Source organism: Saccoglossus kowalevskii, chromosome 22, assembly GCF_978046115.1.
Source record: "Saccoglossus kowalevskii chromosome 22, keSacKowa6.1, whole genome shotgun sequence".
Lineage (NCBI taxonomy): Eukaryota > Metazoa > Hemichordata > Enteropneusta > Harrimaniidae > Saccoglossus > Saccoglossus kowalevskii.
Genome location: NC_140662.1, coordinates 3,117,669 through 3,261,847, shown reverse-complemented (window position 1 = coordinate 3,261,847; position 144,179 = coordinate 3,117,669). Strand labels below are relative to the sequence as shown.

Sequence of the window (144,179 nt, the reverse complement as noted above, 5' to 3'; positions counted from 1 at the left end):
GTTATTAGTCACAGTATGTTAGATATACGAGTTGCTGACATGACCCTGATCGAGTTATTAGTCACAGTGTGTTAGAGATATAAGTTGCTGACATGACACTGAGGGAGTTATTTGTTACAGTGTGTTAGAGATATGAGTTGCTGACATGACACTGAAGGAGTTATTGGTCGCAGTGTGTGCGAGATATGTGTGGCTGACATGACCCTGATAAAGTTATTGGATACAGTGTGTTAAAGATATGAGTTGCTGACAAGACCCTGATGTAGTTATTGGTCAGAGTATGTGCGAGATATGTGTGGGTGACATGACACTGATGGAGTTATTGATCATAATTTGTTAGAGATATGAATGAAAGACATGTCCCTGATGAAGTTATTGGTCACAGTGTGAGCGAGATATAAGTTGCTGACATGACCCTGATGGAGTTATTAGTCACAATGTGTTATAGATGTGAGTTGTTGACATGACCCTGATGGAGTTATTAGTCACAATGTGTTATAGATATAAGTTGCTGACATGACCCTGATGGAGTTATTAGTCACAATGTGTTAGAGATATGAGTTGTTGACATGACCCTGATGGAGTTATTAGTCACAGTGTGTTAGATATATGAGTTGCAGCCATGACCCTAATGGAGTTATTGGTCAGAGTGTGTGAGAGATATGCGTTGCTGACATGACTCTGATGGAGTTATTGGTCACAGTGTGTTAGAATTATGAGATGCTGACATGACCCTGATGGAGTTATTAGTCAGAGTATGTTAGATATATGAGTAGCTGGCATGACCCTGAGGGAGTTATTGGTTACAGTGTGTTAGAGATATGAGATGCTGACATGACCCTGATGGAGTTATTGGTCAGAGTGTGTTAGAGATATGAGTTGCTGACATGACCCTGCGGGAGTTATTGGTTACAGTGTGTTAGAGACATGAGTTGCTGACATGATCCTGAGGGAGTTATTGGTCACAGTGTGTTAGAATTATGAGTTGCTGACAGGACCCTGATCGAGTTATTAGTCACAGTATGTTAGATATACGAGTTGCTGACATGACCCTGATCGAGTTATTAGTCACAGTGTGTTAGAGATATAAGTTGCTGACATGACACTGAGGGAGTTATTTGTTACAGTGTGTTAGAGATATGAGTTGCTGACATGACACTGAAGGAGTTATTGGTTCGCAGTGTGTGCGAGATATGTGTGGCTGACATGACCCTGATAAAGTTATTGGATACAGTGTGTTAAAGATATGAGTTGCTGACAAGACCCTGATGTAGTTATTGGTCAGAGTATGTGCGAGATATGTGTGGGTAACATGACACTGATGGAGTTATTGATCATAATTTGTTAGAGATATGAATGAAAGACATGTCCCTGATGAAGTTATTGGTCACAGTGTGAGCGAGATATACTAGTAAGTTGCTGACATGACCCTGATGGAGTTATTAGTCACAATGTGTTATAGATATGAGTTGTTGACATGACCCTGATGGAGTTATTAGTCACAATGTGTTATAGATATAAGTTGCTGACATGACCCTGATGGAGTTATTAGTCACAATGTGTTAGAGATATGAGTTGTTGACATGACCCTGATGGAGTTATTAGTCACAGTGTGTTAGATATATGAGTTGCAGCCATGACCCTAATGGAGTTATTGGTCAGAGTGTGTGAGAGATATGCGTTGCTGACATGACTCTGATGGAGTTATTGGTCACAGTGTGTTAGAATTATGAGATGCTGACATGACCCTGATGGAGTTATTAGTCAGAGTATGTTAGATATATGAGTAGCTGGCATGACCCTGAGGGAGTTATTGGTTACAGTGTGTTAGAGATATGAGATGCTGACATGACCCTGATGGAGTTATTGGTCAGAGTGTGTTAGAGATATGAGTTGCTGACATGACCCTGCGGGAGTTATTGGTTACAGTGTGTTAGAGACATGAGTTGCTGACATGATCCTGAGGGAGTTATTGGTCACAGTGTGTTAGAATTATGAGTTGCTGACATGACCCTGATCGAGTTGTTAGTCACAGTGTGTTAGATATATGAGTTGCTGACATGACCCTGATCGAGTTATTAGTCACAGTGTGTTAGAGATATAAGTTGCTGACATGACCCTGAGGGAGTTATTTGTTACAGTGTGTTAGAGATATGAGTTGCTGACATGACACTGAAGGAGTTCTTGGTCGCAGTGTGTGCGAGATATGTGTGGCTGACATGACCCTGATAAAGTTATTGGATACAGTGTGTTAAAAATATGAGTTGCTGACATGATCCTGAGGGAGTTATTGGTCACAGTGTGTTAGAATTATGAGTTGCTGACATGATCCTGAGGGAGTTATTGGTCACAGTGTGTTAGAATTATGAGTTGCTGACATGACCCTGATCGAGTTATTAGTCACAGTGTGTTAGATATATGAGTTGCTGACATGACCCTGATGGAGTTATTGGTCACAGTGTGTTAGAGATACGAGTTGCTGACATGACCCTGATGGAGTTATTGGTCAGAATGTGTGAGAGATATGCGTTTTTGTCATGACCCTGATCGAGTTATTAGTCAGTGTGTTAGAGATATGAGTTGCTCACATAAACCTGATTGAGTTATTGGTCACAGTATGTTAGAAATATGAGTTATTGACATGACCCTGATCGAGTTATTAGTCACAGTGTGTTAGATATATGAGTTACTGACATGACCCTGATCGAGTTATTAGTCACAGTGTGTTAGATATATGAGTTACTGACATGACCCTAATCGAGTTATTAGTAACAGTGTGTTAGCGACATAAGTTGCTGACATGACCCTGAGGAAGTTATTGGTTACAGTGTGTTATAGATATGAGTTGCTGACATGACCCTGATGGAGTAATTAGTCTCAGTGTGTTAGAGATATGAGTTACTGACATGACCGTGATGGAGTTATTGGTCAGGGTGTGTGAGAGATATGTGTGGCTGACATGACCCTGATGGAGTTATTGGTCAGAGTATGTGCGAGATATGTGTGGGTGACATGACACTGATGGAGTTATTGATCAAAGTGTGTTAGAGATATGAATGAAAGACATGACCCTGATGAAGTTATTGGTCACAGTGTGATCGAGATATAAGTTGCTGACATGACACTGAAGGAGTTATTGGTCACCATGTGTGCGAGATATGTGTGGCTGACATGACCCTGATAAAGTTATTGGATACAGTGTGTTAAAGATATGAGTTTCTGACAAGACCCTGATCGAGTTATTAGTCACAGTGTGTTAGAGATATAAGTTGCTGACATGACCCTGAGAGAGTTATTGGTTACAGTGTGTTAGAGATATGAGTTGCTGACATGACCCTGAGGGAGTTATTGGTTACAGTGTGTTAGAGATATGAGTTGCTGACATGACACTGAAGGAGTTACTGGTCGCAGTGTCTGCGAGATATGTGTGACAGACATGACTCGAGGGAGTTATTAGACACAGTGTGTTAGAATTATGAGTTGCTGACATGACCCTGATGGAGTTATTAGTTGAGTTGCTTACATGACCCTGATGGAGGTATTGCTCACAGTGTGTTAGAATTATGAGTTGCTTACATGACGCTGATGGAGTTATTAGTCACAGTGTGTAATACATATGAGTTGCTGACATGACCATGATGGAGTTATTGGTCACAGTGTGTGCGAGATATGACTTGCTGACATGACTCGACGGAGTTATTAGTCACAGTGTGTTAGAGATATGAGTTGCTGACATGACTTGAGAGAGTTATTAGTCACAGTGTGTTAGAGATATAAGTTGCTGACATGACCCTGAGAGAGTTATTCGTCACAGTGTGTTAGAGATATGAGTTGCTGACATGACCCTGCGGGAGTTATTGGTTGCAGTGTGTTAGAGACATGAGTTGCTGACGTGATTCTGAGGGAGTTATTGGTCACAGTGTGTTAGAATTATGAGTTGCTGACATGACCCTGATCGAGTTATTAGTCACAGTGTGTTAGATATATGAGTTGCTGACATGACCCTGATCGAGTTATTAGTCACAGTGTGTTAGAGATATGAGTTACTGACATGACACTGAGGGAGTTATTTGTAACAGTGTGTTACAGATATGAGTTGCTGACATGACACTGAAGGAGTTATTGGTCGCAGTGTGTGCGAGATATGTGTGGCTGACATGACCCTGATAAAGTTATTGGATACAGTGTGTTAAAGATATGAGTTGCTGACAAGACCCTGATCGAGTTATTAGTCACAGTGTATTATAGATATGAGTTGCTGACATGACCCTGATGGGGTTATTGGTCACCATGTGTGCGAGATATGTGTGGCTGACATGACCCTGATAAAGTTATTTGTTACAGTGTGTTACAGATATGAGTTGCTGACATGACACTGAAGGAGTTATTGGTCGCAGTGTGTGCGAGATATGTGTGGCTGACATGACCCTGATAAAGTTATTGGATACAGTGTGTTAAAGATATGAGTTTTTGACAAGACCCTGATCGAGTTATTAGTCACAGTGTGTTATAGATATGAGTTGCTGACATGACCCTGATGGGGTTATTGGTCACCATGTGTGCGAGATATGAGTTGCTGACAAGACCCTGATCGAGTTATAAGTGACAGTGTGTTAGAGATACGACTTGCTGACATTATCCTGATGGAGTTATTGGTCAGAGTGTGTGAGAGTTGTGCGTTGCTGACATAATGTTGATGGAGTTATTGATCAAAATGTGTTAGAGATATGAATGAAAGACATGACCCTGATGAAGTTATTGGTCACAGTGTGAGCGAGATATAAGTTGCTGACATGACCCTGATGGAGTTATTGGTCAGAGTGTGTGAGAGATATGTGTGGCTGACATGACCCTGATGGAGTTATTGGTCACAGTGTGTTAGATATATGAGTTTCTGACAAGACCCTGGGGAGTTATTGGTTACAGTGTGTTAGAGACATGAGTTGCTGACATGATCCTGAGGGAGTTATTGGTCACAGTGTGTTAGAACTATAAGTTGCTGACATGACCCTGATCGAGTTATTAGTCACAGTGTGTTAGATATATGAGTTGCTGACATGACCCTGATCGAGTTATTAGTCACAGTGTGTTAGAGATATAAGTTGCTGACATGACCCTGAGAGAGTTATTGGTTACAGTGTGTTAGAGATATGAGTTGCTGACATGACCCTGAGGGAGTTATTGGTTACAGTGTGTTAGAGATATGAGTTGCTGACATGACACTGAAGAAGTTATTGGTCGCAGTGTCTGCGAGATATGTGTGACTGACATGACTCGAGGGAGTTATTAGTCACAGTGTGTTAGAATTATGAGTTGCTGACATGACTCTTATGGAGTTATTTGTCACAGTGTGTTAGAATTATGAGTTGCTGACATGACCCTGATGGAGTTATTAGTTGAGTTCCTGACATGACCCTGGTGGAGGTATTGTTCACAGTGTGTTAGAATTATGAGTTGCTGACATGACGCTGATGGAGTTATTAGTCACAGTGTGTTATAGATATGAGTTGCTGACATGACCATGATGGAGTTATTGGTCACAGTGTGTTAGAATTATGAGTTGCTGACATGACCCTGATCGAGTTATTAGTCACAGTATGTTAGATATACGAGTTGCTGACATGACCCTGATCGAGTTATTAGTCACAGTGTGTTAGAGATATAAGTTGCTGACATGACACTGAGGGAGTTATTTGTTACAGTGTGTTAGAGATATGAGTTGCTGACATGACACTGAAGGAGTTATTGGTCGCAGTGTGTGCGAGATATGTGTGGCTGACATGATCCTGATAAAGTTATTGGATACAGTGTGTTAAAGATATGAGATGCTGACAAGACCCTGATGTAGTTATTGGTCAGAGTATGTGCGAGATATGTGTGGGTGACATGACACTGATGGAGTTATTGATCATAATTTGTTAGAGATATGAATGAAAGACATGTCCCTGATGAAGTTATTGGTCACAGTGTGAGCGAGATATAAGTTGCTGACATGACCCTGATGGAGTTATTAGTCACAATGTGTTATAGATATGAGTTGTTGACATGACCCTGATGGAGGTATTAGTCACAATGTGTTATAGATATAAGTTGCTGACATGACCCTGATGGAGTTATTAGTCACAATGTGTTAGAGATATGAGTTGTTGACATGACCCTGTTGGAGTTATTAGTCACAGTGTGTTAGATATATGAGTTGCAGCCATGACCCTAATGGAGTTATTGGTCAGAGTGTGTGAGAGATATGCGTTGCTGACATGACTCTGATGGAGTTATTGGTCACAGTGTGTTTGAATTATGAGATGCTGACATGACCCTGATGAAGTTATTAGTCAGAGTATGTTAGATATATGAGTAGCTGGCATGACCCTGAGGGAGTTATTGGTTACAGTGTGTTAGAGATATGAGATGCTGACATGACCCTGATGGAGTTATTGGTCAGAGTGTGTTAGAGATATGAGTTGCTGACATGACCCTGCGGGAGTTATTGGTTACAGTGTGTTAGAGACATGAGTTGCTGACATGATCCTGAGGGAGTTATTGGTCACAGTGTGTTAGAATTATGAGTTGCTGACATGACCCTGATCGAGTTGTTAGTCACAGTGTGTTAGATATATGAGTTGCTGACATGACCCTGATCGAGTTATTAGTCACAGTGTGTTAGAGATATAAGTTGCTGACATGACCCTGAGGGAGTTATTTGTTACAGTGTGTTAGAGATATGAGTTGCTGACATGACACTGAAGGAGTTCTTGGTCGCAGTGTGTGCGAGATATGTGTGGCTGACATGTCCCTGATAAAGTTATTGGATACAGTGTGTTAAAGATATGAGTTGCTGACATGATCCTGAGGGAGTTATTGGTCACACTGTGTTAGAATTATGAGTTGCTGACATGATCCTGAGGGAGTTATTGGTCACAGTGTGTTAGAATTATGAGTTGCTGACATGACCCTGATCGAGTTATTAGTCACAGTGTGTTAGATATATGAGTTGCTGACATGACCCTGATGGAGTTATTGGTCACAGTGTGTTAGATATATGAGTTGCTGGCATGACCCTGAGGGAGTTATTGGTTACAGTGTGTTAGATATATGAGTTGCTGACATGACCCTGATGAAGTTATTGGTCACAGTGTGATCGAGATATAAGTTGCTGACATGACACTGAAGGAGTTATTGGTCACTATGTGTGCGAGATATGTGTGGCTGACATGACCCTGATAAAGTTATTGGATACAGTGTGTTAAAGATATGAGTTTCTGACAAGACCCTGATCGAGTTATTAGTCACAGTGTGTTAGAGATATAAGTTGCTGACATGACCCTGAGAGAGTTATTGGTTACAGTGTGTTAGAGATATGAGTTGCTGACATGACCCTGAGGGAGTTATTGGTTACAGTGTGTTAGAGATATGAGTTGCTGACATGACACTGAAGGAGTTACTGGTCGCAGTGTCTGCGAGATATGTGTGACAGACATGACTCGAGGGAGTTATTAGTCACAGTGTGTTAGAATTATGAGTTGCTGACATGACTCTTATGGAGTTATTGGTCACAGTGTGTTAGAATTATGAGTTGCTGACATGACCCTGATGGAGTTATTAGTTGAGTTGCTTACATGACCCTGATGGAGGTATTGCTCACAGTGTGTTAGAATTATGAGTTGCTTACATGACGCTGATGGAGTTATTAGTCACAGTGTGTAATACATATGAGTTGCTGACATGACCATGATGGAGTTATTGGTCACAGTGTGTGCGAGATATGACTTGCTGACATGACTCGACGGAGTTATTAGTCACAGTGTGTTAGAGATATGAGTTGCTGACATGACTTGAGAGAGTTATTAGTCACAGTGTGTTAGAGATATAAGTTGCTGACATGACCCTGAGAGAGTTATTCGTCACAGTGTGTTAGAGATATGAGTTGCTGACATGACCCTGAGAGAGTTATTAGTCACAGTGTGTTAGAGATATAAGTTGCTGACATGACCCTGAGAGAGTTATTCGTCACAGTGTGTTAGAGATATGAGTTGCTGACATGACTTGAGAGAGTTATTAGTCACAGTGTGTTAGAGATATAAGTTGCTGACATGACCCTGAGAGAGTTATTCGTCACAGTGTGTTAGAGATATGAGTTGCTGACATGACCCTGGGGAGTTATTTGTTACAGTGTGTTAGAGACATGAGTTGCTGACATGATCCCGAGGGAGTTATTGGTTACAGTGTGTTAGAGATATGAGATGCTGACATGACCCTGATGGAGTTATTGGTCAGAGTGTGTTAGAGATATGAGTTGCTGACATGACCCTGCGGGAGTTATTGGTTACAGTGTGTTAGAGACATGATTTGCTGACATGATCCCGAGGGAGTTATTGGTCACAGTGTGTTAGAATTATGAGTTGCTGACATGACCCTGATCGAGTTGTTAGTCACAGTGTGTTAGATATATGAGTTGCTGACATGACCCTGATCGAGTTATTAGTCACAGTGTGTTAGAGATATAAGTTGCTGACATGACCCTGAGGGAGTTATTTGTTACAGTGTGTTAGAGATATGAGTTGCTGACATGACACTGAAGGAGTTCTTGGTCGCAGTGTGTGCGAGATATGTGTGGCTGACATGACCCTGATAAAGTTATTGGATACAGTGTGTTAAAGATATGAGTTGCTGACATGATCCTGAGGGAGTTATTGGTCACAGTGTGTTAGAATTATGAGTTGCTGACATGATCCTGAGGGAGTTATTGGTCACAGTGTGTTAGAATTATGAGTTGCTGACATGACCCTGAGGGAGTTATTGGTTACAGTGTGTTAGAGATATGAGTTGCTGACATGACCCTGATGGAGTTATTGGTCAGAGTGTGTGAGAGATATGCGTTGTTGTCATGACCCTGATCGAGTTATTAGTCAGTGTGTTAGAGATATGAGTTGCTCACATAAACCTGATTGAGTTATTGGTCACAGTATGTTAGAAATATGAGTTATTGACATGACCCTAATCGAGTTATTAGTCACAGTGTGTTAAATATATGAGTTACTGACATGACCCTGATCGAGTTATTAGTCACAGTGTGTTAGATATATGAGTTACTGACATGACCCTGATCGAGTTATTAGTAACAGTGTGTTAGAGACATAATTGCTGACATGGCCCTGAGGAAGTTATTGATTACAGTGTGTTATAGATATGAGTTGCTGACATGACCCTGATGGAGTTGTCAGTCACAGTGTGTTAGAATTATGAGATGCTGACATGACCCTGATGGAGTTATTAGTCTCAGTGTGATAGAGATATGAGTTACTGACATGACTATGATGGAGTTATTGGTCAGGGTGTGTGAGAGATATGTGTGGCTGACATGACCCTGATGGAGTTATTGGTCAGAGTATGTGCGAGATATGTGTGGGTGACATGACACTGATGTAGTTATTGATCAAATTGTGTTAGAGATATGAATGAAAGACATGACCCTGATGAAGTTATTGGTCGCAGTGTGTGCGAGATATGTGTGGCTGACATGACCCTGATAAAGTTATTGGATACAGTGTGTTAAAGCTATGAGTTTCTGAAAAGACCCTGATCGAGTTATTAGTCACAGTGTGTTATAGATATGAGTTGCTGACATGACCCTGATCGAGTTATTAGTCACAGTGTGTTAGAGATATAAGTTGCTGACATGACCCTGAGAGAGTTATTGGTTACAGTGTGTTAGAGATATGAGTTGCTGACATGACACTGAAGGAGTTATTGGTCGCAGTGTCTGTGAGTTATGTGTGACAGACATGACTCGAGGGAGTTATTAGTCACAGTGTGTTAGAATTATGAGTTGCTGACATGACTCTTATGGAGTTATTGGTCACAGTGTGTTAGAATTATGAGTTGCTGACGTGACCCTGATGGAGTTATTAGATGAGTTGCTGACATGACCCTGATGGAGGTATTGCTCACAGTGTGTTAGAATTATGAGTTGCTTACATGACGCTGATGGAGTTATTAGTCACAGTGTGTTATACATATGAGTTGCTGACATGACCATGATGGAGTTATTGGTCACAGTGTGTGCGAGATATGACTTGCTGACATGACTCGACGGAGTTATTAGTCACAGTGTGTTAGAGATATGAGTTGCTGACATGACTTGAGAGAGTTATTAGTCACAGTGTGTTAGAGATATAAGTTGCTGACATGACCCTGAGAGAGTTATTCGTCACAGTGTGTTAGAGATATGAGTTGCTGACATGACCCTGCGCGAGTTATTGGTTACAGAGTGTTAGAGACATGAGTTGCTGACGTGATCCTGAGGGAGTTATTGGTCACAGTGTGTTAGAATTATGAGTTGCAGACATGACCCTGATGGAGTTATTAGTCACAGTGTGTTAGAATTATGAGTTGCAGACATGACCCTGATCGAGTTATTAGTCACAGTGTGTTAGATATATGAGTTGCTGACATGACCCTGATCGAGTTATTAGTCACAGTGTGTTAGAGATATAAGTTGCTGACATGACACAGAGGGAGTTATTTGTTACAGGGTGTTAGAGATATGAGTTGCTGACATGACACTGAAGGAGTTATTGATCATAATGTGTTAGAGATATGAATGAAAGACATGTCCCTGATGAAGTTAATGGTCACAGTGTGAGCGAGATATAAGTTGCTGACATGACCCTGATGGAGTTATTAGTCACAATGTGTTAGAGATATGAGTTGTTGACATGACTCTGATGGAGTTATTGGTCACAGTGTGTTAGATATATGAGTTGCTGGCATGACCCTGAGGGAGTTATTGGTTATAGTGTGTTAGAAATATGAGTTGCTGACATGACCCTGATGGAGTTATTGGTCAGAGTGTGTTAGAGATATGAGTTGCTGACATGACCCTGCGGGAGTTATTGGTTACAGTGTGTTAGAGACATGAGTTGCTGACATGATCCTGAAGGAGTTATTGGTCACAGTGTGTTAGAATTATGAGTTGCTGACATGACCCTGATCGAGTTGTTAGTCACAGTGTGTTAGATATATGAGTTGCTGACATGACCCTGATCGAGTTATTAGTCACAGTGTGTTAGAGATATAAGTTGCTGACATGACCCTGAGGGAGTTATTTGTTACAGTGTGTTAGAGATATGAGTTGCTGACATGACACTGAAGGAGTTCTTGGTCGCAGTGTGTTAGAATTATGAGTTGCTGACATGATCCTGAGGGAGTTAATGGTCACAGTGTGTTAGAATTATGAGTTGCTGACATGATCCTGAGGGAGATATTGGTCACAGTGTGTTAGAATTATGAGTTGCTGACATGACCCTGATCGAGTTATTAGTCACAGTGTGTTATAGATATAAGTTGCTGACATGACACAGAGGGAGTTATTTGTTACAGGGTGTTAGAGATATGAGTTGCTGACATGACACTGAAGGAGTTATTGATCATAATGTGTTAGAGATATGAATGAAAGACATGTCCCTGATGAAGTTAATGGTCACAGTGTGAGCGAGATATAAGTTGCTGACATGACCCTGATGGAGTTATTAGTCACAATGTGTTAGAGATATGAGTTGTTGACATGACTCTGATGGAGTTATTGGTCACAGTGTGTTAGATATATGAGTTGCTGGCATGACCCTGAGGGAGTTATTGGTTATAGTGTGTTAGAAATATGAGTTGCTGACATGACCCTGATGGAGTTATTGGTCAGAGTGTGTTAGAGATATGAGTTGCTGACATGACCCTGCGGGAGTTATTGGTTACAGTGTGTTAGAGACATGAGTTGCTGACATGATCCTGAAGGAGTTATTGGTCACAGTGTGTTAGAATTATGAGTTGCTGACATGACCCTGATCGAGTTGTTAGTCACAGTGTGTTAGATATATGAGTTGCTGACATGACCCTGATCGAGTTATTAGTCACAGTGTGTTAGAGATATAAGTTGCTGACATGACCCTGAGGGAGTTATTTGTTACAGTGTGTTAGAGATATGAGTTGCTGACATGACACTGAAGGAGTTCTTGGTCGCAGTGTGTTAGAATTATGAGTTGCTGACATGATCCTGAGGGAGTTAATGGTCACAGTGTGTTAGAATTATGAGTTGCTGACATGATCCTGAGGGAGATATTGGTCACAGTGTGTTAGAATTATGAGTTGCTGACATGACCCTGATCGAGTTATTAGTCACAGTGTGTTAGATATATGAGTTGCTGACATGACCCTGAGGGAGTTATTGGTTACAGTGTGTTAGAGATATGAGTTGCTGACATGACCCTGATGGAGGTATTGCTCACAGTGTGTTAGAATTATGAGTTGCTGACATGACGCTGATGGAGTTATTAGTCACCGTGTGTCATAGATATGAGTTGCTGACATGACCCTGATGGAGGTATTGGTCACAGTGTGTTAGATATAGGAGTTGCTGGCATGACCCTGAGGGAGTTATTGGTTACAGTGTGTTAGAGATATGAGTTGCTGACGTGACCCTGATGGAGTTATTGGTCAGAGTGTGTGAGAGATATGCGTTGTTGTCATGACCATGATCGAGTTATTAGTCAGTGTGTTAGAGATATGAGTTGCTCACATAAACCTGATTGAGTTATTGGTCACAGTATGTTAGAAATATGAGTTATTGACATGACCCTGATCGAGTTATTAGTCACAGTGTGTTAGATATATGAGTTGCTGACATGACCCTGATCGAGTTATTAGTCACAGTGTGTTAGAGATATAAGTTGCTGACATGACCCTGAGGGAGTTATTTGTTACAGTGTGTTAGAGATATGAGTTGCTGACATGACACTGAAGGAGTTCTTGGTCGCAGTGTGTGCGAGATATGTGTGGCTGACATGACCCTGATAAAGTTATTGGATACAGTGTGTTAAAGATATGAGTTGCTGACATGACCCTGAGGGAGTTATTGGTCACAGTGTGTTAGAATTATGAGTTGCTGACATGATCCTGAGGGAGATATTGGTCACAGTGTGTTAGAATTATGAGTTGCTGACATGACCCTGATGGAGGTATTGCTCACAGTGTGTTAGAATTATGAGTTGCTGACATGACGCTGATGGAGTTATTAGTCACCGTGTGTCATAGATATGACTTGCTGACATGACCCTGATGGAGTTATTGGTCACAGTGTGTTAGATATATGAGTTGCTGGCATGACCCTGAGGGAGTTATTGGTTACAGTGTGTTAGAGATATGAGTTGCTGACATGACCCTGATGGAGTTATTGGTCAGAGTGTGTGAGAGATATGCGTTGTTGTCATTACCCTGATCGAGTTATTAGTCAGTGTGTTAGAGATATGAGTTGCTCACATAAACCTGATTGAGTTATTGGTCACAGTAAGTTAGAAAGATGAGTTATTGGCATGACCCTGATCGAGTTATTAGTCACAGTGTGTTAGATATATGAGTTACTGAGATGACCCTGATCGAGTTATTAGTAACAGTGTGTTAGAGATATAAGTTGCTGACATGACCATGAGGAAGTTATTGGTTACAGTGTGTTATAGATATGAGTTGCTGACATGACCCTGATGGAGTTATCAGTCACAGTGTTTTAGAATTATGAGATGCTGACATGACCCTGATGGAGTTATTAGTCTCAGTGTGTTAGATATATGAGTTGCTGACATGACCCTGATCGAGTTATTAGTCACAGTGTGTTAGAGATAAAAGTTGCTGACATGACACTGAGGGAGTTATTTGTTACAGTGTGTTAGAGATATGAGTTGCTGACATGACACTGAAGGAGTTATTGGTCAGAGTATGTGCGAGATATGTGTGGGTGACATGACACTGATGGAGTTATTGATCATAATGTGTTAGAGATATGAATGAAAGACATGTCCCTGATGAAGTTAATGGTCACAGTGTGAGCGAGATATAAGTTGCTGACATGACCCTGATGGAGTTATTAGTCACAATGTGTTAGAGATATGAGTTGTTGACATGACTCTGATGGAGTTATTGGTCACAGTGTGTTAGATATATGAGTTGCTGGCATGACCCTGAGGGAGTTATTGGTTACAGTGTGTTAGAGATATGAGTTGCTGACATGACCCTGCGGGAGTTATTGGTTACAGTGTGTTAGAGACATGAGTTGCTGACATGATCCTGAAGGAGTTATTGGTCACAGTGTGTTAGAATTATGAGTTGCTGACATGACCCTGATCGAGTTGTTAGTCACAGTGTGTTAGATATATGAGTTGCTGACATGACCCTGATCGAGTTATTAGTCACAGTGTGTTAGAGATATAAGTTGCTGACATGACCCTGAGGGAGTTATTTGTTACAGTGTGTTAGAGATATGAGTTGCTGACATGACACTGAAGGAGTTCTTGGTCGCAGTGTGTGCGAGATATGTGTGGCCGACATGACCCTGATAAAGTTATTGGATACAGTGTGTTAAAGATATGAGTTGCTGACATGATCCTGAGGGAGTTAATGGTCACAGTGTGTTAGAATTATGAGTTGCTGACATGATCCTGAGGGAGATATTGGTCACAGTGTGTTAGAATTATGAGTTGCTGACATGACCCTGATCGAGTTATTAGTCACAGTGTGTTAGATATATGAGTTGCTGACATGACCCTGAGGGAGTTATTGGTTACAGTGTGTTAGAGATATGAGTTGCTGACATGACCCTGATGGAGGTAATGCTCACAGTGTGTTAGAATTATGAGTTGCTGACATGACGCTGATGGAGTTATTAGTCACCGTGTGTCATAGATATGAGTTGCTGACATGACCCTGATGGAGGTATTGGTCACAGTGTGTTAGATATAGGAGTTGCTGGCATGACCCTGAGGGAGTTATTGGTTACAGTATGTTAGAGATATGAGTTGCTGACATGACCCTGATGGAGTTATTGGTCAGAGTGTGTGAGAGATATGCGTTGTTGTCATGACCCTGATCGAGTTATTAGTCAGTGTGTTAGAGATATGAGTTGCTCACATAAACCTGATTGAGTTATTGGTCACAGTATGTTAGAAATATGAGTTATTGACATGACCCTGATCGAGTTATTAGTCACAGTGTGTTAGATATATGAGTTACTGACATGACCCTGATCGAGTTATTAGTAACAGTGTGTTAGAGATATAAGTTGCTGACATGACCCTGAGGAAGTTATTGGTTACAGTGTGTTAGATATATGAGTTGCTGACATGACCCTGATGGAGTTATCAGTCACAGTGTGATAGAATTATGAGATGCTGACATGACCCTGATGGAGTTATTAGTCTCAGTGTGTTAGATATATGAGTTGCTGACATGACCCTGATCGAGTTATTAGTCACAGTGTGTTAGAGATATAAGTTGCTGACATGACCCTGAGGGAGTTATTTGTTACAGTGTGTTAGAGATATGAGTTGCTGACATGACACTGAAGGAGTTCTTGGTCGCAGTGTGTGCGAGATATGTGTGGCTGACATGACCCTGATAAAGTTATTGGATACAGTGTGTTAAAGATATGAGTTGCTGACATGACCCTGAGGGAGTTATTGGTCACAGTGTGTTAGAATTATGAGTTGCTGACATGATCCTGAGGGAGATATTGGTCACAGTGTGTTAGAATTATGAGTTGCTGACATGACCCTGATGGAGGTATTGCTCACAGTGTGTTAGAATTATGAGTTGCTGACATGACGCTGATGGAGTTATTAGTCACCGTGTGTCATAGATATGACTTGCTGACATGACCCTGATGGAGTTATTGGTCACAGTGTGTTAGATATATGAGTTGCTGGCATGACCAAGAGGGAGTTATTGGTTACAGTGTGTTAGAGATATGAGTTGCTGACATGACCCTGATGGAGTTATTGGTCAGAGTGTGTGAGAGATATGCGTTGTTGTCATTACCCTGATCGAGTTATTAGTCAGTGTGTTAGAGATATGAGTTGCTCACATAAACCTGATTGAGTTATTGGTCACAGTATGTTAGAAATATGAGTTATTGACATGACCCTGATCGAGTTATTAGTCACAGTGTGTTAGATATATGAGTTACTGACATGACCCTGATCGAGTTATTAGTAACAGTGTGTTAGAGATATAAGTTGCTGACATGACCCTGAGGAAGTTATTGGTTACAGTGTGTTAGATATATGAGTTGCTGACATGACCCTGATGGAGTTATCAGTCACAGTGTGATAGAATTATGAGATGCTGACATGACCCTGATGGAGTTATTAGTCTCAGTGTGTTAGATATATGAGTTGCTGACATGACCCTGATCGAGTTATTAGTCACAGTGTGTTAGAGATATAAGTTGCTGACATGACCCTGAGGGAGTTATTTGTTACAGTGTGTTAGAGATATGAGTTGCTGACATGACACTGAAGGAGTTCTTGGTCGCAGTGTGTGCGAGATATGTGTGGCTGACATGACCCTGATAAAGTTATTGGATACAGTGTGTTAAAGATATGAGTTGCTGACATGACCCTGAGGGAGTTATTGGTCACAGTGTGTTAGAATTATGAGTTGCTGACATGATCCTGAGGGAGATATTGGTCACAGTGTGTTAGAATTATGAGTTGCTGACATGACCCTGATGGAGGTATTGCTCACAGTGTGTTAGAATTATGAGTTGCTGACATGACGCTGATGGAGTTATTAGTCACCGTGTGTCATAGATATGACTTGCTGACATGACCCTGATGGAGTTATTGGTCACAGTGTGTTAGATATATGAGTTGCTGGCATGACCAAGAGGGAGTTATTGGTTACAGTGTGTTAGAGATATGAGTTGCTGACATGACCCTGATGGAGTTATTGGTCAGAGTGTGTGAGAGATATGCGTTGTTGTCATTACCCTGATCGAGTTATTAGTCAGTGTGTTAGAGATATGAGTTGCTCACATAAACCTGATTGAGTTATTGGTCACAGTAAGTTAGAAAGATGAGTTATTGGCATGACCCTGATCGAGTTATTAGTCACAGTGTGTTAGATATATGAGTTACTGAGATGACCCTGATCGAGTTATTAGTAACAGTGTGTTAGAGATATAAGTTGCTGACATGACCATGAGGAAGTTATTGGTTACAGTGTGTTATAGATATGAGTTGCTGACATGACCCTGATGGAGTTATCAGTCACAGTGTTTTAGAATTATGAGATGCTGACATGACCCTGATGGAGTTATTAGTCTCAGTGTGTTAGATATATGAGTTGCTGACATGACCCTGATCGAGTTATTAGTCACAGTGTGTTAGAGATAAAAGTTGCTGACATGACACTGAGGGAGTTATTTGTTACAGTGTGTTAGAGATATGAGTTGCTGACATGACACTGAAGGAGTTATTGGTCAGAGTATGTGCGAGATATGTGTGGGTGACATGACACTGATGGAGTTATTGATCATAATGTGTTAGAGATATGAATGAAAGACATGTCCCTGATGAAGTTAATGGTCACAGTGTGAGCGAGATATAAGTTGCTGACATGACCCTGATGGAGTTATTAGTCACAATGTGTTAGAGATATGAGTTGTTGACATGACTCTGATGGAGTTATTGGTCACAGTGTGTTAGATATATGAGTTGCTGGCATGACCCTGAGGGAGTTATTGGTTACAGTGTGTTAGAGATATGAGTTGCTGACATGACCCTGCGGGAGTTATTGGTTACAGTGTGTTAGAGACATGAGTTGCTGACATGATCCTGAAGGAGTTATTGGTCACAGTGTGTTAGAATTATGAGTTGCTGACATGACCCTGATCGAGTTGTTAGTCACAGTGTGTTAGATATATGAGTTGCTGACATGACCCTGATCGAGTTATTAGTCACAGTGTGTTAGAGATATAAGTTGCTGACATGACCCTGAGGGAGTTATTTGTTACAGTGTGTTAGAGATATGAGTTGCTGACATGACACTGAAGGAGTTCTTGGTCGCAGTGTGTGCGAGATATGTGTGGCCGACATGACCCTGATAAAGTTATTGGATACAGTGTGTTAAAGATATGAGTTGCTGACATGATCCTGAGGGAGTTAATGGTCACAGTGTGTTAGAATTATGAGTTGCTGACATGATCCTGAGGGAGATATTGGTCACAGTGTGTTAGAATTATGAGTTGCTGACATGACCCTGATCGAGTTATTAGTCACAGTGTGTTAGATATATGAGTTGCTGACATGACCCTGAGGGAGTTATTGGTTACAGTGTGTTAGAGATATGAGTTGCTGACATGACCCTGATGGAGGTAATGCTCACAGTGTGTTAGAATTATGAGTTGCTGACATGACGCTGATGGAGTTATTAGTCACCGTGTGTCATAGATATGAGTTGCTGACATGACCCTGATGGAGGTATTGGTCACAGTGTGTTAGATATAGGAGTTGCTGGCATGACCCTGAGGGAGTTATTGGTTACAGTATGTTAGAGATATGAGTTGCTGACATGACCCTGATGGAGTTATTGGTCAGAGTGTGTGAGAGATATGCGTTGTTGTCATGACCCTGATCGAGTTATTAGTCAGTGTGTTAGAGATATGAGTTGCTCACATAAACCTGATTGAGTTATTGGTCACAGTATGTTAGAAATATGAGTTATTGACATGACCCTGATCGAGTTATTAGTCACAGTGTGTTAGATATATGAGTTACTGACATGACCCTGATCGAGTTATTAGTAACAGTGTGTTAGAGATATAAGTTGCTGACATGACCCTGAGGAAGTTATTGGTTACAGTGTGTTAGATATATGAGTTGCTGACATGACCCTGATGGAGTTATCAGTCACAGTGTGATAGAATTATGAGATGCTGACATGACCCTGATGGAGTTATTAGTCTCAGTGTGTTAGATATATGAGTTGCTGACATGACCCTGATCGAGTTATTAGTCACAGTGTGTTAGAGATAAAAGTTGCTGACATGACACTGAGGGAGTTATTTGTTACAGTGTGTTAGAGATATGAGTTGCTGACATGACACTGAAGGAGTTATTGGTCAGAGTATGTGCGAGATATGTGTGGGTGACATGACACTGATGGAGTTATTGATCATAATGTGTTAGAGATATGAATGAAAGACATGTCCCTGATGAAGTTAATGGTCACAGTGTGAGCGAGATATAAGTTGCTGACATGACCCTGATGGAGTTATTAGTCACAATGTGTTAGAGATATGAGTTGTTGACATGACTCTGATGGAGTTATTGGTCACAGTGTGTTAGATATATGAGTTGCTGGCATGACCCTGAGGGAGTTATTGGTTACAGTGTGTTAGAGATATGAGTTGCTGACATGACCCTGCGGGAGTTATTGGTTACAGTGTGTTAGAGACATGAGTTGCTGACATGATCCTGAAGGAGTTATTGGTCACAGTGTGTTAGAATTATGAGTTGCTGACATGACCCTGATCGAGTTGTTAGTCACAGTGTGTTAGATATATGAGTTGCTGACATGACCCTGATCGAGTTATTAGTCACAGTGTGTTAGAGATATAAGTTGCTGACATGACCCTGAGGGAGTTATTTGTTACAGTGTGTTAGAGATATGAGTTGCTGACATGACACTGAAGGAGTTCTTGGTCGCAGTGTGTGCGAGATATGTGTGGCCGACATGACCCTGATAAAGTTATTGGATACAGTGTGTTAAAGATATGAGTTGCTGACATGATCCTGAGGGAGTTAATGGTCACAGTGTGTTAGAATTATGAGTTGCTGACATGATCCTGAGGGAGATATTGGTCACAGTGTGTTAGAATTATGAGTTGCTGACATGAACCTGATCGAGTTATTAGTCACAGTGTGTTAGATATATGAGTTGCTGACATGACCCAGAGGGAGTTATTGGTTACAGTGTGTTAGAGATATGAGTTGCTGACATGACCCTGATGGAGGTATTGCTCACAGTGTGTTAGTATTATGAGTTGCTGACATGACGCTGATGGAGTTATTAGTCACCGTGTGTCATAGATATGAGTTGCTGACATGACCCTGATGGAGGTATTGGTCACAGTGTGTTAGATATAGGAGTTGCTGGCATGACCCTGAGGGAGTTATTGGTTACAGTATGTTAGAGATATGAGTTGCTGACATGACCCTGATGGAGTTATTGGTCAGAGTGTGTGAGAGATATGCGTTGTTGTCATGACCCTGATCGAGTTATTAGTCAGTGTGTTAGAGATATGAGTTGCTCACATAAACCTGATTGAGTTATTGGTCACAGTATGTTAGAAATATGAGTTATTGACATGACCCTGATCGAGTTATTAGTCACAGTGTGTTAGATATATGAGTTACTGACATGACCCTGATCGAGTTATTAGTAACAGTGTGTTAGAGATATAAGTTGCTGACATGACCCTGAGGAAGTTATTGGTTACAGTGTGTTAGATATATGAGTTGCTGACATGACCCTGATGGAGTTATCAGTCACAGTGTGATAGAATTATGAGATGCTGACATGACCCTGATGGAGTTATTAGTCTCAGTGTGTTAGATATATGAGTTGCTGGCATGACCCTGAGGAAGTTATTGGTTGCAGTGTGTTAGAGATATGATTTACTGACATGACCGTGATGGAGTTATTGGTCAGGGTGTGTTAGAGATATGAGTTCCTGACATGACCCTGCGGGAGTTATTGGTTACAGTGTGTTAGAGACATGAGTTGCTGACATGATCCTGTAGGAGTTATTGGTCAGAGTGTGTTAGAATTATGAGTTGCTGACATGACCCTGATCGAGTTATTAGTCACAGTGTGTTAGAGATATAAGTTGCTGACATGATCCCGAGGGAGTTATTGGTTACAGTGTGTTAGAGATATGAGATGCTGACATGACCCTGATGGAGTTATTGGTCAGAGTGTGTTAGAGATATGAGTTGCTGACATGACCCTGCGGGAGTTATTGGTTACAGTGTGTTAGAGACATGAATTGCTGACATGACACTGAAGGAGTTCTTGGTCGCAGTGTGTGCGAGATATGTGTGGCTGACATGACCCTGATAAAGTTATTGGATACAGTGTGTTAAAGATATGAGTTGCTGACATGACCCTGAGGGAGTTATTGGTCACAGTGTGTTAGAATTATGAGTTGCTGACATGATCCTGAGGGAGATATTGGTCACAGTGTGTTAGAATTATGAGTTGCTGACATGACCCTGATGGAGGTATTGCTCACAGTGTGTTAGAATTATGAGTTGCTGACATGACGCTGATGGAGTTATTAGTCACCGTGTGTCATAGATATGACTTGCTGACATGACCCTGATGGAGTTATTGGTCACAGTGTGTTAGATATATGAGTTGCTGGCACACCCTGAGGGAGTTATTGGTTACAGTGTGTTAGAGATATGAGTTGCTGACATGACCCTGATGGAGTTATTGGTCAGAGTGTGTGAGAGATATGCGTTGTTGTCATTACCCTGATCGAGTTATTAGTCAGTGTGTTAGAGATATGAGTTGCTCACATAAACCTGATTGAGTTATTGGTCACAGTAAGTTAGAAAGATGAGTTATTGGCATGACCCTGATCGAGTTATTAGTCACAGTGTGTTAGATATATGAGTTACTGAGATGACCCTGATCGAGTTATTAGTAACAGTGTGTTAGAGATATAAGTTGCTGACATGACCATGAGGAAGTTATTGGTTACAGTGTGTTATAGATATGAGTTGCTGACATGACCCTGATGGAGTTATCAGTCACAGTGTGTTAGAATTATGAGATGCTGACATGACCCTGATGGAGTTATTAGTCTCAGTGTGTTAGATATATGAGTTGCTGACATGACCCTGATCGAGTTATTAGTCACAGTGTGTTAGAGATAAAAGTTGCTGACATGACACTGAGGGAGTTATTTGTTACAGTGTGTTAGAGATATGAGTTGCTGACATGACACTGAAGGAGTTATTGGTCAGAGTATGTGCGAGATATGTGTGGGTGACATGACACTGATGGAGTTATTGATCATAATGTGTTAGAGATATGAATGAAAGACATGTCCCTGATGAAGTTAATGGTCACAGTGTGAGCGAGATATAAGTTGCTGACATGACCCTGATGGAGATATTAGTCACAATGTGCTAGAGATATGAGTTGTTGACATGACTCTGATGGAGTTATTGGTCACAGTGTGTTAGATATATGAGTTGCTGCCATGACCCTGAGGGAGTTATTGGTTACAGTGTGTTAGAAATATGAGTTGCTGACATGACCCTGATGGAGTTATTGGTCAGAGTGTGTTAGAGATATGAGTTGCTGACATGACCCTGCGGGAGTTATTGGTTACAGTGTGTTAGAGACATGAGTTGCTGACATGATCCTGAAGGAGTTATTGGTCACAGTGTGTTAGAATTATGAGTTGCTGACATGACCCTGATCGAGTTGTTAGTCACAGTGTGTTAGATATATGAGTTGCTGACATGACCCTGATCGAGTTATTAGTCACAGTGTGTTAGAGATATAAGTTGCTGACATGACCCTGAGGGAGTTATTTGTTACAGTGTGTTAGAGATATGAGTTGCTGACATGACACTGAAGGAGTTCTTGGTCGCAGTGTGTGCGAGATATGTGTGGCCGACATGACCCTGATAAAGTTATTGGATACAGTGTGTTAAAGATATGAGTTGCTGACATGATCCTGAGGGAGTTAATGGTCACAGTGTGTTAGAATTATGAGTTGCTGACATGATCCTGAGGGAGATATTGGTCACAGTGTGTTAGAATTATGAGTTGCTGACATGACCCTGATCGAGTTATTAGTCACAGTGTGTTAGATATATGAGTTGCTGACATGACCCTGAGGGAGTTATTGGTTACAGTGTGTTAGAGATATGAGTTGCTGACATGACCCTGATGGAGGTATTGCTCACAGTGTGTTAGAATTATGAGTTGCTGACATGACGCTGATGGAGTTATTAGTCACCGTGTGTCATAGATATGAGTTGCTGACATGACCCTGATGGAGGTATTGGTCACAGTGTGTTAGATATAGGAGTTGCTGGCATGACCCTGAGGGAGTTATTGGTTACAGTATGTTAGAGATATGGGTTGCTGACGTGACCCTGATGGAGTTATTGGTCAGAGTGTGTGAGAGATATGCGTTGTTGTCATGACCCTGATCGAGTTATTAGTCAGTGTGTTAGAGATATGAGTTGCTCACATAAACCTGATTGAGTTATTGGTCACAGTATGTTAGAAATATGAGTTATTGACATGACCCTGATCGAGTTATTAGTCACAGTGTGTTAGATATATGAGTTACTGACATGACCCTGATCGAGTTATTAGTAACAGTGTGTTAGAGATATAAGTTGCTGACATGACCCTGAGGAAGTTATTGGTTACAGTGTGTTAGATATATGAGTTGCTGACATGACCCTGATGGAGTTATCAGTCACAGTGTGATAGAATTATGAGATGCTGACATGACCCTGATGGAGTTATTAGTCTCAGTGTGTTAGATATATGAGTTGCTGGCATGACCCTGAGGAAGTTATTGGTTACAGTGTGTTAGAGATATGATTTACTGACATGACCGTGATGGATTTATTGGTCAGGGTGTGTTAGAGATATGAGTTCCTGACATGACCCTGTGGGAGTTATTGGTTACAGTGTGTTAGAAACATGAGTTGCTGACATGATCCTGAAGGAGTTATTGGTCAGAGTGTGTTAGAATTATGAGTTGCTGACATGACCCTGATCGAGTTGTTAGTCACAGTGTGTTAGATATATGAGTTGCTGACATGACCCTGATCGAGTTATTAGTCACAGTGTGTTAGAGATATAAGTTGCTGACATGACCCTGAGGGAGTTATTTGTTACAGTGTGTTAGAGATATGAGTTGCTGACATGACACTGAAGGAGTTCTTGGTCGCAGTGTGTGCGAGATATGTGTGGCTGACATGACCCTGATAAAGTTATTGGATACAGTGTGTTAAAGATATGAGTTGCTGACATGACCCTGAGGGAGTTATTGGTCACAGTGTGTTAGAATTATGAGTTGCTGACATGATCCTGAGGGAGATATTGGTCACAGTGTGTTAGAATTATGAGTTGCTGACATGACCCTGATGGAGGTATTGCTCACAGTGTGTTAGAATTATGAGTTGCTGACATGACGCTGATGGAGTTATTAGTCACCGTGTGTCATAGATATGACTTGCTGACATGACCCTGATGGAGTTATTGGTCACAGTGTGTTAGATATATGAGTTGCTGGCATGACCCTGAGGGAGTTATTGGTTACAGTGTGTTAGAGATATGAGTTGCTGACATGACCCTGATGGAGTTATTGGTCAGAGTGTGTGAGAGATATGCGTTGTTGTCATTACCCTGATCGAGTTATTAGTCAGTGTGTTAGAGATATGAGTTGCTCACATAAACCTGATTGAGTTATTGGTCACAGTAAGTTAGAAAGATGAGTTATTGGCATGACCCTGATCGAGTTATTAGTCACAGTGTGTTAGATATATGAGTTACTGAGATGACCCTGATCGAGTTATTAGTAACAGTGTGTTAGAGATATAAGTTGCTGACATGACCCTGAGGAAGTTATTGGTTACAGTGTGTTATAGATATGAGTTGCTGACATGACCCTGATGGAGTTATCAGTCACAGTGTGTAAGAATTATGAGATGCTGACATGACCCTGATGGAGTTATTAGTCTCAGTGTGTTAGATATATGAGTTGCTGGCATGACCCTGAGGGAGTTATTGGTTACAGTGTGTTAGAGATATGAGTTACTGACATGACCGTGATGGAGTTATTGGTCAGGGTGTGTGAGAGATATGTGTGGCTGACATGACCCTGATGGAGTTATTGGTCAGAGTATGTGCGAGATATGTGTGGGTGACATGACACTGATGGAGTTATTGGTCAAAGTGTGTTAGAGATATGAATGAAAGACATGACCCTGATCGAGTTATTAGTCACAGTGTGTTAGATATATGAGTTGCTGATATGACCCTGATCGAGTTATTAGTCACAGTGTGTTAGAGATATAATTTGCTGACATGACCCTGAGAGAGTTATTGGTTACAGTGTGTTAGAGATATGAGTTGCTGACATGACCCTGAGGGAGTTATTGGTTACAGTGTGTTAGAGATATGAGTTGCTGACATGACACTGAAGGAATTATTGGTCGCAGTGTCTGCGAGATATGTGTGGCTGACATGACTCGAGGGAGTTATTAGTCACAGTGTGTTAGAATTATGAGTTGCTGACATGACTCTTATGGAGTTATTGGTCACAGTGTGTTAGAGTTAGAATTATGAGTTGCTGATATGACCCTGATGGAGTTATTAGTTGAGTTGCTGACATGACCCTGATGGAGGTATTGCTCACAGTGTGTTAGAATTATGAGTTGCTGACATGACGCTGATGGAGTTATTAGTCACAGTGTGTTATAGATATGAGTTGTTGACATGACCCTGATGAAGTTATTGGTCACAGTGTGTGCGAGATATGAGTTGCTGACTTGACTCGACGGAGTTATTAGTCACAGTGTGTTAGAGATATGAGTTGCTGACATGACTTGAAAGAGTTATTAGTCACAGTGTGTTAGAGATATAAGTTGCTGACATGACCCTGAGAGAGTTATTCGTCACAGTGTGTTAGAGATATGAGTTGCTGACATGACCCTGCAGGAGTTATTGGTTACAGTGTGTTAGAGACATGAGTTGCTGACATGATCCTGAGGGAGTTATTGGTCACAGTGTGTTAGAATTATGAGTTGCTGACATGACCCTGATCGAGTTATTAGTCACAGTGTGTTAGATATATGAGTTGCTGACATGGCCCTGATCGAGTTATTAGTCACAGTGTGTTAGAGATATAAGTTGCTGACATGACTCTTATGGAGTTAGTGGTCACAGTGTGTTAGAATTATGAGTTGCTGACATGACCCTGATGGAGTTATTAGTTGAGTTGCTGACATGACCCTGATGGAGGTATTGCTCACAGTGTGTTAGAATTATGAGTTGCTGACATGACGCTGATGGAGTTATTAGTCACAGTGTGTTATAGATATGAGTTGCTGACATGACCCTGATGGAGTTATTGGTCACAGTGTGTGCGAGATATGAGTTGCTGACATGACTCGACGGAGTTATTAGTCACAGTGTGTTAGAGATATGAGTTGCTGACATGACTTGAGAGAGTTATTAGTCACAGTGTGTTAGAGATATAAGTTGCTGACATGACCCTGAGAGAGGTATTCGTCACAGTGTGTTAGAGATATGAGTTGCTGACATGACCCTGCAGGAGTTATTGGTTACAGTGTGTTAGAGACATGAGTTGCTGACATGATCCTGAGGGAGTTATTGGTCACAGTGTGTTAGAATTATGAGTTGCTGACATGACCCTGATCGAGTTATTAGTCACAGTGTGTTAGATATATGAGTTGCTGACATGACCCTGATCGAGTTATTAGTCACAGTGTGTTAGAGATATAAGTTGCTGACATAACCCTGAGGAAGTTATTTGTTACAGTGTGTTAGAGATATGAGTTGCTGACATGACACTGAAGGAGTTATTGGTCGCAGTGTGTGCGAGATATGTGTGGCTGACATGACCCTGATAAAGTTATTGGATACAGTGTGTTAAAGATATGAGTTGCTGACAAGACCCTGATCGAGTTATTAGTTACAGTGTGTTATAGATATGAGTTGCTGACATGACCCTGATGGGGTTATTGGTCACCATGTGTGCGAGATATGTGTGGGTGACATGACCCTGATGGAGTTATTAGTCACAATGTGTTATAGATATGAGTTGCTGATATGACCCTGATGAAGTTATTAGTCACAGTTTGTTAGATATATGAGTTGCTGCCATGACCCTAATGGAGTTATTGGTCAGAGTGTGTGAGAGATATGCGTTGCTGACATGACTCTGATGGAGTTATTGGTCACAGTGTGTTAGAATTATGAGTTGCTGACATGACCCTGATGGAGTTATTGGTCACAGTGTGTTAGAATTATGAGATGCTGACATGACCCTGATCGAGTTATTAGTCACAGTGTGTTAGAGTTATAAGTTGCTGACATGACCCTGAGGAAGTTATTGGTTACAGTGTGTTAGAGATATGAGTTGCTGACATGACCCTGATGGAGTTATTGGTCACAGTGTGTTAGAAATATGAGTTGCTGACATGACCCTGAGGAAGTTATTGGTTACAGTGTGTTAGAGATATGAGTTGCTGACATGACCCTGATGGAGTTATTAGTCACAATGTGTTAGAGATATGAGTTGCTGACATGACCCTGATGGAGTTATTGGTCGCAGTGTGTGCGAGATATGTGTGGCTGACATGATCCTGATAAAGTTATTGGATACAGTGTGTTAAAGATATGAGTTGCTGACATGACCCTGATGGAGTTATTGGTCACAGTGTGTTAGATATATGAGTTGCTGACATGACCCTGATGGAGTTATTAGTCACAGTGTGTTAGATATATGAGTTGCTGACATGACCCTGATGGAGTTATTGGTCACAGTGTGTTAGATATATGAGTTGCTGACATGACCCTGATGGAGTTATTGGTCACAGTGTGTTAGAATTATGAGATGCTGACATGACCCTGATGGAGTTATAAGTCACAGTGTGTTAGATATATGAGTTGCTGGTATGACCCTGATGGAGTTATTGGTTACAGTGTGTTACAGACATGAGTTGCTGACATGATCCTGAGGGAGTTATTGGTCACAGTGTGTTAGAATTATGAGTTGCTGACATGACCCAGATCGAGTTATTGGTCGCAGTGTGTGCGAGATATGTGTGGCTGACATGACCCTGATCGAGTTATTGGTCACAGTGTGTTATAGATATGAGTTGCTGACATGACCCTGATGGGGTTATTGGTCACCATGTATGCGAGATATGTGTGGCTGACATGAGCCTGATAAAGTTATTGGATACAGTGTGTTAAAGATATGAGTTGTTGACATTATCCAGATGGGGTTTTTGGTCAGAGTGTGTGAGAGATGTGCGTTGCTGACATAATCTTGATGGAGTTATTGGTCAGAGTGTGTGAGAGATATGCGTTGCTGACATAATCTTGATGGAGTTATTGGTCAGAGTGTGTGAGAGATATGTGTGGCTGACATGACCCTGATGTAGTTATTGGTCAGAGTATGTGCGAGATATGTGTGGGTGACATGACACTGATGGAGTTATTGGTCACAGTGTGTTAGAATTATGAGATGCTGACATGACCCTGATCGAGTTATTAGTCACAGTGTGTTAGAGTTATAAGTTGCTGACATGACCATGAGGAAGTTATTGGTTACAGTGTGTTAGAGATATGAGTTGCTGACATGACCCTGATGGAGTTATTAGTCACAATGTGTTAGAGATATGAGTTGCTGACATGACCCTGATGGAGTTATTGGTCACAGTGTGTTAGAAATATGAGTTACTGACATGACCCTGATGGAGTTATTTGTTACAGTGTGTTAGACATATGAGTTGCTGACATGACACTGAAGGAGTTATTGGTCGCAGTGTGTGCGAGATATGTGTGGCTGACATGACCTTGATAAAGTTATTGGATACAGTGTGTTAAAGATATGAGTTGCTGACAAGACCCTGATCGAGTTATTAGTCACAGTGTGTTATAGATATGAGTTGCTGACATGACCCTGATGGGGTTATTGGTCACCATGTGTGCGAGATATGTGTGGATGACATGACCCTGATAAAGTTATTGGATACAGTGTGTTAGAGATATGAGTTGCTGACATTATCCTGATGGAGTTATTGGTCAGAGTGTGTGAGAGATGTGCGTTGCTGACATAATCTTGATGGAGTTATTGGTCAGAGTGTGTGAGAGATATGTGTGGCTGACATGACCCTGATGTAGTTATTGGTCAGAGTATGTGCGAGATATGTGTGGGTGACATGACACTGATGGAGTTATTGATCATAATGTGTTAGAGATATGAATGAAAGACATGACCCTGATGAAGTTATTGGTCACAGTGTGAGCGAGATATACGTTGCTGACATGACCCTGATGGAGTTATTAGTCACAATGTGTTATAGATATGAGTTGTTGACATGACTTGAGAGAGTTATTGGTTACAGTGTGTTAGAGATATGAGTTTCTGACATGACCCTGATGGAGTTATTGGTCGCAGTGTGTTAGAGATATGCGTTGTTGACATGACCCTGCGGGAGTTATTGGTTACAGTGTGTTAGAGACATGAGTTGCTGACATGATCCTGAGGGAGTTATTGGTCATAGTGTGTTAGAATTATAAGTTGCTGACATGACCCTGATCGAGTTATTAGTCACAGTGTGTTAGATATATGAGTTGCTGACATGACCCTGATCGAGTTATTAGTCACAATGTGTTAGAGATATGAGTTGCTGACATGACCCTGAGGGAGTTATTGGTCACAGTGTGTTATAGATATGAGTTGCTGACATGACCCTGATGGAGTTATTGGTCACAGTGTATGCGAGATATGTGTGGCTGATATGACCCTGATGTAGTTATTAGTCACAATGTGTTAGAGATATGAGTTGCTGACATGACCCTGATGGAGTTATTAGTCACAATGTGTTAGAGATATGAGTTGCTGACATGACCCTGATGGAGTTATTAGTCACAATGTGTTAGTGATATGAGTTGCTGACATGACCCTGATGGAGTTATTGGTCACAGTGTATGCGAGATATGTGTGGCTGACATGACCCTGATGTAGTTATTGGTCACAGTGTATGCGAGATATGTGTGGCTGACATGACCCTGATGTAGTTATTGGTCAGGGTGTGTGAGAGATATGCGTTGCTGACATGACCCTGATCGAGTCATTCGTCACAGTGTGTTAGAGATATGAGTTACTGACATGACCCTGATGTAGTTATTGGTCACAGTGTATGCGAGATATGCGTTGCTGACATGACCCTGATTGAGTTATTAGTCACAGTGTGTTAGAGATATGAGTTACTGACATGACCCTGATGTAGTTATTGGTCACAGTGTATGCGAGATATGTGTGGCTGACATGACCCTGATGTAGTTATTGGTCAGGGTGTGTGAGAGATATGCGTTGCTGACATGACTCTGATGGAGTTATTGGTCACATTGTGTTAGAATTATGAGATGCTGACATGACCCTGATGGAGTTATTAGTCACAGTGTGTTAGAGATATGAGTTGCTGGCATGACCCTGATGGAGTTATTGGTCAGAGTGTGTGAGAGATATGCGTTGCTGTCATGACCCTGATCGAGTTATTAGTCAGTGTGTTAGAGATATAAGTTGCTGACATGACCCTGAGGAAGTTATTGGTTACAGTGTGTTAGAGATATGAGTTGCTGACATGACCCTGATGGAGTTATTGGATACAGTGTGTTAAAGATATGAGTTGCTGACATGACCCTGATGGAGTTATTAGTCACAGTGTGTTAGATATATGAGTTGCTGACATAACCCTGATGGAGTTATTGGTCACAGTGTGTTAGAATTATGAGATGCTGACATGACCCTGATGGAGTTATTAGTCACAGTGTGTTAGATATATGAGTTGCTGGCATGACCCTGATGGAGTTATTGGTCAGAGTGTGTGAGAGATATGTGTGGCTGACATGACCCTGATGGAGTTATTGGTCAGAGTATGTGCGAGATATGTGTGGGTGACATGACACTGATGGAATTATTGGTCACAGTGTGTTAGAGATATGAATGAAAGACATGTCCCTGATGAAGTTATTGGTCACAGTGTGAGCGAGATATACGTTGCTGACATGACCCTGATGGAGTTATTGGTCAGAGTGTGTGAGAGATATGTGTGGCTGACATGACCCTGATGGAGTTATTCGTCACAGTGTGTTAGAGATATGCGTTGCTGACATGACCCTGATGGAGTTATTGGTCACAGTGTGTTAGAGATATGTGTGGCTGACATGACCCTGATGGAGTTATTGGTCACAGTGTATGCGAGATATGTGTGGCTGACATGACCCTGATGTAGTTATTGGTCACAGTGTATGCGAGATATGTGTGGCTGACATGACCCTGATGGAGTTATTGGTCAGAGTGTGTGAGAGATATGTGTGGCTGACATGACCCTGATGGAGTTATTGGTCACAGTGTGTTAGAGATATGCGTTGCTGACATGACCCTGATGGAGTTATTGGTCACAGTGTGTTAGAGATATGTGTGGCTGACATGACCCTGATGGAGTTATTGGTCACAGTGTATGCGAGATATGTGTGGCTGACATGACCCTGATGTAGTTATTGGTCACAGTGTATGCGAGATATGTGTGGCTGACATGACACTGATGGAGTTATTGGTCACAGTGTATGCGAGATATGTGTGGCTGACATGACCCTGATGGAGTTATTGGTCAGAGTATGTGCGAGATATGTGTGGCTGACATGACCCTGATGGAGTTATTGGTCAGAGTATGTGCGAGATATGTGTGGGTGACATGACACTGATGGAGTTATTGATCAAAATGTGTTAGAGATATGAATGAAAGACATGACCTGATGAAGTTATTGGTCACAGTGTGAGCGAGATATAAGTTGCTGACATGACCCTGATGGAGTTATTAGTTACAATGTGTTAGAGATATGAGTTGTTGACATGACCCTGATGGAGTTATTGGTCAGAGTATGTGCGAGATATGTGTGGGTGACATGATCCTGATGGAGTTATTAGTCACAATGTGTTAGAGATATGAGTTGCTGGCATGACCCTGAGGGAGTTATTGGTTACAGTGTGTTAGAGATATGAGTTGCTGACATGACCCTGATGGAGTTATTGGTCGCAGTGTGTTAGAGATATGCGTTGTTGACATGACCCTGCGGGAGTTATTGGTTACAGTGTGTTAGAGACATGAGTTGCTGACATGATCCTGAGGGAGTTATTGGTCATAGTGTGTTAGAATTATAAGTTGCTGACATGACCCTGATCGAGTTATTAGTCACAGTGTGTGAGATATATGAGTTGCTGACATGACCCTGATCGAGTTATTAGTCACAATGTGTTAGAGATATGAGTTGCTGACATGACCCTGAGGGAGTTATTGGTCACAGTGTGTTATATATATGAGTTGCTGACATGACCCTGGTGGAGTTATTGGTCACAGTGTATGCGAGATATGTGTGGCTGATATGACCCTGATGTAGTTATTAGTCACAATGTGTTAGAGATATGAGTTGCTGACATGACCCTGATGGAGTTATTAGTCACAATGTGTTAGAGATATGAGTTGCTGACATGACCCTGATGGAGTTATTAGTCACAATGTGTTAGAAATATGAGTTGCTGACATGACCCTGATGGAGTTATTGGTCACAGTGTATGCGAGATATGTGTGGCTGACATGACCCTGATGTAGTTATTGGTCACAGTGTATGCGAGATATGTGTGGCTGACATGACCCTGATGTAGTTATTGGTCAGGGTGTGTGAGAGATATGCGTTGCTGACATGACCCTGATCGAGTCATTTGTCACAGTTTGTTAGAGATATGAGTTACTGACATGACCCTGATGTAGTTATTGGTCACAGTGTATGCGAGATATGTGTGGCTGACATGACCCTGATGTAGTTATTGGTCAGGGTGTGTGAGAGATATGCGTTGCTGGCATGACCCTGATCGAGTCATTCGTCACAGTGTGTTAGAGATATGAGTTACTGACATGACCCTGATGGAGTTGTTAGTCACAGTGTATGCGAGATATGCGTTGCTGACATGACCCTGATTGAGTTATTAGTCACAGTGTGTTAGAGATATGAGTTACTGACATGACCCTGATGTAGTTATTGGTCACAGTGTATGCGAGATATGTGTGGCTGACATGACACTGATGGAGTTATTGGTCACAGTTTGTTAGAGATATGAGTTGCTGACATGACCCTGATGGAGTTATTGGTCACAGTTTGTGTGAGATATGAGTGTATGAACACATGAACACAACATCCGAGACAGTGTAATTCATTCATTGTATAGAAGGTAGTACATGGCATACAAATTGAATTGAATAGCACATTTTGCAATAAATTGCACTCTGTGGCAACACAACGGTACTGACTTTTAAGAAGTTGGGAGGTCACAGATGGTTGTATTTTTTTAGTGGATACTTGCCACTTTGACACTTTTGCACTTTACCATAAGACATTATATTCTTGATTGCCAATCATAAACCTAAATAAAAAAAAATAATGAACAATGTCACTTTCTCAACAATTATTTATTTTGGGTAATTGAAATTATACATTACAGGCTTTTATAATATAATACATTAATGATATGTGACTCAAATTTTAAGATTTAAAACATATATTTCCCAATGACCATTGAATTTGACTACACACGTGATATAATGTTTCAATATGTTGGTGTTCTTGAAAATGGGTAATTTCCGCTTAAAATGTACACAGACAAACTAGACAACAGTTGACGACTTCATGTTTACAGTTCCGAAAATGTAATCTTAAACTAACCGCCGCACTATCAGAGTCACAAATAAACTGCCTAAACGATGATTATTCCCACAGGGACACATTTTACCAACTCCTACCCCATACAATCCTCATTAGTTAATATAAGGTTTAACAGTTTACAGTTTCCACAAAAAATAGTTTTACATGACTATATGATCACCCCCTTGATATCCAGATAGTTAAATCCACCATAAATGGCAAATAAAAGAACCACATTTCCAGTAACTTAGCAACAGTACTAACTTATCATTCATACGGAATACCTTTATTAGGCGTTCTTTATTACTGCAATTAACATAACATCCTTCTTATTAGGTCTCATACAAGGCAATATATTCAGGATGAACCTTCTTTGAGTCAGGAATTTGAATGCAGAAGACCCCCACTTCCAATCCTTCCGAAATAATTTATACCCTAGTAAATTATTTAAGCGTTAGTAATTTCCATGGTGCAGTAAAACTCTCCTAATAACTAAATTTGAAACAATATAAATAAATTACAGCTATTTCTTCATTTTAATTTTTCTCTGTTTTAATTCATCTCTCAGCTATTTATTTACTTCTTGTTCTTTTGTCGTCTGACTCCTGTTAATGTACATTCCCTGTAACACCTGGGCCTCCACCATATACAGCAACAATCATCTCTGTAATATACGTAATGTGTGTTAACTAGAACCCAACTATTAATAATCTATTAATAATTTGACAGCATCTCCATCTCCATCGCAGCGTTCAACTTTGAGTCAACTTCACAAATCGTTACTATCATATCATTCACTTTCTGTTCCAATTTGTCACGTTGCTGCTGCAATGCAATTAGTTCATAAAACAATCAATTTGCACACTGAAGCATTTAACAACCATACATCCACTTTTAGCATCTTAGATGCGGAACCACAACGCGAAGAAAATCTAGAATACAGAGCCAGTCATTTCTTCTGTTTACATTGGAAGGCTAAGGTATATACCAGTTCTCGCAAATTGACATTTATTATTAAATGAATTGTGGCCAGTGGCGTTGATCTTCCCGATTGTGTATTTTGTTAGGACTGGGGAAGTGTGGATTTTCAAATGAGCACTAATGGAGGAAAGTGGTATGGGCTGAAGGAAATAATAGAACGTGGATCATACAATGTTCTGATGGCGGATTCTCCCCTGTATAATGCTTCAAAACAAACATTCAGCTCGTCTCACAGCTTGTTCAAAGGGGTCTTTACTGAAAGATTTCCATGGGAAGTTATTGAAGTTGTTTGTGGTAAGACAAATATGTATCTTTTGAACAGTGCGCAGTCAGTAAGATAACTTGTAGTATTACATGTAATACTACTAATCTAATATTAATACTACTTATACTAATAAAAGTGGTCAAACGCTGTGGAAGCTAAAATTGTCTGGTGAAAACTGTTATACTCGTAAACAGAATCGGCCAATTAAATTGTGTGGCTCGAATTGTAACCCACTATCTCTTGTCATCGTTTTCGCACTTCCGAATACCATCGTTTTAGAGGTCAGGTGAACAATGAACGCGGCGACGGGAAAGATTAGACAGGAAAAAGGGAATCTTTTAGTCCATACATTCTAAACGAGATTCCTTAGGCCATTTGCGTTCAAGGCCCGACTAAATAGCATATAACAATGAATCGCATTAGTACGTTGTTAAATATTCACTTATCTATTGCAATAAGTGATGAACCCGCCACTATACTACAACTTCAGGTACAATTTCGTGTCAGGGACATCCCTGAAACCCCTTTAAATTTTCCAAATATGTTATAATTCATTGTAATCATACTCACTGTTTAGGGTGTAATTTGTGTGTTTCTTACGACAGGGCCACCGAAAGTTGTGTTTACTTTCATTGGTCAAGAATCACCGGCCAGTACAAAGGACTTTCACCTACAGTGTCACACGCAACGTAATATTACCATAATTGGTATAGTACAGGTGTGATGGTTCAAATACCAAAATGGCAACAGTAACAGAAAGACTTCCTTGGCGGCGATGATAACATACGAACACGGAGCCAACAGATGAGGTTTCAACTGGTACTGGTATTATTATACTATGCAAACATCAAGTACAATATCGCGGTAAAACTCCACTACTCCAATAACTAGATACTTAATCTGAACTCTCCCTATATATACCCCCACTGTCTATAAATAGACCATTACATCAGCATACATAATGAGTCTGGAATTTACTATAAATTTCTAGAATGTTCCATTACCTTCTATTGCCTTCTACAGTGTTCTATTACCTATTCAACCCGTTTCTAAACAAAATCTAGAATATTCCACCCAGATACAGTACGGTTCTAGAACATTCTCAGTGACACGGAAGTGGTAAACAAGTCGTACGCGACATTTGCATTGAAATTGTTCGCATTTTCTAGAACGATATGGAATTTACTGTATTTTATATCATACAATCAAACACAAATTATTTTGATTGTTTTTAACTGCAATTTAAATATAAACATTACTGAAGTGTTCATACACTCTAGGAGACACGTCCAGCCTACTGATATTGATTGTATATCTTAATGTTCAAAGATTGGTTTAGGGGTTGCCATGAACGACATGTCATGTGAACGACATGGAAAATACTCTTGACGGAATTGGTGATCTACGACCAAACATCGATAGAGCGTGTTTATGGCATGCATGCATAACAGTGTGTAGAGTATAAAGCTGACAGCTACTTTGCTCAAATTAACCAATTTAAAATTTTCCAAATTTATTTGTTCATACATGTGGAATAGTATATTTTAGTACAAGTTTTGGTTATATAATAACCTTGTTTTGGAAATCAGCCAAGTATCTCCTTGTACAATAAACGATCTTTCAACATTAGTTAAAATCATAGTGCCAGTGACGTACCACCCAAACAAAGATCAGTTCCAAATGGCACCAACTCTGAGCCAGAATTTTTATTTTAGTTGTGAATGTTATTGTTTTTGTGATGAAAGTAACAACAATCGGGCGAAATATGTGTATTTCATGATAACCATAAAGAAAAAAAGTATAGGAATGTTTATTGAAATGTTGAAACGATTAGAAAGCTGTTCTAACATGTTTTTTAATTTAATTTATGGTCCTAATTATTTAGATTTGTCAATCTTATAATATTGGTCGGCCCTAAATCTGTTCCTGCCTCGCGGCACAGGGGAATATGACATGGTGGGCTCGCCGTCTCATTAACAATAAATATAATAACGACAACTTTCGCAAGTTGCCATCTGTAATACAAAAATGGGTTAATATATAATTTTCAAAAAAATGAAGTATCCAAGTTAATTAGGTAATTACAATGATGAGAATAGGATCCTGTAAATGAATCTTGTGTCACGACAAAAACATTGACAGCGCCCTCTGATAGTAACGGAACCTGTTAACGCTCTATTATGAACAACAAATATCACTTTCGGGTCAGAAAATTTCGCGCCTGCGTACGACATGTATAACTTTCTCTGAATGTATGGGTGACATAGTAGGTCCCCACTTCCGTTAGAATACCTTCGTATACACTGATACAACTGCCAAGTTAAAATGTTCAGAGTAAATATGTTCCGCCTTTACTTTCTCATTTCACTAATGGCTATTGTGATCCATACGACCATAGGATATGGAAAGAGGCCATTATCGGATGAAGCTTATTCTACAATCCAATCCTTGTTAGATGGGTCGTTTGATGTCCCAGTATCAGACCGAACAACGGCACAGAAGTCAGCTATCGTCAAATTCTATCGAGGTAAATGGGTGTAACAACTGGATGCAAATTTGCCGAGAGTGATTGAAACGGCATCAGCTTGGCCGGTAAAAATCCCACTGCTCGGGAATCATGCCAAATCGTATACAGTGGTTTATTTCATTTCAATCTTTTAAGTCATCCGCTAGAAACCAAGGGGCTTGCACAGGAAAAAACACGGAAAAAACAGCACAAATGTAAGTGAAGGGAAAGCAATCATAGTTTTTCTGCCATCGCCCCAGAGTTTCTAATAGTCCACCTTATAGTACCGACCACAGTTAATTTTGAAATTATAATATCGAAATAAGCCAGCTAATGGGTTGGTGGCCCGTGCACACAATGAAATACGCAGCAATGTCGCAAAATATGTTTTAATTGTACAACAATTTTACGATATCTTTAGTACACAGGGAAACGTGAGTTCACTGTACCATAGAAAAATTACCACACATAGGTAACCCATATAAACATCAACAAAACTGACTGATTCAGGGTGTGAAAAGCTCCCCAACATACATACAGAACGACGACACTACCTAACGGGCTGTTATAAAATACAATGTTATTACAATCCCAGCACTCCCGCAAATAAGAATACAATACTTTCGCCAATAAATTACACAAATAATTACCATAAATAATATTTAAAACACAGCCAATAATCCCTAGCCTAATATGTGTGTAATGAGTGCAATTATTAGCGGCTTCTGTCTGGCTATAGTAGAAACGTTGCTACACGTAAATTTAGCTCGAAACCAGGCCTGGTTTCTTGTAGATTAATTCGTAAAATTACACATAGTATACGAGTCTAGTCTGCCACTGTTCCTAAGCAAGGTCCGTCGACTAGACGAGTAACATGCACACCACGTAGAGATGGGTGTATTCTCCACGTTCACTTACACCGTCAGGCTGGCCCTGACTGCTTTCTTCTTTCGTACTGTAGTGTCTACTTTTACGTTTTATGACGCCCCCCCCCCCCGGCATAATTGTCATGACAACAAAGCACAATTAAATTCGCTTGCAAATTTCACTCAGAACAATCATTCTTAGTCACTACTAAACAGGTATCGGAGGTCAACCGTGCGATGCATAACGTGTCACATCTGACCATTCGTATCCATTTCTGGCACGCGTCTTTTGTGAGTAGAGTCGTGACGTGTGTAAGTGTGTCAAAATCTGTTAGCTATAATAATCCTACTTCTGGCTGTACATACACTAAATGTATATCGTGACGAACTTTTTAGCAATTAACTTGTGCACGGGTTGCTCAAATATTGGTATCCCTGAGACTATGCCATTTAGATCCCAGACTTGAAGCGCGGTGGTCGTCGCGCAGCGCGTGTTCGAATTTCATGTAAATAAACAATGTCTTTTACACGTATGAGTCCCATATTGAACAGGACGCGGCACGACGACTACCGCCCTTTAAAGGTAAAGTCAAGACTAACAACATAACACTACTTGATGAAAGAGCTTGACAAATGTAAGAGAAAGCAATTGACAGTTTATTTATATCACTTTTCATTCTCTAGATAGGTACTCCGCCATCTTAGTTCTTCAGCAAACGATTATGATTAAAGTATGACATCATATCCACTGTTGTCATAAATTGAGAAAATGATTTCATCTATAACTTCAAAAGTTGAACTTCAAATTGGCTGAAAGTTTAGAACATGGTAGCATACATGTACCAGTGCATATAAAATAGTTGTCATGGCAACAGTACTGACAATATTCATTTTTGTGTTTTTCTACTAAGTACTCAAATTTCCTTATATTGTATACAATTTATCGATGATAGGTGATATATAACCTGTTGACGACAAAAAGGGGAATAAAAAGTGTCATTCTATTTTAACGACTAAAATAATGACTTTTTATTTTGTTACGTTTGTAACAATATCTTCACTTTATGTTTATTTGCAACATTGTAATTTCTAATTACTATGCTCACCGAAAATTTGTACAAATTCGCATCAGTATTTCTAATGTTATCGATGAAAGCATTTTTTTCAATTTTGTGGTTATGATGTTACACTTTACCCACAATCCTTTGCCGGAGATTCAAGATGGCGGACTATATAATATTGATGAAAAGTCGAATATCTAGAGAAAGAAAAGTGATATACAAAAACTTTAAATTGCATTCTCCTACGTTTGTGGAGCTCTTTCCCCGAGGAGCATTATGTTGTTTGGCTTGACTTCTCCTTTAACTCACTGGCGGGTCCGAACATTTGGAAACAGGGGGAGGGGGTACTGCTAAGTAACTGTCTAGTTAGTGGAATAGCCTTGATGCTTGAAACATTTTTGCTCAAATAACCAACGCCAGTTTTTCCTAAAATAATAAAGAAACGTTAATATATGAAACTACAGATAACCTCACATGAGATTTCTAATTTCTGAATGGATCTATTTCAAAGCATATATATTTACTAGAAAGGAAGATTAAAACAAACGAAATAGTAGATTTCCTATATAGACTGACTATTGAGAAAACTGCAAGCATTGTTTCTTCAGTTTTGAAAGCTTGATCTGTCTCACTATAGTGATGGGTGTTGATTGGGGCAGGCTATCTATCTAACCAATCTATTTTTCCGTAATAATCACTGTTTCCCCTGTGCAGATAAATATATTCTAAATATACCACCCCATCCAGCGTATTTTATAATTGTAAGCACCATTCTGTCTACAAAATATAAAACAACAGACAATAGTCAAGTAGTGTGCAAGTAGATACTATCTACTATTATTCTTATTTTCTTAAGTGAATCAGTGATGTAGCCAATATTCAGAATATCTTCTTCCTATTTGCAGGTCGTAATAAATGCAGTCTACACCATGGTAAAATTTACTATGACAACAAGCTAGTTATATGAGAAAGTGCAATAAAAACGTGTGTAGAAAAAGCGTTTAATGAAACAAAAGGATATGGTGGTAGGAAAGTAAAATATCACCAGTTTTACTCGAGCGGCTGAACGTAAACGCAAAAAAATGGCTCCTAGTCTTGTGGAAAACAAGAAGAAATACTATATTCCGCAGGGTAGAGGAGATTGGATTAACAGGTATGGATTTATCGTGCATCTGGATCCGGAGCCTAATGGCGATTGTCAGTTTTCTGCTATTGCAGACCAACTCAACAATATTGGTATTTATCGATCTCCATAGACACTGCGACGGGGAATTGTGGATGATCTCAGAGCTCGACCTTATATTGCCAACGGAACATCACTTGCTTATTTTTTGGGTATGAACAATTTGGAAGCATACCTACAATCAATGTCTCGAACTGGAACACATGGTGATCATGTCACTGTATCGCGAGTTTCCCAGATGTTTAATGTGCAATTCATAATATTTTCGTCAATTGGACCTGGAGGAACAAGACTTATCTCACCGTATGGAACATATGATGATAATATTCCAACTTTATGGCTGGCACATGATTCAGAGAATCAAGGTGAACACTACTACAGCATTCAAGGAGATGTTATAAGTCAAAGTCAGTTTTTAATACATCAAATCAAATACCAATCAGACCTAAGAACTTTAACAACAATGAGCAATTGGAAGTGAATGACACAGAAGTAGGCACTAATAAACAAGACGGTGACGTCACTGAGAAAGTAGGTGGTTATGTTGCGGAAGTAGGCACCGATATACAAAATGGTTATAACATGAATGTACAGGATGGTGAGAATATATACGTAGACGTTGAGGAACAGAGTCACGAACCAGAAGTACGTGCCGAGAAAAAGGCCTATGACAAACCAGAAGTAGGTACTGATAAACAGAATGGTTACATGGACGTATTTGATGATAAACAGGATGGTGGCATCCCGCTGGACGCATGCGCTGACGAACAGGACCATAATGAACCGGAGGTATGTGCTGAGAAACAAGGTGATATCGAACTGGAAGTAGATGCTGAGAAAGAGGAGGGCAGCTTTCAGAAAATAGGTGCTGAGAATGAGGTTAATATTAATGTTGTGAATAATTACGCATTACCCATAGAAATATGGGGTGAAATAATCTCTTTGGCAATGCACGCAGATATAAATAGTTTATGTTACATTAGTAGTGTGTGTAAGCTGTTCTACTTCTTAAGCAACTTACATAGTAATCGTTGTCACCGATGCACTTCACTGATGGACTTTTTCAAAGCACGACCTTCGGTGCATATTGGGTATCAATTAAGCCAGATATTAGGTATCAGTAGTCAAAATGAGACAACAATATCAGTTCAGAAACTAATAAAAAGTTTGGCAAAGGTAGTGGTCTCAGTGTGAGTGTGTGGGAACTGTTGACTGGAATTAAAAAGTGGTGGTACGCATGGATAACATTACGTCTTGTTCAAGGGGCTGCAGATTCGTATGCCATTGTGAATATTTTCTGGAAATAACTGTTGCAACTTTCATATTTTGAACTTTGAGTGCGTTAACATTTTGTTAATGAGTTTGATACTACATTTTATATATATTTTACAACGAATGGATGACATTTATTAGTTTTGAATTTGTTATGCAACTATATTTTGCACTTGGCAGTTTTAAAAAAATTGTACTTTCACGATGAATAACCAAGATACCAGAAATGATGTCTTGCCAAATAGTCGTATTATTGGATTAGTTAATTCACTTTCACTGTTCAATATTTATTATGTATTCTGGAAATAAATTGCGTTTTTGTTTGATTTATGATTATTTCATTATTGAATGTTAATGATGGATCTGCAAGGTGTCACGAGGTATGCATGTCCCTTCGTTGTATCGCAGGCTATTCACTTATCGGGTCCATAGGAGTTACTACTTATTTTTCAAAAAACTTCAATAAAGTCGGTTTCAGAATATATTTGACTGTGATCAGACGTTTAGGTAAATGTAGACGTTCATTAAAATTATCGTGGTTTGGCTTTTTACTATTACACTGATGGCAATCATACACAAGCTTTATCACAAGTAATTAAAGTGTATATCGAAAGTATCGTCGTATTTTGAAAAGAATGTAGTATACAATATATCGTCTTTGGTTAGATGTTGATAAAACTATCACTGCCAATTATATCGAACGTATCTTCAAATCTATTCTTAATTTGACAACACTATCATTGTCAAATATGCCTTGACAAAGCTTTCAAACTATATGGACTATATCATCAATCATTGACAGATGGATCAACCCCAACTCTCATCAAAATTGACTAGAATATCGAATACATGTGCCAATTCGGAGCAATATATACGTTATGACCGTTCATGAATATCAATGCGATGTTGAATATATTAAATTTATCCATTATTTGTATACACACTTTATACAAATTCATTAATGTATATTTGTTGTATACTAGAAATGTACAGACTTTTTGCATAGGATTTGTCACACGCAACGTAATATTACGGTAATTGGTATAGTACAGGTGTGATGGTTCAAATACCAAAATGGCAACAGTAACAGAAAGACTTCCCTGGCGGCGATGATAAAATACGAACACGGAGCCAACAGATGAGGTTTTAACTGGTACTGGTATTATTATACTCCGCAAACATCAAGTACAATAACGCGGTAAAACTCTACTACTAGATACTTGAACTCCAATACAATTCAACGAGATCTCCGATCTGAACTCAGTGCTGAACAACTCCCCTATATATACCCACACTGTCTATAAATAGACCATTACATCAGCATACTTAATGAGTCTGGAATTTACTATAAATTTCTAGAATGTTCCATTACCTTCTATTGCCTCCTACAGTGTTCTATTACCTATTCAACCAGTTTCTAAACAAAATCTAGAATATTCCACCCAGACACAGTACGGTTCTAGAACATTCTCAGTGACACGGGAGTGGTAAATAAGTCGTATGCGACATAATCTCACCTTTGACCCAGGTGATCGCGCCCTCAAACAGGGAACACCTAAGAAAAAGAAAATTAAAAAATGTTCATTGGTACTTGCTAGGCATTTAAATTGGTTGATTAGTGGCATGAGACCTGGAAGAATTAATCATTGTCATAGTGCAATTATGATACACTGTCTCATACCCCAATATCACCTGGGATATATATTTTTTGAGCAAAACCTCGCTAACCAAGACCATATACTATAGACATCATAATGTGTCGTCAGCACTTACACTTACACAATTGCACAAGCAATTCACTGAAACAACAGTGACAGATTAATGCTTAATTTATATATATATATTAATTGTCTATAAATATATTAGATTAATATTCAACTCGACAATCGCCCTGCTCAGCCCCCATTCATATTGACAATAAACAACAAACATCCCTGTTGTTTAATGGATACTTGTCAAATTGAAACTAGTAGATCACATCATAAAACTAAATAAAAAATAATGAACAATGTCACTTTCTCAACAATTATTTATTTTTGGTAACTGAAATTATACATTACAGGCCTTTTTAATATAATATATTAAGGATATGTAACTCAATTTCAAGATTTTAAATATATATTTCACAATGACCATTGTTTCATTATGTTGGTTTTTTTGAAAATGGACATTTTCCACTCAAAATATACACAAACAAACCAGACAATAGTTGAAGACTTCCTGTTTACAGTTGATAAAACTAAAATATCAGATACACAAAAAAACTTTCAAAATGGTCTTTCTCCCCAAGGGAACACAATTTACCAACTCCTACCCCATACAATCCTCATTAGTTAGTATAAAGTTGAACAGTTTACAGTTTCCAAAAGATAGTGATCTTTTACGAGACCATTTGCTCGCCTTGATATCCAGAGAGTTGAATCCCCCTTAGATAGCAAATAGAAAGTCCACATTTCCCGTTATTTAGCAACAGTGCTAACTTATCATTCATATCAACACCTTTATTAGGCTTCTTATTAATTACTGCAATTAACAGAACATCCTTCTTATTAGGCCTGGTACAAGACCATGTATTCAAGATGAACCTTGTTCAATTCAGTAATTTGGAACTGCAGTACACCTCCGCTTGCAAGCAGGCCTAATCATTATGAAATAAATTATACCCTGGCAAATTATTTTCAGCATCAGTAATTTCAATGGTGCACCAAGACTCTTCTAATAACCAAAGTTAAAATAATTTAAAATAAATAATAACCATTTCTTTATTTGATTTTCTCTGTTTTAAAGGGGAGCAGAAGTCTGGCTTTTGACACTCTGTACATGAAATTTGAGATCTATGAATGAATTTTGTCGATAAAAACAACTTGCATGTGCTGCCAAATGCCCTAAATATCGGGTATAAAACGGGCTGTAAATCAGACGACAAACGTCCGCTTTGCCTGGCGTAATTTCGCCTCTAGAGGGCCAGTTCAATGATGTCATCAGTGAACACTGATAATTGAACCCATTCATTCTAGTACGTCAATCTCATAGAAGTGCTACTATGAAAACCCTTGTTAACTGCCAACTTAATAGTTGAAACATTGTGAGGTGTTATGCGTATGAATACCATATCAATTCATGTTAAGTTTCTCGAAATCCCAAATAAAAAATCACGTTGTTGGTTTCAAAAAGTCGGCAGAAAAACAAACCTGAAAGTGAAGACACGTACAGCGTTCTAGCTATAGTAAACAGTGAGTGAATAAACATTGTAGGAGTTGAAACTAAATTAGAAATACGCTAACGTCACTTGAACTACAGTACTCATTACGCTCAACTTCTCACTTTTCAATCGACCGCACTGTATTTTCCGACCGGAAAACGACCGCATTTTTATCGTTATCGTTTCTCTCGCTGGCTCATTGAAAACACCGACCGGTCGCCCAAACACTACTGAAATTTTGAATTCGGCCGGGGAGGATATGCTCCACTCTACTACAATAAATCAAATACACAACCAAAAACGCAGCAATAAACCCTGGTTTGACCAGGAATGTCGTAATGCAAAAACATGCAAATTGATTAGCCTTCGGCGCTTTCGAGAAAGTAGTACAAATCATGATTTGGCATTGTACAAGGATACAAAACGAGATTATGAGAATCTCATCAAATTTAAAAAAAATAATTACGATATTTATATTCAAGACAAATTGAGAAAAATTTCTGATGAAAAATGTCTCTGGTCTGTTATGAAAAAACAAAAACGTCACGCCTTCACTCCAAATCAGTTGGAGATTGGTGAATGGGCAAACTACTTTAAAAGTCTGTACAAAACAAAGTGTAGCGATACCAACGATGATTTGCAACCACATGATAATGATAATCCAAATTTATTACTGAATGCTCCAATTTCACAAAGTGAAATCTTAAATGCTGTTTATAATCTTAAGAAAAACAATTCCGCTGGCCCTGATATGATTATTCCAGAATTTTTGAAATATTCATTCCCTCTAATCCAAACTCTCTTCAATAGTATATTTAACACTGGGCATTTTCCACAGGGGTGGTCCATAGGTGTTATAGTTCCACTTTACAAAAAGAACAACACTCGTGACCCAAACAATTACAGAGCAATCAGCCTCCTAAGTGTATTTAGTAAAATATTCACTGGTATTCTAAATCAACGTCTAAAAGCTTGGGCAAATGAATATAACAAAATTCCCGAGGTACAGGCGGGTTTCAGGGAGGGGTACAGCACTATCGATCAAGTGTTCACTCTATCAGCAATTATTCAAAGGTACCTATCACAAAGAGGTGGGAGGTTGTATTGCTTATATGTCGACTTTCAAAAAGCCTTTGACTCCGTTGAAAGAAATTGCCTTATGTATAGGCTGAGTTTAGACGGTATCAATGGGAAAATGTACAATATTTTGCAAAGTATATATAGCGATGTTAAATCCTGTGTTAGGATTGGAGGGTCTACATCGGATTACTTTCAACTTCAGAGGGGTGTCCGACAAGGGTGTCTAATTAGTCCCATTTTATTTTCGTTTTTCATAAATGAAATAGAATCAAGCTTATGTGATTCGGGGCTCAGGGGTCTAGAGTTGTTGCCAAATGACATGTTTGAACAGTTTAATCTTATGTACGCTGACGATATTGTTTTTATGGCAAATACTGTTATAAATTTAAAACGTATTATCAATGTCCTGCATGAATTTACCATTAAGTGGAAAATGACCGTGAACCTGGCGAAGACAAAAATAGTGGTTCACAGAAATGGTGGGCATTTAAGCAAAAATGAAATGTGGTATTTTGGAAACGTACTTATTCAGACCGTGGGATCATATGAATATTTGGGATTAATTATGTCCTGCAAGGGCTCTTGGCAAGTCACAACAAAACAATTGGCGCTAAAAGCCAAGAAAAAAATTATCTGCGTCCGAAAATGTTTCAAACATGTCGAAGCTCTGCCAGTAGATATTTATTTTCAAATTATTTGATGTTATGATCTTTCCTTTAATTACATATGGCAGCGAAATTTGGGGTTTCAAGACATATGATCACCTAGAAAGTATTCACACAGAATATTGTAAAAGATATTTAGGATTAGCAGGGACCACATCTTCAAGTATTGTTTTGGGAGACTGCGGACGACTTCCATTATTTTGCTAAAAGCTATTACTCAACACGCTGCATTAAATACTGACTTAGGGTTACCAAATTAGGGGAAGAGCGTCTGCCAAATAAAGCTTATAAAATGCTTTTAAATATGCACAATCAAGGCAAACGCACTTGGGCTACTGAAATAATGCTCCTATTAGACAATTTAGGGTTTGGCACAGTCTGGGAAAATCAAGGCGTTGAAAACAGTGAAAATTTTCTACTTGAGTTCAAAAGCCGTGCGCAAAATGAAGGCAAAAGAATTTGGTACTCTGATATATGTACGGCGGAGAAAACAAATCATTATCGACAATTTAAATTTAACTTTGGCAGAGAAATGTACTTAAAACTTTCAGTCAACACAAAACTTCGTAGAGCATATGCCGGTTTAAGGTGTTCAGATCACCCCCTATCTATCGTTGAATCGCCAGAGAGTATAGTATTTGCGATCTATGTTTGTCTGAAATTGAAGAGGAGTTCCATTTTCCTCTAAAATGCCCAAAACTCAACACATTCAGGCAAACATTTCTCCCCCAGTCTCTCCAGGACCATGCAGCAAACACTTTGCAGGATTTTCACAAGATAATGGCATCAGACAACACGACTGATATTGAAAGTGTTGCTTTATTTTGTTTTCATGTATTTAAAATTAAAGAGAAAATGTAATTTAAGTCGTTTATACTTTATTTTCAAACCTATGGCAGAAATGTAATGATTTATTATTATTTGCGTACATGGGCCGGAGGCCTAAATACGAATAAAGTTATTATATATTATTATGGAGTACAATGTTTGTCCCGAGGCATTGGCCAAACTTCCAAGAAAGTGTAGATACAAATTGATACGCCCCGTGATTCAAAACGCATCTTACGATAGGATTTGGTGATTCTATGCTTGACACGGTTTCAATACAGGCGTCACCCATGGGTGTAACAAGATTGTACTCTTCGTTTAGTTTGAACTAAGTGAACTATGACCTGAATATATTATGACTAATGTGCATGCTGTTGCGTTATGGCGGTTCTTACAATCCAGCACGACTAAGTTGAATCTGCTGTAGTCTATATACAATGAACAGGAAGTTCTGTTAGTATCGCGTTTGTATTTATTTGAAGCCAGTTAGAGCAAAGACTATAGAGAAGAGAGTGTTGTGTGTTTTGTTTAGTTACATTTAAACTTCGTGCACTAATGTTCTGTATACAAAGACATTGATAAAAACAGAGTAAAGCTTGAAACATGTTGTCAGAAGTGGTGATCGTCAACTCATGAAACTACAAACGTTTTGGACGAGCGCAACTCCAGAGGTGAAACAACAGTACACCGAGCAAAAACAGTGAACAAACAAAGTGTGCTCAAAGCAGTGAGTAGAAAACGTGTTTCGAATGCTGTGTGTCAATCCTAGCAGAATTGGTAGCTCCATAAAAGAATGCATACTGTGCGATAAGCAATAAATAACAAAATTCGCTGATATAGCCAATACATATAGCAGTAACACATGATCAATGTATGGTGTCCCGAATCTACAATTTCTTTTCACAAAAATAGTCAACTGCAAAAAGCATCACACTGAACAGTGGATCATGGAGCACATATGAACACCCGACAACCTAAAGTTTAGTGCAAAGAATTTGCCAATTATGTGGGAAAGCTGGACAGAAGGATTCAAATTATATGTTGTCTTAGCAATATCTGATAAAGATGAAAGTGAGAAATGCAAGTTGTTTCTCTACCTCACAGGAAGGGAGGGGCGATATATATATATATATGAAACCATGAAGTTCGATGGACAAGAAGCTGATAGAAAGCTTATATAAGATATCAATAAGATATCATCAATTATTCAACAGCCATTGTAACCCGGATAATGAAACTGTGGGGCGCTTCTTCACCAGAAACCAAGAATTATATATGTCACAGTTTTGAACATCCTGGCCATAATATTGAGAAGTGTACACAGATATGCAGTGTATCAGAGCTGTTCAAAGCTAAAAGCAATCGAGACACAATAATAGTTGTGGCATTGAGGCAAAAGTAGCCTCCACTGGGCAAAATCAATCCCTGCATGCAAATACTGTGGGAGACATTTGTAAATAAGTGTCATAATTGTAAAAAATTAAATCATTTTGCAGCATGCTGTAGAAGTATCCACAGCATTGAAGATCGTTTAAAAGCCTGTGGGTATGAAGACATACAAATTGTAACTTTTACACCAGTGGGAAAACAAATTAGGAAGGTGACGAAAAGGGGCTACATGTAACATAATCCCCATTGGAGTTGGAGCAATATAAATTTACAGACTCTGGAAGATTACTTCTTATGTTCAATAAAGCAATAGTGAAGCCAGTGGGACATATTAAAGTAAAGATGGTGAATTCCAAGAATGGTAAGCGATACATTAGAGTTGCTTACAGTGAGGTGAAGCCAATCACAGCTGAGCAACTAGTAAATGAATATGATGATATATTTGAAGACAATGGAATACTAGCTGCGAAATATCAGTTTGGGTTGGACCTAAGTGTGACACCATGGACAGGTTAACAAAATAGAACATAATAGCACCTGTAACAGAGCCAACAGCATGGGTATCAAGTCTGGAATGCTGAAGAGTATGTCGGAAAAGTATCAGCGCAGACAAGACCAAGAAATAGAAGGTCTGTTTGGTTTTAAATCAATAGTGGATGACATATTGATCTATTGAGAAGGTGACACAGTTGAAGAAGCAATAGCACACCATGATCAGAATTTAAGAGCTCTGATGAAAAGATGCAGAGAGCGCATCTTAATATTTATAAGAGCAAGATCAAAATGAGGCTAAGACTAGTCCCCTTTATTGGGCGCATTATTACAAGCCAAAGACTAAAACCAGATCATGCAGTGTTAGAAAGTGGGTGATGCTGGTTAGACACACATGACAAAGCAATTGAGAAAGTGAAGCAGTTGGTACAGCACATCCAGTATTGAAATGCTATGATGCTCAAGCTGATGCGTCACAATCAGGAATCATACATTCATCATACATTGGAGAAGCCAGAGAATGTATAATGGCCAATTATGACAAGTCGAAGATTTCATAAGTAAGTGTGAAGTGTGTTGTTGACATATGTACCACACGAGGTGCCAGACCGACCAAGGTAGCAATAAGACCAATTTGTCAATGATGGAAGAGATTTGCATCCCAATTTAAATTGATTATCTAGAAAACACCAGAGCAAAAACAATCATCAGAAAGCTCAAAGCACAATTATGTCATCCTAAAATACCTAACACCTGCATCTCAAGAAGCATCAGAAAAAAATGGGATTTTGGGCACATTACACCATCCCCACAAAGCAATGGAAAGGTAAGAAAAAATGCAGAAAGGTCAGAGAAAATCTAAGTTTGCAGGAGCAGAATCATACCTAGCGATGCTTAATTTTAGAAACACTCGTACACAAGGCATGTCTACAATCTAAGCATGGAGATTGAACAACAGGCGGACAAAGACCAATATCGCTGAGATATTACCAAATATTATCTTCAATATATCTTACTTATCAGTCCGAGCAGCGTTTATTTATTTATAAACTACTATTATAATATCGCTGAGAATGCTTCACAACAGAGAAAGCGAAATAAGGCCACCATTACAACAAAACAGCTAAAGATCTGCTGGAATCAATTTCATACAGTAAGGGAAATGTCAACTAAATTGAAAGCAACAGAATGTAAGAAAGCTCAAATCAACAGGCATAAAGATATAAGGTCCTATGAAGTGACAACTGAAGATGGAAGAACATAACCATCATGTGAAAACATCTGCAAAAGACTTCAGAGATTTCAGCATATAGAACATAGCAAGATCCTTGAAAATGTCACACGAGCTATTGTTTCATCCAGTTCATTGACAGAAATGCCTGCAGAGACAATGAAGTCACACACAGAAACTGAACATTAGTTTTAAGATCATAGGAACAATAGTTTTGAGACTATAGAATTATTAATTTAATATTACAGGAAGATTAGTTACGATTTTCCTGTGATTGAATTATTGGTCCTTTCTTAAGGGAGAAATGATGATTGTACTGTTTGTTCAGTATGGACTAAGTGAGCTATAACCTGAATATATTATGTTATGATCCATTATGACTAAGTTGAGTCTGCTGTAGTCTGTACACACTAAACCAGTAGTTATACTAGTATGACGTTTGTATTTATTTCAAGTGAAGTAAAGCTCAAAACAATGACAACGCCTGATGATGGGTGTTCATACGAGGGATATGACATCACATAATTTTTCAGATCTCATACTCCAGCAGTCAAAAAATACTCAATGTATCAAGAACCATATTTAAATATTATAGTAATCGATTTGCACACTCATCGCCTTCACCATGGAATCATTTACCAAACAACATCTACCAAACAACATCCACACAGCACCTAATGTTCAAATCCAAACTTAAAACTCAACAATTGTTTATGTGAAATCATTGAGCTTCACTCATGAATATCAGGCATTATAATATTTATTTTATTAATACAGGATATCAAGTTCAACAGTGTGTGTAAAACATGTTTTGTTTATTTTAAGAGAATTTCGCAAACTTGTATAAGTTAAGGTTGATGTCTAGGATCTAAAAACGGTAGGTTCGGGACAAAAGTGAAGCTGGTATAACACAATTTCTGCTGACCGAAAAAGAATGTACGCAGATTTGATTCATCGCCCAAGTAGTAGAATCAGTAGAGATGGGATGCACGTCCAAAAACATAGTAAACTCTCTCTGTTTAGTGAGACTTCTACCTTATGTCGAAAATAAGGAGAACTCAACATTCACACAGAGATCGAATCCAAAGTTGTATATGGCAGAGGTCTTGTAAAAAACGAATTTAACAATACATCGTTCTCAAATGGATACTCAAAATTCTATAAAAAAACAAAAAAAAAACATGAAAAAGGCGTTCGTTATCGTGTGGGTAAAACCACTACACTCTCGGATGTGTATGGACCAACCTGGACACCAACACGTTTAAACATGTGTTGTTGTTTTTTAAATGGTTATAATCTATGCCTTACTTTATAACTATTTTTTCTTAATAATGTTGGTTCATATGAAGTCAATGCTCCGATACAGTTTGCAGAATTCATGTTCACACTCGCCTAAAAATGACAAAATCCACCCCATTACGTTAGAGGCAAGAATCAATATTTGAAACATAATCTAGAATTTGCTTGGACTTGCAAAAGTCCATTGCAAGCAGGAATATCCAATAGTGATGAATGGCACCCACCATTAAGAGCGATTCTTTTCGAAATGTTCGCAATTTAGTAAAAACAATGTCTACTTGGTGTGTTATTAGAGTGATAAAAATAATGAGTTTCATGTTGAAGATACCAAGTTATCTGAAACGTCCAGTAACTCTGGCTTAACCGGTTTGAGGCTACCTAAATAGCCATTGTTGATCTGAGCATAAGAATAGCCTGTTGAAGATGGAACAGTTCTGGAACTGCAGACACTCCCTTTTCTATTTTTTTCTAATTCTGGATTGTTGGAAAGGGCCCTTGGATGGCCAGCAACTAGTGAGCATTCGAGGAGATTCCAATCCTGACAATACTGGTTATCTCTAAGTGGAAATAACGTTCCTAATCATATATCTGTATACACAGGTCGTTTCTAAAGAGAATTTTTCTGTTTCAAGAATACAAAACAAATGACTGGACAAAAATATTCCACAACAGAAAAATACATCGCACTACATAATCAAATCAACAAGAAAAAGACTTCATGGTATACATGAAGTGATGTCAGGTGTTTTGAAAAGGCATACTTTCCCAAATTTGTAACAAACTCCAACAATCACAGAAATGCCAGGAAGACTAAGATGAGATGGTAAGGCAGCGTCTCCTGGAATCTGGACTAATCCCTCTACCATACACCTTAAACACATTTAGCTGTCTGGACATATTTTATGTGTAGGTAAGCATCATTCGGATCCACATCCGACACACCTAGTAAGACTCTTGGTCGCTAAAATGGATTCAGAGGTGACAAGACACCTGATCTCAAGTCCCGAGATTCCTTTGGAACCAAAAACAGATGTGCATAAAAACTGGGTTTGGTTTTCTACAGAAAATTAGTGCCCTTCGATGCTGATTGTGGAAATGATACATTTCTTTACATTTTACTAGTGATTTCAATAGTCCATAGGTTTCTAATGTTTGTTGCCAGGATTCAAGAAACATTTCTCTAGATTTTCCAGGCCACCTTTTTTTAAATCAAGGGCATTTATATGTATTCCACAAAGTGTTGAATTAGACTGACATTATCACATACCTGTGCTCTGACACAGACAGTGTGTTTATTAATTTGTAACTGATTTTCTCAACTGAGCTTATACACACGAGCAAAGATGGAATGCTATTAGTATGTCTTACAGCATTCAGATACAACAATTGCGTGTCCAAGATAGGAAGCTAGAAGTAAATTGCATGGCTGCTGCTTGGTAATATCTATGAAAATATTAGCCGGTTTTTGAATTGGGATTGATACCAGAGGCAGATACCCACATTACAGCATTTTTTTATTTAATGATGCTATGATGCACGAAGCATGCTACGCCCAGACTGAGGAAACGGTGACATGTATGATTGGGTGTACAGGGATGAGGCAATGAACTTTGGATGGCAAGTCATGTTTGATATCACAGGATTCATGTCCCAGGTGGGTTCACAATGTAGACAGGTTTTGTAAATCTAGACTCCAATATGGGAAACACAATATGGTTTGTGGTTGCTGTAAAGGTCTATTGTAAGCTTGGTAACCATCGGTTGTACCATTAAAATGAGTGAGGGCTATAATTGTGGTGAATATAGCCATATTTGTGTTAAAAATCTATCAGTATTATCCAAGTAGTGGTAGTAATTGACTAGTTATGATGTAAACTAACAATTTGAATGTTAGAAAAGAAACAGTCTAAAAAAGTATTTCCCCAGTACATTTTATTTCACTTAATTTCTAGTACCATGTAATTTTTAACACAACTGTGGGGTTTGTGAAATGTAGCAAGTGTAGATAAAATACATACTAAAGTTGCTTTTGAATATATAACAATAGTAATCATAGTAATGACCATAGTAATCTTCATAAGGAACTCCATGCAATTGGTTGACTGTTCTGTGTCAATTAGAAGTTCCAATCTGATTGGCGCAATGGTAAATGGTATTTTGTAAAGCTCTTTCTGATCGGTTGATTATGTTTAGTCTATGATTGGTAAATTGAAGTCACATGACAACACTATTACTTCCGGTGCTGTGATATTTCTGCACACACTTGAATAACTGCTAATAAACCTGTCAGTAAAGAAGGAAAGCCAAAGGAAAACCCAACAAGAAATCAAAAGTTATATCTTCTGACATCTCATTTTACTGATAGAAGTAGTTATGTCTCTCTATAAAACAAATCGTATAGATGATTGGTAGCAAACATATCAAATCTTATTTTCTTGGAAACATGGATGAAATCAAGGCCATTCGCATTCAGGTCTATTTTATGTAGTAAAACCAGAATAATAAATGTAACAGAAAAAATCAATTATGAAAACGTTGCATTTCAAACCCTTGTCTGATCAATAAAATACACTTGTATATATACACATGCTAACACCTTGCATAAAGCCAGCTTTTACTATGGTTAACACAGACAGGATGGAGGGATATACCGCATGATTACTGCAAGGCTCTGATAGCATAATGAAACTGAACCAGCTTTTGCAATCATGCACCATACAGTCAACCCAGTATACTAGCTAGAAAGAAAGTTTACTGGATCCCAATGTCCATTGTAAAATGTCTGTTGTAAAAGCAAAGTTAATTTTAGAACCAGTTTACTAAATAAAATAATTCAGCAGCCTTATGTCAATAAGTCACTTTGTACATATTACACAAATAAACAAAATCAGAATTTCAAAAAAGTTCATTTACATAAAATAGTAATCTTGTACTTTGTAAAATGTATTCCATAAATTCCCACCATTAATTAACTTGTAATTATATATTCTACAAGCTAATTAATTCATTAATAAATGAGTTTCTATTTTGCTGCACACAGTATTGATTCAGCAATAAAAAAGGAAGACGATTTCATAACCAGTTTATTGTGAGCTCGATTGCAGCATTTTTTCACAGGTTTGTTTACTATATGCACTTAGATGTCTTGTGCTTTCCATTTTGTCAATATTTCGACATATGGATACCAAGATGTCTATGTATTCTACTCTTGAACACCAAGATGTCTTGTGATCCATGTATAGATTCCGTGAGAGAGTACTGCATCAAGGTCTATTAGGCAAAGATGTGTTGTGATCTACGTATGAATACCAAGATATCTTGTGATCCATGTATGAATACCAAGATATCTTGTGATCCATGTAGGAATACCAAGATATCTTGTGATCCATGTAGGAATACGAAGATATCTTGTGATCTTTGTATGAATACCAAGATATCTTGTGATCTTTGTATGAATACCAAGATATCTTGTGATCTATGTATGAATACCAAGATATCTTGTGATCTATGTATGAATACCAAGATATCTTGTGATCTATGTATGAATACCAAGATATCTTGTGATCTATGTATGAATACCAAGATATCTTGTGATCTATGTATGAATACCAAGATATCTTGTGATCTATGTATGAATACCAGCTGCCTCATAGAGAGATTGCTCTATTAGTAGCTCATCTCAAAAATGCTAAAATGAACTGAAAATGCATTTATTGTGTGCTTGGTCATTAAAAATATGACTGTCATTTATGTAAGCGTATACATTACTAATGGAACAAATAGTGTTATGACCATTGATAGTTCTATCATTTACATAAGCAAAGAGGCAACTAATAGAGCAAATACGGTACACATGTACAGCAGCTATGTGTAGAAATACACATAGCTGAAACCCCAACATGGGGAAACAAGATATTAATTCATTAATTGAAAAATCCACTGTAAGTACTAATATTCAAAAAGAGCACCTTTCTTGACCACACATGTATGACATGCAATATATAAGGCCCACACTAGATAATCAATACAAGTTGTTCGCAGGGGCATTTCATCACTTTCCTGTGTTAGAAATGTTTGTAATTATACGAGGTTAACAGTTCTGCAAAATAAACCCAACCGTTTATTGGAAAACCCTTCTCCTACCAATCTTGTACAAAACACTAACATACTCATTCATTGTTTAACATTATAAAAGTTCCTCAATATTATATCCCCTTACATGCAGCATAATAAAACATAATATATTTGATACAAATTGCTTCATTTAAAATAGATAAAATATAAGGGTTGGTAATAGATGAGTTTTGGGTTCCACAGGTTCCCATTTGTTTGATTGCTATGCTACTGAATGGGTTGAATTGAAAATAATTCACTTTCAGTCAGCAGAAAAACGCAATTTTCAGGCAGATATTCAACCTCCGTTTTGTACTGATGATTCTGTATTATAGTCATCTAAGTTACTTTTGAAAGTTGACAAACTTAAATATAGAAAATTTTGGCATCTGTATGTACGGGTACTTTTGTCAAATATTTTGCAGAGACAACATACAAACATATATATTCACCTTGCGTAAAAGTGAGACAAAATTTACACCCCCCCCACTCAGTTGCAAGCATTTTCAGTAATGGTTCAACCATGGAACGCTCCCAGGAACATAAAACTCACCTATTAAAGTGACACACAGATAAAGATCAAGTTGATCACAAGTAGGGGTGGATACAGAATTTTATTCCATTCGCTTATTTTTCTGTAAAATGAATAATAAACCAAATAAATGAAATATGCAAATTGCAATTTCATGAAAACCCATTGAGCTCTGTTATTCACCCCCAACAAGAAAGTGAGTCTAAACAGTTGGTGTCAGGTTTTTTTTCCTGATGCTCTTGTAGTATGTACTGCGTAAATTGAATTGCAAATATTTCCATCCTTACAAACAAGACTCCTAGCTGTTCAACAATGATACAGATTGGAACTAGTTCAATTGATGCATGTCTTTCCAAATAAAAACATACGACTTGTATGTCCTTCGAAGAAAAGTTTCAGTGACACTTTCATTGCATACCACCGTAGTTATATGAATTGCAGACCCTTAATCGTTATATCTACCTTTGTTGTTAGCAATTCCAACTTTGTAAAAATAATAGTCTCTTATATTTCACCAGAAATCATCCCAAACCTTTGAAACAGATGCATTACACTGACAGAAATACAGGGAATCTGATTCATCTTCTAACCTGCATGATGTGATTAAAGATGGTCACGAGAGCGCACTTGTTTACATTTGTTTTATGTGCAGACGTGCTGGTTGGCAGGAACCAGTTTTCAGATCCAAAGATAAAATAATATAAAATAAATGCTATTGAATATACATAAAAAAATACTAACATAAAGGTTGGCAGTCATTGCGTCATGTTATAATATGGGTACCTGCGATGCATACAACGTGTGTAAAATATGTTGTTTAAAATTTGAAGTATGCTCTGTAAGCACATCGTGGTCATGATAAATCGCTAGCTAGTGCTCATCCGTGTCCATATCTGAAATGCATGCAAATGAAGTGATAGCGTGCCAGATAGTGTTTCTGATCACAAAAGAGCAGCATGTTCACAAAAACACTTTTAAAGAAGTTACACGTAATAGTTAAGTTTAGAACCCAAATGCATAAGATTTGAAGCAAATACCTCATCACTATGTTTTCGCAAGTGATATTATTGAGACCATGGAATAATTAAATCCTGCTCATGTCATGCTTGTTTATCTAATAGATACAAGTGCATCAAATTCTTATTACTTTCTTTGAGTTCTTTTCAGCCAAGTACAATTTAATCCTGTTCAATACCCATATACGCCCAAAATCATCTGTTCATGCTGGACCTTCTACATTTCTTCTAAGTACATCCATTGATAAATTCCTTCTACTTTCCTTGTACACATGTGTTTTTGCTTCAATCTAGAGCATATTTCTCCTGTAAGTGTTGCCTTCGCAGCTCATGTGCATGCAAATCATGATCAACCCTTCTCTTTCACAATCCAAGTGAACCCAACTCTTTTCACTTGTTTTACTTTGTAGCTCATATGTGCATGCAATCTTGATTAATCCTTCTTCAAATTTTCTTCTGCAATCCAATCCATTCTTATTCTTACTCTGATCAGCTACCCTTGGAAGAGCATTTGTTTTGTAACCAAGAGATGCTTGATCTTAACTAATTTCAGAAGAGCCCGGACATCTCCTGGTTAATTACCTCTGCACTAGCACCTTTTATGCACCTTAGACGTGCATCTTGATTTATTCCTGCACAACACAGGTGTTATCAGGTTATTTTAACTACTTTTGAACAAGCATCTTCCATGTACCTTAATGCCATCTTGACTGACCAAGTTCACTTTTACCTATCTTTGCTTGAGCATCCTCCATACACCACAGATGTACCAATCTTCATCTAACTTCCTTAGTGTTAGCTAGTTACGTCCCACTGATCCAAGATTCCACTTTACAAATAAAGATGAAGCAAGTAAATAAGATACCAAGCACCCAACTTTGTAGCCACGAACATAAAAGCCTGACATTCCATTAAGTATTGAGTCTTCAAGCTAGAAGCATTGTTTGTTGCTGGAAAGTCTGGTATGCTAAAACTGCAATTATAATAATAACAAACACAGACATCCTTTTCAATAGGAGTTTTAGGTCTTTAGGTACAAAGAACCTCTGTAACAGAACAGTGAGTACAAATATCTCATGTGCGCAGCATACAAATATAAACGACGTCACCAGCAGATTGACAGCCGGGTATCCGGGTATGAGAATTAGGATTCCTTTGGTATCTGCAGCTAACCAAATATGATATTGACCAATAAACAACTATGGGGAAAGAAAAAGAAGCATCAATATAAGGGGTGTTTCGGGATATTGAATTAAGACTCTTGTAGTCTACATCCACACATCACACCCAAACCATTCTAACCATTCAGCACCTGTTCTCAACCCATATCTCATACCAACTTCTAACCATTCAGCACCCACTCTCAACCCCTATCTCTCACACTTCTAACCATTCAGCACCTGCTCTCAACCCATATCTCACCAACTTCTAACCATTCAGCACCCACTCTCAACCCTTATCTCTCACACTTCTAACCATTCAGCACCCACTCTCAACCCCTATCTCTCACACTTCTAACCATTCGGCAGCTGTTCTCACCCCCTATCTCTCACACTTCTAACCATTCAGCACCCACTCTTAACCCCTATCTCTCACACTTCTAACCATTCAGCAGCTGTTCTCAACCCCTATCTCTCGCACTTCTAACCATTCAGCAGCTGTTCTCACCCCCTATCTCTCACACTTCTAACCATTCAGCACCCACTCTCAGCCCCTATCTCTCACACTTCTAACCATTCAGCACCCACTCTTAACCCTATCTCTCACACTTCTAACCATTCAGCAGCTGATATCAACCCCTATCTCTCACACTTCTAACCATTCGGCAGCTGTTCTCACCCCCTATCTCTCACACTTCTAACCATTCAGCACCCACTCTTAACCCCTATCTCTCACACTTCTAACCATTCGGCAGCTGTTCTCAACCCCTATCTCTCACACTTCTAACCATTCAGCAGCTGTTCTCACCCCCTATCTCTCACACTTCTAACCATTCAGCACCCACTCTCAGCCCCTATCTCTCACACTTCTAACCATTCAGCACCCACTCTTAACCCTATCTCTCACACTTCTAACCATTCGGCAGCTGTTCTCAACCCCTATCTCTCACACTTCTAACCATTCAGCACCCACTCTCAGCCCCTATCTCTCACACTTCTAACCATTCGGCAGCTGTTCTCACCCCTATCTCTCACACTTCTAACCATTCAGCACCCACTCTTAACCCCTATCTCTCACACTTCTAACCATTCAGCAGCTGTTCTCACCCCTATCTCTCACACTTCTAACCATTCAGCACCCACTCTCAGCCCCTATCTCTCACACTTCTAACCATTCAGCACCCACTCTTAACCCTATCTATCACACTTCTAACCATTCGGCAGCTGTTCTCACCCCCTATCTCTCACACTTCTAACCATTCAGCACCCACTCTCAGCCCCTATCTCTCACACTTCTAACCATTCAGCACCCACTCTTAACCCTATCTCTCACACTTCTAACCATTCGGCAGCTGTTCTCAACCCCTATCTCTCACACTTCTAACCATTCAGCACCCACTCTCAGCCCCTATCTCTCACACTTCTAACCATTCGGCAGCTGTTCTCACCCCTATCTCTCACACTTCTAACCATTCAGCACCCACTCTTAACCCCTATCTCTCACACTTCTAACCATTCAACAGCTGTTCTCACCCCTATCTCTCACACTTCTAACCATTCAGCACCCACTCTCAGCCCCTATCTCTCACACTTCTAACCATTCAGCACCCACTCTTAACCCTATCTCTCACACTTCTAACCATTCGGCAGCTGTTCTCACCCCCTATCTCTCACACTTCTAACCATTCAGCACCCACTCTCAGCCCCTATCTCTCACACTTCTAACCATTCAGCACCCACTCTTAACCCTATCTCTCACACTTCTAACCATTCGGCAGCTGTTCTCAACCCCTATCTCTCACACTTCTAATCATTCAGCACCCACTCTTAACCCCTATCTCTCACACTTCTAACCATTCAGCAGCTGTTCTCAACCCCTATCTCTCTCACACTTCTAGCCATTCAGCACCCACTCTCAGCCCCTATCTCTCACACTTCTAACCATTCAGCACCCACTCTTAACCCTATCTCTCACACTTCTAACCATTCGGCAGCTGTTCTCAACCCCTATCTCTCACACTTCTAATCATTCAGCACCCACTCTTAACCCCTATCTCTCACACTTCTAACCATTCAGCAGCTGTTCTCAACCCCTATCTCTCTCACACTTCTAGCCATTCAGCACCCACTCTCAGCCCCTATCTCTCACACTTCTAACCATTCAGCACCCACTCTTAACCCTATCTCTCACACTTCTAACCATTCGGCAGCTGTTCTCAACCCCTATCTCTCACACTTCTAACCGCTCGGCAGCTGTTCTCAACCCCTATCTCTCACACTTCTAACCATTCAGCACCCACTCTTAACCCCTATCTCTCACACTTCTAACCATTCAGCAGCTGTTCTCAACCCCTATCTCTCTCACACTTCTAGCCATTCAGCACCCACTCTCAGCCCCTATCTCTCACACTTCTAACCATTCAGCAGCTGTTCTCAACCCCTATCTCTCTCACACTTCTAGCCATTCAGCACCCACTCTCAGCCCCTATCTCTCACACTTCTAACCATTCAGCACCCACTCTTAACCCTATCTCTCACACTTCTAACCATTCGGCAGCTGTTCTCAACCCCTATCTCTCTCATACTTCTAACCATTCAGCACCCACTCTTAACCCTATCTCTCACACTTCTAACCATTCGGCAGCTGTTCTCAACCCCTATCTCTCACACTTCTAACCATTCGGCAGCTGTTCTCACCCCCTATCTCTCACACTTCTAACCATTCAGCACCCACTCTTAACCCCTATCTCTCACACTTCTAACCATTCAGCAGCTGTTCTCAACCCCTATCTCTCACACTTCTAACCATTCAGCACCCACTCTCAGCCCCTATCTCTCACATTTCTAACCATTCAGCTGCTGTTCTCAACCCATATCTCCCCAACTTCTAACCATTCAGCACCCACTCTCAACCCCCATCTCTCACACTTTTAACAATTCAGCACCCGCCCGCATCCCATATCTCACCAACTACTAACCATTCAGCACCAACTCTCAAACTATTAATCACCTACTCCCAATCCCTTCATACCCGCTTTCATACTTCCTCACCTTCTAAACCAATCCTTTAGCCTCTTGTAACCTATTGAACATCCATTAAACCCATTTCTTCACCCCCATGTAGACCATTTAACAGCCTCTCAAAACTATTCCTCACCAACTTCTATTCCCACCTATTTAACACCCACTCTGAACCCATTCCTTGCCTACTTTTAACCCATTCCTTGCCTACTTTTAACCCATTCCTTGCCAACTTTTAACCCATTCCTTGCCAACTTTCAACCCATTCCTTGCCCACTTCTAGACCACTCCACACCCTCTAAAACCATTCCCAGGGCTTATACTTTGCAGATGACATTTTAAAGGGCAAAATTTATAAAAGGGCCTTGGCATAAAGGAATAATATAGTGAATATCAAAGGGCTCCAAGTCAAACTTATTTGGACTTCAATGTCTCTGAAGTTCAAGCCCTGAATTTCTTATCAATTTCTAGACCATTTCACAATTTTTTCTAACCCATTCTACAGCCACTCTTTTCTTTTCTTACCCACTCCTAATCCATTTCACATTCACTCTCAAACCACTCCTCAATGCCCGAGATAATTTTCCCTTTGGTGTACTCGCCTCTAATGATATCTTTCCAAACCATGCAAAAAATGTACTGTATCTGGTTCTGAGTCTTCCTGGAACATTGCGCAGTAAAATAAAACCAATCACCTGGCAACAACAAAATAATGCAAACTGATGAGCAATAGTACCCCCTACAGTTGAATTTTTAAATATTGTGCGGATGATTTGAATCTGATTAAGGTTTCACATCAGTTTTTCATTACTCGCTTTGAGGTAACCAATTAGGCTGATAGCAACACTGTACATACTATTCCCCATGATGCAATTGTTCTTTGAGGAGTACAAAATGGAGTTCACTTACCGGCAGTGGGCTAATATAAGAGTGTGTTTGGTTACAGTCTGGCTTGGTAGGACATAGCAATGCAAATGCTGTATAAACCTACATGCAGAACAAAAAAAGAATGTGAACAGTTTGACACACGTTTCCATGGCAACAGTCTTATGGATTAATACTTATGAATGAATACTGCTGTCTGATATTGTTTAAAGTGCCTGTGCAATGCCCACCCTCACGTTTCCCATTTTAGATCTGTGTCCCACTGAAATTGATTATTGATTTTTTTGCTAAAATGATTACTCATATCCAAGTAAATTTGGGATATTTGTCGTGTTGTAGCCACGCCCACCTATCCCGAAACGGTCGTCTGTTTCCGGATTTCCGACTCTCGCCGAAAGTGCGCCACCAAATGCCAAAATGTGAGAGGAAGTCATACCCCTGAGCCGTAATAACACTGGTCATTCAGTATACTTTTAAACGATATACATTTTTCGGTCTGCGTTTTTTTCTTCTTCTTTTTTTGTCTATTTTATTTTTTTTTGAGAGAGTTTTTAGATGTTGTGTTGTGGGCAGTTGCAGTGAAACGTAGTCACAGTGTAAGTATTCACACGTTTCTAATCGATCCGAAGGTGCGACATCAGTGGAAGAAAGCCACTTAACCTCAGATTCCTTTTTTTGTGGAAAAACTGTCCTCGTCCATGAAAAAAACAACTAGGTTTAAAGAGAAACGCCGACAACATATACATGGCGCAACACTTTTGAAAGAAATAGATTACGGACCATGATCACCGAGGCGGATTTCAGAAGAGAGAGAGACGTCCGGCAAGTGTTTCAAATGAGTTGACTTTTTTGCGATCCTGATTATCGTTTTATAGAGACCATTTAGTCCCTGTTAAGTAAAAGGTAGCAATAATTTTGACAGTGACACGAAAATGAAGCGTCGGACAAACAGGAAATTACACAGCCCTTACACACTGCTAATTGTTTTCATTTTCAAAGGCTAAAAGTTTCTGAATTGTTTGGTGATTGGTGTTGAATGTCGAATTCACACCTCTGTTCTTTTTTTTACCTCCATGCTTGCAGCTTGATCTGCGTAATAATTTATGAAATAAGAATCCGGGCTTGGTCAATGTGTTTCCACCAAATAAAGTTTTAATATGATGTTATAATTATGACAATCACGGCATGGATCACGCTAACTCGAATCTGTATGTGTGTCGATCTCGATTATTTTTGTTATCCAATTAAACGCCGCTTTTAACGCACTTGCCCTCGTCGTGACCCGACGCGTTCACCTATTTCAACAAAATTTCAATTTATTTCCACGCGGCTGTCATTTAATTAGTAACTGTGATTTTTCGTTTTTTTAATTATTTTATAGTGATCACTATAGTCTAATGTTTAGAATGTCAAAATATGTTCTCTTTTATTTTAATTTTGAAAGTTTTACTCAGACGATCGATGAAATAAAACAGTGTAGTGACGTGCCTAGTAACCTGCTAACGAGATAATTCCGACGTCAAATTCTATTTTGTCCAGCAACAGTGTACAAACGTGCGCCGGTGACGATCACGGTGACCAGCTACACCAGAACGGACATATTTCGCATCTAACTCAACCTCATGCAACAAAAAATGATACTATGTATTCACTATGGTCCATTCCTCCTCGACGAACAAGTACATAAGTAAAAATTTAGTCAAAGACGAGAAAACTGCACAAGAAATTTGCCTTATTTACACGTATCGGCAATGCAAGCTGCCATGCGACTTCCCCTTCTGACGTCACAAGGGGAATTTCTGTATGCAAATAAGAAGCTAATGAGGAGCCTCGTTTTAAAATACACAAAAATAAAGTTGCCGTAGATTGAGTTTAAAACACATTTTTTCACTCAAATAAAATAATTCATGCTTAGAAACATAAAAATAATAATATTTATGTATCAATGGATAATTTTAGGCGTGAAAATAGCAGCCATTTCACAGGCACTTTAAGTGCAAATTGCAAGGACAAGTGCTGATATTTTGACACCATTTCCATGTTTGGGATTATGTGATGAGGTTTTGTGACCATCTTCATTTTATAATGGCATTATGATAGTGCCTGTGTGCAATCAGCCCAGGTCTAATCAAGGTTGCCCCAAAGTCGCATACATTAGTGAATAAATACATCTCAGCCAGTTGAATTGCCCTTCCTGTTGAGTTTATGGCACAATCACCCAGAGTTGAGGTCAACTCGTTTTGATGTTCAACCCCCAGGTAAAATTTGAACTAGAGTCAACCGATCATAATTTTTGATGCAACAACTATTACAATATCAGTGACCAGTTTGATAATATAAACACACTTGAAATACACTTTTTGAGGTAAGGACAACAATCTAGAAGTCTCATCACACATCATATTTTACAAGAACAAACTTTTACTTGAATAAATACAAACAAACAACAAACAGAGGAAATACCTGATGTATATTCAAATTGAAATTAGGCCAACATTTTTTGAAAGCTTTTATATAGAGAATAAGACGCATTTAGAATTATTTCTTGCTCAAATTACGAAAACCAAAAATTTAAGTTGATGTATGAGATGTACCATTTCATTCAACATTACTGATATAGTACAGATTATTATTACATTATGAATATGTATGATGTCATTAAATGGATCAGTAGCGAGAGACGTATTTATGAGTGTTGTCATTTCTTTGTGCAGGTAGTAAACATCTCTTGGATTCCTAACAAAGCATTAAAAATCCAAAGTACTGAAGAATCTGAATTGAAAGCCAAGGCTTCTATTAAAATGGTACAATGCAACAGAAGGGGTGTGGTTTCCATTAGAGCATCTACACATATGAGAAATGATGAATTTGTGGTTCTCAATTGTTAAAAAAGGGTTTGGCTTCAATTAGTGAAGCGGCTTCTAATACAGATTTTACAGTAATGCATACGAGCATGAAGAGTCTGTTGGTAGCATTTAACCAATGCTATTTCATTTGCATGTTATTGAGCAAATGAATGATATCTCATATTTATTATTGGTGCACTAGAGCCCGTTAAAATGTTGCCATAACTAAAAGACAAACACAGATAAAGAAATCAAAGATATTCATTAACAGACTATGGCTTCCTGTAAATATACACTGTAAAAGGTTTAATTTTCGCTTTCGTTTTCACAACTTAATGGATTACATTTTGTGAAAGTACCTGTGAAATTGTCATTGGTACATTTTCACAGACTCACAAAATTGGTGACAATCCTTTCAACCATTTACAGTGGGTTGAACTCTATAATACGCTTTCAAATCTAAGTAAACTATGCATGTACTTACAGAAACTAAACAGAAACCAAGAAATAAGAGTAAATGAAATCCAATACCGCTGCATATATCTACATTTTCCTCGTCACCAACAGGTTTGTATTTCTTCACAGTAAGATAAAGGAAAGCAAAAATCATCCCAACAGGAACAATCTACAAACCAAAAAATAACAATAACATGTGTGTTGTTTATTACGCCATCTTTGACAACATAAACCTCACAGATATTTTGATGAATACCTGTGGACAATGGAAAATTATAAAATTAAAATTATAGAAATAGAAAACTTTAAAAAAAAAGTTACAAATTCATAAATGGACAATGTTTGAACTCATTAATAAGAAATTTTATTTGAAGAGGAATTTAGAAAAATCCTGGGAAGTAAAAAAGGAAGTTGCAAAGTTTCATGGGAACTAAAGATGATTTTGCAGATGCATGGGAATCAAAGAGCAAGTTGCAAAGACTCATGGGAAGTGAAGTGAACACAGCAAAGTCTCAAGGAAAGAGAAGGGGAAGTTGCAAAGTCTCATGGGAATTAAAAAGAAAGCTGCAACGACTCATGGGAAGTACAAAGGAAGCTGCAAAGTCTCATGGGAATTAAAAAGGAAGCTGCAAAGACTCATGGGAATTAAAAAGGAAGCAGCAAAGTCTCATGGGAATTAAAAAGGAAGCTGCAAAGTCTCATGGGAATTAAAAAGGAAGCTGCAAAGTTTCATGGGAATTAAAAAGGAAGCTGCAAAGTCTCATGGGAATTAAAAAGGAAGCTGCAAAGTCTCATGGGAATTAAAAAGGAAGCTGCAAAGTTTCATGGGAAGTAAAAAGGAAGTTGCAAAGTCTCATGGGAATTAAAAAGGAAGCTGCAAAGTTTCATGGGAAGTAAAAAGGAAGTTGCAAAGTCTCAAGGAAGGTAAAGAGGAAGTTGCATTTTCTCATGGGAGTTAAAAAGGAAGTTGCAAAGTCTCATGGGAAGTACAGCAAAAATTATGATGGTTACATATAATACACTATGCCAATGAGTGTTTTGAAAATAATTACAATACTTACAAATCTGTCGAGCTGCCATCGGAACCACCATTCATAGAGTCTACCATCTGTAGTTACACAGAGTGTTTTTAAAGGCCACCAATCAAATACGTTATAAAAAAATACCTAGAGTCCAAGAAAAATGATATGCAGATTAGTTTTATTCAATAACAATTGAAAAAGGTAAAGATGACTTACATGATTGTGAGCAAAATATAGAAGACACTACATTTAGGCTGATAGGTTTGACAAAATACTTAGTTATATACTGAAAAATGACTAATTTTTACTGATTTACCATTTCAGGCATATTCAGAGGGTTTTACATTCACGGTTTTATCATTTAGATAATGTGTTCTTTGTTAAATTTTACATATTCACTGGGTTTTACGTTAGCGCATTTTCCAGTCAGTGAAATAAGCAAAATTAAAACTCAGTGAATAATTAACACTTTTACAGTAATTGCATGTTAGTTGAAATAATGGCATTAGTCACTGTTTATTTCATTCAAAGCTCAGCTAATTAGTTATAGCACTATGATGATGATATCTATAGCTGAATTTCAAAAAAGATGTAGAATCTGTGACAAGCACTAGAAGAGAGCACTCTCGGATATTTGCAAGTTTTACAGGGAATCTATTGTAATATTGTGTTAACTACAGGAAGACAAGTATTTCTGGGATAAACAGACAACTTTCATCAGAATCGAAGGTATCGGTGATGAAGTGATTTTTTTCAGGTCGGTAACCTGTCGTTGTTACTTCACCCTTTACGATCATCAGTAATGAACTAAATTACAAAACTCTATGGTCATCACCTCACTCCTCAACATTTTATAAAATGGTTGTCTAGGAATAAGATACATGTACTGAAGTGACAGTCAGAAGCTAGTCTTCAAATTGCTGTTTTTTTCATAAAAATTGAAAGGAGGAGAGAATGTTGGCAGTAAAATTTTTTCAGAAAGGTCATGTTTCCCCTAGTAAGATGATTACCAGAAGGTTTCTAGGTAGATAGTAAGCAAGGAGATGGCAACCAGGGAGATGGCTTCATGAGAATAGTTACGAATCAGCTTATTGCTCAGTTGTTTGTCTGTCGGGGGAGGAGGTTTGTGATCTTAAGATGCCAAAAAAAGAATTCCTGCAAAATTAGACTTGCTTAACTTTTGACCAAACCTACCTCAGACAGTGAGAGTGTAACAATAATGCCAATCAAACCAACAAACTTGAATACCATCCAGACATAATGGGAAGAATTTTCTGAAAAAGATGGAGAATGTTAGAACAGCATAAGCATGTCAAGGAAATTGGAACAAATTCTAGTGTAACAGTACATGATGCCAGGATCCTGCAAACACCTAATATGATACTGCTTGTACAGAAAATTAATACAATTGCAGATGTAATACATTAAGTGTTAACCTTTCCACCACCTGACTTTCTCGTCCAAATGTCTACACTCTTTTTATAATCTTCAATATTTCTGGAAATAATCCCTAATTTTAGAGCCAACAGATGTTTTTTTAATTAACTATCAGTTTTTACTCAAAAAGTTTGGCTATTTTTGTCTCAATCGTCTGAAGAAAAGTGCAGACTATAAACAAGACTATTTTGTGAATTAGTGATGAAAAGAGGGAACTGGTGGTGAAAAGGTTATGGCAATGTTACATTGAATGTAAAAATATAAAAAGGTGTGAGCAAAATGCATGCAATTGGTATAAACACACAAATTAAGGGCCGCCAGTCAGCCAACATCAATCAGTCAACTGTTGAAACAATATTGAATCTTTACAGGATAACTGATTCATAGTACAGAGTACAATCTATATATATTAGAGTCTATCCAAAATTATTTAAATCTGAACAAGCACTTATAGAAGAGTTTTGACTGTACTCGTGGCATCATGTCTACTGTTTAGTACATTTGTCAGAATTTATGTTATTCTGAGACACAAATTTAGACTAAATTTGGAGAAAACTTTTTAGTTATTTTTTTTTCAAAAAAAAACAATTGAAATGGTACAGAGTGCACAGTGTCTAAGCTGTAACTTGCATTGGTATTGACATGGGGTAATCAAAATACACGTTTTGATTCTGAAGGAATTTAAAAAAAAATTTTTTTTTTTCCTACTGTAGAATACTTTATTTTCGCTTGGAATTTATTTTCGCTATTTTCGCTTTAGGGATGATTCCGTAAAAATAAAATCCAGTGAATATACTTTTTTTCCTATATTTCACATTCAATTAATCAAAAATCAGTGAAAATAAATTCCATAAAGAACGCCCAAAAAGCCTTTTCAGCGAAAATTAATTCCAGCGAAAATAAAGTATTCCACAGTAAATAGCTGCATCCCCTAGATATTTGTGTATGCGAAAGAAGGCGAGTAATTCATTTCCACCATGATACTGCTTCAACATCATTCCTCACTGCAACTCTAAAATACGTTATTTAAGATGGAATTAATTTTCACTGAAAAGACTTTTTGGGTGTTTTGTATGGAATTTATTTTCACTGATTTTTGGTGAGTTGAATGTAAAATATAGAAAAACAGGTATATTCTCTGGATTTTGTTTTCTCAGATTCACTCCTTCAGCGAAAAAAGCAAAAATTAATTCCAAGCGAAAATGAAGTATTTTATATAGCAAGTATCTTTCATAGCAAGATTTAAATTCAATTTATGTTTATTTTGACCATTACTTTCCGGTTCATACAAGTTTCAGCTTAGTTAATGTGCAGAAAAAACACAAACATCGTAATTGATAAATGAATGGACAAGAACCTTAAACCCGCCAATGTTAATAGCGAAAAATAGAATGATAATTTATAATTTTCTTTCTACACCGTGTTAACACTTTCACCACATTCACACTATAGGTGTGGAAGAGCATCCTTGTTCCCACCGAACTAAGTGTGATCACCTGAGTTTTTGTTTTTTTGTAAGTTAGTAGAATCTGAAAACTTGTTTTTTGGGACCAGAAATATTATTTTGTTTACTACCTTCTTCATTGAACATATAACATAGCAGATATTGAAATTTCAAGCGACTATGAAATTTTGAAATGATTACAATGATTGGAAATTATATCACACATGGCACAGCAGGACAATAGTGGAAATTTCAGGAAGGTCATGACTAATAGACTTTTAGTAAGAAATTCCCTGAAATTTGGCTGAATTATTCCTTGTGGTTGTCTGTTTCAAGTTTCAAAGAAAAACATGAGCTACAAGAACTTGTCAACGTCAACAAACCTTAAATGACAAGCATTGATAATGCATAGTCCCCGTTAAGTATTAGCTGTAATCAATGTAAATGTTCAGTACATGTAGAAATGAATGATCAATATTTTTTTAACACTAACACAGATTATAGATTGTGTTAATGTCAGTATAGTACCTACATGGAAACTTTGAACTGAATTGGACTATATCTTACAGAGGAAATAGCATGAAAGACAAACGCAGCCAGTTGGGTATTGTATCTCTAAAAGTATCTCTAAAAGAAATATGGCTTGCACCGTAACCTAATATGTAAGGTCATCATACAAAGTTTGATTGAAAATGCCCTATTCAACTTTGAACTTCAGGCAATATTGCCCTGTTCAGCTCCAAGAAACAGTTTCGAACATGTTACAGAATGATATTTTACGTTTTTTTGACAAAACATGTTCCGGACATGTTACAGACTGATTTTAAGATATTAAACAAAATGGCCGCCATTTTGACAAATTTGATCAAAACAAAACATGGTGTTGTGTTATCTTGAAGTATAGTACCTATGAACAAACTTTGAACTGAATCAGGCCATATCTTATAGGAGGATCAGCATGAAAACAGAAAAAAACAAAATGGCCGCCAGTCGGCCATCTTGGACCGAATCTCAAAAAAAAGTGACGTGCACCTATAACTCAATATGCATAATTACCATACAAAGTTTGATGGAAATCGCCCTGTTTAGCGCCAAGAAACAGTTCCGGACACGTTTAAACATCAGAATTTAGCAAATTTGCGGGACAAAATGGCTGCCAGTCAGCTATATTTAATCGAATTATGAAAATTGGCGTGCATATGTCATCATACATTGTCTGTATACCAAGTTCGAATGACATCGGTCAAAGGGTGTCCGAGAAATGGCTCCAGACAGACACACGAATGGACAGAACCAAAATTAATAGTCCCCATTTTCAGACTACTGAAATATCAATTGAGAGTGAGAAAAGCACTCAAATTTTTTTTCTCTCCTTGAAATAGTTTTACATTCTCAACCATCATGGCATCCTCCATGCTGACTATGGTAATTGGAACAGTGGATGTTTTTAATGGATTTAAAACTTGTATGACAATGCTGATCCTTGATATGAAATTTGAATATGAGGAGCATGAGGACTATGCCATTTCGCATTAGATACATCAAGGATCACATACAATCACATAGAATACATTGTGCAATCTACATTTACGATACATCAGAGAAACATACTGGCACTACAGGCAGTACCCATGTGTTATGTACTTCCCTTAGAGATACAATTCTGACTTTCTAATTTAAAGCAGGGGAGTTGTAACCTGCGCATGCGTCAGATGGCTGTAGTGCGTCTTTGCTTGCAAACAAGCGTCTGCCCATGAGCCTTTGCGTTTTTAGCATGTGTTGTTATGGTAACTTAGGACTCAATTCCATCGTGTGCAGGTGATGACCCTTCTGTTCTAATAAAAAAAAGGATAATCTCTATTCTTTACAGTGCCTGTGCAATGCCCACCCACACGCTTCCCATTTTAGATCTGTGCCCCACTGAAATGGGCAGTTATTGATTTTTTTGCTGAAAATGATTACTCGTATCTAAGTAAATTTGAGATATTTCCTGTGCGCCCACCTATTCTGAAACGGTCGACTGTTTACAGATTTCCGACTCTCGCCGAAAGTGCGCCACCAAATGCTAAAATATGAGAGGAAGCCATACCCCTGGGCCGTACTTTTATATCACTGTGTCATTCAACATACTTTTAAACGATATACATTTTTTGATCGGCGTTTCTTTTCTTTTTTTGTCTATTTTATTTTATTTTTGAGAGAGCGAATTTTTAGAAGTTGTTTTCACAACAAACATTTATGGGCGGTTGCAGTAATGCGTATAGTCATAGTGTAAGTACACGTATTTACACGTTTCCAATCGATCCGAAGGTGCGAAATTGGTGGACGAAAGCCGTGGAAATAACGAGAAAAGGTTGGGGTGGACTTCCTCCTTACAGCGTCATATGTAGTGTCCACTTCACCTCAGATTCTTTTTTTCAAAAAACTGTCCTTGTTCATGACAAAACAACTAGGTTTTAACGAGAAACGCTGACAACTTAAACCTGGCGCAATACAAAACGTTTCCGAAAAAATAGATTCCGGACCAGCCCATGATCACTGAGGCAGATTTCAGAAGGGAGAGAAACGTTGTGTAAGTGTTTCAAATGATTTGATTTTTTTTTGCGATCTTGATTATCGCTTTATAGAGACCACCCATGTTATGTAAAATGTAGGAGTAATTTTGATAAAGACACGAAAAGGAAGCGTCGGACAAACAGGAAATTACGCAGCCCTCAGGTTGTTTTTATTTTCGCAGGCTGAAGTGTCTGAATTGTTCGGTTATTGGTGTTGAATGTCGAATTCACACCATTGTTGTCTTTACTTGCAGCTTGATCGACGGAATAAGAATCCGGGCTTGAGCTGTCAATGTATTTTTTTAATATGATGTCATAATCATGAAAATCACGCTAAATCCACTCTGAATTTGTCTTTATGTGAGTCGCTCTCAATTATTTTTGTTATCCAATTAAACGCCGCCATTCACGCACTTGTCCCCGTCATGACCTGACGCGTTCACCAATTACAACAAATTTATTTCCACGTGGCAGTCATTTATTTAGTAACTGTGTTTTGTCGTTTTTTTTTAATTATTTCTCTATTTTTATTGATCACTATAATTTAATGTATAGATGCATGTTCGTGGGCAGTCAGAGTGAATTTTTTTTTTTTTTTTTTTTTTTGCTTTTCTTACCCAGACAGTTTTGGCTAGATAGTGTTGAAATTTCGGAGCATTGTTAATGCTGGAACCTGCCCAAAAATGAATTTTAAAATATAGGGAATCGAGGCACGCGTACATGTATGTGATTAAAAGTCCAGAAAGTTTGTTTACGTTGCTCTTTGATTGACAAGTCACTGTTGATGTTATATGCAAATGAGTTGCTGGCCTCAGTTACAGTGCGGCGATGTGTAACTTCCTGTCCGCGACCCTGTTTAACTTACCTCAAAGCACTATCAACTAGTCTTGCAAACTACAAAAAAAAGACAAGACGTAGACGCTTCTAGCATGCAAGCGGAATACAAAAAACATACAGTTGTAAATGATAAGTAAACTTTTTCACCCTTATCTCGCAACATGTCGACAACTTCTAGCCTAGCAGCTTCCAGTGGAGTACTATTAAATATTTTTTTTTCACGCATTTTTTTCTCCAAAGGCATTATAAAACTGACTAATTATACATTTGTCGTTTTGCTGTAACGATCACTAATAGCATTGCAATGTAGTAATGGATAAACACCTTTCAGACCATTGCGATAACTAACTTTTCAGTGGCAAAATACACAAACGTGAAATGCCCGGTTACTTAAAAATAAAAAATACCCCGAAAATTACAGAAACATCAGCAACGAGATGCTGTTTTTAAACACCGCGGAAAAATCGTGCACTCTGCGATGCCATCTCAATACCTAATACTCAGAAACCCCCTTGTCAGCTAGCATGCATCTGTAGCGATGTCGCAAAGTACGTTGTACGGCCGTGCTCAGCGACTCTATGAATGAGGTATTTCCAGAGGTCAGGGTTCGTTTTAATTTTTATCGACCCGTCTCGTCTGCTCGTAGTTAAATGAAGCCTGTTTCGGTTTACAATAGTTGTCTTCCATTTCGACTTTTTCTCACCGGCGTTTGAGCGATTGAGTACAAAAACTGTCAAAATATTACGACCCATTTCAACCTGGCCGTCTAACTTCGCACGGTCCATTTCACCGGAGATCGTGAAAAACTGCGTCATACAGAATATTTTGTAAAGGTTTGAGGAAAGGTAAATTTAGACTCAACCCACCCAATGGGGATCACTATGTTTGTACACAATGTATAACTGTATGAATATCTCATCGGCTTTACGTAATCCATTGTGCCCCTCCCTAAGTGGAAAAGATAACATGACGCCATGACAGTTTTCACACAAGGTTTTGACTCCGCGGACGATTTTACGTTCGTTTTCCACGTATTGTAAATATTTTTATTTTATTTTTTTATCTGACGATTGAACATCAGCAAGCGTCGGTGTACAATGGATTTTGGCATGTCGTCGTGATGCAATAGCCATTTTTGTGGACGATCAACGTCACTTTCATAAAACGGCCACAGTTTTTGTCAGTTTGTCTTGACATTTTCACACTATTTTGACAACGTCTCTACGAACAAAAGGATATCTGGGCTTATTTTTAAAGCTTTGCATTCTCGGACAATGACATTCGAAGTGTGAAATACTGACCGTGATTGACTATACGGCACACATCCTGCTTGACAACTTTGTAATATGAAAACTAAACATACTACCGTATATATACGCCTGGACGCCCCTTTGTTAATAAACAACTGATAAACGTTGTGTAAAAGTTTCACTCAAAATAAACAAGAATTGTGCAAGCTATTTAGATTTAAACTTCCATGGTAAACTGAAAAACACAAGTGGAGATAATGGCTAATTTGCATAACCATTCACTCAGTAAGAAGTTTGCTAATGCTCATAATTAAAATGGCTGTAACAGTTCCAAATTTAAACCTATTATCGTTTTGTAAAAAGTTAAATATAGTGCATAATATGGAGATCCCGTCATTACTTTTTTTTCACGATGTTTCTTTTTGATTATTTATGTATAGCCTTGCTATATCTTGCTAAGCATTCAAAAGTGAGAATGTTTGTACCAGTTTTCTATATTTTAAAACAGTCTTTTGAGTATGTTCCACTATTCATAATGCTGTGAAATTTTAACAGTCTATAGCCAAGACTGTTTGGATAATAACAAGCAAAAAAAAAGAAAATTCACTCCCAAGTGCCCACGAACCTGCATCTACATGTATACTTTAATGTTTAGAATGTCAAAATATGTTCTCTTTTTATTTTAATTTTGAATGTGTTTTTTACTCAGACAATCGATGAAATAAAACAGTGTTGTGACGTGCCTAGTAACCTGCTAATATAACAAGCCGGTAGGCTGGTTGGCGATCCGCTCCGCTCAAAAACAAGCAACATGTTTTTGGTTGTTACCATAGTGCGACATAAAGTGAAGCTAACGACGGTTTATAACAAAATGGGCCCATATACGAAGTTTACAAAAAACACTCAGTCTTTAGAAGTCACTTAGTTTATTACTAGGACGTATTCTTCTGTTACACCATTTATTATTTCCATCTGTTTTGGATAGTATTTTCTAGAATGAAGGCAGCATTTACAGTTCATTCAAAGTTCAAAATAGGAACATTTCTACTAATTCTTGTGTTTTTTCAAGGTTTTTCGAAAAACCTGCGATTAGGCTGCCAAAGTAGAACATTCCAGAAGGGGTGAAACGGAAGAGCATCGCCAGGCGATGGATGCGAGGCTCTTTGGCAACGACCGCAAACGTATCGTGTCCAGCCATTGGTTGGCCACATAGAGGTCAAAATACGCGTTCTATTTTTACGTGTTAAGTTTGGCTCTTCCGTTTCACCCCCTTCGGAATGTTCTACATATACACCCAGGGACACCGATGCCAGCTGACTGTGTACAAAACTGGTGGGAGGTAATACATTTGGGGCGAAAGTATTCAAAAATCAGTTTTTGGATGTTGCAATGGCAGTGGTGGGCCAGGAGTTTTTTCCAATTAGTGACGGCACGACCTACCTGTGAAGTATGAACAAAATCAGCCGAGCTGAAAAAATCACAGAGGAGTTAAAAGCCGTTGCTGGTGAAAAGTAACCCCATTTTTGAGGTCAAATTTCTCGGTAATGAAAAAAGATATCAAAAATTCAAATAGTAACTTTGTGGCCACACTCAAGCTGAGTAGAATCAGCTATGCCTGAAGTGTTTTATCCCAAATTTGTAGGAGTTTTTTGGCTGTTGCTATGGCAACGGTGGGCCAACAAAATTCTTCAGATTTTTTCTAATAACTAGGGTGAAGGTGTGACCTACCTGCCAAGTTTGAAAGAAATAGGCCAAGCCAAAAAAATCACAGAAGAAATCATACGTGAAAACACTGGAAATCACACACACAGACACACACACACACACACACACACACACACAAAACGACAAAAGTGATTATAAGGGCAATCCTAGCGGAGCAGATCGCCAACAAGACGATTCAGGCGTCAAATTTGATTTTGTCCAGTGCTAGGGTTCAGCGACTGTGTACAATCGTGCGCCGGTGACTGACGACCACGGTGACTAGCTACACCAGACCGGACATATTTTGCATCTAACTCAATCCCATGCAACAAATTTGATACTATGTGTTCATTATGGTCCATTCTTCCTCGACGAACAAGTACATAAGTGGCAATTTAGTCAAAGACTAGAAAACAGCACAACAAATTCGCCTTATTTATATGTATCGGTAATGCAAGCTACCCAGCAACTTCCCCTTCTGACGTCTCAGGGGGAATTTCTGTATGCAAATGAGAAACTAATGAGGAGCCTCATTTTAAAACACACAAAAATAAAGTTGCCGTAGACTGAATTTAAAACGCATTTTTTCACTTAAAAAAAATTATTTATGCTTAGAAACATAAAAATTAATAATATTTATGTATCAATGGATAATTTTAGGTGTGAAAATAGCAGCCATTTCACAGGCACTTTAATGACAAACACAAACACCGCCGATTGCTAATAAATATAAATGATATATTCAATTATATAAGATGAGGGTTTGCAAAGTGATGAAGATCTCACATAAATTAAAAACAAGCAGCCTGTCGGCTGAGATAGCTCCGCTGTTAGCAATGCACATGGCAATTAAAGAACAGAAGATATCATTAGAAAATGAACAAATCTGAGAGAGGTCCACATGTAGTACCTATATGTATAATATATCAAAGCAATTGGACTTGCGGTTTTCAACAAGAAGTCGAAAGTATCACTTTTTACCAAAAATTACAAAAATATTCATCAAAATTAGAGAATAAAAGATATCATTATGAAATGAACAAATCTGAGAGAGGTCCACATGTAGTACCTATATATGTAATATCAAAGCAATTGGACTTGCGGTTTTCAACAAGAAGTCGAAAATATCACTTTTTACCAAAAATTACAAAAATATTCACCGAAATTAGAGAATTAAAGATATCATTACAAAATGAACAAATCTGAGAGAGGTCCACATGCAGTACCTATATATGTAATATCAAAGCAATTGGACTTGCGGTTTTCAACAAGAAGTCGAAAATATCACTTTTTACCAAAAATTACAAAAATATTCACCAAAATTAGAGAATTGAAGATATCATTACAAAATGAACAAATCTGAGAGAGGTCCACATGTAGTACCTATATATGTAATATCAAAGCAATTGGACTTGCGGTTTTCAACAAGAAGTCGAAAATATCACTTTTTACCAAAAATTACAAAAATATTCACCAAAATTAGAGAATTGAAGATATCATTACAAAATGAACAAATCTGAGAGAGGTCGACATGTAGTACCTATATATGTAATATCAAAGCAATTGGACTTGCGGTTTTCAACAAGAAGTCGAAAATATCACTTTTTACCAAAAATGACAAAAATATTCACCCAAATTAGAGAATTAAAGATATCGTTACAAAATGAACAAATCTGAGAGAGGTCCACATGTAGTACCTATATATGTAATATCAAAGCAATTGGACTTGCGGTTTTCAACAAGAAGTCGAAAATATCACTTTTTACCAAAAATTACAAAAATATTCACCAAAATTAGAGAATTGAAGATATCATTACAAAATGAACAAATCTGAGAGAGGTCCACATGTAGTACCTATATATGTAATATCAAAGCAATTGGACTTGCGGTTTTCAACAAGAAGTCGAAAATATCACTTTTTACCAAAAATTACAAAAATATTCACCAAAATTAGAGAATTGAAGATATCATTACAAAATGAACAAATCTGAGAGAGGTCCACATGCAGTACCTATATAAGTAATATCAAAGCAATTGGACTTGCGGTTTTCAACAAGAAGTCGAAAATATCACTTTTTACCAAAAATTACAAAAATATTCACCAAAATTAGAGAATTGAAGATATCATTACAAAATGAACAAATCTGAGAGAGGTCCACATGTAGTACCTATATATGTAATATCAAAGCAATTGGACTTGCGGTTTTCAACAAGAAGTCGGAAATATCACTTTTTACCAAAAATTACAAAAATATTCACCAAAATTAGAGAATTGAAGATATCATTACAAAATGAACAAATCTGAGAGAGGTCGACATGTAGTACCTATATATGTAATATCAAAGCAATTGGACTTGCGGTTTTCAACAAGAAGTCGAAAATATCACTTTTTACCAAAAATTACAAAAATATTCACCAAAATTAGAGAATTAAAGATATCGTTACAAAATGAACAAATCTGAGAGAGGTCGACATGTAGTACCTATATATGTAATATCAAAGCAATTGGACTTGTGGTTTTCAACAAGAAGTCGAAAATATCACTTTTTACCAAAAATTACAAAAATATTCACCAAAATTAGAGAATTGAAGATATCATCACAAAATGAACAAATCTGAGAGAGGTCCACATGTAGTACCTATATATGTAATATCAAAGCAATTGGACTTGCGGTTTTCAACAAGAAGTCGGAAATATCACTTTTTACCAAAAATTACAAAAATATTCACCAAAATTAGAGAATTGAAGATATCATTACAAAATGAACAAATCTGAGAGAGGTCGACATGTAGTACCTATATATGTAATATCAAAGCAATTGGACTTGCGGTTTTCAACAAGAAGTCGAAAATATCACTTTTTACCAAAAATTACAAAAATATTCACCAAAATTAGAGAATTAAAGATATCGTTACAAAATGAACAAATCTGAGAGAGGTCGACATGTAGTACCTATATATGTAATATCAAAGCAATTGGACTTGTGGTTTTCAACAAGAAGTCGAAAATATCACTTTTTACCAAAAATGACAAAAATATTCACCAAAATTAGAGAATTAAAGATATCATTACAAAATGAACAAATCTGAGAGAGGTCCACATGTAGTACCTATATATGTAATATCAAAGCAATTGCACTTGCGGTTTTCAACAAGAAGTCGAAAATATCACTTTTTACTAAAAATGACAAAAATATTCACCAAAATTAGAGAATTGAAGATATCATCATGAAATGAACAAATCTGAGAGAGGTCTACCCAAGGTACATATACACCAAGTATCAAAGCATTCAGGCTTGTAGTTTTCAAGAAGAAGTCGAAAAAGTAAAACATTGACACGGACGACGGACGACGACGACGGACGACGGACAATCACTCATATGATAAGCTCCGCTCGACAAAGTCGACAGCGGAGCTAAAAAAAGAGTCAAATTGTGAGATAGAAATAGTAAATTGAAAGCCAATGAAGTCTGTGAAAGAACTAGTAGTTTGTCTTGGAACATTCTGTCAATGCATTTTCGCCAAACATGCATACTGCGCTTTTGAATACATCTAATCTTACCGATTTTATTCACGCAATCAAATATTTCCAAACACCGACTTCATTTAGTAATGTAATAGGTTAAAATATGTTCAACTGATGTGTGGAAATCACAAGATCTCCTGAGATCTTCATCCCATAGCATATTGTACATATCAAAGTTGTTTACCCTTCTTCTAAAAATTCTTGATTATATACATAATACTCTAATGTATTCACCATATGCTAAAAGCAGTTGTTTCACCACATCATATTCAATAAGGGTGAAAAATACTTTGTATTTTCACACAAACTTTAAGTGTTACTGTGGCACTTTACATAATATACTGTGATAGTTTTAGGTTTCGCTGCTGGACATTTTCATGATTTGATAATTTGAAGCTCTTATTCATGAGAACGAAATTTCGTAATAGACACTGAGACTCGCGTAATAAAGGACAGTGATTGGTGTGTTCGAATTTTGTGTGAATAACAAATTATTTTACATACAGTGTATAGATGACTATGTAGCCCATATCGAGCATGTTGTCAGCGTGGTACAACAACAACCACCGCCCTCCCTCCTTGCTGCTACAAAAGTTCAGTTTTCCAGGCTCATGAAAATATGTCTCTTGCAAAATCAAAACGATTTACAATACACACTTCTCGGTTTTTATGTATTAAAAAAATTTAAGTAATCAGGTTAAAATTAAATTAAACAAGCCATGCATGGCACAGTCCCCGTTAGTTATCAAATTTAAGATATATAGTTTTGTTTATAGTAATATAGCTGGAATATAACCATGTCAGGAATATGATTTTTTTAACATTAAAATGATTGACATTTGTATCTGATTGTCAAACAAGTACTTGTCCATATTGAGAGAAATTGCTCTGGAACAGCATTCAAAATCAGCCATTTTGAATACATGTATATATATAACATGATGTATAACGAATATATAAAATTTAATTATAATAAGTCAAAGCATTCAAGAGATATGGCTCTAGAAGCCCTATCATTAAAACAAAATGGCTACCAGGCAGCCATTTTGAATCCAATCTGAAAAATAAAATGACGAGCTTCAGGAACCCATAATGTCTAATGTATTTACCTATTTGAAAGAAATCCACCCACAAATGCTTGATATTAGATGATTTTTTAGCACAAAATGACCACCATTCGGCCATTTTGAATAGGATAGTCAAACCAATATATCTGTTTATCTATGACATGATGTATAATGAATATTTAAAATTTGAAAATATAATCAGTCAAAACAAGTCGGAGATATGGGTCTAGAAGCCCATTCATTAAAACAAAATGGTCGCCAGACAGCCATTTTGAATCCGATCTGAAAAATAAATGATGTGCATCAGGAACCTGTATTGTCTAAGATATGTACCAAGTTTGAACGAAATCCATCCATAAATGTCATAAAAATGCTTGATATTTGATGATTGTTTAGCACAAAAAAGGCTACCATTTGGCCATTTTAAATAGGATCATCAAACCAATATATCTGTCTATCTATGACATGATGTATAATGAATATTTATAATTTGAACATAATCAGTGAAAGCAAGTCAGAGATATGGCACGAGAACCACATTCATTAACACAAAATGGCCGCCATTCGGCCATTTAGAATCGTATCTGAAAAACAAAATTATTTGCATCAAGGTCCCATAATGTCTAATGTATATAGCAAGTTTGAACAAAATCCATCTGTAAATAGCCTAGAAATGGTTGATTTTTAGGATTTTTGGCACAAAAATGGCTGCCATTCGACCATCTTGAATCAGATCGTAAAACAAAATGATGTGCATCAAGGTCCAAAAATGTCGAATGGATATACCAAGTTTGAACAAAATCCATCTGTAACCAGCCGAGAAATGCTTGATTTTGATGATTTTTAGCACAAAAATGGCCGCCATTGGGCCATCTTGAATCAGATCGTGAAACAAATTGACGTGCATATGTATAATATCATGTATGATGTATGTGTGAAGTTTGATTGTGATTGGTCCAGGCATTTCTAAGATACAGGTCCGGACGCACGCACGCACGCACGCACGCACACACGGACGGACGGACGGACACACGAAGGTCAAAACATAAGTCCCCGTTTTCTGACTGCGTTCGAACAGGGACTAAAAAAACAGTAAAAAGTCCAGCTTATCAACAGCACGTATACATGTATACCCACTTACTTTTGTGAATGCTACATGTAACTGGGTCAAGGTATGTAAACTGTGATTTAATTTTTCTTTGATATGAGAACCAATAGAATAAATACTGCCAAACAATCCCCTACACCATTAATTCAAGCAAAGACACTAGAGAATACAGGGGTTGCCAACATCAAAGAAAATAAAAAGATGTTCTGTTTAAAGGGCGGTAGTCGTCGCGCCACACATGTGCGAAATATATTGGTCTCATATAAACAAAGATGGCGACTTTGACTGTTGCACAGATTAACGAGTACAAATTGAGACATTACGATACTTTTTAGGTGGCTGGAAGGTATCAAAGGAGTCACCAGTGGTAATTAGTGAAAGTCGCCTCCTGGTAAAACCTCATATTTGTGATTTCCATTAGAAGAGTGCATTGGATTGTGGGAAAATCAATGTTTATCAACACAAATGTTGCACATGAGCAGTGCAACGACTGCCGTGCTTTAACGTCTCTTAGTATGTCTATAATGTGAAGCATCTGGGTGTGTACAACTTATCTACAATTGCTAACCAACAACTCCAAGCCATTTTGTAACACGTTTTTCTAAAACATGAAGTATCACAAACCTAGTTCATGTACTATTGATCTTGTTGTACTTGATTTCATTCTTTGAAAAACGTAATAAATATTTTGTGGTATCAATTGTTTTGGAATATTCAAACATAATCTTGCACATTATGTTCAAGATTCAAAACTAAAAAGACTTTACATCAGTTGCCTGTTCCTGTGTTCTTTGATTCAATTGAATTTACAAGCTGTGTATAAAGGTGTGTGAGCTTAATCCCTTTGTCAACTTTTACAAAATAAACCCTGCATAATTTTGACCAAACTTTTGAAAACAATGTTGATCAAAACTTGCATTCAATAGGAAATTATATCCATTTGGTCAAAAATTAACTAAAGAATTATAGAAAAATACCTACAAATGTGAAAAATGTATAAAAGCTTGATTAATTCGCGGTAGTAAAAATAATTATTTTTTCAAGTGCACGAATTAATAGCGTCAAAACGGAAATTATTGGTTTTTGGTGCGCGAATTAAACGAGTACTTTTAGATCGATTCAAAAAGGAACTGTTTACATAAATTTATTTGTGATTTGTTTTTTTTTCCAATGAACACGATTACGGGACGTTTTTTTAGTGCCTCTGAGACTCATGGCTAGCGACATTCATGGCGTATAGTCGGACAGAGAACACGCACTGTGTCAAGGACCACGCACCATGTTACACTTGAAATGAAACAGTGAAAAATGGCAAAGGTCACTCTGTACACAAACAAACAATGAACACGTGGCTACAAAGTAGCCGTCTGGCTGCACTGCCTTTTTTTATTTTTCTAGGCATCGCCCGGGCGATGTTATGGCAGATATTACGCCGCGAATTAAAAGGATACATTTAAAAATTAGCGTTCGAAAATAAAATGGGTGCGCGAACTAATAGAGACCGCGAATTAATCGAGTTTTTACGGTATTAGGATTTAGATTAGGGTATGCAACATTCATACAGTGGTATTTGATGAAGATCTCACAAGAAGCAAACTCTCATGATCTGAGAATTTATCAAACATAGTTTTAACCAATACCGTCATAAAACGCATGTTTGTTTGCGCAAACAGAAATGAGAAAAATTATTGCTGCATCCAAAGATAAAAAATTCATGTATTACCGGTACCGGTACTGGTACACGATTTGCGAATAAACACTAACACTACAAAAAACAATGTGATGAACAGCAATCAGTCTTTTCAAAGACTTGCTAACTTCTAGAATTTTTTTTTTTTTACAAATAATTTACATTTTGCGCGACTTTTCAATTTACGTGTAACCTTCATCACATACATGTATCACACATTTGTATACCTTAATCTAAATAAATCCTTATTGTATATATCAAAATATGACTTATATCGACTATAGACACACCCCTATCGCTAACGTAACCACATGCGCTGCTAAGAAAGCAAATACATTAAACTGAAAGGTCTGAAACCCAGAAAGCAAACATTATTAAAACTGAGTTTCCTGTTACCAAGCACTCGGAATGCTCCGTAGCAATGGGATGAAGAAGTAATACCTTCGTTTGGACCATTTCCAGAGCCTCCGCAAATTCAGAGAACAGAAAGTCAATATTACAATCGCACACATTGAGAGAGAACATTTGTTTTTCTATTGTTTCAAAACTAAATTTAGTAATTCACCATCGTACAGTACAGATCAGGACTCATACCCCAATGAATTGCAACACTGACACAATACAGTACATTAATGTCAAACAAACACTTATCACGTTCTATTGTATACACGTTACCCAAACCTAATTACAGCATTCGTGTTGCCTGCCTATCACATTCACAAATACATGTATGTATAGATCCAGGGTTGGTTAAAATGTACAACGTACCGTACTAATGTGGAACCCTAATGCAATCAACTGGTCATAGGGAAATGATTAAATTGCTACCCCAATTAATCTTTTCACCACTATTTCCCTTTTTTCATCAAAAATTCACAAAATAGTCAAGTTTTTAGTCTGCACTTTCCTTCGGTACACTAAGACAAATTTAGACAAAAAAATAAAAATTGACTAAAATTTTGTCTGTTGGATCCAAAAATTAGGGTTAATTTCCAGAAATATTGAAGAATATAAAGAAAAAAGTGCAGAATTATTTGGGCGAGAAAGTTTGGTGGTGAAAAGTTTAAATGCTGACATGATAGTGTTAAATGCACATATAAAAAGATATAAATAATCTAGGTTTGGGAAAAAACACCAGTAACACCATAAAAGGAGGTTGTAGTTTGTTATGTATTTTGTTACACTGGACAGGACAACACCAGGAGAGGTATTTACGTGTTGAATAATTCTATGGTAACTGTCTTCACATATATAGGTTCTGCTTCCAATAAACATTATTCTACATTTGTCACCATATCACCGGAAGTTATAGTAAGTTATGATGTAATTCTACAGTATTACATGGAGTGTATGCATCATACATGTACCATATTAGGAAATGTAAATTCCAAATATGGTACAATTAACACAGCATTTCCAAGACGGCATTTTTAAAATAGCGAGAAAGTTCTAATAAGTTTCATCATTTTGCCGAGTTCTCGAGTTCCTACACCAATTGGTTCGGAAGATGTATATGTAAAGTCATTATGAAGATACTGCAACGTATGCACTCACTATACAGTCACACCAGCCTTAGCTATGCATCGTGAGATACTCTTGGCTTACTGTGACATCCATCATGTACTACTAACAATTATATAGAATTTAGCATACAGTAAAATGTATTTGATTCAAAATCCAATTCCTTTTATCCCAATGTTTAAAATTTTGCTTACCTATTTGGGCTAGAAAAACATCACCAATACCTTCTGTACTAATTATGTCATTTTTTACATCAAATATGTCATCAATATAGCTCATTATGGAAATATGATGGAAACGATCACACAGGAATGTTTCTCACATTTTGGGCATCACAAGCGAGGAAAAGTTGTATATTACTAATGTTATCATGACCTCAGAGTAGCAATTGACCATATTTTTCTGAAATCTTACAATATGTATCACCAACTAATTCATTTTTCTGTTGTTTTTTTGCACAAATGATATTAAAAGGAGATTACACTGAGAATGGAAAATGAAAAAAAATGGGGACTGGAACTGTAAGTTTGACATTCTAATAATTCACCTTCCCAGATTTATACCCATCAAATTTTTGCTGCACCCCCAAATACAGAAACAGTAAGTGTGGGTGTAACCTAACATTTTGCTAGCATTCAACTGGTTTAACATATCGCCTGATGCGGTTAAATACCATTCATATCTGCTTTAAGCAAGTGATGCATTTAAAAATCACCATGTACTGTAATCATACATGTTATCATATTTATAATTATATCATATTTATAATAACATAATGATTTTTTTTTCCAGTTTTCATAAAAGTATAAGCATAGGAGATGAAAGCCAGCTTGAAAGTTAAGTTGCGCTTGGACTGTAATAGCGTGTTACAATATAACAGACAAACCTCAGGGAATCCTAACCTTGTAAATGTATGTTAAATCAATTATATCTTTACTGGGGGGGTCTTATGAGTGTTATGCAAATTTATGCAAATTGTTTCATGGCTGAATTTGAGGTAAGATAAACAAACACCTTCGTGCATTCACCACTAGACCCTATGTTTATTCCCGAATCATACACATATTTGGAGTATTTAACCAACATTATAAAGATTGTTTTTTAATAGCAGCCAGCACATAGCAAGCATAGTGAGACAAGTATGCATGAATGTGAAGTCTAGATCTGTACTGTAGATTAAACATTAGATGGGATGGAGAATGCAATGTATGTCATTCTAATACGGGACATGACATGCATTTTTTGCCAATTTTTGGTTCCTTTTTTAATCTATGTAATACTGTGCTAAAATTATCTTGTGGTAAAATGTTTAGGTGCTAATACTGTTTAATTTGTTACCACAAAGATTATTTTGGCTCAGTTCTGTTGAGGGAGAAATTTTCACTGTGTTTAATTTTAGTGAGTTTGATATAGCTACGATATTCACAAATTCAGTCGTTTGGGAAGTAAACAATAAATTCTGTTTGTTAAATTTGAATATTCACTGGGTTTTAATTTATCGCATTTCAATCTAAAAAAATAAAAAGCGAAAAATAAAACACAGTGAATAATCAGACTAAAGAATATCAACATAGATTTCAAAATATGAACAAATTGGCAAATAACGCAGATTTTTGCCCTTTGAAAATGTACCTTTCTCCACAAACCTAAATACAGCATTCAAGACTTCAGGGTTAAACAAAAAAAAAGTATTATAGATGGAATATATCTGGTATGGTGTTCTCCTGAGATCTTTCAAACACTGCACACAATGAGAGTACCAAAAGGAACACCAAAAGTGTGCTAATTATGTTATTGACGCTATAGACTATAAAAACAAAATCATTGATGATCTAGAGAGAAACCTTGTTATTGTCAAAATAAAGTTATAAGAAAAACCAAAACCACAGTCTCCCTATCAATTATTCATTGCAACACAGTCCCTAAGTTGAAGTACTGTGATTGCAACATAATGTACCTGGAAATATTACCGGTGTTCCGCACTTTCAAATCCAACATGCCAATACACCTTCACACAACCAAAACACATGGCGTTCTGGTGAGCTATTGGCCATTTATGTGACGAAATGAGCCCCCCCCCCCCTATGCAGACGAAATTGAAACATTTTTACACCTGAGCACCCAAGTATCTAAGGTAACATTGGAACTTGAAATTTGCCAATTTCATTTCAATTATAACAACCATCTCAATGAAAGTGGATAATTTCCAAATGATTCATCGCAAAGTCATAACAAAATGCTATGCAATGTCCATGGGTTGCAAAAAAGATTGATAGAGAGATCACTGTTTTCCTGATCAGTATTGTAAAATTACTTTATTTTTAATATCTGAAATTAATTTTCGTTGAAAAGACACCCAGGTCATTTTGTACAAATTTTATTTGAATTGAATCGGAATGTGTAATATAACAATATTAAGCTATTTGAACTGGCTTTGATTTTAACTGATTCATTTGTTTAACAAAAATAGTGCAAAGAAATTCCAAGTAAAAATACTTAACAGTAGGTACCTCATGTCTGGGTTTTACATAATCCTATACAATGACATGTGTTAAAAGTCAATACTAGTAATTAATATAATAACATAGTTGAACTCTGGTGACCTTGCCCTTTGTTATATAATATAATTCCCTTTAACATATTTTGTTTCAATATAAATATGCATTGTCATAATTAATTTTGAGTACAAACAAGTTTTGGGGTTGAACCAACAGTGGGGAATCAGTCTACCGAATGTCCTTTAAAGATGTAAATATCTTACAAAAACATTGGTGCCTTATTTGTTTAATTATTTTAAGGGACATAATTTCCAGTTTTATTCAAAGTAATTCAGATATTTTAGTATAAAAATAAATGCCTCATCGCAAAAAACAAGTGCTGCATTTAGACGTGAATAGATTCATAAAACATGCAAGATAACATAAAATCTTAGCTGGCTTTTATCCAAGTATTTTGTACAGGTGTCTGTCAAAAATTAATGATTCACTGAGACAAAAATGAACTGCCTCATTGTGTGACTACTGTATTATATGAAAAGTAAAAAAAAAACACTCTTTATGAATAGCTATCATGTTGCAAGCTCTGCTTTGTATGCAAATCAACTTAAATAGTTGGTGTCCAGTGGAGGGAGAAGTCAACAGTACTGTTGCCTCCTGAGAAACTACATCTTCAAACACTGCAATCTCTGAAGTGCGTTTTTAAACTAGTATTATAAAAACTCTATCATTTTGTTCTAATAGCTGAAACATACTCCTGTGAGTTTTCATTTGTCGAATGAACTGTTTGTCAAATACAGAATACATATATTTTAGAACAATTTTCTTTTTAAAATGTGGATGAAATGTTTTGCTTTTAATGTATTTTTTATGTATTGTTTTTGATTTGATAACTTTTGACTAAACAGATTTTCTATTAGCTTCAGATCTTGATCAAAGTTTGGCACCCAGTTCATAGCAGTGCTTATATTGATTATCTGACATCTTGTTTTCTGTAAAGATTTTATTGGTAGGTTTGCAAATGTGTATCAGACTGTGCAATCTCTCCATGAGTTGGTTTTGAAACCCAGTATGGGATTTTGAGATACATTACCAAGGATATTATTACAAGATAAATCATTTGCTTCATTGAACACATACAACAATGCATATTTCCACTGAGATCAGTGACCTTTGATGTGTATCACCAGTGATCAGTCAAGTAGAAACAGTCAAAATATTTTATCAGATTTTCTCAATTTTTGCATGATATTTTCATACAGGACATCTGTTGTTCAAACTCAGGGAAGACTTTATACTGATGAATAAGGTGACCAAGTTTGATAAAGTTTGGAATAGAATTAGTAAAGTTATTATGCACACAATAACAATTATTAACGACGACAACGACAACGACGACGACAACGCCGGACACAATTTTTCCCTTAATATACCTTTCCCTTCCATCTTTGATGGTACGGGTAAGGTAATAAATGCCTAATTTCCACTGCTTAGAATTTTATGAAATTTCGTGAAGAAAACATTTTACGAAGGTCACTGACACTTCTCAGGACTCTAACAAATTTGACACTACTACATGAAAATTTTTCATGTTCACAGTATGCTCATTTAAAAATATTCTGAAAAAAAGATTTTCAAGTAAAGAAAGATACTGTGTAAGCCATTTTAACTTTGAGCAAGAGAAGAATTTTACAAAATTTTACAAGAATTTTACAAAATGTTATCATCACAAACACCATTAAATCTTCAAACTTGCGAAGATTTAACTGTTTACAGATATGTTGGAGTTAAGACGTGAGGCCGCAAAAACAAGTCCAGTTTAATTATTATTTTCAGAAAGTCTATCACAAGACGCAGCAATTAATATATAAACTAGAGAAAATGCACTTAATAATGTGCAGACTAGTAATTTTATTTTAGTACTGTTTTTATGTTGAAAAAAAATAAGAATATTTTGAACTTTAACCTTTTCAACTCCAGACTTTTTTCGACCAAATTTGTCTGCATTTTGTTTTTATATTCTTCAATATTTGTGAAAATTCAAAATTTGAGTAAATTATCAGTTTTCACACAAAAATTTGGTTAATTTTGTCTTCTGAAGGAAAGTGAAGACTATAACCACATTGTGAATTTGTGATGAAAAGAGGGAACTGGTCATGAAAAGGTTAAGAATAGGTCAAGACAGAAACCTGTTCCCCAGCAATGAATTAGTAACTGTAACAATCATTAATGCCGCGACCCTAATAGAACAACTGATAACCGAAAATTCACCATCTTTCTTCTACTTCATATGCAAGTAAAGTAACTTTGATTCAGTGATAAGAATCACGAATATTAAACATCTGAAATAAAAACAACAAAATATACAACAATATCCTACCTGTGACTGATTTGGCCGAGACTTGAGGCCATATTGCCATGGTAACGTACACCAAAATGAACCAAAATGTTACAAGCGGTACAAAATAATAGAACTGGTACGGTCGGTTCATGACCAGACAGAGCATGAATACCAACCAATTTAAACGAAACTGCACCTGTAAACAAAAAAGTGATATTTCGGTTATTACGCCTGTAATACAAGAACATATAAAATTTGTAATGTGTGTGCTACTCAGCGGCTTAATTAGATACATGTAACTATTCATCACATCTCAAAAATGATACTTAATCGATGGTTATTCATTTAACATTTTATGTAAACAAACAAATTATTTTATGTCAGGGACATGCCCAAAATGCCATTAAATCATCAAATTGCAAGAATTCCTGGTGCTGCAAATTAAGCGGTTTACAGTACTACCCTTTTACAAGCAAAATTCACTTAAGTGTTAATTATTATAATAAACATAAACAAATCATTTTTTACTCAATTTAAATTAAACATAGTGCATTTTAAATGTTGTAAATCTAAGTTGGATTATTTTTATTTCATGAATGACCAAAATATATAGAGCAGAAGAAACCATGTATCATGGTTACAATGAGCATACTGTAGTGTTGTGTCACACACATGACAAGAGAACTTCAGCTTAACGATGATACTGTAAAACCATTTATTTTGATTGACATCAAATTTCACTATTTTGATATTTTGAGCATATTCATTGTGTTTTAATTTCACGAATTTGTCATGGGAACAATGAGTTTTATTGTTATTTTACAAGTTCACGTAGATTGATTTTACTTATCAGGGAAAATAGCGAAATGCATTACAGTATAATGGCACACCATTCTTCAGTCTAGAAAGCCATGAATCAGGCAATAAAGATTAAACAATACTTTTTAACACTGTCGGGTTAGCGATTGTCCACACTAATCTTAGCTTCAAATGAAAACCCAAAAAATTAGTTGATACTGAAAAATAAAAATAAAATAAAACTATCATCATCTTACCTGAATAAATCTAACAAAACCATAATCTCCTTTACTCCAGAAAAATGAGAAGTGACCGTATCCCGTCTGGAACAGGTACATTGCAACTAATATTCTAATATGCATATAAATAGGTAACTCCTATAATTAAGAAAGTAACAAATAGTGTTATCAACAGAGACCCTGTTAAAATAAATCTATTCTGTGGTTCCACAGTTGACTGCTGGTTTCATGCACACAAGTCATTTTATATTTTGACACCAAAAAAAAAAGTTATCAAATTACATATTGATTTATGAAACAAGAATCCACAACAGAATTTGAATGTGTATAAATTAATTTGCACATCTAGAAATACAAATGAGCAATCAACTCTGTGAAAGAAATGCTTAAGTGTTTGTATTATATGCGTTTCCAGCATCCTTGTGTACCGTACTTATCCGGGTAAAAGCCCATGCCAGGACAAACGCCCACCCCCCACTTTTGACACAATAAAGAAGTTAGGATCATATCCGAACACGCCCAGGGGGTCTTTTTCTACACAAAAAAAAAACTATTTTCTATTCGTTGACTGTGGTTGTATTAACAGTTGACTTTCTTGAAGTCTGTCGTGATAAAAATTGCTAATTGCGTAAAACAAGGGGTGAACGCAAAATAGCTGTGACAGCTTTCTGCCTTCAGGGCAGCATGTTCTGAATCATAACAGTCAGCAAGTCTATAAAAATATATATTAAAGCAGAAACGGTAATTCTCTTTTTGAAATATGTCGTGGCCCTAAATATGGCCGGCCGTTTGCTCCTTAGAAATGATTCAGGCAAATCGTATAAGGAGAGCCACTAAGCAAGTGTCACACTCGTTCGGCTTTAGCGCCGTAGACAATGAAACCAATGTTGAAATATTGTAGCAACCCGTACCTGGGAGAGTGGTTGAAGTCACGTTATTTTGGCTTTATAAAATTTTTTTGTAGCAGCTTGCGAATCCATAACTGGGGTCAGCAATTTTGCAATGTCGCGACGAAGACTGCCAACTTTTTTACCATCTTTCATCATCGTCATGAAAACTATTTTTCTGTCGTTGGATAAAAAAAACTTCCTATTTCAAGTCCACCGCGATATCCATATAGTGAGACATCCCAACTGACGGAACTTGCTGAATGATAACTTTCACCGTGATTAATAAGCGTCGAGTCTGATAAAAAAGCAATGTCACGATTTGACCTTTATGATGAAATACTAGTAGTGATGACATTCTTAGCCAATCAGTAAAGCAGATACATAAAGGTCAAAGATGATTGCTAGACTGTAAACAAAAGCATCGTGTGCCATCGCATTTGTAATTTGTCGAGACCGGAAATCATTTTACGCAGTTTAACCCCTGACATTTTAATTCATTTTGAGTTCACGCGTATCAGGCGTGTTTGTCGGTGGGAAAATCTTAATTCAAATGATTTCTCACAGTCGATTTTTATTATTTCTGGTTTATTTGTCACATTATAAGCACTACATTAGTTTTGTTTTAATTCTAATGTTGCATATTGTTCATTTTATTTCTGTTGCATGTTTTTATTTGCCGTTCTATCCCCTGCAGTTCGAACTGCGTGTTGTCAATTTTCTTTTTTTTTGCCAGGGATCTCCTGGCAAACGTCCACCCCTTCTTTTTGGCAATTTTCCATGTTTAAGACCCTGGGCTTATACCCGGATAAATACGGTATTCACAGAGAATGTATTACATGTTATAGATTTTTTGAATATGATGAAAACCTTACTCATATCTGTGTGGAAACAGTTAACATTAATCTGGATCAAGAGCATTTCTAGAAATTCCAGAGGTGATGGAAATGGTTTGAATCCATGTAAAACTAAACCAAATTAGCTAACACAGTTTTAATTTATTTCTAATGATGAGAAACACAAAAATAATATCATACTTGTGTAGAGTAGGCATGTGACAATAAATGAATACTCACTGCACTAGCACCAGACATATGGTAAATTAATATAACAAGCTGCATCCAGCCTTTCCACTCGTCTGTCTGATCACGATTAAGTATAACAGTCTGAAAACAAAGTGAAACTATAATTTTTCCTTGATGAAAACATAGCAAAACTATGGTAGGCTTTCCCTGATAGACATACTAGTAGTAAAACTACATGTATAGCAAGCTTTCCCTGATGAAAACAAAGCGAAACTATGATAAAATTTTCCCTCATGAAAACATGGTACAATCTCCTTGATAAAAACATGAAAGTAAACATTTATAAACATAACAACACAACACAACATACATTTCAAGCTTAGGTACAGATATCAACTGTAAAATGTAAAAATCACTTAATACCATAGCCTTCAGATCATGTATCATCACAGAATTATCAAAAATGTTTTATTTAATTCACTCACCTGTGAAGTTTTTGCATTAAAAAAAAATCCCAATAAAGTAACGTAGCATAAAGGAAGATAAAACCTAAACCTTGTAAAATGTTTTTGTTCTCGAGGTATGAACCCGCTCCTGGAAAGTAAAAAAAAAACTGATCAATGGAGAATAATAATGGCATGCAAATACTATAACCAGGCATGGATCAAGCCCACTTAAAGACCAGTTTAAGTTTGCTAATGTGTTCGGTGGGAAGTGATGATTATTTTCTTATTTTAGTAAAGTTTACAAATGCAAAATCGAAAGTCTTGGCACAGTGAAAGCATAAACAGGACTGCAAAAAATCTCTACAAAATAACTGGCTTACCTACTGTAAAAGGATTAATTATTCACTGGCTTTTTATTTTGCTTATTTCGCTCACTGGAAAATGCACTAAATTAAAACCCAGTGAATATGTAAAAATTAGGATAGAACACATTATCTAAATAATAAATCAGCGAAATTTAAACCCAGTGAAAATTAGTCATTTTACAGTTTCTCCAATTTACTTACCTATCACATATATAAAAATAAAGCATTATAAGACCAAATTTCCCGAGTGCCCATGCAATTTCACTGTAGTCCTCCCCACGGCTTGGTGTACTTGGTTGTGGCGGTGGCGCGGGCTCCACTTTGACTGGTTGAGTTGAACCGTTTTCCACATCCCCCAGTGGGCCATTATGTACGGCAGTTGTGGAAGATGTCGCTGCGGGTGTTTTTATCACTGGGGAGGAAGGTGTTACTGGGCGCATGTACTCTCTGAAATTGCGCCACCACTGTTTCACTTTAGCATTAAGTCCATAGATAAAACTAAAAAAAAAAAGGGAATGCATTAATTGAACATGATTTTTATTTAATTGAATCTTGTAGGTGACATTGGTACTTTGCAACATAGAACTCAGGTAACAACATAATCAGTACAGTAGAATGTTGATTATCCGAACACCGATTATCCAAAATGTTCAGTTATCCAAACCTACTGTGTGTCCCCCAAAGTTTGTATGCATGTCTGGCTGTGTTCCGTATAATACAAAAGTCAACTGTGAACAATAAATAATAAATAATACAGTCGTCTTATGTGATTTCCTGGTGCAACACTTTCAATAAAGCTATTATCAACATGTAATCCGACGTCTTTCACGTGTACGTTCATTGTTTACAGTGTCTGGGCAAACAATGAAACGATTAAAATAATTTCCTAAATTTAGACAAGTCTATTACGCCACACCAGTGTTCCACTGTAAATAAAAAGTGTCCTAAAAACACAAACTTCATCAAATCATGTCTTCTCCACTGTTTACAGTCAGATCCTTAACTTTACTAAGTTGTAAGTCACCGCAGTTCAGATACATTTCCTGGGAAAACTGTACGGGGTTCCACTTCCGTCAAAGAAACGCGGCCATGAGCCGATCCCATGTTTTTTCCGATTTTTAATTTTAATGTCCAGTATCAAAAGTAACATCAGTTTCGGAATAAAACAAGAAAGAAAATAACTTCTGGGAAGTCTTGTCACAGAAGTGACGCCAGTTTAATAGTGCAGTGAAAAAGAAACGACAACCCCTTGGTGTGCCTCTTTGATGGTTTATCAACAGACAACGGCAACCAATGACCACAGTTGACGGGCCGTTTGATGGTTCACAGCGTCGAATTGTTTACGTCCGATGAACACAGTAGCCAACCTGGATTTTTACAAAAATTTATTCTGTCAATCATTCTAGGTGTTAAACGCTTTGCTGAATCCAAAAAAATCGGGACATCATGCAACAGTTTACCATTCGAAAATCCAAGAGCAATCTGGTAACATCGAGCTGATCTCTACACAGCGAATACGAAGCCACCTTTCATCTGTTTACTTTATCAGCGTTTTTTATCTAGCGTTGGCATGGCTACCCCAGTGAAACGCAAACGCAGTGTGCTTGATTTGGACACGGAGCTGTCAATTATAAATTGACTAGAACGTAACGAAACCGCAAGCATTTATCTACCGAGTATAGTGTTGGTAAATTGACGATATCCTATATCAAGGCAAAACAAAAGCTGCTGGATTTTTCCAGTAAAATGGATTCAAGTGCAGAACTGAAACAAAAGATAATGAAAACAGCCAATGACGATCGTTTAGAGAAATCAGTCTTCACTTGGTTTTCCAAAGAAAAAACCAAAGGGACTTTATTATCGCTACATTTTACAGACATTTTGAAACAATTTTTAACATTCCAGCGTGCAACATTTTTATTACAAATATTTTTTTTTAAATTGCAACTGATTAAATAAAAATGTTTTTAATGACGTACTCTACATGTGCTATTGTTTGATTTCATTACAGTCATGTACGTTAGAATTTGTGTGTACGCGAGCCTGTAAATTTGACCCCGGCCACATAAGATCGCATATCCGAACTGTTTGCATAACCAAACAAAAAGCATGTCCCCCTAACTGTACGGATAATCAACGTTCTACTGTAGTTATAACAAGAAAGCCATTAGAACAGTGTCCATCAAGCTGTCAATGCTGTATTTGAAATACAGACTGACGGACAGACCTTTACTAAATCACCCACCACAACTACACTCCAGCAAAACTGTAAAACCATCATGTATACAAACATTCAAGATGAGTGTTGATTTTAAATTAGAGAGAGTTGTCATCATTCTGTAATAGATACTTAATTTCTGTAGTTATGACTCCGTACTGACAAACGAAAGATCAAACACAGGGAAGTTGGATCAAGCTCACTTTATTTTTTGCAGTTTTTAAAACAGTTATGCAAGTTTCCTAATGTGTTTGGTGGGAGGTGATGATTAATCTCTAAAATCTCTAATCTAGACATCACTCTAATTTAGGCGTTGAGAAGAGAAAAAGGCCTGAATAAGGTTCTAAAATAGGCGTCACAAAATATTGAAAAATGTTGGTATACATTTATTTTAATTTTGTTGTAAAGTACCGGTATAGTCTAAAAGAAGTTTCAAATAAAAGCAAACATGAATGGGTTGCTTACAAGCAAATGATCAAAGTGGCACTATTGCAATACCGCAAGCTGTGTTTCACAAGTGAATAATTTACTTGTTTTCGAAATGTTGCAATTATTCAGTAGTGATTATAATAATGTATAAAAAATAAATTTGTTGAATTGTTATGAAATGCAAATAAAATTCAACTAAATTCACGATAAGTAAATGTTTTCGAATACAAACACTATACGACACGTTATCCATCATGTTTTTTCATACACGAGTTGATGTATTTCCATAAGTCGTCAATTAACAAATCAGAATGCTGGATGGTGGATGGTGCCAACATGTTCAAATTAACATAGCTCATTTAAATATGTAAATGACAGTTTAGCTAATTCATGGTACAGCCTCTTGGCATTTATTTTGACGGAAAAAGTGTGTGATTTTTTTTAAATTAAAGAATTAGTTGTTTTCAAAAATTAAACTGAACATTAAAGAATTTAATACTTTTTACAGTGATAACAGCTCATTGTTGAAAAGAAAGTTTACCCATTCACGCTAGTCACCATAAACATCATACTCTTGAATAGGCGTCAATGATTATGGAACGCCAATTGAAAAGCCGGTGAAAAAGGTTAAAGTCAAGGAAACAGCACAAACTCAACTATGAAGTAATGCTGAGCAAGCGAATGTATATACGGATGTCTGCCCTGAGGATAGGCTAGACTTAATATATCTACCTTTGAGCGTGTTTTTGTGCTTGTTCTAAATTTTGTGTTTTAATGACCTGACAAATTTTTGCGAAAGCCACTGTGAGGTTGTAATGACTACAAAATTTATACCAGATTCCCAAAAATATCGATAACTAGTACTGCCAAAATTAAAGTAGTTTACTGAATAATAACCTTCCTGCAAGGGCACCATTATGTATGTGATGGTGCCCTGTGAAAGGTCAAGGTTGGTCAATGATTTAAGCAACCATTATGTATGTGATGGTGCCCTGTGAAAGGTCAACGTTGGTCAATGATTTAAGCAACCATTATGTATGTGATGGTGCCCTGTGAAAGGTCAAGGTTGGTCAATGATTTAAGCAACCATTATGTATGTGATGGTGCCCTGTGAAAGGTCAAGGTTGGTCAATGATTTAAGCAACCATTATGTATGTGATGGTGCCCTGTGAAAGGTCAAGGTTGGTCAATGATTTAAGCAACCATTATGTATGTGATGGTGCCCTGTGAAAGGTCAAGGTTGGTCAATGATTTAAGCAACCATTATGTATGTGATGGTGCCCTGTGAAAGGTCAAGGTTGGTCAATGATTTAAGCAACCATTTTCACTTACCTGAGGAGAAACAACAGAAAGACAAGCTGCTGAATTGGTGTCATTTCTTCCGAGGGCTGGCAACAGTACAATTCACCATCAAAAGGTCTGAATTGTTTATTACAATACCAATTTATAATCAACTGCACATCCTATGTGAAAGAAAAAGAACATATTCTATCAAAATCCTATTACCTAACTAACCACAGTTTGTATCACCATGGAAGGTACTACCGGAAGGAGCCACGACGCTATTGTTTTCGCTTTACCCCATGATCGTTTGTCAGTGTTTGTTCACAAACATTGTTCTTGTTGGCTTATAGCACCTTTGTACAATGGTTTACGCTAATCTCGAGCATTCGGTAATATTCGAGGCATGTTCGGAAGCGATAGTCGAACCTCGCATGCACAATATTGAAAATGGCGTCTAGTTTGAATGCTGTTGTTTCCAGAGATCTTAGCGAACTTTAATGGAAAATTGTCAGATATAACATTGATTGAAAAAGAACTGATGAAATATCGTGAATTTTGTATTTGTAATGGTAATGAGACTTAATCAATGATTGCTTGTGACTATTGCATTATTCAATGGTACCTTTGTCAGTGCGTGGGTTTGGCGCTCGAAACTGTCGAAATTTTTGACCGCCGGACATCTGCGAACACCAACAGAAAAGATAGTATCGAAAGAAGAGCATGCCTCCACACTTTCTCTGTGATAATATTTTTTAGGAGTCCTTAGGAATTGTTGTTGTATGCACTCGGAATCTTGTTAAAGTTACAGTTGCTAATAATTAAAACATGTGAAATTTGTGAAGTCAAACGTTCATCTGTTGAATTCCCGGTTGTGAAATACGTAAATTGACCATTCACACCTAAACAAACCCAGTGCGCATGTGTGATGACCGTAGTTTCATAACGCGTATATATTTTATGGTCACATTCAAAATCGGCAAGGTTATATCATACTCCGCTAACTCGTTACTTGTGTAAACAATCGCAAACTATCATCGACATCAAAGATGAGCTAGACAATGTCCTTATCAGGATTAATTTGGGTTGAAACAAAAGGAAATAAGCCAGTTAAGAGGCTTAAGTGGCTACTTGATATGCGTTGTGGCTCCTTCCGTTAGTACCTTCCATGGTATCACAATGTTGCAATGTACTGTTTAATATGGGACTCATAGTGACATACTCAGCAGGTGTATTCTACATTGTTTGTTCATGAAATTTGAATACACGTTTTGCGCCAACCACCACCCTTTAAAGCGGGGGGAGTCGTCTCCTGTACATGTGTCAGATGGCCATACCACCACCCTTTAAAGCGGGGGAGTCGTCACCTGTGCATGTGTCAGATGGCCATAGCATGTCATTGTTTACAAACAAGCGTCTACCCATGAGCCTTTGCGTTTTTAGCATGCGTTGTTATCGTTGCTTGGGACTCAATTCCTGTGTGTTTGCAGGTGACGACCCTTCCACTTTAATAATAAATTGAACAACTCAGAAAATCTAACATTGATAAGAAAAGATCTATAGCTTTACCAACACTAGTAACACTGAAATTAGATAAGAATTTTTTAAATATTTGAATTCAAGGTACTTACTGTGTGCACAAGATCTGGTTTCACATGCAAACCATCTTCAGTGCTGTCGTTTATTGCAGACACTTTAGCTGCAGATTTCCATACCTTGACGTTTGAAGGTGCTCTGCAGAAGATAACAAATTTTAACAAGGTGACAGAATGGTGGCGCAATTTCTAGTTTTTCAAACATAAGTACAAACACAAACATAAATGTACATATGAGTTCAAGTCAAAACATATCACCACAGCAATTCGTGTATTACTGTTTTGTTACATTTCTGACTACAATGTTGCTAATAAATTATTTTAGCCAAGAAAGAAAATATTCATGTATTATTGTACCAAAAACTATTGTACCAAAAACTTTTGCCTACTGCCTTTGGTTCAACCCACATTACAACACGCATTGAAATATACAAGGTGGGAAATGGTAGTGTTGACATGTACAAGAAAACCAAACTAAGACAAACAAATGTCTTACAAACTACTTACAATATCTCTTGTACGGCCATATTGTACTCTTCTATTTGTTCATTTGTAATCACTTGCCGAGCTTCATTTAATTTCAATGATTCAACAGGTTCTATGAAAAACAATCAAGACTAAAATCATAGTGAAAACACTTTGCCCACATTATACATGATTAGTACGTATATATTGCTAGCCATTTCATTTTGCTGTTATCAAAGTTCACGATACAATACCATATTTGCTCTATTAGGAGTGCATCTCCAATAGAATTGCACATTATCAAAAATGTTTGTGTGTGTATGATTTTTAGTGTTCAGTGATAGGATTCTACATGTATTTCAATATAATGCAACATTGTTACTAACAAAAAATAAAGTGTTTGAAAAAACAAAATAAATTGTTTGATCAAACAAAATAAAGTGTCTGCACTATTTTAATTTGTGTTGGTATTGTTTTAAGAACCAAAGAACTAACATGTAAATTAAAATGACTGAAGATTATTGTATATTCTTAACAAGTTTGGGTATCCAGTGCATAAATGGGTTTATCTGATATGCAAACATATGAGATTAGCTTCAATCTTAGAAGGTACTTTGTGTAACATGAAAACTACTATTAACAGCTTTTATTAGAGAAAAATTAACTTACGTTGAGTCATCCAAAACAAATTTGTCTTCTCAGCCACCTTGTCCATAATTGGAAGCAGACTTGATAAATTGACTAATAATAAGAAAATGTATTCAAAAAATTAAATATTGCGAAAACCATCCCCCCACCCAAAAAAAAAAAAAACAGGCATCTTCAGTTTCTTTTTACATTAATTGATTGGGATTATAGCGTAGAAAAAATAAATTTGTTGTAATGTTATATAACAATGATGATCGTTTCATCAAAAACCATTGTTTTTAGTCACACACAAGTGTTTGATGTGATGAGTGGACCTGAAACTGTGACCTCATAGGTCAAATTACTAATCAACCAATTTGAATGCTGGATGGTGCCAACGTGTTTGAATTACCATGATAGCTCATTTCAAAATGTTAATGAAAATTCAGCGACCTCATAGGAAATGCAACACAGAAGAGATTTACCAATGTTGTAGTACAATCTTTTGCCATTGATCAAGAAATTAGTAGTTTTTGAAAGATAATCTGAGTATTGAAGAAGAATTTAATACTTTTCATGGTGTTAACAACTCACTGTAGAAACAAAATTTACCCATTCACACCAGGCACAAAATGCATCATGCACTTTTGAATAGGCGTCAGGAAAGATTGAAAGATACAAAAAATGACGCCTAAATTAGAGATTTTACGGGTATATACATGTATGTACGTATTCATAAGGCAAAGAAAACAAATTTAATCTTCGTAAATAATTTCATAAAATGTTGAACCAGTTTCACAAATTATTATACTGCAAACTTTTAATTAACTTTGAATACTTTCAATCCTTGCTTTCTGTTATAGAGCTCGGTAACTCAGAGTAATTCTCACCTTTAAATTGCTCTAAAGCTTCAGGACTTCCACTGTTTTGTTTTATCGCCCAACTAGCTGATCCATGTATCAAAATATCTGGAAGACGCTGTATCTAATATCAAAGCAAGGAAAGGAAAGATTATTTAAGTTTACTGCAAGAGGGAGCACTGCAATTCAGCGGTGCCACCAAGTGGGAGAGATAGGGTTCTCCCTACCAGGGTGTGGAGTTTTTTATAATTCTAAGTTAAAATGGAGCATTCTATGGCTTCCTTGGGGCCAAAATTACTATCAGACAGGTCACAGTTGAAGACTGTGGCCACATGTGATCCCTGGTCAATCAGAATTTTATGGTTGACAGAGGATCTGCTCCAGGGTAAGGGGGTGCATGGCCATGGCATGAGAGCGCTGCACCCCTGTTTCCTTGTTTAATAAAATCCCTGGGGTGTTAGCATATTGAAATGATTTAATATATAAAATAATGAAAATAACATATTGGGTTACAGAAGTATCTAATAAAGGTTTTTTGGGGGAAATTACTAACATCTGGTTTTCATATTCACCAATAAATTCTTTCATTCTAAGCTCTTATTTCTAACAATAAAAATAAGTGCATCAAATGAAAACATTTATTAAACAAATGTTTTTTTTAGTCCAATTTTAACCAATATCTTAAAAATTATGCATGCTAGTTGAGATCTTATTGTGATTGATAAGATTTCTAAGTTTAAAAATGTTAAGATATAAACTGAAAGAGAAGGCAATTTTAATATCTAGAGAAATATACATTTTTAACATCTAGAGAAATCAAACTTGGCTGAGATTCCAAACTGTGTAATAAAATATTCAAAGTTGAAAAAGATCAGATAAAAACGATTTGATCAATTGTAACCACAACAAAAAAGTTTTCAACGCAGATGACATGGACAAGACGGACATTTTCCACTTGAATGCCTAATTTCTTTCATCTATGATATGGAGAAAGGTCAAGGCTACATCAATGACATACATTTTTTAGTTTTTTCTAAATGTTTTTGAGGCAGGCAACAGTTCCCAGTCATCAAATGTCGCTGCTTTTTTTCACGTACAAATTGCAAAGTGCTAGTGATTAAACATAGTGCATTTTTGTCACAGAAGCCATATTCAATGATATACCTTTAAAAGCTGTTCATAATAAGCGTTAGCTGACTTGTTTACTTCAGGTAACCAAATAAAATCCTACAAAAAAAAAAAAGAGTAAAAATATAACATATAAAATAAAGAGAAAGTGTTTGATTTCCAGAACGCACACAAATTAAATTGGAGATACTGTAGAACACTTTGTGTGATACATGTGAATTATTATATGTAAGACTGAAAACAATACATAAAATTTCCATTATGTAAAAAGCATTCATTTTAAAAATATATGCACTCGTTCCAATACTCACAATTTGGGGTAAACTACACGTACATCACTCACACAGAATGCATTCCAGAAAAGTTAAATCATACATGTTTATTAAAAAAAGAAAGGCATATTCAACAGAATTATCTGCATCATCCAAGCACATTGATCTACAAAGTTTCATTGAAATTTGATAAGTAGCACTAGAAATATCTGTAGAACAGCTAAAAATTTGTTGATTTAGGAAGTTATGTCATTAATATTCATAGTTTTTAACCCAAAACTAATCATGATGCTGGATTACTCCAATGCAGTATTTCAATAGATTACGTTTCCCTGATTCTAAGCATGTACATGTGAATGCTTAATGTGCATGGAGCATTATACATGATTTTAGCATGTACATAATCTATTTGTATAACTGACAGTATTCAATTAGAATACTTGTCATATTTTAAATTGATAGACACATAACTTTTCACTGATTGAAATTGTGCCTATTTAAATATTAATGTTGGGGAATTAACCTCGATTTAAAAAAATTTTACAATTAAAAATGATTGAGTGATAATATACCATTTGGGGGGGAAATCACAATCTTCAATTGTTTTATTTGAAAGCTAGATCAATGAATCAATTTTTACAATCTACTGACCAAGACTGCATATATTTGAAGTGGTAATTCATACATTTTCAGATGTCATCGATAATCAATAAACAGGAAATAAAAGTATTGTTGTCTTCACTGTAATTATGTTTGATAAGTAAACAGTAAGTAATTCTTTATTGCTATCGTATCCCATTTGAGATCTTGACATAAAGTACAATAAAGTCAAAAACATGTAATAATAAAAAAAAATGAAAATAAAAGGAAATACTAAAAATACTATAAATGAATGAAATAAATACATATCTCACAATAAGAGATAAATGAATAATTGTAATATAATGTAAATAAATGTAAATCTGTGTTTTGTGGGGTTTTTTTTGAGACAGCTGGTACTGAAGTTATTGTTTGATTTTTTGCTCCCTAAGCATAAAGCAAGTATAATCGTGTTTTGAAACGTCTTTAATTATGTGATCGTTTTTATTATTTAATATGTTTATTAATGTCTCTCCATACATTTTATGTTTAGTAAAAAGGCTGGTTCTCTCTTTATCATATAGCTGACACGTGAAAAGGAAATGTTTCACATCTTCAATTTCTCCAAGATCACAAACAGGGCATATTCTATCAGAGATGGAGATGTTTTTGTATCTGCCTGATTCAATCTGTAAACGGTGGGCACTTATTCTAAGTTTAGTCATTGCAGCACAATATAGTGGATTTTTAATTATTTGGAGATATTTTTCAAAAGAAAAATCAGTTTTTATTTCTCTGTATGTTCTCAATTTGTTTTTTTGTAATGTCTTCAATAGTAGCATTGCTGTATTTAATTTGCCCATCTTTCCAGATATTACTTAAATTTAGGTTTTCCAAAATCTTTTTCACACCAGATACCCAGTTTTTAGTACCAGAATCATGCATCTTAATACCAAGCTTGTATGCTTCACATACTAATGTATTTTCAGGCATTTCCTGAACCCTCATCCAATATTTTAACAATTGTTTTGTACCCTGTATTGTAAGAGGGTACCTCCCTAATTCAATTAAACATGGCAAGTTTGAGGCTCTGCTGTTCACCTTTAATAAAAACTTGCAGAATTTGGTATGGAGATTTTCCATGGGTGTTGTCAAATTCCAAAGCTGTTTTGTGTGGGCAATAATATCACTAGACCATATTTCAGTGCAGTATAAGAGAATTGGTCTAACTACTGCATCAAACATCTTCAAATGAATTCTGAGTGGTGTACAAGTTGCCGAAAATAATAGCTGATTCATTTTGAAGCAGGCCTTAAGAGCTTTGTTTTTCAGGTCTACCTGGGCTTTTTCTAATTTCCCTGTTGTATTTAAATTTATGCCAAGGTAAGTGTATGATGTCACTCTTTCCAGTACATCCTGGTTTATAAAAAATTTATATTTGTCTAGGCGTCTACCTGCTTTGTTAAATATGATTGTTTTAGATTTTTTAATGTTGATCTCCAACTTCCATTTGTGGCAGTATAATTGCAAGGAATTAATCGCATTCTGAAGACCTGTATTGGTTTCTGAAAGGAGAAGCAAGTCATCTGCATAAAGTAAACATGGAAGTTGGTTATTTAATATTTTATATATTTTATTTGTAAAATTTATCACGTATATTATAATTGTCTTGATTTTAAATCATGAAACTTGATTCTATTTTTATTCTATTTGAGCAATAACAACAGAAATGTGTATCTCATTTTTTTTTTGAGCACTCAATTTTCTTCATATCAGGGTTTAAAACAAGGAAAACAATTGGTTCTGAGACGTTCTAAAAATGGTGTTAAATTAGCTCTTTTTTTTTCTTGATTTTTATTTTGTCATTTCTTCTTTTATTTTTATACATGTAGTATTTCGGCAGAAAAAAAAAAAAAAATGCCAGCATTCCATTTTAAACTAACATGTGCACTGACCAGAAATAAATTGTTTATTTACCATAGCTGTAAAAAATGGAATGAATTTTGAGATAAGATTATACATGTACTACTAAATAGTAATAATATTTAAAAATAGAAATAATATTGACATACTTGTGATTACACGTTTTTACAGATCTAATAGTGGTTTTCCGATAGCTGGAATTTGATTCAAGATGACAATTTATTTGTTCACGTTTATTTATTTATGACTCTTGAAAGCCACACATCCTGGCACTTTGTGGCACCTAAAGGTCACACACTCTGGCACTTTGTGGCACCTAAAGGTCACACATCCTGGCACTTTGTGGCACCTAAAGGTCACACATCCTGGCACTTTGTGGCACATAAAGGTCACACATCCTGGCACTTTGTGGCACCTAAAGGTCACACATCCTGGCACTTTGTGGCACCTAAAGGTCACACACTCTGGCACTTTGTGGCACCTAAAGGTCACACACTCTGGCATATTCTGACCCCTGAACTTGAGGGTCACCCATCCTGGAAATTTATGAGGCTACTTTTGTCGTGTGTTACAGAACAATGATTGATATTTCTGAACTTGAACTTTACGAGGGTATCAAAGGTAACTGCCTAAATGATCAAAGAGTTTTACTTGATGTCCTTGAAAAAATACAGATTATCCATTTACCATAATTATTATACATCTGTCACCGTAACGCCACAGCCTGCCGTAATTTTGCGGTATTTTACGGGGTATTTTCATCCTAGCATGTTAGGAAATGCAAAATCAAAATGATTACGTGCGTAAACATCCGCTAATAATAAAAACAAACATGGCTGCCCCCAGGGTTTGACCAGACCCCATACAAAAAAGTTCGCTCAATCTGTTCTAAACTTTTTGTATTTCAGCATTCCCATGATGTATCTTTGGGAGGAAAAGATGCACTCACACAGTACGTGGTCGCATCAACCTTTGCTTCACTTTAATGTCTTCATGCATCTTTTCGGTATCCTCATAATAACCTCATATACATGTATATACATGTACTAACACCGTTACATAAAATCTGTTAATAGATAACCTTTTCACCACAAGATGATTAATTCTAATAAAAAATAAATTAATATTCATGAATCTGTGCATTAGTCCACACATCTATGTACCAAGTTTCATCAAAATCCAATGAATGGCACTTCAGATAACAGTGGAACAGCTAAAAATTAGATATTTATCATGCAAATTAGGTAATAAATAAGCATGATTTTAAACAAAACATAAAATAAAATCTGCGTATTAGCCAAGAGCATCTATTCACCAAGTTTCATAAAACAAGCCATGCATGGCACAGTCCCCGTTAGTTATCGAATTTAAGACATATAGTTTTATTTATAGTAATATAGCTGGAATATAAACATGTCAGGAATATAATTATGATGACTGTTTAACATTTAAATGATTGACATTTGTATCTGATCGTCAAACGAGTATTGAGAGATATGGAATAGCAATAATTAAAACATTTTGAATACATGTATAATGAATATATAAAATTTGAACATAGTCAGTCAATGCATGTCAGAGATATGGCTCTAGAAGCCCATCCATTAAAACAAATGTCCACTAGATAGCCATTCTGAATCTGATCTAAAAAATAAAATAATGTGCATCAGGAACTCGTAATGTCTAATGTATGTACCAAGTTTGAACAAAATCCATTCATAAATGCTTGATATTTGATGATTTTTTTAGCACAAAAATGGCCACCATTCGTTCTATTTTTAATAGGATCGTCAAACCAATATAGCTGTATATCTATGACATGAGAGATATGGCACTCGAACTACATTTATTAAAACAAAATGGGTGCCAGTCGGCCATTTTGAATCTTATCTGAAAACAAAATGATGTGCATCAAGGTCCTAAAATATCCAACGTATATACCAAGTTTGAACAAAATTGGTCTGTAAACAGCTGAGAAATGCTTGATTTTGATGATATTTAGAACATAAATGGCCGCCATTCGGCCATCTAAAATCAGATCGTGAAACAAATTGATGTGCATATGTATAATAAAGTGAAGTTTGATTGTGATTTGTTCAACATTTCTAAGATACAGGCACAGACGCACAGAGGACAAAACATAAGTCCCTGTTTTCGGACTGTGTCCGAACGGGGACTAAAAACAATACATGGTTCTTGAGATATCAGTAGAACAGATGGACACACATACACACACACACATATACAGCCATACAGGTTTTAGCGTAGTTGTAATGCCACACATTGGGTTAACTTTTAATATAGTTTAATTAACTTTTAATGTAGTTGCGATATGAATTCGATTAAAACGCATTCCTATATAGAGTAGCGTTTTAATTGGTGTTTAATTAAACTCTGTTACAATGAAATTCAATGTAGAATTGCATTTTGTAATTAAGTTTAATAAAATAAAAGTTGAATATCCTGCGACTTCCTTCTTTACTAAACCTAAGCTATGCAAACTTGACTTAAATTTGATCAAATATAAATTATGAAAATAATTGAATAATAATGAATGTAGGTCCTGTCGTAACAAGTCAGTGTAAAGTTGTCACAACGTTGGTACCACACATACGCATACACACCCACACATACAGACGCACTAAATTCAAAGACTCCTTCGCACACAGGAGTCACAAATTAGAAAACAAAGTTTAATTTTATAAAAATATATCTTGGTTACCTTGTAGAGTTAATTTTAATTTTTAATTTAAAAACTTATGATCAAAATTCTAGAGTGCAGTCAATTTATTGTATTGTATGTATTTTATGTATTGTAAGAAAACTACAATAAATTGGTAAACATAGTATGGGACAAAATGGCTGTAAAAGAAAGAACTTACTAATTTAATTCCTGAAGCGTCTTGGTGTGATAGATTCTCATGATACTTGGCTTCTTTTACTTGACGGTCACTAAGTGTTCTAGCACCTTCAAAGAATAACTGTCTAACCCTGGAGTCGCCTAGCAACATGATATGCTTGTCTTTCATACAGTACTGAGCTTCCCTGTGAAGCACACAAATGGCATAAAAATTAACAGAAACAACACTTATCAGCTTCAAACTAAGTGAAACTGATGATTAAACAAGAATAACCTGCTGACAATATAAATCAAATCAAAATCTGCCATGGCTTTTCAGTGATTTGTCATATTTGATAAATTATGTCAGGAATTCGGTTTACCGTCAAACCAACAATGATTTTAACAAAACATGAACTCCAAGCTTTTTGCTCATGTCATAACAGTAACTACATGTATACATAATGTACGAGTTATTTAAAACAATGCATACATGTCAAAATCGTAACATTTCCTCGCTAAACCATTTTGTTGTTGAAAGGTTGAAATTTCATCGCTACCATACTTCGATGCCATGAGAGATATATTGGGCGAATTTACGTATTTGATTGGATAACTGTACAAGCCTGCCAGATTGACGAAACTCTCAGCTATGTAGTTTTGAATTTGAATGCTTGAACAATGAACTTGCATTATCGGTATATATTTTGGGGGAGGGGGTGTACCTAGTTTTTTGAATGTCCATTTTTGGCATATTAAGTTAGTTGTCACAATGTTATTTTTTTTAAATATTAGTATACTATCTACAGAGCTCCATCATTAAAATGTCGTCATGTGCATAGAAATCTTGCTAAACCTGCCAATGCTAGATCATATCATACAATGTATCATATCATATCAAATGTTACGTCTCTCTATGCCTAGTTTCATCCAAAAAATATGAATTACTAATTATTGAAAAAGCCATAAATGATTCTATTAATTCTCAAAACAATAATTACAATTTGTATCCCATTATTTTGCAAAATGTTCAAACATGTTCATGTGTTATGACAAATTAAGTTTTTGGCGACAAAATGAAGACTGAGACTAATAATTACACATTCTCACCCAATTTTTTTATTTTGTTTTTATACAGTCAGTTAGTATAGCAATTAGACTTTCCAATTGGCTGAGTACTATGGGTCAACTATGATGATAGTAAAAATGACAAAGGCAATGACCACCAGACATGATGTCACCAAAATTGTGTCCTTCATGTAACATTATTTCTCACCTGTTTGTGTATTTGTGCATCATACATCCACGTGGCTGCCAGTCTGAGTAAGTTAAGTGATATCCATCTTCTAATAATACGTTACAATTGTCATGTTCTACAGAAAAATAAAAGACAGAAATATCGCAAAACAGGTTCGCTTTGAAAATAAATGGTGAAACTTCTACATTGTACATGTATGACATATCGCATATTAATTTGTTTTAAGGGTGGTGGTCATCGTGTCATGCATGCACAAGATATAGGTCCCATATAAACAAAAATGACAGTTTTGAGTGTACAGATTCATGTGTACGAAAAAAAAAAAATGAAAACTATGCTGAAAACAATGATAGCAAAATAACACTTTTTTTATTCAGATTTTTACCAAATAAACGAGTTCCCTCGGGTGGTGAATATAATTTTTCAAATTTCACCTACATGTACATGTATTTTAGGTCACTGAATAAAATCAGTAATTTGCTAAGTCCTGGAGAAGACAGCTAATTTTAGAAGGCCAAAATGTGATGATTTTCTGCAGTTTAATTACATACATGTATGATAAAAAGTATCTGGCTGAACCAGCAAAGTAGAAAGCTTTTCAACTTGTCTTAACAAAACCCCTGAGTGATCAAATTTATTTTTACCAAAAATCACATTTGTGAAACAAATTGAACAGTATCAGTATTTATATCACGGCTGCAAGTAACTTAATTGTGACTTCACTTGCAATTCTTCAGACATGCTAATGTATTACATCTTTCCCAGACATGCTAATGTATTTGCTCCATGAGAAGCAGATCCCCAATACATTGACCTATTTTGACAATGCCCTTCTACCGGTAATCGAAAAATTACAGTATGCATGTTGACATGCCGGTGTCAATAGAAAATGACGTAACTACAGGTACATATCCACCTTGATAAATGTCTTTAAACAAGCGACCTGATGGTTGAAATAGCTCCGGTGTCTTCATTGTCATGGAAAAAGAATCAGTAAAGTGGCATTGTGGTTGACGGTTGCCGAAAATAACATTTTTTACCAAAAATGGCAAAAAAATTCACTAAAAATCCAAATTTGCATATTTTGACACAAATTTAAAAAATCTGACAGAGGACCACCCCAAGTACCATTGCTGCAAATATCAAAGCATTTGGACTTGCGGTTTCGGAAGTTGTCGAAAATAACATTTTTTTACCAAAAATGACAAAAATATTCACTAAAATTTAACAAATCTGATAGAGGACCACCCCATGTACCTTTGGTACAAATATGAATGTAATTGGTCAAGTACTTTTGAAGAAGAAGTCGTTTAAAGGAAAACTTCACAGGGGACAGGGGACGTGGGACGCGGGACGGACGACGGCGGAGAGACCCCCATACCAACAGCTTCGCTGGGTCATCTGTGATGACAGCGAAGCTAAAAACTGAGATAAAATGCATTAGATGTTATGCATCTCATCGTACTGTAGAAATTTTAATTTTTCAACGCATTCATTTAAAGCATGTACCATATTTACTCTATTAGCAACACATCTCCATTTAATACAAGAACAGATGAGCCAAAGTTTACAATTATAATATGCTTTATCATTCAAATTTGACTGATTTTGACTATCCTCAGGAGTGGAGCTACGTCACAAGACATTCTACGTTGCCAAGACGCGCACCACTGTACCATGTATTTCTATGGGCTCTGACGAGCCTGTCGAAGAGTTGGTGAAAATAGCTAAATTCTAGAAAACAGCACAAAATCAACTTTGAAGTGATCCTGGACAACCAAATTTATATATGTTGGACATACAGGGGGGTATGTCTTGTTACACGGGAGTCTCAACAACCATCTCAAAGCGCTGTTTTCTGAAAGTTTTCGGTCTTTGTTTTCAACGTGATGGTTGCCAGGCGGTGAAAAATGACCGGATGTCTACCCCTGAGAATAGACTAACATCTGTCATTTAAAGTGCATACACTATTGCAAATGTTGAATGAAAAAGATAGATAGTAATCCGGAAAAAAAATATTAATACAACATCATTTGTTATTTTATCTGGGACAAGAAGCAAAACAGTTCTTTAGGCCTAAAAAACAAAATATTTACTTGGATTGATTTTTTTTATAATTGCTGACAAATAAAAGCACTAAAATAAAATGTATATGTAGTTAATTTATTGTTTATTTTACAAATCAGTGATTTAAAAAAATTGCTAGTGAATATGAAATCCCGCTGAAAAATAAAACCTTTTTACAGATACAGTTTGTACTACCAGGTAGATTTAACAATGTATAACTTTTGAGTGTTTGCTAAACATGTACATGTATATATATATATGAAAAAAATGATTTTATTAATTTTACTACATGCAGCAGTTATTGTTTAACCGTAAAACCGATTGTAAAGCGACGAATCAGATGGCGACCACATGACTCACTTTTCTGATTCGGCAACAGATGGCTGGACAAATAATTAAGCTTTGTTGAATTAGAAAAAAAATATGACTGACAACAATCAAAGCAATGACCATTGCAAGATACTGAAAGTACATTGAAGCAGGGAATCATATCTCAAAGTTTTAAACAATTTTTTGCTCATATGGAAAAGAATAACCCATAGTTGTAGTTTCCATGGCAGACGTGCATAATAGTCATCATTTGCTTCCTGGTTACCATGGTTACAGTTCCAACAAGAGTTAACACTAAGAATTCCATCAAGGATAACAGACAACAAACATTTCCATTCAAATGTGAGTATATTCATGCCTGAAATTTTTGTCAATAAATGTTGTAGACCTTGGCAACAAAAACAGATCCTGGCATGTAGAATAGAACTTTTACTGCTATCATACTCCATATTTGAGATGTTGCTTGGAGTAAATAATTGGCTGGTCTGGTATTAACAGAAATTAGATGTATTTAACTACTGTTCCAAAATTGAAATATATGGTTAGAAATTAAACATGATATGCTAATTACTACATATTCATACATTTTTTGCAGGCAGTAAACTAAGGGAAGTGACCAAAATCAAACTGGGCGGTTTCCCGCGGTGCTCTCGGACAACACCCGGGAAGTCAGCAGAAGCTCCTTGACCGGCAGAGAGTTCCCGTCATCGCTGGCACATTTCCGGGGTTAGCCGGCGCTCATTGTTCATGATTATAATCCTATTGTTCAAATTATTTTAACTTTTCTAAAGACAAAAAACGACAGACTTTTTACAAGTCTCTGAAAAGGAGTACCACTTTTATCAACGAGTTACTACATTCGTTGCGATGTTTTCACTGTCTAGCGCGTCTGTATATTTAATATATTCACGCAAATTGACCCATGTCTGACCTCTAGTCTAGGCAAGATATGTAATGGGCCACGTTCTGCAGAACTTCCAAGTGCTGAGTTTAAGTTCCACGATTGAAAAAAAAAATAAAATAACATACAGCTCCATTCTATATCAGGCCATTGTTGTTAATATTGTATTCAGTTTAAAATGACAGCACTCCCAACTGAACACGCCGTATTATGTAATTGTACAGAATATTTCGTTGTTGACCGTACCACTGACCAAATGTATGGGCAGTCAAACAATTCACAATCGTATCATATAAATTATGCCATTGTGCTTGTTGTAAATATTATATAGTCGGTCCAACTGGCATTGTAGCGGTGTGTATGATATACATTTTGCCGTTGTGTTAAAAATATTTCTTTCATTAGTGATAAGCACCTTGGCCACCGAGGGTCCCCGCCAACACAGGTACTTAACCGGGGTAAACCGGCGCTCATTTTTCATTATTATAGTCTCATTGTTCGCATGTTCCCACCTTTCCAAAGACAAAAAACGACTGACTTTTCACAAGTCCCTGAAGAGGAGTGCCACTTTTATCAACGAGTGACATGTTGCTACATTCATTGTGATGTTTTCAATGTCTAGCGCGTCTAGATTTAATATATTTACGCAATTTCACCCATGTCTGACCTCTAGTCTAGGCAAGATTGGTATTAGCAACGTTCTGCAGAACTTCCAAGTGCTGAGTTTAAGTTCCACAATTGAAAAAATAAAATAACAAACAGTCTCATTTTATATCAGACTATTGTTGTTATTATTTCATTGGTGACATAGAATGCTGTAATTGTAGTCAGATTTACAATACCCAGGCCAGCTTCTGACCAAATCGGAAGTGAGTAAACTGAAAGAGGCAGTGAACAGTAAATGCAGGAAAATTAAACTGTAATGTAATACGTACTGTAATACATGTATATGGGAAAATAGTAGTAATAGTTTGTATGTTGGTTTTTTTTGCCAAATTTGTGTACAATGCATGTTTGTTATGTGAAAAATAAACTAGTTAAACTACATGTATTGCTGTCCATCGATTACTTTTTTATTATCAGTCTTTATTCAACACAACACAATATTTACCCAACCAATACATTTAAATACGACCCTAGGAACATGAACGTGAAATATTTACAAACATTCTCGACCCAACCCCTTGTGGAAAATTATATTTAAATACGACCCACGGAATATGAACGCAAAATATTTACAAACATTCTCGACCCAACCCCTAGTGAAAAACACATTAAATACGACCCACAGAACATGAACGCGAAATATTTACAAACATTCTCGACCCAACCCCTAGTCAAAAAAATATATTTAAATACGACCCACCGAACATTAACGCGAAATATTTACAAACATTCTCGACCCAACCCCTAGAGACAAAAAATGTATTTAAATACGACCCACGGAACATGAACGTGATATGTTTACAAACATTCTCGACCCAACCCCCAGAGAAAAAAAAATGTATTTAAATACGACCCACGGAACAAGAACGGGAAATATTTACAAACGTGGACAAAAAATAATGAAGTGAATATTCGACCGGTCCCTAGTAAAAATAAAATAAACGACCCGTGTACGCTAAATATTTGCAATTCGACCCGGATCCAAAATACTTAATCTTCGCGGGTGAAATATACAAGTGTGTCGCATCTTGTCAGCAGTAGATGTAAATACATATGATGGGCATTTACTGCAAATGCCAAGTCCAAGTTTGATAAATTTCAGCATGTAACTGTTTGAAACGGCAAGCGGCGGGAGGTTCGACGCTTGTATAAAACTAAGAAACTAGGTGTCTTCATTATTTGCCGGTGAAGGAGAGGGTAATCCAGTTTCTTTTAAAAATGACATTTGTTGTCTCGTCACACCACTGCTACCAGTTGTTGTTCTTCGCCTACGATGTGCTTCAAAACCATTTTCTTCAATAAATGATTTTGTCACAGCGTCGGGGTATAGTTGTGACAAGCTTGGTTGCCCAGCGCCTGGTCGACTGCCACCTCTCATAAGACTTTTCGACTTTTTAAAAAACAGTATTTTCCGAACAATCTTCAAACATCCAGTCATATTGTAAACATAAATCACTCGATACAATATCAGATACACTAGCTTCACACTCAGGGCCCCGAGAAGGGCCACCTACATTAAAAAGTGTAGTATTTTCTAAGCCATCCAAGAAATCTTGAAACATCCAGTCATACTCCATTTTAAGAAAGTTGATATGTAGTTTACCAATCAAGCACAAGGCAAGAATAAAGCAGGAAACCTTAATGAACTGAACTTGACAGTCACAAATTTGAATATACCACAGAGTGACTGTGAATAGACATTGTTTCATAAATAAAGTTTTATTATGGCTACATAATAATGCATTTGCTACATTACACCAACTAATTTCCCTTGGCAACTATGTTACGTAAAATGCGTAGTCTGGCAAATTTCTGATGTACATTTCTGTTGTTATAAAATGCATTCCTCATACTTTCGTACAGGGAACCGCTGGTCCTGCCGGGGAACTGCCGCACTTACGAGACCTGTGAATAATTGACACCTCAAGTTAAGTGTGAATCACTACTCCCGGGGAAGCTCCGGTTCGGGAAAACTACGATATTTCCGTGCCATGTCGTGAGCATTAGCGGAGTCCCGCAGGAAACCGCCCAGTTTGATTTTGGTTTCTTCCCTAACTGTTATGGACATGTATAATTTGAAGAGAAAATAAGATCAATGATACATTTTGAAAAAAAACAATATGGCTGCCAGTTGGTCATTTTGGATTTGAACACAAAACAAATCATCATGGAAATGTATCTCAACGTGTACAATGTATATACCAAATTTGAACAAAAACTGACAAAACATGCATAAGATACCACATTTTCAAAAAACGAAATGGCTGCCAGTCAGCCAACATTAAAGAATTGAAAATACTGTCACAAAGTAAACCAAGCAATTGGAGTAACAATTGTTTTGTTGCCTGTAGCTTGCTATGGCTGATGGGAAAGTCAAACAACACTGGTTATGAGATTAATGACTTTATGACTCATAGATCTCGCCCTCCAGGTACAGGTTAAATTTGCTACAACCACTTTTTGACTATACTGACTTAGTCGCATTCTTTTCTAAATACTGTTCGTAAGCAAACAATTTAGCCACCTGTCATGATTCAGCCTTCTGATCAAACTCTTTGAGAAAAAAATGGCAATATGGGAAGTTGAAATTTGGTCAATAAAAGGGGAAGGCAGCTTGTCAAAGTACAATTTACTAGATCACTCCACATTCATTCTCAACTTTTATGAGCACTGCCACATATACAGCTCACTGGAGGATGAAATCCACTTTCTCACATCGTGTATCACTTGCAGAGAAAAAAAGTAGAGAGACAATATATTCAGAAAGTAATCCCATCAACCTCCCCTAGATGATTGTAGTAAAAAAAAGGTTTATACATTTATAACTTAGGTGTACAGCTTTCTTTGTATAGTCACAATAATGTTACAATATGACAACAGACAACAACTTAAATGGCCATAGAACATGTACGTACCTAGACAAAATTAGTTTTTATTAGGTTTTCTTCTTGTTTTTGTTCACTATTATCTTTGTGCCGAAGATAAAGTTAACATTTTTTTTTTTCATTACGGGGTACCGGTAATAAAGATTATTGTTGTTATTATACAATAGCTTTGTTCACACACACTGAAAGAGGACAGGATCAATTTGTAAATATCCCTTATAAGTGGTCTAAACCTACATTCTGTTCATACAGTATGTTGCAGTGGTTTACATTTAACATGGTAAACCTCTTCATGTCTTATTTATCTAATGTAACACTGGGTCGCTGTTAGAGGTCAATGTCAAGAATTTTTGCAAGTAAGCCATGGGCGTTGACTTCACCCAGTAAAATGGAGAAAGGAAAATACAATGAGAAGTCAATCTATTGTCAAATTTATATACTAGTACAACTGAAAACATGCCCAAACCCAATCAAAAAAGTTCAGAGTGTTTACACACATACAATTTTTGCTGAAAACGAAAACCAGAACTTTAGATTACATTGTCCATGTATTTCAGTTCATAAAATACATGCAGACCATTTGGGGCTGGAGTATAAGTGTGGACTTGACAGTGATGAGTTTCCATGGATTTTACAGCGGGCACCAAAACAAACTGCTCATAAAAAACGCTATCCCTATCAATTTCCTTCGCATAACTATATTGCTTTATCACTTTGAATATAGTGAAATATTCCAAGGTTTATATCATCAATTTATTTTGGCGGCCACTGTAATTCTGCTCACTTTAATGAAAATAAATCCCATGTGAAAAATAACCATTCTACAGTAAATTTTGCACTGATTGAAAGCAATGTAAGTGTGTCAACAGTCAGACTAATGAGCTGAATAAATAAAAAACTACTGAATCAATGTAACAGCTGTAATGATCATCAGGTCTATTTGAATAATGTTCAATCACTGACAGACCTGACAAAAATGATAATTGATTTTTAAATCTCACCTTGTGACAATAGTCTACGCTATGGCTGACAAATTTAGGTCTGTGCTTGTCAAAAAAAGACAATTAGTTTCAAACTAACTATCCTTTTTAGTGACATTAATTATTAATATTTGATTTAAAACATGTCACATTAAAAAGAGTTTGATGTTCACTTTTCAACTCACTTGTCAGAAATTTTTGTTGTGGTGTATTTATTTATTATTGTCAATTAAGACATGGAGGTAAAAGATAGTTACCTCCATGGTTAAGGTAAGTGAGTTATAGTCAGTTGCCCTTATGTCAATTGTACTTGTCCCAGGCTATAGAACTACCTTTAGTGTCAATTTTAAAAAGATGCAATCAATATTTGTTCATTCATTCATTTGTTCATTTATTCAATCAATCAATCACATATGGGGCCAGGAATTGTTCATTCTCTGTCTTTTAGTCCATGTTCACTTTGCAAATTTTTGAAACATCACTCACAGAACAAGCTAACATAAAATGTTTTGCAAAAAAATATAATATATTAAAAGTAGATATCCTGCCCTTATTAATTTTGACAGCAAAGGGTTGTAATATCACCATGGACAAACTTAACTACAATGTAACTGACCTTGAAGTACAAACAAAACCTCCTTACTCAGTGAGTGTTTATTGTTTACTAAAGGACTGCTTAAAGTAATTACCCTTTAGTTAATTTCTAATTAATTTCAAATACCCATCAACAATCTTAACATTTGACGGTGTATATATTTGTCAATGGATTGTATCTCACAGGCTTGCAAAATATAAATGAAACTTTTAAGCATCTACTGTATTTGCTCTATTACATAGCACATAGTGTTTTAATGTTAAAAATATAAATGAAACTTTTAAGCATACATACTGTATTTGCTCTATTACATAGCACATAGTGTTTTAATGTTAAAAAGTATTAATGAAACTTTTAAGCATCTACTGTATTTGCTCTATTACATAGCACATAGTGTTTTAATGTTAAAAATATAAATGAATCTTTTAAGCATATACTGTATTTGCTCTATTACATAGCACATAGTGTTTTAATGTTAAAAATATAAATAAAACTTTTAAGCATCTACTGTATTTGCTCTATTACATAGCACATAGTGTTTTAATGTTAAAAATATAAATAAAACTTTTAAGCATCTACTGTATTTGCTCTATTACATAGCACATAGTGTTTTAATGTTAAAAATATAAATAAAACTTTTAAGCATCTACTGTATTTGCTCTATTACATAGCACATAGTGTTTTAATGTTAAAAATATAAATAAAACTTTTAAGCATCTACTGTATTTGCTCTATTACATAGCACATAGTGTTTTAATGTTAAAAATATAAATAAAACTTTTAAGCATATACTGTATTTGCTCTATTACATAGTACATAGTGTTTTAATGTTAAAAATATAAATAAAACTTTTAAGCATCTACTGTATTTGCTCTATTACATAGCACATAGTGTTTTAATGTTAAAAAGTATTAATGAAACTTTTAAGCATCTACTGTATTTGCTCTATTACATAGCACATAGTGTTTTAATGTTAAAAATATAAATAAAACTTTTAAGCATATACTGTATTTGCTCTATTACATAGTACATAGTGTTTTAATGTTAAAAATATAAATAAAACTTTTAAGCATCTACTGTATTTGCTCTATTACATAGCACATAGTGTTTTAATGTTAAAAATAACATTTAAATGATTCAGTTCAGCAAATACTGTATTTGCTCTATTACATAGCACATAAATGATTCAGTTCAGCATATACTGTATTTGCTCTATTACATAGCACATAAATGATTCAGTTCAGCATTGTATTTGCTCTATTACATAGCACATAAATGATTCAGTTCAGCATATACTGTATTTGCTCTATTACATAGCACATAAATGATTCAGTTCAGCAAATACTGTATTTGCTCTATTACATAGCACATAAATGATTCAGTTCAGCATATACTGTATTTGCTCTATTACATAGCACATAAATGATTCAGTTCAGCATATACTGTATTTGCTCTATTACATAGCACATAAATGATTCAGTTCAGCATATACTGTATTTGCTCTATTACATAGCACATAAATGATTCAGTTCAGCAAATATGTGTTTTTGGGGTTATACTTTGTAAGCATTTTTATTGGAGAGGCATTTGTAATCTACACAAACAATTTGAATAATTAATATTTAAATATTTTTAAAAATAAAGGGAATGGGTTTGTTGTTTCAATAGTATAAGACTTTCAAATTAATACAAAACAAAATGTAAAATTTCTGATGTAACACAAGCTACTGTTGAATCAATAGAGAGAAAGGGTCGGCAGCTCAGGGTTCTCCACGAGGGGTTTTTACAGGGCGCTGCGCCCTGTTATCTGAAATTGGCGCCCTGTTTAAATTGTCAGCGCCCTGTTATATTTCCTGTGCGCCCTGCATGGTCCCAGACAAAGAATTGTTTACAAAACAGGCCAACACTCATTGTCTTCCGAAGATGATTCATCGCGTTCAGGGTAACTGGTTCATTGTTTTAAGGTGCAACTGTGAAAATTCCGGTTTGTTATCGTAGCAGGTCACCGTGAGGTGATAACACCACCAAACAAAAAGTTACAAGTTTTTTCAACACGATTAAAAATGAACATGCGGCCTAGAAAAGTGCATTACCGTACCCATATTTTTACTGCCAGGGTGACGTCAAATATATAAAATCGTTATCGGTAAAACCATCCGTTAAACATAAGGTCTATGGTTAAAACCAAGTTCACGCCGTGACTAGGTAGCGGCAACATCGTCACCGCCGAGTGGAACAAAGGCAGCAACCGGGCAGCTATGCACTTGCATGATCGGTAAACGACCAGCGCAGCCGACGTACCATCACATTGCTGATCACCAAGAAGTCCACACGAATGCTTGCTTGAACATGTAAATGTTTATATTTAATGTCACTATTTAAAGTTGAATTTTCTTTAAATCACGATTTCAAAACCCCGGTAAAACGGCCATGCTTTCAACTCGCATCATAAGTGGAGGAAATAAATTTACTTGTGTTCTTTTGGAACAAATATTCTGATTGGTTGTTTTTCGCGTCAATGCGTGGCTTTGGCCAGTCAAAAGCATCGTTACATAGTATCAGGGTGCACACAGTAAAATGAACTGTTTTCGGGTCATAGCTGTTTTCAACGAAGCAGACATCATCAAACTTTTGATTCGAATGAAAATTATTCTTTTAATTTTGTATTTTGTTTTTTTATACCTAATTCTATTATTTTTGATAGTAACTGTTAACTGCAGATCGAAAATCTTCTATTGTGTACATTTTATTTCTTTTGATCACCTTGGTTTTTGGTGCCATTCATGCAAGTTTTTTAATGAACCAATTACGAACGTTTGTGCGACATACATTTTATTTTGCTTCGTCCAAATAAATATAAATCATAAATATAAATTTTTGCTAAAAATTAAATAAAGCATGTATGTATCTATTTGGGAAAATAAAATAACAAACTTGTTACGTCTTTTTCTGGACGTGATCATTACTTGTAAACAACTGATGTCGCCGCTTGAGGAATCGTGCAGCTAAAATCAGCTGATTGTACGTGCTGACGTTTACTTAATAATAGCTCTTCAAAATTCCTATTCATTTTGTAATAATAAATATATATTATGCATATGTAATAATATGTAGATTAATAGATTTTTTGGTTTCCATTTTTCAACATCCTTGCCAATGATGCACGTTACAAATGTGCCACGCCCACTTCACATTGGTGCGCCCTGTTTAATTTTCAAACCGTGGAGAACCCTGCAGCTGTTAAAGAACTACTGCAAAACTCAAATATGGTGTTAATTTTCAGCTAGCAGTCCTCTATATAGGTGGCATAAAAGGTATCGTATGATATAGTTACAGAAGTAAATCTATAAAATCAGCATCTAAACATAATATTTATAAATTACTATATAATCTGAGTCTTTCAATAACCTGGTTGTCAAATATTCTGATTTAAAAACTATTGAATTCCCACTCATTCCTATTCAAATTACTAGTAACCAAATGGCAATGACTTCACGCTGCACAACACACACACCTGTTCATCGTTTGAATTTTTCTCTCTCTAAGTACATGTGATACGATCATCATTTCTTTGTTAGTAATAGTGTTCACAATACAGACAAATAAAGTAATTTGAAACATACAGCAGATGATGTACTGTGGTTTTCAACAAATGGAAGTTTATAATACATTTACCCTTGCATCATACTCAAATCCAAAGAAGTGTGTTTTCTTTTTGGTGGGACATCATGTGTCCCATCAAATTTATACAAATTGCTTATTATTAATTGTTATATTTTGAATAGTACAATTACAGTGAAACTTTATAACAAAAATGCAGAGTCAGAAATTCAGAGAATAATGCTAGATTCCAGAAAAACCAGAATGACAACTTATGATGTAATTTAAAAAAATCTATCTCATATTTGCATTAATGTGTACTTTGTGTGCATTTGAGAACCACACAATTTTGGATAATAATATATTGATATTTATTTAGTATTATATTTAGATATGGTGCAAATATTGTCAGTGCACAATAATTGTGAATAATATAACAAAGGTTACTACATCATTACATGGGTGTAGCGAAAAACCAAGTGTTGACACGTTGTTACCACTTTCAACCGCTTATCGTTCAGATTCAAAAAAAATATGGTCTAACCATGTACCGTCAATTGCATGTAAAATACAACAAAATAAAAGCATAATCGTCAATAAACAGTCTGAAAGCGAAAGGTCCGCCGACGCGCGTTCGTCACCGGTTCATGTGACACCTAAATGAAAGGTCACTCTCCCTTTTCCACGTCGAACGGTTTCGTGTCAAATAGTGACAAATCAGAACTCGGACGCTGTTCAAACGTGATGTGATACAGTGTGGAGATTCTATACGTAGAGTAGTATGTGTTTAAAACCACTGAATTCTGGCGTGATTGTGCATTTCGGTTAACTTTCTGATCGTTTGCTCCAAAACAAAATGTGTGTACAAACAAATATTGTTGGCGATGCAGTCACTTCCGAGCCAGACTGGCAGACACGACCGAGCGGAAACTTGCGATTTTCAAGGCGACTGTCTTTTTCTTTCAAACTGCCCAGGAAAATATTAACTTACCTTCCAAATAGTATCTAACTCCATGTGACAATACCAGAATAAATCCAAGCAAGAAGGCGACGTATTTGGCTGTATTTACATTGCAGTGTGCCAGGATCGAGTCATTCGGGCCACCGGGCGCCATGTTGGACACTGATTCTCTGACTCTCTAACTCACTGAAATATTTCAACCACGCCCCTTAAGTCGTAGACACACAGTCTAAATTATTCTCGCGTGATTTGATGGTTCTCGTTTATAGTGTGACAGCGACTCTCTGAGTCCGTCTTGTGAATTTTCTCAACAAGGTTAAAACAAAAGTTCCTACAGGCTTCAGGTATCTAATAATTTATACTAATATTCTTGATTGCTGTCGTTTCCATCGCACCATGATACGAACTTTATACGGAAAAACATTTCTAAGCTTTTTTTAAAACTGCGAAATGTCTTAATGACTTTCACTTATTTCGCTTCCGCATTTTTTTTTTGCGAAATGCAAATCGAAACAATGCTGCGGTTTTGATGGACGGTCCCCCCCCCCACTCCCTATATTTAGGGGGGGCTATGCTTGTTCCCTCATTTTTTTTACCCCCCCCCCCTATCTAGGGAAAAGAAGAAAATTTAACCCCCCCTTTCACGGGCTTTTCCGATGAATTTCACCCCCTATCTAGGGAACTTTTCAGTCTAGAACTCCTTTTAAACCCCCCTTTTTTGTATATCTCGGGAAGTGTTTTGAAATACACCCCCTATTTTGAGAATCTCGGGAAAACAAGCAAAAAATACCCCCTTTTCTACGATTTTCTCGGGAAAATGTTCCCAAGACAGATCGTCAAAAAGTACCCTCTTTCCCGAGAAAATGGGAACGCGCATGCATGCGGCCCCCTATGGATCCTGAGTGGGGTGGACGGTGAACTCGGGGGTGAACTGCATGTAGTACCAATAGTTTTAAAGATAATTGTAATCATGCACGGTGATATGCGATGAAGATCTGAAGTCTGACTCTTTGTGAGTGTTTGAAAATGAGCTGATTCAGTGTTATTAGTGTTCTGAGATTAAACATAGTTTAAATCACTGTGTCATGGAAAGCAGAGGGTGCTTGGAAATGCTGTATTGCATGTACAAAAAATGAGCGATATTATCGTCACCATGGTTACTAGAAGAAATAAAAACACACATATTACATGCATTGCGAATAGACAGGGACACTATCTGGTAAAAATGTACATACTAATTTGCATAGCATTTGCATATTATTTGCATAATTTTTCCAAACAAAATATGTGATGGTTGAACCTAGAAATGTACTCAATTACACAAAGCACACAATTATTGACTTGCAAAACTGTTATTGCTTCAAGAGTATTACAGTACACAAAAGTTTCAAGCTTCCAGTAACTTATCAATTGGATTTAAAAAGTCCACAAAGGCACAGTGGAAATGTAGTCAGTAGTAGTCAGGACTGTGGTAGAGGCACTACCATTACTGTGTGTATCATACATTTATTTATTTATTCTTGCCAATTCATGTTGGCCTAATTTATTAGTATACCAAATCGACAAATGCCAAAGTCATTTGCAAGAAATGGCGCAGATATTTCAGCAAAGATCGGAGGTCTGAGGACTATTAACGACATTATGTGGGTTTCCAGTGATACTGTACAAAGAACGATTGACAGCCCATGCAACGTCACAAAGCAACCAGCCAATCACAATGACCGTCAAAATATGCGATACTGCAGTAATAATAAATAAGCTTTACTAATGTTGGTATCCGGTTTAAAACTCTGAAAATATCTGCTGATCTCAACCATGAAAGAACAGCAAAAAAAGCACATGGATGCTTTATTCTGTTGACTTCTAAACAGAAAGTGAACTGAGCCATGCTCTGCTTAATATTATAATCGAGTTACGTCATTCACTTGCATGCATATTTAGTATGAAAGGAAACTATGCAGTAGTGAACAGTCCTCATGCTTCCGGCCTTCTCTGAAATACAGGCTGTGACATTAGAAACAGGGTTTGCTGATTTAGTATACCGGTACTAACAAACTAGGCCTGAGCACTGTCAACAGTCTAATTTCACATGAAAAAACATCAAAGGCGATTTTTGTACACATAAATTAAAATCAACTTTGATCCTGGAATTGCATACAATCTCTTGTTTATATTTTGGTGTCTTTTCAATAAAATAAAATATTGCAAGTGCGAGTGAGCGAATAGCGAAAAAAAAGGATTACCACGGTAATCTAGCTTTCGCTGTAACCTGGCTTTCTGCATTTATACACTCTCAAAATATTTTATTTCTGTATTCATGTCTACTTCGATCCCTTCTTCTCTAGAACAAAGGGATTATGTTTGCCATGCGCATGTTTCCATTCTCCACATCCTCTAAAAATACCATGTACATGTAAGAAGATTCTGAAGGCAAAAAATAGGAAATTAAGCCCTATTAATTCTTCAGGTAATTTACGCTGCTATGCTTACCATACTTACTGGATAGGAATACCAGTATTCTATTCAAAGCACTACCTATCACCACTAGCACTACTAGTATACTAGTGTATATATGTATATACTGTAAAATACTTTATTTTAGCTGGAATTAATTTTCGCTGAAAAGACTGTTTGAGTGCTTTGTATGAAATTTATTTTCACTGATTTTTGACAAGTTGAATGTAAAATACTGTTTTTTTTCACTGAATCGTCCTTTCAGTGAATATAGCGAAAATGAAGTATTTTACAGTATATATATATATATATATATATATATATATATATATATATATATATATATATATATATATATATAGGGGGGGTTTTACTTTCAAACTTGTTAAAACAAAAAATAACGAAATAACTGAAGACAATTTTATTTAACTCCACATTAAACTTTGGAAACAGATTTTAGGTGTTAATAATAAGGCCAGCAATGCAGCAACTAGAGCTGAACTTGGTAGCTATCCTCTAATTATTGACATTAGTTCATGTTGAAGTATTATGAAAGGCTAAAATCAATTAAAAATAATCATCTTCTGGACTGTGCTTTCAATACTGACAATAAAATGAATGGTAATTCTCGGACAGCATTTGTTAAAGATTATTTACATTAGCTAAAATTAGTGATGAATCTAACACTATAGAATTCAAAACCAAATTCAAACAAATTTACTATAATAAAGTCTGGTTGCCATCAGTATTTAAACCAGAAAAGAATAAACCACGTACTTATAACAAGTTTAAACAAAACTTTGAATTTGAACCATATTTAGAGCAAATCAAAAATGTGCAACACAGAGTCAGCTTCACTAAGTTTTGCATTTCTTCTCAATCTTTGCCAATTGAAAAACTTAGATATAATAAAACACCTCCAGAGCAAAGGTTTGGTTTCTATGTAATGAACAGGCTATTGGTAATGAATTTCATGTATTACTCACATGTAAAAATAGTCAAATTGTTCAAGCTCGTACTAAATTTGAAGCTGAATTAGCAATTTATGATGACAACATTTGCAAGTTATCAACTCTTGAGAAATTCAAGTGCTTGCTAGGCGCTTAAGATAGCTTCAATGTCAATTGCTTGGGAAAATTTATTGATTTTATTTCTAAGCTTTAGTTTAGTCTATTGTTTTATTTGTGTTTTTCCTGACCATTGATTTATTGTATGTTTTTTTTCATTCATACTAAATTTTGTGTCAAATAAAATATATATCTATCCATCTATATATATATATACATACCAGTAAGACACTAAATCTGTTAATAAATAGTAGTAAGCCCCTAAATCTATATATATACAGTACATATAAATATACTAAACCTCTAAAACTTGCAATACTGGGCAGCATTACTCGGTTCGACCGGGACTCCAAATTAGCGACAATCATCCTATTGTTATTATAATTATATATTCTGACTGATAATCTGCCTTTCATGGATTAGAATTTGTAAACACTTGACCTGATCGCACAATGTGGTAGCATCTTATAAACAATACACTAGTTACTGTAAAATGACTAATTTTCACTGGGTTTAAATTTCGCTGATTTACCATTTCAGGCAAATTCAGTGGGTTTTAAATTAGCGCATTTTTCAGTCAGCGAAATAAGCAAATTTAAAACCCAGTGAATAATTAACCCTTTTACAGTAAGCAAATTCATGATCATTAACACTTTCTGAAGATATACTCAAATGCCTTTTTGAGCTTTTTGAGTGGATAAAATACATTTCAAGTGTTATCATTGTGAATAATGCCTTAAAAACTATCATGCAGCGTTTAACTGAAATCCATGCCAACTGATCGTGCTACAGCATCTTTCTTTTCTGACATGTGTTCTTTATGATTACTACCATTCGGAAAAAGTTTGATTCTCTCTGATTGGTTAGAGCATTCTTTTCCCACTGAGTCAAAGGACACCTGTCGGTGAATTCATATGCCATCAAGTGATGAATCACATTCGCTCTTGATAAAACTAAATCAAATCTTATCTGTATTTTGTTTCAAACCAAAACTAGAAACTGACACATCAAAAAAACAAGTTGGGGGTATTTTTTTTAATTCTTGGTACATGGTTGCCCCTCACAAAATTTAAAAGATGTTGTTCTTATTTATAATGTAAAAAACTATTTCCTACTGACTGAAGACAGTTTAACATCGCTTTGAAAATAATTGGACATCCTCAATTTTTTTGCTATTCACTTTACATTTTTACATTCAATGAATTTGTACTGAGCCACATGTAACAAAATCATCATCAAGTCTCTTTTCTTTTTCCTTTACTGTAATACGCTGCCTTATTTTTGCAATCCGATCTATATCACCACATACACACACTTAAAACATAACATATTTTGATGTTTTGAGCAATTTCATTGGGTTTTACGTTCGCAAACTTGCCAGGGAAACAATAAGTTCTATTGTTATTCCCTATGTTCAAGTGTATTTAGTAGTGGATTTTGCGTATCAGCGAAAATAGCAAAATTAAAAACCTTAAAATTACTTTCACACTTGTTGAATCCCATACAATGTTTTTACATCACTATAATGTTATGACCTTAGTTTGTCCTTGTAACTGGGACAAAGAGACTACCCACTTCCAACATATTGTAACAAACAGCTTCCCCGCTGTAATTTTCAACACATGGTTTACCAAAATATGAAGGCATGTGCACAGCTTATGCCAACTATGGATTTTATTCTGTTGCTATTTTTAGCTCACCAGCTGGTGTGGATGTGTGAAATTACATACATTTGTAACATAGGTGATTTGTTTTTGTTCACTGCAAGATTTCACGTAGAGCTTAAAGCGCGGTAGTCGTAGATATATATATATATGTATATATATATGTATATGTATATATATATATATATATATATATATATATATATATATGTATATATATATGGGTCTCATATAAACAAAGATGGCGACTTTGACTTTGCACAGATCAACGAGTACAAACTGAGACATTTCCAAGCTTTAATTTGGCAATTTTCATGTGATTGGAAGGTATCGAAGGAGTCACCGTCGGTAATCAGTGCAAGTCGCGCCCAGGTCAAACCTCATACTTGTGATTTCCATTTGAAGAATGCATTGGACTGTGGGAAAATCAATGTTTATCAACACAAAAGTCTCACATGCGACAACTACCGCGCTTTAATCAAAAACTTTTCACAAAAATTGAATAATTTGATTTTGAATTCAAATTTCTTTTTTTTAAAGCTCAATGTCAAAATGCCGATTTTTCAGTGGGTAATATGACCTTGAGATACCCTTACTTCATAGAATTTGTATAGCAAATTCGGAAATGCCCTGAAAAAAATCAAATCCCACACAATATTTTGACATCAGTATGATGCCATGACCTTTGTTTGTCTTGTTTTTTTTGTTTAAATTCTCGCATAATACTAGTACTGTATTTACAGTACTACAATTTGTTTTCAGTCGTTTCTTAGTTTCTTTCTGTGAACCTTTAAAAGTTCTTTTTCAGAACATACACTGTCGAACTTGCATTGATTAATAAAAATTGTTTTCCCTTTTTTTTCAGGAAATTATAATTACCGGGGTAATAGAAAATGGAAAAGAATGCTAGAACTTGTATTTTAATTATAGTGGGTGTCGTGTGCGTTGTACTGGTTGTTCTACTATCAATAAGTTTCTCTGGGGTTGAGTACTACCAGGTAAGTATCTGAGATGATATTATATCTGATACATCGTAGAGCCCTCATGTGCTGTGAATGTCAGTTCTTTTATATCATAGTGCCCTCGTGTATTGTTTCTGATACATCATATCGCCCTCATTTGTTGATTGTTTCTCATAAACCATAGAGCCCTAATGTGTTATTCCTCAGCTCCTGAGAGCGAGGTTATTTGTAGATATGTTGGCGATCGCCTCTGTGTCTGCGGAAGTACTATGGGAGATTGCATGATGGAAGTGAAAAGTCTTTTGGTCAGTAAAATAATTTTAGAAAAGTGAAAACTAAAGTGACTGTGAAATAAAGGTTGGTTTTAAATATTAAATATCATGACATTTGGATGTAATAATGAAAGGAAATTGAACTGGTATGAAAGGGCAGTACATGTATCCGGAACACAAGGTCAGTCTCCGGGGTCAAAATACGTCACAATACATCCATCAAGGCGGTTGCAAAGTGTCAACAACTATGGATGAGGTAAAAGACTTCGTTTTCAGTTTGCGTGAATGGCCGGGGAGAAAAATTCATGCAAATTCTGTGCTTCAGTAACAGTATTTGCTTCTTCTTTTTTTTGTGCAATGGAAATTAATACAAGAAATGCTGCCAATAAACATGTCCTTCTAGTACACAAAACAACCCTGGGACGTTTATCTTGAGAAATTGAGAAGTCGAAAATCCCCTGGGACAGTCGTTGTGAAACAATAGACATGCTTCGCCAGGGTATCAAGTTTATTTTGATTATTTGAAGATGGAAACTGCTGCTTTATGGAATAGCAAAGTTCAATGTCATTGGCACAGTAATGACGTTTTAGAGGGGTGGCTCGCTAGAGAGTATTCGCCGTGACTCCAGACTTCTCATTTGGGTTCTGTCACCAGACTGTACGTTTTGACGACTCGTATGCACTTCTGGGACTTGTAATACTTTTCTGGAAACATATTTCCTTATTAATTGTTCATAGTTTTTATTTTCAGTTTTTATTGTTCATAATTATTTAAAGTAATAACATATTTTTCCGATTGTGTGCATGACAGCTTTGCCCACACACAATAAAACAGATTGATACATGTATGTACGGATATGTGTGACTATGTTTCATGGATTAATAGGTCACTCCTTTGCTTCAATTCCAACTACATCTCTGGAAATATCACTTGCTGTTTATCATCCATATTTTGATATCTCACAATGTGTCGATTGCGTATCTGGAAATTCTAACTACTATTTCGCAGAATTTGACCAGCCTTGCTTTTACCAGTCATTTAAGTCAACTCCCATATTGTCCTTCACAGTGAAGGTTAGTGCAGATATATTGTGAATTACAGAAGTAACATTACAATACATTTCCCTTCACATTCCCCTGTATTACTTAACAATCTTTGAGCTGAGGCAGTTATGGTTCTATAACCATCACCAGTTCTCTTGTGATTGTTGTTTCTTATAAATCATAGCGCCCTCATGTGTTATGATTGTTGTTTCTCCTAAATCATAGCGCCCTCATGTGTTATGAATGTCGGTTCTTGTATATCATAGCATCCTCATTTGTTATTTTTGATACATCATATCATATCTGTCACGACCCGATGCTAGGAAGCAACGTGTGTTACTTCCTAGCGCCAGGAAAATGACAAGGATTGACAGATTAAATGATTAAATCACTATCAAAATGTAAATTTATTTGTTCTGTGCGCACAAGTTATCACTGGATTGTACAATATATGAAAACTGCTTACGATGAATTATATACATTCAATATTAGTCATATACAACATACATATAATATCACTGACATTCTCGTCGTATTCAGTTCCTTACAAACTAAGGCCAAGCATTCTGAACATCCCATAAATATATTATCTTAACACCAGACTACAGCTGGGTTTCACAACAACAAACTTCAATTCAACTAATTAAACAGTTGCTACAAAAACACCACAAAACCGCATCAGTTACTACAATAACTACGCTTGATTGTGGCCCAATACGCTGACAAATTCGCATCACAACTCAATAGAAATAATATACAATTATTCAGAATGCTTGCCCCGCAAAACAAATGCTCAATTACAATATGCTGGCATAGAAATACAAATCATAGGCACAAATAAATACAAATATATACACAAACACTTTAGTTCAGTACGTGAAAATAATCAGTTCCATAAGAAATACCTTTGGCCACAGTAACAAGAAAATACACAAATGCTGGAACGGCAACATAGAAACATGTACTTGAGAAAATGACGTGCACACCTTGCAATACTCAGCCATGGGGTTCAGGTAATCAGTCGGTGATATACACACACATTACGGTTCTTTAGCTGTTCAGTTGCAGTAGTCAGTCGACGAACACACACTTGAAGCAATTGCTGAACTCAGTGGAGAATGGCATAGCAGACGTTCAGCATTGATAACGTACGACCAGACGTAACAGCGTTGAAAATCAGCACCCAATTGTCCCACACGACACGTGGTGACACCAGAACCTTGTAATGAATTGTAATGAAATGACCCTGAATTCAAGTCTAATGACCCCTTTATAGACACTGCATGGGTGTGTCATTCACAAAAAACAAAACCAAACAACACTCAAAACTATGGAAATACGTAACAATATCGCCCTCATTTGTTGATTGTTTCTCGTAAATCATAGTCCTCGTTGATTGAAGAAACAGCTCTTCCATGTGCTCCAATACACGTTCATTATGCTTGTATTGTAGTTTGTTTCGAAAGGTAGGTTTTTCAGACCATCTCACCGACTTCATTGTTTCTATCTGAGCAGATGAAGCAGCATTCTGTGCATCTTGCAGCTGATTAGTCATCGTTGTAACTCATGATATTACAAGTTGATCCAGATCTTTCAATAACAGAATTAGATATTTTCTTGTTAATCTTTTCTTCTGGCATAGCGATTATAGTAGTAATAGTTGGTGTTTTCACGGCGGAGGCATTAGACCCTGCCGGTCTACTTGCAGTTTGCTTATGCAACTCCATGGAGCATGATGAAGACGAAGTGAACTTTTAAATATTTTATGTAATTGAACTTAAACGTCTTAGTTGTTGACTAGACTGACTAACTTCCTACTGCTTTCCACTACTCCCTATCTGATTGCCCCACCCATCTCATCAATTACTGTCACTGTAAAATTGAAAACTGTATTTTCCCTCTATACTATCGAACCGAGGGAAAAGATATTTCTTCTATATCATAGCACCCTCATGTGTTATGAATGTTGTTTCTTGTAAATCATAGCGTTCCCTTGTGTTATAATCAAATGTATACTTTCATTACAGTTTCAAAGCAAACACTGAATTACAAATACACATGTACATGTAGTTGAATAGGGAAAGCTAACATTGTATGTTTGTCTTGTAGTATGGATTCCCTAAAAGAAGTTCCACTGGTTCAGTAGACACAAGTAAGGTGTACACTGCTGGTAAATATGCTATCGGACCCGATAAGACATTCAAGACGTTTCGAGCGGCCGCTCATGTTGTGATGGTAGATGATATTGCTATATTCACTAGTGATAAATTGGAGGTAAATATTCAAATGATTGCCAAAGTGACAACGAGTCGTTTTTGCTTGACAGTCAACTTCAAATGCTTTCCTTTGCTTACTGTAAAATATTTTATTTTCTCCTGGAATTTATTTCTGCTGAAGAGATGAATCAGTGGAAATAAAATTCAGTATAAACAGCTTTTTCCTAATGTAGTTTACATTCAACTCACCATAAATCAGTGTTGTGTAAAAGGATTAATTATTCATTGGGTTTTAATTTTGCTTATTTCGCTCAATGGAAAATGCGCTAAATTAAAACCCAGTGAATATGTAAAATTTAGCATAGAACACATTATCCAAATAATAAAACCGTGAGTTCAAAACCCACTGAATCGTGTTTGCAAACTTAAAATGTCACTGCGGAGAGTATGAGCCAGAAATACTCTGAGTTGTTTGAAATGAAACTAAGCTTAGGCTTTGTAGTTCACTGTTATGTTCTAAGTGTGTGTATGTGGTGATATAGATCGGATTGCAAAAATAAGGCAGCGTATTACAGTAAAGGAAAAAGAAAAGAGACTTGATGATGATTTTGTTACATGTGGCTCAGTACAAATTCGTTGAATGTAAAGACTGCCCAGTGTATAGTGAACAAATTGATGATGTCCAATTATTTTCAAAGCGATGTTAAACTGACTTCAGTCAGGAAATAGTTTTTTACATTATAAATAAGAACAACATCTTTTAAATTTTGTGAGAGGCAACCATGTACCAAGATTTAAAAAAAATACCCCCAACTTGTTTTTTTTAAATGTGTCAGTTTCTAGTTTTGGTTTGAAACAAAATACAGATAAGATTTGATTTAGTTTTATCAAGAGCGAATGTGATTCATCACTTGATGGCATATGAATTCACCGACAGGTGTCCTTTGACTCAGTGGGTAAAGAATTCTCTAACCAATCAGAGAGAATCAAACTTTTTCCGAATGGTAGTAATCATAAAGAACACATGTCAGAAAAGAAAGATTCTGTAGCACGATCAGTTGGCATGGATTTCAGTTAAACACTGCATGATAGTTTTTAAGGCATTATTCACAATGATAACACTTGAAATGTATTTTATCCACTCAAAAAGGCATTTGAGTATATCTTCAGAAAGTGTTAATGATCATAAATTTGCTTACTGTAAAAGGGTTAATTATTCACTGGGTTTTGGATTTGCTTATTTCGCTGACTGAAAAATGTGCTTATTTAAAACCAACTGAATATGCTTGAAATGGTAAATCAGCGAAATTTAAACCCAGTGAAAATTAGTCATTTTACAATAGAAAACAGTCAAAAATTATTAGCAGCTATTAAAAATAAATTATTTTTTAGTACAGGAATGCAAAAGTGCTACTTTGTGTGTTGTAAATAGAATCTGAAAAAAAAATGTTTTCATTGTCTTATCAGCCTTATGATCTTTACTAAATTATTAATAACAGGCAGAAAAAAGATGCAGGATAATAAGGTTACCACGAGAATACTGCAAAGTATATGCTCAGGCAGTAAAAGAGTGCAACAATTGTATGATATATCATATGTGGGTAGATGCCTACTCATAATTTTTTTGAGGAAGTTAGTTGAATGACATGTTTATTGTTGATCACCATGTTCATTATGTAAAATCTTGGAGCTACACTGTCTTGTCCCATGGCAAAATGAAATAGTATTATTTTGTGTTTTATAGTGATGCATTTTGAGAATCTTTATAGAACAATTTCACAAATATCAAACAAAAAGTACACCATTTAATTTTTTCAGCCTATGTCACCAATCTATGACATAATATCTCTGCCATAAGAACCGTCATCGTCCAAACTTTTTACCTTTTCGACTTCTTCTTGAAAACTGCAATTCTTATTGCTTTGATACTTAGTGTATATTGACCTCATATTTGGTAAAAAGTGATATTTTTGACTGCTTGTTGAAAACGGTAAGTCCAATTGCTTTGATACTATACATATAGGTACCTCAGGTAGACCTCTCTTAGATTTGTTCATATTCTAATGATATCTTCAGTTCACCAAATTAAACTAAATGTTTTCTTGTCAACCATTTTCAATGTTTGTTTTTGTAATGTAGGTTTGGCTGAGCTGTTCTTTTCAATATTTCTTGCAACCTGAGCATTTGGCTCTATTGCATGATACTTTTGACTTGCAATACCAGCCTATACTCCGTGGTAGCGGCATCGATGCGCTGAAAGGTGCAGCTCCTTTTTACTCCACAACAGACTACATTGAAAATAGAAAAATGGTGGAAGATGCTCTGTTTGAAGCAATCAAAAAACGGTTGGGTGGAAGATGCTGCAAAAAAGGATGCGAAGACTCTGTAGAAGGTACGCAAGATTTTGCTTTGAATTGTTTTCTGTAAAAAAAAATTTCTAGAAGGAGTCTTGACTTAGTTGCACTTTAAATAATGGAGTCAATATGTGTTACAAATCAGGAGTATAAGCACAATAATAAGTTGTGTCAGTTTTGGTTATTCTCGGTGGCAGACATCCAGGCATTTTTACCACCTGGCAAACATCACGATGAAAACAAAGATTGAAAACTCTCAGAAAAAAGTACTTAGGATGGTTGTTGTGACTTCCCTGAAATTAGCTGTTTTTACCGGCTCTTCGACCAGCGCTCCACAGAAGCTCGGACAAAGCCCGTAGAAATACCTGGTATTGTGACGTAGCTCCGCCCGAGGATTGAAAATTCACCGTGAAATCCTGTGTTATGAATCAAATCAAACAGCACAAACAACATTTAACACTTTCAAAAATCATTTACATAAATTAATTATTTAATACCCTACTACATTTTCTGAATCAAATTGAGCAATATCACGCATATTCTCTATCAATCATAAAGTGTTCCACGAAATTTGAACAAGAATGCACAACACTCTGAGTGTCATTTGCAGTACCCTTTCATGGCAAGCATCTAGAGAGGCATCTAGCTCTGAAGCGTATAACAAAATCTGCTGCAAAATCATCTGTATTTGTCCCACAGCACATCATGAAATGTATGACAGAGATGTTAAAGGGAGGTGGTCATAACACAGCATATGTTTGAATTTCATGTCAACTATGTATTTTACATGTGTTGTGTACTATGAATCCCATATCTAATAGGACACACTGACCCCCCCCCCCTTTAACACACAACAATATCATGCTTGTTTTACCCGTGATATTGGTATTTGGACTCACTGCTTCCTAAATCATCAAAATAACAAGATAATTCATAAATATGACATGATATCCGAGAATTGTCATGTAATAATAGATTTTAGTTATTTGGTACAAAATTAATTTTGGATTAGAGCGAATTACAAAATACAAAATCAGCCAAAACATAGCCCCCTTTTGTTAGTTTCCAGCTATTTTCTAAAACATTTAAATCAAAAATGTTTATTACTAAGAATTATTATGAGTGTGCAAATACGAACTAAAAATGGCTTCAAAATATTCCAAAATAAGGCACACCCAATACATTAAAGTTGCATAACCCCAGCAGACTTTCTCTGCTAATTTTGTCTGCACTTTTTTTTTTATATTTTTTTATAATATTTCTGGAAATGAACCCTAATTTTAAAGCCAACAAATAAAATTTTAGTCAATTTTCAGTTATTTGCTCAAAACATTTGGCTATTTTTGCCACAATCTTCTGAAGGAAAGTGCAGACTATACACAGGACTATTTTGTGAATTTGCGATGGAAAGAGGGAACTGGTGGCGAAAAGGTTAATAGACAACAACTAATACGTCATGCAGCGTGCTTATACATTTTGATTTGTTACCAGAATTCTGTCTCAACCATTTAGTACTTGCATGTACTCTATATTTTTGGATGAACAATAGAGCTGAATTAACTTACCAATGAATACAATAGAGCTGAATTAACTTACCAATGAATACAATAGAGCTGAATTAACTTACCAATGAACACAATAGAGCTGAATTAACTTACCAATGAATACAATAGAGCTGAATTAACATTATTTAAATGAATACAATAGAGCTGAATTAACATTTAAATGAATACAATAGAGCTCAATTAACATAATTTAAATGAATACAATAGAGCTGAATTAACTTACAAATGAATACAATAGAGCTGAATTAACATTATTTAAATGATTACAATAGAGCTGAATTAACATTTAAATGAATACAATAGAGCTCAATTAACATAATTTAAATGAATACAATAGAGCTGAATTAACATTATTTAAATGAATACAATAGATCTGAATTAACATTTAAATGAATACAATAGAGCTCAATTAACATAATTTAAATGAATACAATAGAGCTGAATTAACTTACAAATGAATACAATAGAGCTGAATTAACATTATTTAAATGATTACAATAGAGCTGAATTAACATTATTTAAATGAATACAATAGCGCTGAATAATTTAATGAATACAATAGAGCTGAATTAACTTAGAAATGAATACAATAGAGCTGAATTAACATAAAAATGAATACAATAGAGCTGAATTAACATAATTTAAATGAATACAGTAGAGTTGAATTAACTTACAAATGAATACAATAGAGTTGAATTAACTTACAAATTAATACAGTAGAGCTGAATTAACATACAAATGAATACAGTAGAGCTGAATTAACATACAAATGAATACAATAGAGCTGAATTAACATAAATATGAATACAATAGCGCTGAATTAACATAATTTAAATGAATACAATAGAGCTGAATCAACATACAAATGAATACAATAGAGCTGAATTAACATAATTTAAAATGAATACAATAGAGCTGAATTAGCATAACATAAATGAATACAATAGAGCTGAATCAACATCCAAATGAATACAATAGAGCTGAATTAACATAAAAATGAACACAATAGAGCTGAATTAACTTACAAATGAATACAGTAGAGCTGAATTAACATACAAAAGAATACAATAGAGCTGAATTAACATAATTTAATGAATACAATAGAGCTGAATTAACATAATTTAAATGAATACAGTAGAGTTGAATTAACTTACAAATGAAAACAGTAGAGCTCAATTAACATACAAATGAACACAATAGAGCTGAATTAACATAATTTAAAATGAATACAATAGAGCTAATAATTAATAATAATTTATAATAATTTATTTATTTCCCTTTGCTTCCTCCGATAGAGGTATGAGAGAACTAAATAATATACATTACATAATACAAACGAAAAAAGCATGTACATGGAAGCGTCACACGAAATAAATTAGAAGAAATGCATAATAAGGCACCAGCCCAAAAAGCAAGTAAATAAATAAACATACATGGCACTGAATCGGTGGTCAGAAATGACCTGGCTGAATTAAAAACCGCTTCATTATATCTTTACAGAATCTAGAAAGATTTAACAACTCCAATTCATTAGATGTGTTAAATAGCCGATACATTTTTAAAGTATTAGGTCTAATTCTATGATATGATTTCAAAAATCTCTCCCGTTCTTTACTCAGGGCCAGACACTCAAAGATATAGTGAAATTCATCACCAAGGTGGTTACCTTGGCATAAGGTACAAATTCTATCATGAACGGCCTTATTTTGATAGCGACCTGTGACAATGGGCAAATTATGGTTCCCACATCTAAATTTACATAATTGAATACGATGTACTGGATCGAGTATCAGAATGTAATCTGACACAGATAATGACTTTTTGATTATTCTATAAGTGGTACACAACCCATTTTCTAGCAGATCGGCATTCCAGTTTTGTGTATACATGTCCGATAATCTAAGTTTTATCGCTTGCTTAAGCCACGTTCTATTTACATTTGATCCAATCTGCCAAAGATTCGACATACCGGCCGTATCCAGAACACCTTTAATTTTTAACATCCAGGCTGATTTGTATATATCTCTGTCATGTAACACTTTTAATAAATTGTAGATTCTATGTGATAATTTGCAAGATTTACTTTGTATAATACTACTCCAAAAATGTATCATTCTAATTTCCACCAACTTACGAAGGGGACATACCCCAAGTTCACCGTATACCATACAATTTGCAGTATTTTTGTGTACTTTGAGAAGTCGTTTACAACGAAAGAAAGATCAGCATGACCCCATATTTCACATCCATACAATAACACCGGAACGACTAAGTGATGAAATAACTCTAGTTGTATGTCGATGGGTAGACATAATTTTTTTGCCTTCATCAGTAAGCTAAACATGGCACATCTGGCCTGGTTTGTCTGTTTACATATTGCTTTCCTGAATTTGTTATTATAATTGAATGTTATGCCAAGATAAATATAATCAAATGTTACTTCAATGGTTTCATTGCCAAACTTAAACGCAGGATACTTTTTAACTCTCCCACGTGAGAAAATAACAACCTTCATTTTATTAGCATTTACAGTTAAATGCCATTCGTTGCAATAAGTATAAACAGCATTTAGCGCAGATTGCAATTCTGTTTCTGATTCAGACAGTACAATGGTATCATCAGCATATAATAAAGTGAATAACTTAAGAAATACTTCTATATCCTATTACTTAAATATGTTTTAATCTCGCTAGCCATATATTTTAGACCATTATAGTGCTTACTGATAAAATACTCGAAATCGTTAAGATAAATAGCAAACAACAGTGGTGAAAGATTTTCACCTTGTCTAACACCAACATTACAATTAAAGAAATCAGATTTATCGCTTTCGTCAATAACACAAGACTTTGCTTGGTTGTACATATTATAAATAACTGTAATAATTTTACCATTTATATGGTTGGAGATTAGTTTAAACCATAAACTTGTCCTGTCAATCAGATCAAACGCTTTTTTATAATCAATAAAAGCACAGTATACCCTTTTCTTATTATGCAAATATAAATCAATAACCGAGTGTAGGACAAATATATGATCTAGCGTGGAATATCCCGCCCTGAAACCTGCTTGCTCTTCACCCAAGGAACCCACACAATTCAAATAAGATGTCAACCTGTCATTTATAACAGCTGTAAATAATTTGCCTAGACAACTTAGTAGCGTAATGCCTCTGTAGTTGCTAGGGTCACTGGGGTCACCTGTGTTCTTGAAAATTGGTTTAATACAGCCCATTGTCCAAGATGTAGGAACGATACCAGTGTCCAAAACTATATTAAACAATTGTACAATCAAGGATGTAATATCATCGCGACTGTTTTTCAGAAATTCATTTATAATTAAATCTACACCTGCTGCTTTATTATTATTTAACTTTTTAATTTGAGTCATAACCTCCTCTACTGTAATGCTAGTATTAATTTCCTCGTTATTTGAATGGGTGATCAGTCTGGGATCAAAATTATGGACGTTTTCCTTATTGGTGGACTGTCCCAGATTTTCAAAATGCTGTTTGAATCTATCCATATCAATTATATTATTCTTATTAGTCGAAATTGAATTGTTTAAAACAGACCAAATTTTTTCTGGTTTTGATTTCTTCATCGTACGAAGTTTCACATACGTTTTACGTCTGAATTCCCGTTTACATTTTGCAAGCAATTTTTTGTACCTTTTACTAATTGAGTGAAACACATTCCTGTCATTATCAGATTTTGTTTCTTTAAACACTTTTTTTGCTTTTATATATTCAGATCTTAATTTGTCGCAGTCTTTATTAAACCATGGATTACTTCTTCGTTTATAATTAGATTTATTATTGATTCTGATTTTAACGTCTTTCATCATGCCAAGTTGTTTAGCGGGGTTAATGAACATGTGACATATCTGGTTGACGAGGTCATCCATTTTAACCTGGTCCAACTGACCCGGATCTATTGCAGTGGGGCTAGCATTAATCTCGCTAATTGTATTTTCATCACAACAATCTTTATATTTCTGAGACAAGTTTGGAATCCACTTGGGACGTACGTGAGTAGCAGTGTTATTTCATTTTGTATTGGCTGATATATCGACAATTGGGGTTGCATTGGATACATAGTTTGATTTCAAAGTTAAGCATATAAGACTGTGCTTATCCGATAATAATTTATCAAAGACATCAACATAGAAATTAGTAGCATTTATAAACAACTGAGGTGAGGCAAGTATATAATCTACCAAACTCGAATCAGCACAGGTTAAATTGCCACATCCAAGGTCAATACCCAATACGTCCATTCACAATATGGATATCTAAACTTTTACATAATTCAACAAGTTTATACCCATTGTTATTTGTCGATTTATTACAGCTGTATCTATCAGTACATAAGCCTAGTGACTCCATGTCAAATTTTGTATTACAGATATCACCATTTTCTTCAATGGCTATAACACCAAAATGATCAGCATTTAAAAAATCGTCTAACAAACCAGTTCTAGCATTATGATCTCCAACCAATAAAGTCGGCAAATCGTATAAACACTTGCTGGATTAACATAATTTAAATGAATACAATAGAGTTGAATTAACTTACAAATGAATACAGTAGAGCTGAATTAACATAAATATGAATACAATAGCGCTGAATTAACATAATTTAAAATGAATACAATAGAGCTGAATCAACATACAAATGAATACAATAGAGCTGAATTAACATAATTTAAAATGAATACAATAGAGCTGAATTAACTTACAAATGAATATAATAGAGCTGAATTAACATGATTTAAAATGAATTCAAAAAAGCTGAATTAACTTGCAAATGAATACAGTAGAGCTGTATTGCCATACAAATGGATGCAATAGTGCTGAATTAACATAACAATAAATATAGCAGCTGAATTAACATAATTATTAATACAATAACGTCATATTTTCATACCAATGAATGTGATAGTGCTAAATTAATACATTCCATTTCCTGAGGAGATCACTGTTTGTAACATATACTTGTTTGCTTGAATTTCAGGATGCGTTCCTGATTGCAAACGCTATGATACCTGTACCATTGAAGACAAAGGATACTTTGCTGATGTGTACTATTTCCAGCTGGCCAAAGTATCCATAACCGATGATGTCATTTCCAATAATCTCCTAGCATTGACACAGCTTGAGGATGCCACAAAAGAGGGGTATCTGCAGGAAGCTCAGCTTGTGAGAAAGGAAACTGAAAAACAGGTAACAATGTTTCCAAGCATGGATGCTGACAATAATGTTCAAGCTTTAGAAATACATTATACACACATATGCATATTCACTCTCTTAATGATCAAATTTAAGGAACTATATAACCTAACCTGCATGTATATTTTTAGATGAACAATAGCTGAATTAACATACCAATGAACACAATAGAGCTAAATTAACATAATTTAAAATGAATACAATAGATCTGAATTAACATACAAATGAACACAATAGAGCTAAATTAACATAAATTAAAATGAATACAATAGAGCTGAATTAACATACGAAGGAATACCATAGATCTGAATTAACATACAAAGGAATGCAATAGATCTGAAGTAACATACAAATGAACACAATAGAGCTAAAGTAATTGGTTTTTGAAAACAAGTCACTGAATTATTTTGATGCTGCGTAATAAATCAGACAGCTGTCAATAGACTTCATTTAAACAGGCCAATCGGTAATCATGTCTTCTGTAATGTATTTTGTCCTCTGCGTCAAAAAATAAAGGAAAAATAAAAAACTACAGAGGACCCCAAACACAATATATACAGCATAGTCATATTTATAAGATAATAGGTTAATATAAATAAAATAGTGTCCACATATAATTAAAACTAGAAATTATTTAATTGGAATTAAGTGATGCAAATTTACAGATTTGTTGAGTTTATAAAACTACATGTACTCCAGGCATAAGTTTGTCAAAAAAATCAATTCAAATAATTAAATTCCTAAAAAAACAGACTACACACACATACATACATATCCTAATAACTACTCACCCACTCATGGCTTTGTTCTTTTCATTTTGTATTTTTATTTATTTCATATGTTTTTGTAACCAATAGCATTCCTCTGTGGAATGCGTAAATGGTTCTAAATAAATATTTTCTCATTTTTTCTCAGGTTAATGAGATTGATAACATTGCTGCAGAGATCAACCAAAATGCGACAGCAATGTCTGAACTGATCATCGCCAAGGCCAATGCTGAATCTCGCGCTGTAGTTGAAAATGCTCATAATATGGGACTTCAACTGGTCTACACAGAACTTGGTCTCAATTCAGCGCAAAAGGCCTCATTTAATTACTTACGAATGCTGCGAGATAAAGAGAACGTGCATCTGAGCGTTGACTTTGGTAGTTTACGAATCAATACAGCGTAACTCACCTAATCCCTATCATTTTGTGCACTATTGCAATGTGAATATTTTTGAGCATGGTTAGCTAAGATGAATGAAGAAAAATAACGTTAACAGCTGATCTGTTACATAATTATGTTTGAGATTGTATTTTAGTAGCTTCAATATAGTATGATTTTTCGTAAAACAGAAACATGCAATACTGTGTATGTAGAGTGCATTCCCTTCCTAGTATCATCTTAAATAGTTAATTTGAAGCACACACCTACTAATGTTTTCATTATTGTGTAGTGAAAATACTAATATGTTTACCAGTAATGCCAAACCCACTTTTTTTGATGAATCATACCATGTTTTATTAAGATGCGTTTTTCAAACACAATTATTTGATTAAGTTTAAAGCGAGAGGATTGTCACCTGTGCATGTGCGGGAACAAAAACGCTCATGGGTAGACTCTTGTTTGTAAACAATGACACGCTATGGCCATCTGTCGCATGCGCAGGTGACAACTCCTCGCTTTAATTAAAAGTATTCAAAGCTATCCACATTATTTTTTTAATTATTTTTTAATAATAAACAGGAAGTATGATTGTTGCTAGGATAATCTAAAAAATCAGGATTTTTAAATCTAAACATAATTGAAAAATGTGTGAATTGTGTTTTAATTGCGTCTAAATTTCAGTAGATTCTAATCCCTCACTTGTTCTGTTTATTAGTATACAGTGATGTGACACTACCATTAAAGATACACCATTTAGACATAAACTAGTTGAAATCACAATACAAGTGGAAACTTCAAAGTCAACTCAACTCAATTATTCATTGGTCAAAACATAATGCAACTAATATCCGGACTTGTGCCTTTCAAAATTCACAAATAACAATATTTATATAAAGGAAATTTAGTTTTTGTTTATGTATACTGTACTCGTATTTGATTGATTAGTAGTACACTCCATTACATATATAACAGAGGTGAGTCTTTTATAATAATGATTTTAAAAATGTACTATACAATAAAGGCTGTTAGTGTATATTCTTCTAGTAGATCATATACAATGTTTGCTGTACCACAAATCAATGCACATCTACAATAGAAGTATAAGTTATTCTTTTTGGTTTTGTTAGATACCATATGTCTTTCAAGAGTTTCTAGCTATTTTCTAAAACATTTAAATCAAAAATATGTTTATTACTAAAAATTCTTATTTACAAGTCACATGAATGTTCAAATACAAACTGGAAATGGCCTCAAAATATCATAGATACGGGTAACAATATTAAATACTCTTTGTACTTAATTTTGTAGAAAACAATGTGTACCATTTTACAGATGTCAGTTTTTAATTGTATATTATGCAAGTCATTTTTCGTATGTATGTATTCCGATGTTATATATTTTTTAATATGAACATTTTTAACCCTATTTCTGACTGTTATATTTTAAGCCTCATCCATATATATATATATATAGAGAGAGAGAGATTTGTATTAGAAAACACCTACATACAGCCATGTGCAAAATGACACATAGGGTCCACATCTAACATGCTGTTAACATGTTGCTGTTTGACGATTGTGTAATTTGTTCTTCTTCGCTCATATTTTGGGATACCCCTGCACTACAAGCTGCGCAGCGTTTCCGTGTCGATAAAATTCTAATGAATGCAAATAATAATATGAACATTTTTAACCCTATTTCTGACTGTTACATTTTAAGCCTCATCCATATATATATATAGAGAGAGAGAGAGAGAGAGATTTGTATTAGAAAACACCTACATACAGCCATGTGCAAAATGACACATAGGGTCCACATCTAACATGCTGTTAACATGTTGCCGTTCGACAATTGTGTAATTTGTTCTTCTTCGCTCATATTTTGGGATACCCCTGTACTACAAGCTGCGCAGCGTTTCTGTGTCGATAAAATTCTAATGAATGCAAATAATAATATAAACATTTTTAACCCTATTTCTGACTGTTATATTTTAAGCCTCATCCATATATATATATAGAGAGAGAGAGATTTGTATTAGAAAACACCTACATACAGCCATGTGCAAAATGACACATAGGGTCCACATCTAACATGCTGTTAACATGTTGCTGTTCGCCGATTGTGTAATTTGTTCTTCTTCGCTCATATTTTGGGATACCCCTGCACTACAAGCTGCGCAGCGTTTCTGTGTCGATAAAATTCTAATGAATGCAAATAATAATATGAACATTTTTAACCCTATTTCTGACTGTTA

At 36.3% G+C, this 144,179-nt stretch overlaps 2 protein-coding genes and 1 long non-coding RNA gene across 3 annotated transcripts; 2 read left to right on the top strand and 1 right to left on the bottom strand.

Moving 5' to 3' along the window:
* Nucleotides 1-53,616: 53,616 nt before the first annotated feature.
* Nucleotides 53,617-122,119, bottom strand: LOC102801776 (N-acetylneuraminate (7)9-O-acetyltransferase-like). Its single transcript, XM_085496023.1, has 20 exons — nt 121,977-122,119; nt 108,980-109,076; nt 107,747-107,909; nt 102,127-102,189; nt 100,993-101,086; nt 100,145-100,216; nt 99,518-99,608; nt 99,047-99,149; nt 97,467-97,597; nt 93,689-93,985; nt 93,162-93,270; nt 92,728-92,817; nt 90,783-90,902; nt 89,767-89,923; nt 67,947-68,026; nt 66,792-66,896; nt 65,759-65,899; nt 62,453-62,530; nt 62,146-62,238; nt 53,617-58,561 (listed from the first exon to the last, which is right to left on the bottom strand). Exons 1-20 carry the CDS (start codon nt 122,098-122,100, stop codon nt 58,289-58,291), a joined length of 2,481 nt encoding a protein of 826 aa, XP_085352149.1. The 5' UTR covers nt 122,101-122,119; the 3' UTR covers nt 53,617-58,288.
* On the top strand, nt 111,529-113,306 carry LOC146728625 (uncharacterized). Its single transcript, XR_014928205.1, has 2 exons — nt 111,529-111,700; nt 111,954-113,306. It is a non-coding gene; the product is annotated as an uncharacterized LOC146728625 (long non-coding RNA).
* A 57-nt stretch (nt 122,120-122,176) lies between the features above and the next one.
* Nucleotides 122,177-143,350, top strand: LOC100378672 (uncharacterized). The gene is made up of 6 exons (XM_002735903.4): nt 122,177-122,290; nt 127,997-128,129; nt 131,519-131,683; nt 133,765-134,017; nt 140,560-140,768; nt 141,690-143,350. Exons 2-6 carry the CDS (start codon nt 128,025-128,027, stop codon nt 141,945-141,947), a joined length of 990 nt encoding a protein of 329 aa, XP_002735949.1. The 5' UTR covers nt 122,177-122,290; nt 127,997-128,024; the 3' UTR covers nt 141,948-143,350.
* The last annotated feature ends 829 nt before the right edge of the window (nt 143,351-144,179 follow it).

Excerpts from the sequence above, each read along its gene's own strand:
- LOC102801776 (XM_085496023.1), bottom strand. The coding sequence starts at position 122,100 with ATGGCGCCCGGTGGCCCGAATGACTCGATCCTGGCACACTGCAATGTA. Across the intron at positions 97,598-99,046 it reads AACCAGATCTTGTGCACACA|GATGTGCAGTTGATTATAAA; the intron begins GTAAGTACCTTG and ends TCTTTCACATAG. Across the intron at positions 89,924-90,782 it reads GTTTTGTTAGATTTATTCAG|GTGCAGTTTCGTTTAAATTG; the intron begins GTAAGATGATGA and ends TTTTGTTTACAG.
- LOC100378672 (XM_002735903.4), top strand. The coding sequence starts at position 128,025 with ATGGAAAAGAATGCTAGAACTTGTATTTTAATTATAGTGGGTGTCGTG. Across the intron at positions 128,130-131,518 it reads CTGGGGTTGAGTACTACCAG|TATGGATTCCCTAAAAGAAG; the intron begins GTAAGTATCTGA and ends TTTGTCTTGTAG. Across the intron at positions 134,018-140,559 it reads ATGCGAAGACTCTGTAGAAG|GATGCGTTCCTGATTGCAAA; the intron begins GTACGCAAGATT and ends CTTGAATTTCAG.